This window comes from Alligator mississippiensis, chromosome 2 (assembly GCF_030867095.1).
Source record: "Alligator mississippiensis isolate rAllMis1 chromosome 2, rAllMis1, whole genome shotgun sequence".
Classification (NCBI taxonomy): domain Eukaryota; kingdom Metazoa; phylum Chordata; order Crocodylia; family Alligatoridae; genus Alligator; species Alligator mississippiensis.
This window is the reverse complement of record NC_081825.1, coordinates 171,203,901-171,310,864: the sequence shown is the minus strand read 5'-3', so window position 1 is coordinate 171,310,864 and position 106,964 is coordinate 171,203,901. Positions and strand designations below refer to the sequence as shown.

Here is a 106,964-nt window from a genome sequence, read left to right as displayed (position 1 = left end):
CATTGGCAGGGACTAGGACAGAGTCTCCAGCATGTTCCTGACCGTCCTGCTGTGTGGTACAAAACAGCTTTGGGATGCACAGAGGAACTGCAGCTGCAGCTGAATTATCCATTCTGCCCTGCATGCTGGCTGGTCAAGGACACGCTGGCACCTCTATCACAGACCCTACTGCTGCAGCTACTGTCTAGCATGTGATGCAGAATAGAATGTGCAACCACTGTGGCTGCTTCACACATCCACAAGTATGATGTTTTGGCATGCTCCACACAGTCTGACAGGTCTTGGAGCTTGGCAGGCCACATGCTAGTAAGAAGGAACAACACCAGGGACTTGAGCAGGGGCTCCAGCATGTCCCTGATCAGACAGGGACTAGCAGAGCAATCAGGTAATGATCTGTGCAGGGCTGTGTTTGCTGTTGCAGCTGGTAGGAACACTTTGCAAGTAGGAACCTTTTGCTCAGTTTTGGGATGCAGGGGAGACTTGCCTTCAATCAGTGTGTTAGCAAGGGCTGCCTGACCCCAGCTCCCCTTTAGTGCAAAAGGGCAAGGACTCTCTCCTTAGGGAAATGATTTTCAAGCATAGTGCCATGGCACCCTGGGGTGCCTTAAGATCCTCTCAAGGGTGCCATAGGGTGTCATATAATATTAGCACTATTAGGTATGCAAACATGATTCACAAGATAAATCGAGAGTTTTCAAACAGGAATCCCTAGTGTTGAAAATATTTTGACCTGTTATAATCTTTCTGAGTTCTTTGCAACAGAAGAATTGCTCTATTATTTTTCTGTAGTCAAATAATGAGTGAAAGCTAAGAGCTGGCATATTCTGAGGTGTGCCTTGAGTCTAATGAGGTTGAGAATCTCTCTCCTAGGGCTTGCAGGACTATGGGGGTTGTTCTGGTAGATGCGCCATGAGTCTTTGCCACTGCTGAGAAACTGCAAGGAGCTAGGGTGAGTCCAGTATTCTTGCACACGGGCTTTGTGAAGGAGCCACCCACTGTCACATTGCTGTTGAAGATCAATCCCATACATTCCACCCTCACCATGACTGAGGTGTGTTAACTTGGCCCTCTATCACTGAAAGGTTGCTGACCTCTGGACTAGGGTATTCTGTGCCCCTAGGGCCGGTAGGAGGCAGATGGGGGCCCTGCATGGTGTGACATCACTGTGCAAAGGCCAGCAATGGGCGTCCGGTATCTGCACTTGAGATTTGCTCATGCCACAGATTTGACAACTCCCTGGACTTCAGGGCTTTCCTCTGCTCCTTCCCAAGACTCAGCCCCTGCTTCACCTCGGAGCTGAGGCATGGGTGAGGCAAGGTGGTCAAGGCTGGTGAGCACCTCTTTCCTCTCTTCTGCTTTCTCCAGTGTGTTACACTGGGTATGCTTAAGTCATTGTGGCTTGGTCAGCAGTGTCACTACAGCTCACTCCTGCATGAGCACTTTGGTTCAATCTCTCCCAGCTAGCCATTCCCCGGTGAGGATGCCCTGCCTCACAGACCTGTCAGCATCACCTAGAGCCTTCCTTGCTGCGCCAGCCCTGCTTGGTTTACCAGGATGGGTCACTCTTGTTCCTGCTGTGTGCTGCTGTCACCTCAGCCTGCTCATGGTAGCAGGACTCTGTCTGAACTCCCTAATGTGTAGTGATCTGTAGGCAGCAAGATCCAGGGCTCAGAAGACCTGAGTTCTATCCTGGCTCTGCCCAATCTCTGCTAGGGAACCCTGGGCAAATCACTGCTCCACTGTGTGCTTCAGTTGCCCCATTGATGGGATGATGATGACAAACATTATTCAGCAGGAGAGAAGCCAAGCACGTTAGCTGAATGTTTTGAGTTCCCTCTGGTCAGAGGAGCAGAAAAGTCTAATAAGTCTGAAGAACTGTCCTGCAAAAATAACCCAGGTGGCTGGTTTCAGTTCCAAGTTCTTGATACAAGTGTGTCCTAGTCATCAAGGAACTGCTTTCCCCAAACCTCCCCTGATCCTTTTTCTCCTAGCCACTTTGCTGGCTCCCATTCCCCCACTCAGGTTCCTGCAACCCACTCTCTCTAGCTTTCCTTCCCCTACCCCCTCATCCCAGTCAGGCAACCTTTCCATTCTGTTTCATATGGGGCACTTACAGGGGACACACCAAGAGCAAGTGAGAGGCTGTGGATGGAGCATGTTCAGTGAGTTTTGGAGGTGTGGGGAGAAGCTGGAGGGCAGGCAGAGCTTGGTCAGGTACTAAGAGCTGGGGAAGGATGAAGAATTCTCAGTGTGGACAGACTCTCAGTCATTTGACATGTCCAAATATAATCAGTCTCTACTGAGAACATGATCTGAGGTTTTCCAGGGCTGATAGCTCCTAACTTGGCCAATTGTAGGTAAATGTTTACAGGGAGCACATGATGTACATCCCTGACCCAGTCAGCTGCTCTTCCCTGTAGCAGCTGCAGGGATGGAGGGGTGGAGGTAGGTAGAGGGATGTAATCACGCCTTGTACAGCATCAGGGATCTTTCTATTTAAATTGATAGAGTCAACTGACTTCATGGTTCACTATAATTTACCTGATTCCTGATGGTTGCTATTACTGCACAAGTGAATGGTCTTGGTGTTTCTATAATCAAGTTATCCTTTGTTTGGCAATTTTGTTGTGTTAGCTTCTCCTGTTCTCCCTTCTCCAATTTCACAGCCCTGCTGCTCTTTTCAAAATCCTAGATCTGTGGAGTCCAGTCTTCAGCAGCAGCTACAGTTTCAGGTTTTGGCTGAGCAGCTAAGAGATGCTGACAGTTCATCTATGAAAATGTTAAGACTGTAGCTTTTGCCTGAGCTGGAAAGGGAAGGTGGGTGAGCTTCATGATTCTATCCCTGCTGTAAGCAGCCATAACTCTGGAAAAATCTTTTTTCTTCATTCTGCCTTACCAAAAACAAGGTACGCGACTTATTTGGAGGAATGTGGTATACAAGAAAATACACTATTTCTGTAGATAAATGAGTATTTCATAAAGTTTCATCACTTGCTTGATATACCTTACCTGTGCTATTGGGCCATTTATATCTTATCTGTATTTCATTATTAAATTTGCTATTAAAATATATCTACATTTATGCTCACAAGTGTTTAATTTTGTTGGGACGGGTTCTTTGAACCTTTCTCTGTTCCTAGAATACATACACAAGGCATTTGTATGGGCTACCCCCTCTCTTTATAAAGTGAGGAGGGATTGTGGGCCTGGGAGGAGCCTTATAGATCTGGGGAGGGGCCATGGAGGAATTGGCAAAGAGAAAATGGCAGGGTATATGGGAGTGTTATGGAGAGAGGGATCTTTGGAGTCGAAGAGGGAGCTGGGTGGGGGAGAAGTTATGATGAGCTATGTGAGTGGGTGAGGGGTAGAGGCTATAGATGGATTGGTATGTAGGGCAATGGACTCCTTGCCTGCTTGTAAACCTGAGCAGATCCATGGTTTTGGAAAGGGAGGTGTGGGAGCAATAACTGGGACTATAGGAGTGGCTAGAACCCCTGCTTCCAGCTCCCTCTACCCCACCACTGGGGCTTGTGGACCACATCGTGGAAGCATCTACTGGGGCCTTTTTTTTTAAGTCCCCAAATCAGGTAAGAATCCTTCCTCTCACTGTCCCTGCTCTCAGTACCCCCTCCCTTCCCTTCCACACTCAATAGTTTGTCCCCTCCCTCTTCTCCCATTCCTTCCACCCCCTTTCCCTTTCATGGTTGCTGCTGTCCTTGGCTGAGATGAGGGAGGGCAAAGCTCCAGAGGGCAAAGTTCCTGCCCAACTTCAGCTAGGCTGTGCGGGGAGTCCAGCTCAGCTTGGGACAGCAGTGGCAGTGGGTGGGTTCCCCCTCCCTAAGCCTGTTCCTGGGCTGTCAGGAAGCACCTGGGGGGATTGGGCAGGGAGGAGGAATCCATCTGCTGCTGCTGTTGTCAGCTGAGCCTGGCTCCCTGCAGGAATATATCTGGAGCACCCTACCCTCCCCCTACCCACCTCTTGGTCAGCTGGGGATAGCAGCAGCAGTGGGTGGAAAGGGGGAATGGAAAGGGAGGTGCTGCTGAGCACAGAGGGGACTGAAAGGAGTGGGAAGTGTTACCTGCCTCAGGGCCCCGGCTGCTGTTTCTACATGGTCCGAAAAGGGCTTGCAATCACAACGCTGTACCCACTCTAAATCCACCCCTGAGAAGGCCTTATGTTGGCTACTGCGTAGTGAGCGTCAACTGCTTCATGACAGGCTGGAAAGAATCAAAGTTTGACACGGGGCACTAACTTGCACAATTTCAGGGGTATATAACATCCAGAGAGGGATCTTCTCTGCCCCTAGTCCCATTCTCATGGGGGCTGTGAGGAGGTCTTGAAGCCTTAAAGTTGCTTCTCTGTGTGGTGGTGACCTGGCTGGGCACCAGGGTGTTGGCAACCCACTCTGGCCTCACAGGTCATGTCACATGATGGAAAGCAGGTTGTAGGAGCAGGTTGAGAGACTGGGGTGAGAAGGGGAGATAGGTTGGCCAAAGAGATTGTGGTGGGGACTGGTGCAGTTGGAGTGGCTGGGGTGATGGGGGAGGGGAATGCAGTGGGAAGTCAGGGGTAGAAAGCCATGAGGATGGAAATTGGCCAAAGAGGAAGCAGTGGGGGCTGGACCAGTGGGGCATCCTAGAGTGTGGAAGGCCCCCGTAGAGAGTAGGGGAGAGGTGTCCAGGTCATGGGGACAGGAAAAAGCCTATGGGGAAAAGGCTATATCCAGAGATTTGCTTCCCCTGCCCCCTCCCCACACTTGAGTCCCCACACTCTCCCCCTCCACTGAGTGCCTGCCTGCTCCATCCTAGTGCCCCACGGCTCTAGGCAGGCACCTGCATGCACTAGAATGGTGCCATTCTGTGGGCAGACAGAGCGCTTTGTGCTGGGCCTTCGCCTTCCCTGCTCAAAGGGAGGATTGTTCAGGGCCCACATCACCCCCTCCCCCCCCATGTGCAGGGCCCAGAGCATGGAGTTCAGCGCGTGCCCAGCTCCCAGCTGCTGTGAGAGCTGATGCTAATGCAGTGCCCACACTGCAGGGCAGAGCCCACTTGCTGCAAGGGTCTCTGGTATAGGGCCTGGAACATGGACTTCAGCATGTGCCCAGCTCCCTGCAACTGGGAGAGCTGATGCCAGTGCACTGCCCACACCGTAGGGCAGAGCCCACTTTCTGCAAGAGTCTCTGGGACAGGGTAATGCTGGCAAGGACAGGCATCAGAGGTGGGCATTAGGCTCTAGGGACTTCCCCTACCAGGGCATTGTGCTGCAAGGACCTACGTTAGGATGGACCTGGCACAGGGGTGTGGGCTTGCTGGTCGAGTGCACCAGGGCTGGTACAGGACAAATAGCATTGGAGGGCTGGGGTCTGAATGGTGCTTGTTCCTGGTGCTCAAGAGCGAGTCCATGCCAAGGGGGGCAATAAATGGGCCCTGCTGGGCAGTGTAGTACCCTGGGCACATACTGTAAGCAGGCATTGATGGGGTTGGATGTGGATTTGCGATCTCAGTAGCTTTAGGACAGAGAAGGGCCAATGTAGGGGGGCTGCTCTCATATGTGCCTCCTGGGGATGGGCTGGAGGCAGCACAGAGTGCAGGAGCCATCTGGCAGTGCCCACTACCTGCCTATGGCCAGCACAGAGCTGCAAACTCCCAAGAGATGGATCCCTGTGCTCCCTGCCATTGTAGCAAGGCTCCCTTCACTGAACCCAGTCTGCCAAGCAGAGGAGCCCCAAGTGGCTGCTGTGTACCACACCTTGGAGTGGGGCAGCAGTTCCATGCCAGCTCCCCAGTCCTGCTTGGACACTGGAAGAGGCACAAGGCTGGGAGTCCAGTGGGGGAAGAACTGGAAAGCTGGAATGACAGCACCCACCTCCAGCTACTGGGTCAAGCTGGCTCCCACTCTTGCTCTTACTACTAGAGTCCACTGTCCTCTACTAGCTTGAGAGGGAAACTAGGCATCCTGCATCTCTACCCCCTCCACCCCACTCTAACTCACCAGATCCAACATCCCTCTCATAGATGGGCATTGAAACCAGGAGGCAGGGTACATTTTCACCTTATAGACTTACTAAATGATATATAGCACAAACTTTTGTGAGCAGGAGCTCACTTCATCAGATGCTGTGAAAGCATGTACACAGACCAGGGTATAAAATGGAGAAAGTGATCTGAACACAAAGGTAGAGGAGTCGTGGTATCCACTTCCCTCCCAGCCTTCCAGTGCAGGCCCCCCTAGTTGTGTAACCTAGTGGCAAAGTACAGTATGTGCTGCTCCTTCCATGCAGAACCTCAGCCTCCAAGAATAACTATCAATTATTGTTATTGGTTTGCAAATGAACATGCACATTTGCTTATTCATTATTTGCATGACCCACCCAATATCTGGGTTGTATAAAGTTTGATTCCCATTTGCCACACGCTGCCTAGCACCTAGTGGCATAACTAAGGGGCTGGGACATGGTGGGGAATGAGCAGAAGCTCTGGGTACTGATTATACAAAAACACCCAACAGCTTCAGTTGCTGCCACACCACAGCTTCCCAAGGCACAGAGCTGCTATTACACCTGTCTGCAAGTGCCTGGTTGTAGGAGGGACACAAGTGGGTGCTTGTGAGAGACATGTATTCCATGCTCATCCCAACCTCCTACTCAGGTGCCAACGTAGATGAGCTTCAGGCTGTGTGGCTTTGCCATGGACTGGAATGCCAGGATGTGACCTGCATGAGCAGTGCTCCACCAACTTGTGAGATCCCCCATAGTTCCCCAGAGTACAACCTTCTTTACTCCATCATTGGGGTTGGCACAGGAGTCCACCATCATTGTGTGTTGAGAGATGCTGGCAGTGAGATTACCCCTCAGGCCATGCAGGGTTAAGTGCTACCCTCAAGCCCTGTGGCTCCTTGGGTGTAAGCACCAGACAATGATAAATAATATCACTGTCCTTAAAACAGAAAGGGGTAGATGGTGGGGGGCAGCACCCAGGGCCCTTGGGGTGGGGAACCTGGCAGAGCTGTGCAGTGGCCAAGGTGCAGTGGCCAGGCACAGGGTCAACATTGCTTATGTTAAAGGACGCCTGGAGTCGGCACGGGGAGCATCAGCCCTGCATAGTACAAGCACCAGCCAAGACAAAACCCAGGAGCCTGCTGCCCTCTAGTGAAAGGCTAAGGTAATGCCCATCTCAAAGCTCCTCACTATATAGGTCTAATGATGTGACTCATGTCTACACATGAACTTTTAATGCGCATTAAAGCATCAAAAAAGGCATTTATAGACGTGCTTCGGGGGGGGGGAGTGCTTTAATTAGAGCAGCTCTGAGAGCCGCTTCAATTAAAGTGCCCAGTGTGTTGCATGTACCAGCGTAACCACACTGGAACAAGCTTTAGGTAAAGCTCTTCCGCTGCCATGTTTCAGTGCAGGGATGCTGATAAACGTGATGCTGGAGCCTGCTGGAACACGGTAATTCCCATGCTTCAGCAGATTTGATTAATTGAGCCTGCTCCAATGTGCTGTAATTACAGTGCATCAGAGCATCCTCCCTGCATGTTAATAGGCAGGGCTGTCCCTAGTGGGGGAGCAAATCGGGGCAACCACCCAGGGCCTCATGCTTTGGGGGGGCCCCGCAGACAGTGTTGTACAGGCCCCACTGTGGTGGCTGCAATGCACTAGCTCTGCCGTGGCTGCTGCACACTGCCGGCTCTGTGTTCCGGCTGCTTGCTACCCTCCCCACCTCTGTTTGCCACCCCTAGGCCTCGCACACCCCTAGAGACGGCTCTGTGTATAGCATCCAAAAAAAGTGTGCTTTTGCTAATTATTAAATTAAAATAAATTAAATGTAATTATTGCATTAAAATAGGCTAATACGCCTTCTTTTAGTACCTCACAATGGAGGTACTAAATGTGCATTACCAAAAGGGCATTAATGAAAATGGAGATGCACTCACTGTCACTTTATGCCAATCCCCTGCACCCAGCTGGGGTGGGGTGGGGTGGGGAGGCAGTCACAGCTCTGCACCAGTCCTGGGGTTCCTTTATGCTGGGTGCTGCACAGGCCCCTACCAAAATTAGGAAGTGCTGTGGGGTGTTGACTCTCCCTTGGTACGGACCTCACCGGCACAGAACACCCTTTGCAGGTGTGCTCAGCACAACAGCTGCAGGACTTATCTCAGGCTGCAGAAAATAGCCGGAGGGAGGGGGGGGGGCATAATGAGGATGTTATGGGGATAAGGGCTTCAAGGTAGATTCCCCAGTTTCGGAGTGAGGGAATATTTCATACCTATGGGAGTGTCCAGTTGGCCAGCACAGACTATGGTGTCCTTGAATCTGCTCTTTAGCTGTCCTGGCCTATTCCATAAAACACTGCTTCCATCTCCTGCTGTTTGGCCCAGAGCATAGGATGCTATGCTGCTCCCACGTAGTCCCCCCAGGGTGGCAATAGTAGCCCTGTGTGTCATGGGTTGGTGCAGTCACAGTCAGCTCTACCTCCACTCATCTTCTAGTACCACTCTTGTGGTACCCACTCTGTCCCACTGCTGCATCCCTGCCAAAACAGCTGTAGATGAAAAGCCTATAGCACCAGCTGGATGGGGCTGTCTGTCTCTTTTTAGTTCCTCTGGCACATTGTTAGGGGGATGTGAAATTGGACAGCCGGACTCCTGGATTTTTTTTCCTTACACTTGCTGGGTGAGGCCTGTGCTTCAGTTTTTTCCTCTATAAAGGTGTGTCTGGTTCTGTTGAGAAAGGGCACTGGAGATCCCAAGTAGCCAGCCTCTACCCAGGTATTAGCTGCCTCTGCATCTTGCACATGTTTCACCTCTCCCTTCCAGATTATATCCTCCCTTGACTTTCCTCCCTTGACTTCCATTACTGTTGCCTTGCAATGAAGGGTGGGACACCAGCATGCAGTGGAATCTGGTAAAGTGCTGGGGATTGGTTTAGCATGGGCCACTGAGTTGCCATGAAGCACATATTCCTCTGGGTTTATGGACTGCACCTAGTTGGGGAGGGTGAGGTCTAGATCCAGAATCATGACTCCTCAAAGGAGAGGTCAATATACAAGAGCATGGACATGCAGGCACTGGACCTACAGCAATTCCTCCAACTTCAGACAGTGCAAGGTATCCCAGTGAACTAGCTTGTCCCTTAGCTGGCTTACCTGACACCTCAGGTTTACAGACAACTCAAGCAATGTACAACATATCTCAGCCCTGACGTGTCCCCCTGACCCTGCACACCTCCAACCATAGTTCCCACATCCTGCCTCAATCTCCTTTGCTCCTGCCCTAGCCTAATTTCTGCTTCTGAACAGCTGATCCCAGTATCCTGGATTCCTTGACCACAGTTTCTGGATCTTGGTTCTTGCCTTGGCTTCCTTAGTTTCAGAGCCCTAGTTCAATTCCTGACATATTCTTTGGAACCTCCTGACTTGGATGCTGGTTCTGCCTGCTTTACCAGACCACCTGTCTTACAGTTGGGTGGCAGGGCACGTGTGGGGCCTGGGCAGAATGAAAGGGAACCAAAGGGGATGGGCAGCGGGGAACAGGACTTGTGAAGAGAGATCATGAAAGACAGCAAGATGGGGCATGGAAGAGATCGGGTACCCATGAACTCCAGTATGTTGGTCTGAGAAGCATCAGTGCCAATGGTGAGCCATGGTACTTAGTTTGTGTGGAGGCCCTGATGTGATGGGGCTGTGATCTAGCATTGCCAACTGGTCACAGGAAGTGGTTGACCATAAGGCAAGTAGCCTCAAAAGGTGTTGGCCTCAACTTTTTGATCCTTGACTCCCAGCCCTATCAGCTTGAGGGGACCTGAACTTGAGGACCCAATCCTTATTCTTCCCATGCCTTAGGGTTCCTCTCTCCTATGCATCATTTTCCTTCACCATACTATTGGCTCCTCTCTCTCTTTTCCCCTTCTGTTTAATTACATTCTGGCTTTCATAGATTTCATAGACATTAGGGCTGGAAGGGACCTCAGAAGATCGAGTCCAACCCCCTGCCCAAAGGGCAGGAAGTCAGCTGGAGTCATAGGATCCTAGCAAGATAAGCATCCAGTTTGCTCCTGAAGGTGTTCAATGTGGGCGCTTGAACCACCTCCGGTGGCAGGCTGTTCCAGACCTTGGGGGCTCAGACAGTAAAGAAATTCTTCCTTATGTCCAGCCTGAAACGGTCTTGTAGTAGTTTGTGACCATTCGACCTAGAGGACTGCAATTGGGGTAGGTGAGAGTGGAGGGTGGGTCCACAGACACGTTTATTGTAATGGAAATTGTGGGTTTCTTAATGCAGTTTTAAGATGTGTGATGGAAAGTTTATGATAGAGGTATATATATATATATATATATATAACTCTCTCTCTCCCTAGAAATATATTTAAAAAAATAAAGATCCTGGGGGCTCCATGGAGATGGGCTTGGGCCAGTGGGATGGGGCTGCAGGTGGTGGGGAGCAGCGTTGGGGAGTGGGACAGGCGGGGACAGGAGTGCAGGGTGGTGGCAGCGCAGGGCGGTGGCAGCGCAGGGCCAGGCCAAGGTGTCTCTGGCACCCCTGGCCTGTGTAACTCGCTGTTCACTTTACTGCGCAGGCAGAGCTGGGGGCTAAAGCCCGAGGCCTGCTCACTGAGGCGGGATCCACCCAGCTGCAGCTTCTCCCTGCCTGGCCCCAGCTGTGCACTGCCTGCTGTGGTACGGCAGGGGCAGGAGGAGCCAAGCCATCCCTGGGCAGCTGCAGACCTGCTGAAAAGCTGTGCACGCTGCCAGGGGCAGGAGCATGGAAAGGGCTGCCTTGGGCAGGAGCGGGGGCTCAGCCCCAGGCAAAGCACCACAGGGACAGCCACCAGCCAGATATGATCAATTGGCGGGTGCCAGCCTGTGGGCTGGATCCAATCGGTTGGCAGGCTGCAGGCAGTATTTTGCCTACCCCTGCACTAGCACCACATCAGAGCATTGGGAGAGCTCTGTGCTGGATTTGGGCTACCCAGGGGAATTAATATACTAGATCAGCAGTTCTGAACCTTTTTCAGTCAACGTACCCCTTGGTCTCAGAGTGAGACTTCACATACCCCCTTTCAATGGGAAATTAATTTTTATGTCAAACTATGTGTAATCGTGTATTATAAAAATGGCAAGATCCTCATACAACGACTTTTTCATTTTAAACAAACTTTATTCCATGCACAGAAAAAGTGGTGCAAACCCCCCCCCCCCACACACACTTAGCATCAAATGCCAAAACATACCAAAACTTATTAGTGCGAACCCTGCTGCTGCTGCTTACTATCAACCAACATTTTAATTCTAGGCGATGTTATCTCACATACCCCCGGTTCAGAACCGCTGTACTAGATTATAAGGAAAGCAGCTTCTACTCCGGGCTACAGTTAAATACATGCTTTATGCTTTCTTGAATCATGGCTTATGCCTCTGCTTTAAAATCATGCACTGGTAGGGTTTTTTCCGGACATTGTCATGTTGCTGGAGGAATTTACTTAGCAAACTACTACTGCAGCTTTCAGTCACTGCTCTGTGACTTTCCTAAGTTCAGTAACTCATTGGAAAATTCATGTCATGCTTGTCTGCTATAACCCCCAACTGCCCTGCCCTTAAATAGTAACAGGAACATTAAAAATCCTTCTGATGCAGCTAGAGTTGGAAGCACATTTTGTCCCTGCTTTATTTGTATTCTGGGCCTATGACATGCGATCTGTTGCAGTGGAAGCTGGGATTTAATTTTGATTGTCAGGTAGCAAGGAAAAAAAACCCCTCTTCCTTTCAGCATTTTCCATTATTTGCCACCACCAAGTAGTGAAGCACTTTCCATGATAAGTGCATGCTTCACGACCCCAGGCAAAGAAAGAAATGATGTACCCATTTAGCTACAGCATGGTGTCTGGACTGTAATCTTTCTCAAATGCTTCTGTGTTGAAAAATATAACTTGATGATTGACAGTGGCCCCATACTGCAGATTTGATCCAAGAAAAGTTACAATGTTTAGCTATCTGCAGCTACAAAGCCAAAGACCCTGTAGCCATGCTGGTTTATGCAGCCAAGAACCTGCCCAAGGGCTTTTATGAGGGTGAAGTTGGTACATTATTTCTAGTTTCCAGTTTGTCATTCCCCATTCCAATGTCAGAGTTTCTCTTCCCGTGATTATAAATTTGTTAGCAATAAAAAAATCATGGCAGAGCTCTGTATTTCATTAACTATGTATATTGGCTAAAGGACTGTAATATAATATCACATATCAAGAACATTGTGCTGAATAAGGGGCCAAGTTTGTTTGGCATTACAGGGTAAAATCCATCTTGGGTCACTCCAAAAAACACAACTCCACCATTAGGGTACTCTCCAGAAGAAGGCTGTGCAGGGCCCTACCTGACCCAAAGCTTGATTTCTAAGCGGCCTGGTGTTGACTGACAGCCCCCCGGGCCTGACTACCGCGAAAGGGGCCGCAAGCAGGCCCTCAAAGGCTGGAACTGTGCCAGCCTGCATGGGAAAAGCCATGGTCGCCCACAGGAAAATGGAGAATCCATTTTTAAAGTTTGCTCATGACTGTTTCATATATTCTTGTGACCCACTTCTGGGTCATGATGACACACCCACAGGTTGAGAAACGCTGATGTAGCCCAACCCCTTGCCTCAGGCAGGATCATTCCTATCTAAACCATCCTGTACAAATCCATAACGTAACCTCTTAGTAAAACCACTCGGTCAACAGTGACACAGAGCGGATTGAACACCCTAACCTGCACAGGTAATGCTGGGGGGAGGGGCGGGGGCACAGCAGTCAACATCCTGCTCTTGCAAAAGGTTGTTAATATTTGCTTAAGAGTTTCACAACAGAGGAAGCTTGCTCTGAGGGCTTTATGGCTGAGGGCGAGCAAAACTCAGGGGCATCCAAACCCCAAGCCTGCAAGTAGGATGCCCGCCAAAGGTTTTGGAAACATGTGAAGCCCAGGCAGATGGGGTGGAGGATGTTTGCCAGTAGATGTATTCACTGACTGCCTGTCTTGCACGAAGACCAGCCCAGCCTGGCTTCTTTACTGTTCATTCCAGGCAGGAAGAGCACATGCCCACTGCTGAAACTTCCTCAGCCTGACAAAGGGTTTTTAAACCCAAAAGCTTGCTAAAATAAAACTCCCAACTATTTAAGTTGGTCTAATAAAAGACAGATTCACCCCAAGAACCTTGTCTGCCCGCGTCCTTACACCAACATGGCTACAACCTACACCCCTGCCGGTAGCAGGGCCACTTAAGGTGCTGGACTCCTCGATTTGGAATTGGTTTGGGCTAATTTGGCCTCGGATGCAAATCTAATAAAAATAAATACATTAATAATAATTTAAAAACAACTAGAGGAAAGCAACCCCCGCCCAGGCCACACCAATCGGACCAGGAACAGACGAACAAGACCCCGTAGCAGGGCCCACCTCAGTCAACATGCCCCCGGGGCCTCTGAGAAGAGCGCAAACCCCCCCTTAAAACCTTCAGACAAGTCGGCGGGGGTGGAGCAGACACCCGTCCTGGCCCCGCGCCACAACCAGCGGAGACGGGAAACGAGGAACTCGCCTCGTCCTGCCCCTAGGACGCCATACTGCCCGGGCGCGGCGGGGCCTCCCGCTGATGACGCGGCAGCGGGATCCGCCCCCGTCCCGTGAGCCCCCGCGGCCGGGCCGGACCCGTGGTGCCGCGCGGCGGCGAAGCGCGCGAAGGGAAGATGGCGGCGCTGCCGGAGCGGAGCTTCATGGAGCTGAGCGCTGCCGCGCGGGGCCCGCAGCGCCGGGCGCGGGAGGTCGTGTTCAGCCCGCCAGGTACCGCCCGCGGGCCCCGCGCCCCCGCGCCCGGCCCCGCTCCGGCTCCCCGCTAATCCCGGCCCCCTCCGGCTCCCCACAGGTGCCAGCACCAGCCCGGGCGCGGCGCGGCTCGGGGACAGCGCCGGCGGCTTCTGCTACCGGGAGAGCGCGCAGCTGGTTTCGGCCACCAGGAACCGCTTCATCCACTGGTGAGGGCGGGGCGGGGCGGGGGTCCGCTGCCCTGGGCAGAGGCCGCGCGGGGGCTGGGGGGACCTGGTCGCCGGGTGTGAACAGGCTGCGCTGCCCCTGCAGGAGCACGGCTGGGGACACGGTGGAGCTGGTGGAGGAGTCCCTGGATGTGAACCTGCTGAACAATGCCGTGCGGCTCCGGATCCAGAACTGCCTCCTGCTGCCTGGAGGGGTCCACCTCTGCGAGGTGCAGAACCACCTCGTCCTCCTGATCGTCACCAACCAGACCGTGCACAGGCTGGTGTTGCCCCACCCTGCCCGCATGTACAGGAGTGTAAGTTGCCTCTCAGCTTTTTCCTTCACCAGCCCCGGTGATGAGAATTGGGCTGCCCAAGTTCAGCTGCCCAGAGTAGGGGCAAGGGACCTAGACAGGCATGACAGGAAACTGTCTCCTGTGGGGTGGTCACAGCTAGATGTATCGCTTGGCTTACAAAGTAGGAAGCGCTCTTGTTTGCATGGGCAGGAAGGTGTGGCTTGGTGCAAATTTCCTGTGGGAAAAGTCATTAGGTTAATGTTTTTTCTCAGTATCCTTCCTGAGGTGTTGCGATCTCCACTCCCTTTGGGTCACTTGTTCCGTCTCTACATTTGCAGGATCAGGCCAGCAGACCACCACCTTAGCTCCAGGCTGTTTCATAGAAATTTAACTCATGGCACTTGCTAAGAATGAGCTGTTTAGACTTGAAGCAGGTATTGAGCGAAACACTGGTGCAGGTGTGGACACTGCCACTGGGATGTTAGCAGGTACGGGAGGGAGGGAGGGAGAGAGAGAGTAGGATCTAAGTTCCTGTGTTTTGGCAGCTCTCAGTTCTACCTACCCTTTGAAACTCACCCTTAAATAGCCTAGCTTTGCTGGTTAAATAAGGTAGAGAGACACAGGTTTGAATTTAGCTGATTTTCATTGGAAAGAACTAATTTCACAAAGCAGGAGCTAGTAGTTTTTTAAAGGTATTTGTCATTCCACGGACAAATCCAGTTTTACATTTTTCTAACCGCTCTTTGTGCTTTTGCAGTCTGGAGTCTTTGTTTTTATTTTATTTAACAGGAGCTGATCACAGAGAGCCAGATGCAGTCTGTATTTACAGATATTGGGAAGGTTAACTTTAGAGACCTGTCAAGCTACCACATGATCCCCAACATCCCTGGACTGGCATCTAATTCCACAGCCTCAGCTGCTTGGCTTAGCAGTGATGGGGAGGCTCTCTTTGCTCTGCCCTCTGCTTCAGGAGGAATTTTTATCCTTAGATTGCCACCTCATGATGTGCATGGTAAGAACTTAGAGCAGAGCATGTCCTGTCCTGCCACTTTGTATTTGTGTAGAATGTGTCATGGAAGAAAAGTCTCTAATCCATGGAAAGCAGCCTGTAGCCAAATGTAAGGGCCATCGTCAGTTGCTCTTTATAACACAATGTAGCCAGCATATCCCAGTCATGACAGTGCCTGTCTATGATATAAGAAGCAAGGTGGCTAAGTTCTAGCCTGCAGTTCCAATGGGGGAGCACTTTGAGGGGGCTCAGTGTGGGCAGGCTTTAATGTAAATAATACTTGTAAATAGTTCCAAGTAGGACATTTGGATGCCCCTTCTCACCTTGGGAGCAGATAGCAGTCTAGGCCTGATAGCAGAGAGTCCTGAGGAAGATCTTTTCCCCTTTTTCTCTGAAAAGGGCCAGCCTGAGCTTTTCCCCTTCCCCTCTGAAAAGGGCCAGGCTGATCTCTTCATCTTCCATGACACTTCCTATTTTGGTTTTCGATTTCAGCTGCCATTGACTCTCTTTTTAGTAACTGTAACAAAAATGAATGCTAAATGAGGCAAGTTGCATCTTGTATTAGTGACAGTGAACTATTGCATCAACAGCACACATCCCCTATACGCAGAGCTTAACACTTCTGTTTTTCTAGGAATGGTTTCTGTTGTGGAGCTGAAGCAGAGCTCAGTGATGCAGCGTTTGCTGACAGGCTGGATGCCAACTGCTATCAGGTTAGTGTTGTCTGGTGCCAAATAAGTGGGGCTTCCACTTTTTGCAGGGAGTCTTAAGATGGCTTCAGAGATAGACAAGTGCAGGGAAGGTGATAATGCAATTATATAGTGCTTGTTTTTGGTTACACAGATCACAGTACATGACTGCACCTAGGAGTGAATATATATAGTTAATTTTACAGCACTACCTCTGGATCTATATGTTTGTGGTTTTGATTAATATGTAAGTGGTTTAGCTGCACTGCATCTGGGAGGTGACGGCAGGTGGGGAGAACTGGTGGCTGCTCCCCACCAGCTGGAAGCTGCACCTGTGCCACAACAGAGCAGCGGGAGACTGGGAGAAATGGCAGTGGCACAGGTTCAGCTACCTCTCCCCCGTGCAGGTTGTTCTGGCCTGTGCTGGGAGGAGGCTACGGGAGGGGCTACAGCAACACCCCCCTCCCCCCCCCCCCCCCCCCCAATTTTGTCATAGCCCTCCCTGTCAGTGCCGCTGCTGCCTACCTGTTGCAGCCCCAGCTCTTTCCAGCATGTGGGTGGAGGGGGTTGAGCCGGGGCTACACTGGGTGGGTGGTGGCAGCACTCGGAGGGGTGGTTGAGGGAGTTGTGGTGAAATTTGGGGTGGCTTCTGCCCCCCATAGGCCCCTCTCAGCACTGTGGCTGCCTGTCCTGAGCCCAGCCCCTGCTGAGAGGAGCCTGTCGCAGCCTTGGCTCCAGCTGGCAGCTGCAGCCTGCCCGCCCCACATGGATCCGGGGGGTATGCGCCCCCCAGATGAGCCGTGGTTCCCTTCCCTTCCCCCTCCCCTTCCACCACAACAGACTTACCAGCTGCACGCAGCTCTTCAAGCTGCTGGGCTGTGCTCCTTGCTGCCTGCGTGCTGTGCAGCACTCTGCAGGTAAGTCTGTGGAGGGGAAGGGGCATGGGGGTGCAGAATGAGGCACCCACAGTGAGGGAGGGAATGGGACTGGGGTTGCTGCCCAGCCAGGGTGGTGAATGGGACCCAGGGCAAAAATTATTGGCCAGATTATTGGCTGTGTTGGGCCAATTTCCGATGCAGCCAATTTTTCTTTATATTGGTGCTGATCTGATATTGAACTGATGTATCGCTGTACCTCTGGTACTTATAGGAATGTTTGACCTATCTGTCGGTGTGTAGTCAGCCAGGACTGTTAATGTTGGTTTGTTTGCTTGGAAATTGCACTGAGGCAGGGTTGACAATATATGGCTCTGAGGCTGGATCCAACCTGCTAAGTAATGCTATCCTGCCCATGAAGCTGAGTTGGTGACAGCATTTCTTTGGTGGGGGGCAGTGACGATGATTCCATGGCTGGGTCAAGAGTGTAGTGCTAAGTCAATAGAAGTGACTGAGTTGGAAGTGGCAGCCAAGTTGGAAGCATGGTGTTGGTAAGAGGAGTGGCAACCCACCTTCAGAGCAGTCTGTGCTCATTTGGCCAGTCAGTCTTAAAAGGTTATCAATCACTGCTCTAAAGCCTTGTCCATGCAGGGAAGTTTTTGTTGTGTAACCAAAGGGGTGAATTTAAACTAGTATAGCTATTTCAGAGATGGCTTACTAAGTTATTTTAATCAGTGTGTTTTTTGTTGGTTTTTTGTTTTTTTTTTTAGAGGTGGCTGTGGCCCTTCGGACCTTCCCATCAGCCTGTCTGTTCACTGCCTTGAACATGATGCCTTTCTCTTCGCTCTTTGCCAGGATCATAAGCTGAGGATGTGGTCTTATAAGGTACATAAACATGTTCAAGTTCTAATATGATTAATGACTGGTAACGCTTCATCTGGATGATGCTCTAGGCCAGGGTTTGAGTTATAAATATGAGATACAAAGATTAGATGATTGATGGAAGATTAATTCTCAGACAGCTGAACTGGACTGGTAGTGTATCAACTCTACCAGTTGTTAGTGTATCAACCCTACCAGCATTGATTAGTTTTTCAAAAAATGTTCAGTGTCAAGACTTAATTTCCCTTGGAAACTTCATGACTTAAAACTATCCTATGAAGAATGCCTTGTTCTTCATAGAATTTCCTGAGGGAACATGTCAGTTTGTCTATCACAACCACATAGGTGGTCCAATAAAAAATACTACCCTAAGAAATCCTTGCCTCTGAAATAAAAGTGTATGGCATTTGGTTTGGAGAGTTTTATGCATTGCTTTTCTGAGGTGCACAGGAGCTCATCAAGGGGTAAAGAAAGTACCTCAGCCTTTCAACCCTGATGGTGACTAACAAGGGTGGATAATGTAATTTGTTGACTTCTTGACAAGAAGACTTGCACTTAGAAAGCTCGTGGTCTGCATCAGTTTGCTCTGAATACCGTATTCCAGCTGAGTGATAGAGGAGAATAGTGTTTTATTGCACATGCTTTTTTTCCTGGTCTTTCTAAACCATGTGTTTTGAATAAGAGGAAATGGAGAAGACTGAGGAAGACTGAATGAACTGCTTGAAGAATATTTCAGATACTTGTACTAGCCCTACTTGTCACTTCAATCACTTTCTTCAATATGCCACTGAGAACAGATCTGTGCACGCTTGTGGTACAATGCATGGTTTTCCAGAAGAAAGCAAATGAAACCCATGCAAAAAACTTTGCTTCTCTCAGTTGCGTTCAAGGAGCATCAAAGATGTAATAACTATTTGAGGCAGGCATTCCCAACTTGGGGTGAAACCGTATTCCCTTGGAGAAGGGGAGTCTAGATGGAAAAAAAGTAGAGGTGCACCAATATATTGGTTGCATATTGGATTGGCACCGATAAAAGGAAAATTAACATTATCAGCTTTCTTTGGCCGGTGTAGCCAATAATGTTCACTGATAAATATGCCTTCTGACTGGGGCCTCTGGACACCACATGCATGCACAACAACTGCACCATGCATGTGGCCAGGAATGCAGCTGGGCAGTGTGGAGAGCAGCACCCTGCAGGTAAGTCTGTGGAGGGCAAGGGGTGTGGGGGAGAGAAGGTGCATGGGGGTGCAGAATGAGGCACCCACAGTGAGGGAGGGAATGGGACTGGGGTTGTTGCCCAGCCAAGGTGGCGAGTGGGACCCAGGGCAAGGGTGCGGAGTGGGATGGAGCTGTGGGCGGCTTGTCCGAGGGCGTGGGGGGGGGTGGCTCCCCACCACTGTGTGCACCCCCTGGGGGAGCCATGGGGGAGCATATGTCCACCCAGATTTGTGCATGGGGCAGATATGGGCTGCTCATTGTGGGCTCGGGGCTCTCCGCTCTGTTGCCTATGCCCCAGAGGCCCTGCGCCGGCTGTACATCCCTGCCTGCCCAGCAGCAGTGGGGGCAGCGAGTTGTCTCCTGCTGCTGGGAGGGCAGAAGGTACACGGCCAGCGTGGGGCCTCCAAAGCAAAGGCAGCGGGGCGGAGAGCCCCGAGCCCACAGTGAGCAGCCTACATCTGTCCTTGCCTCACCCAGCTGAGCTCCAGGTAAAAGCAAACCCCATGCTTAAAAATGGCAATGGCGGTGCTTGAACTAAAGCTCATTCACCAGGCTTTAGTTCAAGTGCCCCCACCACCATTTTTAAGTGCTGGGACGTTGATGCACTGGATGAGCTGTCCATGGCTCTGTCCTGCTCCCCACCCTGGTTCTGGGTCCCATTCACTGCCCTGACAGCAGTGCCCCCAGCCCCTGCCTCACTCCATCCCTCACCATGGGGGCCTTGATCTGCTTTCACCCCTTCCCCTCCACAGACTTACCTGGAGGGAGCTGTTCTTCACACTGCCTGGCTGCCTTCCTGTAAATTGGTTATTGGATCGGTATCAGCCAATATGGCTGGTTTAATAATTGGCTATTGGTATTGGGCAAGAAAATCTTTATCAGTTCACCTCTAGAAAAAAACATTCACACTAGGGATGGGGTGGGGTTAGGAAAGCTACACAGTATTAGATCCACTGTGGTTCCCCACTGCAAACAAGCTGCTGGAGGTTCAGCAGTGGAAAGCTTCTTGAAATCTATCTTCCCTTCCTGCCTTGCTCACAGTCCCTTGACAGCAACCCCTAGAAACAGTTCATGCAGTGGGTCCATGCTTGAGAAATCACTTAATTATTGTGTGTGTATTTCTAATGGGCAGCTTGGCTGATGGAGTATTTGTCTGTTGCATCAGTGGTGATTCCTACTCTGCGCAAGATGCAACTTAATGCTGAGCAGGGGAGGGAATAACAAGGGGAGCAAAAATGGGGCCCACAAAGGAAAACAATGAAAAGGAAGACAAGCAGGGTGGAGTGGGGAATCTGCACTATAGTTGTTGGCAAGGTGTTCTGTGACATTGTTTGCTGTTTACCTTCTCCTGTCCCTTAAGAAAAAGTCAACGCTCCAACCCTAACTTGCTTTATGCTTCTCATTTGATATCTTGTTTTGGGCAGGAGCAAACGTGCCTTATGGTAGCAGATCTTCTGGAGTTCATGCCTGTCAATAAGGATGTGAGGCTTGCTGCTGGAACTGGACACCGGCTACGGCTGGCCTTCTCCCAGTCACTTGGGCTTTATCTCGGCGTGTACATGCACGCGCCAAAGCGAGGACAGGTATAGAATAACCTGAGACTTCCTTACTTACAGTGTTTGAGGATTTAAGGAAAAAGAGCAGTGATGGCCTGTGTAGAATTAGGGAGTATGTACTTCATGCTTTTAACAAATTCTTGAAGGCCTTTTCTAGTGTCTGAAGTGAGTTGGTCATAGAAATCTGGGCTCTGATGTGGAGACAGTCTTTGGAAAAACACTTTTTTGTCAATATGATGAAGGGTTTAAAATCACTTCACATGTTCATCAAGAGGGAAGTTTTAGTGGGTAATCGTTGCGAGCCAGTTTCCAGCTTTCAAAATCGGGCTACATTGTGCATTTGTTGTTAAGCTAAGAAGCAAGCAGTACTTCATTCACTGCATTTTAGTGTAGACTTAAGTGTTTGGAGCCAAGCTTTGCTGCAGATGTCCATGCTTATAAAATGCCAGTGTTCTGTGCATCGGTTTCACATTTTGGTGGCTCCTAGGAAATTAATGAAAGTCCTTTCTGATTTAAAAAAAAAAAAAAAGAAAAGAAAGAAACCTGAGATTCTTAACAAATACAGTGGGAAATCATTAGGGCTGTAAAACCAGCCTTAAGGGTAAAAGTGCTGCTGCTGCTGGCTGCCCCCCCCCCCCCCCTTAATTCTGGACCTTCTGCTGCATTCAGTTTGGTATTTTTTTTGTGTGTTCACATGTTCTTTTATAGCTCCCCAGCCTTACTCAGTGAATGGGGAATGAAGTGTAGAGGGTGTGCAGCACAGATTCTCAAACACCTTACAAAAATAGAAATAAGTAGGCAGTGTTATCTGTCCACTTTAAGCAGAGATTGGTAACCTACAGCCCATAAGAAGAATCCAGAGGTGGGTAATGGTTGCAGTGGAGGATAGGAGAGTAGCCATCCTGTAAGGAACAGTGTCATCTGGAGCACTAGATGGGGATTGGCTGCCTGTGGTGACTGCTGGATCATAAGGGACAGCTGACCCTTAGTAAAAAGTTGCAAACCCCTGCTCTGTGAAACTTTAATTATATTAATCATTTTAAATACATTTACATGAAGTGAACTTATTTCTGTTGCCACTGTTCTTGGAGTACTCAAAGCTGAATACAGACTTTGGCCCAATGTGAAGAAGGCACTCTCAGGTCTCATGCTGCTTTCACCCCCTCCCCTGATTACCTGTGTTACCTCACCATTGACGGTTCCCAGGCTGAGTGCATTGTTCTGCCTCATTTAATGTATTGTGGTATTGCTGAAGGGCCCCGCTTTTGGTCCCAGATCCCCCTATGCTCAGTGCTGTACACTAGCTCAGAGGAAATGAACAGTTTCTGCAGCCTTTGCATAAGTCACACCTAGTTAAGAATTGTGTAAATTGTGTCCCTTTGGTTACCTGGAGTGCCTGTGATTTCAGAATGGAGCAGTGCAGATGTCTGTGACCATGCAGCCTCTGTGGCCGAGGTTGTGTGAAGCAGTTGTTTTTTAATATGGTATGCATTGCATGTGTACTAGTTGGTACTTGTATAGTGTCTTCACTCCTAAGATTAAAAAACAAAGTATCTTAGCATCAGGGGGGATGCATATGACATGAGAACCTGGGTATAATAGTTTATTCCTGCTCTACTTGATAGCCTTTTTATTTTAGTTAGAGTGAGTTTTTATCAAGATATGACTTGTCCGTGTGTCTGCAGTTCTGTGTCTTCCAGTTGGTGAGCACGGAGAGCAACCGCTATAGTCTTGACCACATATCATCACTATTTGCCTCACAGGTGAGTTTCTACCAGCCTCTCTTTGGAGGCACAGACTTAATAGTAGAAAGTGTCTCATTCAGGCAAAAAGAGTATAGGTCTCTAAATGGGGCCTGGACTCAGGAGGTATACTAAGACTTTGTCTATGCTTATCTGCCTCTGTTGCAGAAGTTCTGGTGACAGGTGGCAGCTGCTGTGCTACCAGAGTGTGAATATGTTCATACACTTAAGATAGCTGTGAATGACTTCACTCAGCGGTTGCACTGGCAGAATGCACAGTGCGCTCTGGGGAGATCAGCTGCTGAAGGGATTGTTACAGCCAACAGAAAGCACAAGCGTGTCTGTGTACCTCATGCTGGCCGCTAGATAGCAACGGAAGCCTGGTTTCACTTAGCAGAGACAGTAATTCTCCCTGTAGACAGCTCAGCCACTGCAGAGGAATCTGAAGTGTCGCAGCACATAATTTTGCTAGCAGTTTGCTCTCCTGCTGACCATATAACACTATCAAGTGTTTCTCTGGCTTATACACTTAAGCCCATAGCTGTGCTGTTGTTTTTTTGGCATGTAATCAAGTTTCTGTGGTGTTTATGGTTTTTTTCCCCTAGGAGACGCTGGTTGATTTTACCCTAACATCGGCTGACATCTGGGCCTTGTGGCATGATGAAGAGAATCAGACCATTGTGAAATACATTAATTTTGAGCAGTGAGTTTCTCTGTCTTATGAAGACTGGTAGTGATGTAATCAGGTGGGACTGTAATTGGGAGGATTGTTCTTCTCCAACTTTCTGCCAAAAATTATTTTTTAATTTGTTCATTTTCATATTAGTTACCTCTACATGCCCTTGATTGTTCCAGAGTAGTTAATTTGTTACCAGATTTCCTGGCTGTGTTAGGGTGCATGCCATCTGATCACTCCTTGTCTTGTAACATTTGGGAATTTTAGATTTTTAATTCTGTTTTGTGGTAACTAAAGCTGCAATAGCATGTACACAAAAAGAAGAATTTAAATGGAGATTGGCATAGTTAAATCTGCCTTGAATAGCTTATTTTTTCCACTGCCTGCTCCTAAATATTTACAAAATGATAATGCGTTCATTTTGGATAAATAACTTAACCAGTAATTAAAAGTTTTTGCCTGTCCAGCTTTATGCGGATAATGAACACATTTTGTATTTCTAGGCCTCCTGGACTGACTTAAAGGCCTGGCTAAAATGTATTACTAGTGGTCTGCTTCCCTTTAGACAAACAAATCTATCATTTTGATTGGGTGACATTTCAAAAAGCACCCACCTGCATTCACTCGTGAATGAAGATCTCAATACAAATGGAGGAGAGTACATCCAGATAACAGAATGCTGCACTTGTTTTAAGATTCTAGAGGTGGCAAGATGCATTTCTGAACTAACCAGATAGCCAAGTAAACAAAAATTAAAAAATGATAGCATTTAGTCACGTTAATTAAAATTATTCTATCTCAGAGGTGGACAACATAAGCCTGTGGGCCAGATCCAGTCCACCAAGGGATTTTTGTCTGGTCTGCAGAAGGTCCCTTGATTCCCACCTGACCCAGGAGTAGGGGGCAGCCTCAACCATGGCACGTGTGGTAGTCCCGCCACCCCTGGGCACACAGTGGAGCTGGGGCAGCATGGTGGCCACACTTCATTCCCCCCATTTCCACCCCCTGTGGCAGCGGTTCCTTTCAGCTGCTGAACCTGACCCTGTTGCCTGGACACCCTGTCCTGTCCACCCTACACCTGCTGCTCGGGGTGGGACCCACAGGCAGGTTGCTTGCCTGGCAGCTGGGATGGGTCTGTGGATGGGCAGAGAGCAACATCTAGGAGCGAAACAGGTGGGTGGGGCTGGGCCTGGGGCAGAGCTGCAATCCACTGCTTGCATATCCCTCCACACATGGATTTCACAGGCAGTGGCGTTCAGGGAGCGGATCACAGCATTGCCCTGGCCCCAGATGCAGCTACTTGCCTGCCTGCAGCCCCATCTCATCTGCCCAGCCACGTGCTCTGCCTGCATGGCTCCTGTCCGGTCTCCATAGAGATCCCAGGATTGCAGATAGTGACAGTTTAGGGCCAGGGTAGAAGCCCAGTTCTGCAGGCAGGGATGTGCAGGGAGGGTATTGTGGCTGTGTCCTGGCCCTGTGCTGTCAGTGCCCAGTGATCCTGGGGTCTCCATGGAGACTGGCTGGGAGCCAGGCAGCAGGGTGCATGGCCAGGCACAGAGGTGGGGACAGGACTGGGGCCGAGCCATAATCCATACCCTGTATGACCTTGAACCGGTGCCCATCAGGGGCATGCAGGCAGTGGATCATGGCTCTGTCCTAGCCCTGGCCCTGCACTGTCACTATCCTGTGACCCTGCTAGGTGATTTCTGGCCTCACCTGCCCATTCTGCTCCTGAACATCACTCACTCTACCCACCCCGGCCCCATTCCACATAGGGAGTTTTGGTGAGCTGTTGTGGGGGTCGAGGGGGATGCTGACCTGGCCTGTGACAGCTCAGCAAAACTCCATGTGGCCCTTGAGCCCAAATAATTGCTCACCCCTATTCTGTCATCTGCTGCAGATGGGACATTAAAATCCTTTCTCACTTGTGAAAATGTGAAGGCTGAATTCCCCACTGAGTCTAACTTCTAGAAGGCTGCTTGTTTCATAGGATTATGTTTACGTGCCTGCCTGAATTTCTTCCCCCCCAAACCAGAAATGTTGCAGGCCAGTGGAACCAAGTTTATACGCAGCCCTTACCTGAAGAAGAAGTGACCATTCGAGATGACCAGGACCCAAGGGTGAGTGTAGGCTTTAAAATAGCAGCCAGAAGTACTGCGGCTTCCTCTCTGCACAGAGATGGAAAGACCACTGGGGACAGGTCAGTTTGCACAGAATAACTTTAATGTGTTTATTGTCCTTTATACAAACTGTACCCTAAAGCAACACAGGATTAAGTGAGAGAAGAGTTTTAATATGTATTCAGGTAATATAGAATGTGACGAATGGTTGTCAGCCCAAGTGCTGAGTGAAGAGGAAGAGAAGCTATAAGCAAGGGAGAATTTTTTTTTTTAAGATGGAAATTGTATCTGAGTGAAGTGAATCAGGTGGAGTGATGTTGGAAGGCTGCTTCCAAGACAGGAGTTGTAAAGAAGCAAATTGAGAGAGGCTGGAGCAGATACAGATATTGAATCTGATTTGGAAAGGAAGGAGGATCTAGTTGAGTTCTTTAAGAGAGGGGCCCACAAACCTATAATGCTAAACTTCTCAGTTCTGTGCTGACAATGAGTTGGAACTCAGTATGCAGTGTTTGTATGGTGAGTTATGGTTGTCTCCTAAGCAAGTGAGCTAGGAGGAGAGGATTTTAATGAGACTGACAAAGGAATGGGATCTTTTAATGTACTGTGAAGTAGAGTAGAAGTTAGACTTGGCACCCCTAAGATGCAGGTCCTCATTGCATGTGACCTGAACAGCCTGGCCAGGGGAGTCATTGGAGCCGCGTCCTGTTTAAAGCAGACCCAAAAGCTTGACTATCACTGAGGAGCTCACATTGCTGTTTAAATCTCCATTCTTCATTCAGGCTGACAGTTTACAGGAATTAACTCCACAGCTATCTCTGTGTACTTTGTCTAGTTATCCCCCTTTATGAGAGAATAAACCCACTGTGTTGTGCTGGATTTGAGATGGCATAAACGACATAGATCTGAAGGAAATAATAATAATTGCAGACGAGCTTTAGAATTTAGGAACTTTGCATAAAAAACTAATTAGAAATTGCCCTCTTTGTGCTCTTGAGTAAATGTTTCTTGAAATTGCTGTCTTGTTTTCTTCTAGGAAACATATTTGGAATATCTCTTCATGCCCGGTCGGTTCACAAATGCTGCTGTACTTAAAGCTTTGCAGGTTAGTGAGGAATTTTCACCATTCTTCTTTTCCAGCCACTTTGTGCCACTCCAGGTGCATAAACCAGCCAGCTGAAAGTCCTGGAATATAAGGAGCTGTCAACCAACATGTGCACCACCAATTCATGTGCCATATGATCTCAGCATATACTAATGATTGGCATTATACTTATGATTGCTCTCACTTAAACTAGTGGACTGGGGCCAGCACAAATACACCATAGTGTCATATAAAAAAAGTAAGACTAGGTCCCTTCTAAACCATCTTGGAATATTATTTTTGTCCATTGCACCTAAGATCTTCAGATGGGTGAGGTTCCACAGCCTCTCTAGTGCTTAGCTACCCTTATGTTATGTCTGATATCCCCAGCTAAATCTTGGAGTTATTACAGAAAGACTTTGGGAGCCCAGACTTGTTTGTTGACAAGTCTGGGCTCCCAAACTTGTCAACAAGTTTCTCCCTTTGGGCAGAAGCTAGCCCCTGGCCTTGACTTCCTCAGGTATTCTTTGGCTAAATTAGACGAGATCCTAAACTCAGCTTGGTGGTATTTTTCTATCTGCACCATGATAGCTTCTGGAAGATGTATCCCATCAATTCCAGAGAACACTTCAGAGATCAGTGGACAAAATCTATAGTTTTTTGATGAAAAACTATAGATTTTCCTTACTATTATTCTTGTTTGATAACTTCACTGTCTTGCTCTCCCATTCAGGGGATGGTCTCTCAGAGACCTGTGGGAAGGAGCAGGGAACAAAAGCAAGAGTTGAAGTTAGAGGAAACCTTGTGGAAGCCTCTGTGCAGGCACCAATGAACAATCTGTGACTTTGGTTTTTAGTGGCTTGCTGGCAACTTCTTATACAGCAGCTTGCCTTCAATGATTTCACATCTGGTCGTTAACGAGACATCACTCTACTTTGTGTTTCTTTTTTCTGGGTATTTGTGTTTGCCTTTGAACTGAATGGGGAGCATGGGTGACTGGTGCCGCCTTAGTCGGGGAGTACGTGCCCCCCCTGCAGGCAATCCTGTAGCTGGGCAGGTAGGGGTACCCGGATGATCCCATGACAGCCGATTGCTGCAGCCGCTTTCGGGAGTGGCTGCGTCTACTTCTGGGAGCGGGTGCAGCTCTCTGCCGGCGCTTGCAGGGTGGGGGCACCAGCGTTCCCTCGTTCCCCCCCGCCCATCGCCTAAGTGGCGAGCGCGGCCATCAGAGGGTGCATGTGCACCCCCTACGCGTTGCCACTGGGGGTGGAGCTTGCTAATATGTTGTGTGTCTTCGTGCACTGCTGTAAATTTGAAATGCAGATCTGTTTGTCCATTACAGAACTGTCCTGTAATCTGTTTTTCTAGATATTTTCTCGAGGAACTGAGAGAATCTTGGATCTCTCCTGGGTTGAACTGAGAAAAGAGGTTACGTTAGCTGTGGAAAATGAGGTGAGGTTTCTGTTAAGCTTTTTATCAAATGTCTGATATTGTAGCAGCTCTAATGCCTTGCATAGAATTAAAAATTTATATCCACAAACCATGGAAACATAGGGCTGGGAAAGACCTTTGGAGGTCATCTAGTCCAGCCATCTTTTCGAGGCAGGCTCATCCGTATTCAAACCATCCTATGTAAATTCTTGTCTAACCGATTCGTAAAACTACACAATCAATCTATTGTACAACTACAAGGCATATTGCCCAAAGACACCAAAAACACCCTAACCTGTTACAGTAAAAGTAGAGGAACAAGGGTATTCAGTGTCCTGCTGCGGCTAGAGCCGTTAAAATGCACTCAAGAAGTCTGAGGGAAGAGGGCCATGCTCCCCGCTACAGAGGAAGCAACCGCCCCCACGGTTTATACCAGGAGTGCTTAACCTCTGACCTATGGAGCCATAACATTTGGCTCACATTGTTAAACCATGGATCAGAAACTTAGCAGTGGGGAGTGGTGGTAGCTCTGCATGGCTGGCTCTAGCCTCATCTAGGCCATTGCCTGTGCAGTGGGATCAGGGCCATTCCCACATCCCACATGTCCAGATTGGGCTGTACTATTCCTCCTGCCACCTGCACACCCAGATCAGGGTTGCTCGATACCCTCCCCATTATGCATCCAAACTGTGAATGGGATGCTTGCAGGGTGGTGGGGGGCGCCTTCCTCCCTCCCTGCATCTGGATCAGGGCCACGCTTCCCCACCTCACATATCTGGATCAGGGCTGCCCTGCCTTGCCCAGCCCCACCTTATGCACCCAGACCAGGATGAGTTGCTTCCCTCCTGCATGTCCAGATTGGGACTGCTCTACCCTGCCCCTGGCATATGTTGGTGTCAGGCTGTGCAGCCCCCCACAGCCAGATCATGCCCATTGACCAGATCTGGCCTGCGGAGGGACCTGGTACCATCCATCTGATCCCAAATGTGGTGATCAGTTTGACCCTGAGCAGAGGGGCAAATCTCTAATTGGGATCCTTGGTTTTTACACACCCTAGTCAAAATCCCCAGCCTTGGCTGTAGCTAGCACCCAATACTTATGAGGAGGGTGAAAACCCCAGACACCTATAGCAACAGGAGGGGAGGAAAAATCCTTCCTAGCTCCATGTGGGAACCAGAAAATTCCAGAAGCATGGGAAAAACCAAACACCCTCAATTTTATTCTGCATCTTGGGATGGTAAACATAACCAGATGTTACATCCTCTAAATTGACAGCCAGAGTTCTCCTGCATAATCTTATCCCAGCTTCTTTAACCTTTCATAACTAAACCAGTTATAGAGCTCTACTTCATTCTCCTGTTGCTGAGCAATGCCCTCTCTAATATCCACCTGCTCTTCTTGTTGTCTCTTAAGTCAGTTTCTGACCACAGAACACTCCAGGCATGGCTATTTGTAGATGATCCTGGACCAGTGCTTATTTAACATCCTGTTGTAAACTTCCAGTGGAAGAGATTCTACAACTTCCCTAGGCAATCTGTTCCACTTCTCATAGTGAAGAAGTTTGTCTTGATATCCTACTTTGTTGCAGTTTCAAGCCACTTGTCCATGTCCTGCTCTTGGCAGCAAAAGAGAAGCTGTTTTCCCTCTTCTTCATGGTAGCCCTTCAGATACCTGAAGACTGCTATCTTGTCCCCTCTTTAAGCACCTTTTCTGTAAGCTGAACATGCCTGATTCTTTCAACCTCTCAGCATATGATTTGCCTTCTAAGCCCTTTTATCATTTTTGTTGCCTTCCTTTGGGCCCTCTCCAATTTCACCATATCTTTAAATGTGGAGCCCAAAAGTACACACAGGACTTTATTTAGCACTAGCTAAGCCTCACCTAGAGAGGCACTATCACCTCCCATGTCTTGCACTTAATGCTTCTGTTGATGCAGCGCAAAACTGCATTTGCCTTTTGTGCAGCAGTGTCGTGCTGTGGACTTGTACTGAGTCTGTGATCCACCAAGGCTCCTAGATTCTTCTTTCTAGTGCTGCCATCCTACCAGTTCTTACCCATCTTGTGTTTTTTATTATTCTTCTCATCTTGCATTTCTGAGCATTCAGCTCCATTCTGTTAGCTCTATCCCAGTTTCCCAATCTATCCTTTTGACTTGTGCTCCTGTCCTCCAGTGTCTACAGTCCTTCCCAGTTTTGTCATCTGGAGACTTCCTCAGGAAGCTCTCTATTCCAGCATCCACATTTTTAATTTAATAACATGTTAAGCAGCACTGGGCCCAAGACGGATCTCTGTGGAAGTCCACTTGAAGCCTGCTATTTTGACATGGACCTGTTAATAATTACCCTTTACTTGTGGCTACTGAACCAGTTGTTTCATGTCCCCCATTTGTTTATGAGAAGTTTGTGTGGGACTTCTCAAAAGCCTTGGTGTATCCAGTTGCACTATAATTTCATAGTTTGTAGGGTCGGAAGGGACCTTGACAGATCATCAAGTCCAACCCGCTGCCATGACAGGAAAGAACACTGGGGTCAAATGACCCCAGCAATGTGTTCATCTAGCCTCCTCTTAAAGACCCCCAGGGTAGGAGCCAGCACCACTTCTTTTGGAAGTTGATTCCAGCTCCTAGTCGCCTTGACTGTGAAGTAGCGCCTCCTGATTTCTAGTCTGTATCTGCTGCATTCCCTTCATCCACCCAACTTAATCTCGTTGAAGAAGGAGATCAAGTGTTTTTTCCACAGTTTGTCTTCAGGAAATCGTTGCTGGCTGCTTGTGATCAGCCTTTCCCCTTCCAGATGCTTGCAAATGGATTTCCTTAGGATATGCTCCAGTAACTTCCTGGGTATCCAAGGTGAGGCTAAATGGTCTGCAATTCCCTAGGTCCTCCTTTATGCCTTTTTAAAAGAGGGACATTATATTGACCTTTTTCTGGTCCTTTGGTACCTCACCTGTGTTCCATAATTTCATAAATATTATTGCCAAGGGCCCCAAGATTTTTGTTGAAGGTTTCTTCAGTACCCTGGGATGAAGCTCACCAGGCCCTGCTGACTTGAATTCATTTAGCCTAGGGGTGGGCAAAATAAGGCCCATGGGCTGGGTCCAGCCCACCAGGCAATTTCATTTGGCCCACGGGCACCCATCAACTAACTGTATGCAGGCTGGGCAGGGTACCTCGCTCCCATCCTTGTGTGTGTAAGGGTCATCCCAACCAGCATGCATCTTCCTGGCAGAGTTGCTGCTGCCCCTGGTGCAGCTGCCAGGGGACCTGTTTGGCTTCCCTGGCATCCAGCAGCTCCTCCTCATCTTCCTGCTGCTTTACTCACTCTGGGCAGCAGGTGGGAAAGCTGCAGGTGGGTGGGAACAGAGCGTGGGGCTGGTGGAAGTGTGGAGCCTGTGCTCAGGGGGGTGGCAGGAGCACAGAGCTTGGGTGGGCAGGATGTGGGTGTGAGGGAGGTGTGGGGACCTCCTACACATTCACTCCCCATGGTGCACAGCCCCTGCCACTGGCGGCAGCAGCAGGTGGCAAGTGCTTGTGGACCACACAGGCGCTGCTACCTGGTGGCTTGTGGCGAGGAGCGCAGCCAAGCTAGTCTGCCTCTGTCGCTCAGAGCTCTCCATGATGCCATGCAACTTTCGGCACTTGTATGCCACTTGGGAAGCCCTGCATGACAGAGCTGGCTGCCTTCCCAGCTCCATGCCATAAAGGTCCTGGGACTTTGCCAGGACACTTATGGCGGTGTCTCAGGATCTGCATGGCGGGGGGCAGGGAAGGCAGCTGACTCCATCATGTGGGGCTTCCCCCAGTGGCACGTGAGTGCCAGGAGCTGCACGAGCCACAGGGAGCCCCACGTGATAGAGACAGGCCAGCCTGGCTGTGCTTCTTGCCATTCACCACTGGGTAGCAGTGTACCTGCATGGGCCCTGAGTGCCTGCTGCTGCCACCGGCAATGGGGACTGTGCCATGGGAGGTCCTCACACACCCACACCCTGCCTCCACAACTCCTCCACATATGCACTCCCCCAACATACCCTGTGCCGCACGTGCACACACACGCTATATACCAAGAGTAAGGCTTTATTTTTGAGTTATTATGCAGTCACCTCTATATACAGTACACGCAAACAAATCATTGCAAAAAATTGTAATAAAATTAAAATATGTTATAGTAGGTATTTGACTTTTAATAAATTATTTGTTTTTTTTCTAGTTTCAGGGTTCCCCTCCCAAAAGTACTTTCAGGGGCAAGTGGAGGGATTTTCAGTAGCAGGGGTTAGGGATGGGACTTCTGGTCCCAAGATGGTGACCAGGGGGCAGGCACCTATCAAGGGGCAGGGCTATTCTTGCAGCCCTCAACAGATTAACAAAACTCAGTTAGCGGTCCTCCAGCCACAATAGTTGCCCACCCTGATTTAGACGTATCAAAAGTTCTCTGTGTCCTGTTACCTCTACTTTCAGCTTGTTCTTTAGTTTTGTTTTGCTGATCTCATGCATTCCTCAGCTCAGCATTATGAATTCTCTCATATTGTGATTTCTTCCTCCCAGATTTCCCGCCATCTTCACAACTTCCTCCAATTCTTCCATATTGGTCAGGACAGGATTCAGGATAGATGATCCCTTAGTCATAAGTTGTTCTCCCTCCAAGTTAGGAACTAGTTCAGCATTTTATATTTGGTTGCATTGTTGTTCTAGCAATATGTAGAAAATTGATGTCTCCCATCAGTACCATGTCATAACTTTTGAGTAGTTTTGTCACTTCAGTGAAGTATGCCTCATCCAGCTCTTCTTCCTGACTTGGTGGTGTATAACAGATCTCTACCACTGTAGCACTACTGTACTGTTCATCTTTTATCTTCACTCAAATACCCTCCAATCTGCTGCTTTGTTCCTCATGAACCAAGGAGCAAATGTATGCATTTTTGACATACGTATGTCACCTTTTTCTGTCAATGCTGTCCTTCCAAAATAGTGTAACATAAAAACATATGAAGTGCTATTCAGCTTCCACAGGGTCCCTCAACTTGTTCAGGGGGCAGGAGGCTCTGCCTGTTGTCCCCTTCCAGGTCCCTTGTTGTTAACCTATGACCTCACTTGCTTACCTGTTTTCTCCATATTTGTCCCCCTGTCTTTAATTCATGTGTCCATAGTGGCCTCTCTTTTTAAGGGAGGCTTATAGTTTTCCTTGATGGGCCTAAGCCCATGATTGGAGACCTGTCTAAATTGTGGCAAGACAAAGGGTTTTTTGCAGCCTGCTTATGACATGCAGAGCCAGTTTTGGAGGCATTTTGCAGTGGCCTTATTCCTCGCTGCTGATTGGCAGAGACAAAATCGCATAATTAAATAGCAAATTCCACAGAACTATCATATAAATTACTGTATTATTATAAATCTAAGCCTTAAATTTAAAGCTAAATCTAAATTTAAATAAATTATGAGTGTAAATCATGCACAGTATGCATTGTAACATATAATTTATTATTAGTGTTTTACAAAAAGTTCACAAATACTAAATTGTTAACCTGGGCAGAAACAGTTCATGCTAGTAGTTAAATGCTAGCATGCAGCATCCACCAGCAGTTGCAGCTGACCTCTTCTGTCTGTGGTGTGAATTCTTATCCATACACTGAGATCGCATGTTCTGTGTCCACTGAATTGGTTGGATTGTACAGCAGCGTTTTGCCAAGTTGTAGAGATGTGGAAACCAATCAAACAATTCCAGAATCCCAAAACACAGTCACCCTCAAAGGTATCTGGCGTTCTTTGACAAAGTTCACATAAACAGCACATTCTTCATGCTCTTTCTGCCATTCAGGGATTGATTTAAGTAGCTCAGGGTCAAAACTCAGAAAAGGCACCAGATTTTGGGTCAAAAACGAGAACAGCACTAAAAAAAGGGCAGCCAGTTTAAACTGAGGTGGTAACAATAGATCATACTTGTATTAATTCAACCTTGTAGCTACTGCCTGGAACAGTTCTTATCTTTGCTGGTTTTCACTTTAACTGTCTGAAAGTTGTGATGCCATGTCTTTGATCCAGTTTATCAAATTCATCAGCTTCGTGTGTGTTTAGTGAGTCAAAGCCTGCCAACTTTCAAACCACATTAGAAGCTCCATGAACCAGATCGCATTTTGAGCCACAAACTTAATTTGATCTTCAGTATCACCCTGTTTTAAGAGATTGTGTAGTTTAAGCATACACTGTGTTCCTGGTGTGATTTCAGACTTGTGCACAAATTCTGGCAGTACTTAATATTCTTTGCATGGAAACAAACTGCATTAAACCATGAATTCCACCTTGTAAGTACTGGTTCTGGTGGAAGTGACACAGTTGCATTTAGTTCCCTGTGTTGTTTGGCAATGGACTCCCAATATTGAAGCTTACCGCCTGGGCAATGTTTAAATGCCTTTTTAAGAGAGGAAACCAGTCTGTCCATTGGGAAAATTTGTACACCAGATATCACTTACCTGCAACGCATGCATTCTTTTTTTAGTAACATGAATTGCATTGGGCATCATTCCATGGAACACATCAGAGAAAACTTTGCTCATATACATTGCATTATCAGACAGAAATGCTGAGCTCTTGTTAAATTCTAATCTGTAGTTTGCAACAGCATTTGCTACCGCTTGTGCTACAGTTGAAAAATATACAGACGTGAGTTGAATCAACTCTGTTTGAAAAACAGGCAGGTCACGGGCTTTCTAGCTCCCAAGTACAAATAAAATGTGGAGAACATAATTATCCTGGGCATCTGGTGCTTTGTCTGCTACAATTAAAACTGAGTCATATTCTGCCAATGCAGATTTTGCAGAGTGAACATGTGAAGCATTTGCCCCTGGTAGAAAATCCCGGTGAAGTTTGTTTGCACATGGGGGACTGCCAGCATTTGGCACATGCTTGTTCAAGTAGTCCCTTAATTTCAGGTTAATTTTCTCCCGAGGTATGTTGGCAGCTGACTCCACTAGCTCAAATGTAGGCTCTCGTCTTAAATTGCTTTCAGTGGTTCTTTTAAATATCGAGGATATGGTCGCTTGTTTCTTGCTCTGAGCTTCAGCCACTGCAGAAGCCTTTTGCTTTATATGCAATTTGTGCTTAAATCCACAGCTGAAGCAACCTTAAGGCATAGACTCCTTGATGTATTATTAACTTTTTAGAATGGCAGGTAGATACTTTAAACAAGGGCTGTCAAACATTTGGCCCATGCACAGGCTGGATCTGGCCTGCTGAGCCACTTTATTTGGACCATCAGGCTACCAATGGACCATTGGAAGTTGGAGGGTGTGGTCAGGGGGGCTTGCCAGAGAATCTGGGGTCTTTTGGGGCCCAGTTGGACATCACCATTAGTGGCAGGAGGGTGAGTGCGAGTTGACATGGGCGACTGGTGCCTCCTGAGTCAGGGGGGCACTTGCCACCCCCCAGCAGACAGCAACGTGGGGGTGTCCGTGTGTGTCCTGTCCCGTCCCCATCCATGTCTTCCCTGCCTGCCGCCCTTCCCCCCTCCTTGCTGATCCGCACCTGGCAGCTCCCTGGCTGGAGCTCTCAGGTGGGCCACCAGTGCTGTCCCCTGCCCAGGGATGCTGCTGTCAGGGGGTGCACATGCACCTCTGCACCCCCTATGCATTGCCAATGCGAGTTGACATTGCCCTGGTTGCCCTCTGGTTGCTTTGCCCATTGCCACCTTGGCCTCCAGGTCTGCTGCTGTCACTGCCCTGTACCCTTTGCCCCATGTGAGATCCATAGCTGGAGCTGCCATGTACTCTGTGCTGGAGTTGCCAACCTGGCATGAAATGTGTTGGTGGCAGCCACTCCAACTCCATGTCTCAGGAGCTGGAGTTGCAATTCGTACCACCACTGGAGCCATCCGGTGCCCTGGTCTGAATCTGGCGTGCAGGGAGCCCCATGGTCTAGATCTGGTCCAGGGTAGGTGGTGAGGTGGACACCCCTGCTTTTAAACCATCTTGTTTAGGAATAATTTTAGAATTTTTAGAACTGTTGAACTGTAACTTTGGGGGAAGTGCTTAAGTCCTCTTTCATTCTTGCCAGCTCCAAGGAAGTGTGACAGAGTATGAGTTCTCACAGGAAGAGTTTCGACAGTTACAAGTTGAGTTCTGGTCCAAGTTCTATGCCTGTTGTCTTCAGTACCAAGAAGCGCTCTCACGCCCTCTTGCTCTGCACCTGAATCCATATACTAACATGGTGTGCCTGCTAAAAAAGGTGAGAAATGGAGTTAGATCTATGCTGTGCTACAGGGAGGAGTTTTATTTGTTACAGTTAGGCACAGTTAGTTGCAGAGTTTTTGAAGGAATTCCAGTGCATCTTCTTGACCAAGGATTGTTTTAGAAATGAGAGGAGTGATGATTTTTTACCTTTCCAGGGTTTCCTGTCTTTTCTTGTACCCTGTTGCCTGGTGGATCACCTGTATCTCTTGCCTGAAGAGCACCTGTTGACTGAGGATGAGAGTGCTATTTTTGATGGTAAGATTGTGGGGAAGGGAAAGGGACGAGGAAAATAGTGCATTTGTGTTACAAACTTTAAACTATAGTAGTTCCCACGGGTGTTCTAGGTTCTTTATGTGCTCAGACCATATTTTTTAAAACTAGCTATTTGGGCTCAATTTATCCTTGCTTAGTTTTAATCCAGTGGTAAATTCCTGCCTCCACCAGGCTCTATGCAGTGAGATTGGGCCCTGCGCTACCTCTGCCCAGTCCTGCATGCTGGCATTGGGCCCCACACCGTGGTGTACTGGATCTATAGTGTAGGGCCACAGCCCACAGGGCTCGTCATGGACTGGATGACAAGGCACAAGGGTCCAGATCTGGTTTGCAGGCTTGGGCTGAGCACCCCTGAATTAGAGCATGAAGAAGCAGCCCACTCAGAGTATGAAGCTTATAGGATTGCTATGATTTGCTCAGATAAATCAGTGGGTGGAATTCCAGACTTCTGGCTGAGCCCCATGATAGTCCTCAGTGATGGATACCTGCCTTTCCTTCTTTGAGAATGATGTTGTAGGTTTTTTGTTATTGTATCTCAATATTTTACAATGCCATTATAGCAAAAGCCCTGGGTTCTGCTTGACCTGAAAGAAACCAGAGGCCATCATTTTGTCTCTCCTGCCTGATACTCTTATAATTGGTCTAGGATTTGACTTACTAGTGTGGCAGTGGTCTCTTGTTCGCAGCAGATGATGGGTGTGAAGGCAGCCATGATTATGCAGCTTTTTTGTTGTCCTCTAAGCAGCTCCTTGATATTTTGCAAATTGTAAGTGATGCCCAAAAGATTAAAATCCAGCCTTATCCAATGAAAAATTCCTGATTAGAATACATCTAGTGAATCCACATATTAATTCTGTTTCTAGCTTCATGTTTGTCCAGTGCTAGAGCTACTTTGTGGACCTCATCAAGAGCCTCAAAAGTACCTCTCCCCAGTCAGCTTAACCATTTCTAGTGATTGCATCAACTGTTATGAAATGACTGCTGTAATTGGGAGGGGTGTCCTGTGGGAAGGTACAGTTTAGGACTGACTACCCAGCATAGTCTCTGGCACTATGGTCCCATTCCATAGCTGAAAAATGCAGACTGGAGTTTGCAGACTTCACAGGCTTATGCTGATTTCTCAGTATTCTTGAGGTCTGATTTTTGGGCCTTACAAGGTTCTGAGAAATTGGATGGTTGTACAGCTTTGTGGGACAAGTCACTGAAGTCAGCAAGGAGAGGCTGTAGTCTTCATGACACAAGCTACTCTGCAGAAGTATGTTGTCTACTAAGTTGTCATAATTTTGAATGACTGGAGACTGCACCAGTCAGGAGGCAGGGACATTGAGTCCTGCTTTGGCTCTCTTGGCCCATTTGTTTAGCTTTATTTTTATCTAGCTTCCATAATTGAAGAAGCATCTTGGAAGGGGAGTTTCCTATTGTTACTAGGTGGAGCCACGCGGTTCTTGCCATGTCAACTGTGGAGTTCAAGACTAATTTGCTGATAGCCCGTCCTTCTGTGTGGGATGAGCTCAACTAACTTGGCTTTGAACTGCCTTTCTCTTTCTTCTAAGCTGTGTTCTCCAAAAATACAAGTAGATTCTTTCATTCCAGATTTGGAGGTCTCTCGCGATGTTGTCTGTCTTGTCCAGTGCCTTCGACTGATTGGAGAGTCCATTTCCATGGAAATGGCATTGGTCATGGAAATGGCCTGCTCCCGTCTTCAGCCTCCAGAAAAGGCTGCAGAACAAATCCTGGAAGACTTGATAGCCAGTGACACGTAAGGGATCTCTTTGGATAAAATGTGTTTTGTGAAAGGATTCATCTAGGAGCTTCTTGACCAGGCTGTATCTATTTTAAATGCCTCTAAAGTGTCTCCTGAAATATATGTTTTTAAAATCCCATAAAATGTATGTCAGTGACTTTGAATGGGCTTTATGGTAATGAATTTCTAAGATGCCTTTCAAAATCCTCAGCACTGATAAAAGTTGTCAGGAATTTTGAGCCATGGTGCCAAGAAGCAGGAGCACCAATGTCTAGTTGGATAATCCTCTTCACAGCACAAAAACACATCACAGGTATTCAAACCTGCCTGTGACTCATGGTCTGAATCCTAGACCAATCTTAAAAAGGATGTATTTTTGTGCTGTGCAGTGGCTGTCTCAAAAAGGACCACATCGCACCATCATTTGGAGTATCAGTATACATGGCTAAGTACAGTTTCTCTCTAGCCTGGGAGGGAGGGAGGGAAGCAAGCAACTTGTGTTGAGTATGATGCTTAATCGTTCAGAGGTATGTCTCATTACAAGGGAGGGGATTTTCCACTATGCAGCATCTGTTGGGGTCATACAGGTTCACTTTTGGGGAGTACTGTTGGGGAGGTCCCTTTTAAAATTAAATCGCTCACTGTTGGTGAATTGATTATACTTGCAGAGAGAATGTGATGGAAGACATTCACAGCAAATTGCAGGAAATCAGAAACCCGATCCAAGCCATTGGGATGCTCATCCGGGAGATGGACTATGAGACAGAGATAGAAATGGAAAGAGGTGATTATTGTATGATGAATATTTCATTTTGTCTAATTAGGTGGATGCAGTTAGGGAACATTGCACTTCTGTTAGTTTTTACTCTTACTCTCTCTTTTCTTTTCTTTTTTTAATTTCTTCCAGTTCAACCGCTAAATGTGAGAATGAACCTCTCCCAGCTCTATGGCAGTGGCACTGCAGTGAATGTGGTATGCCAAGGAGTGTGCAAGATCTCTGCGATCCGCTTCCTTATCTGCCGAGACCTGTTGATTTTACAGCAGCTGCTTCTGAGGCTAGGAGATGCTGTGAGTAGATTTGGCAAAGCTGCTCACTGTACAATATGTGGCAGCTGTCTCTCTCCTTCCACAAATATTAGAAGCTTCACAGATTTCTTCAAAGCTTAGCTGTGCTCTTTTTTTCCTCACCCTAGTTCCTTTGAGTTCTTTTGCACCTCAGAAGGCAGCAGTCCAGCACTCTTGCATCACCACTGCAATATTAGTCTGCAATACAGAGTACTAAACCAGCACTAAGCAAGACATTCCATCTGTACCCCTTTGGCGAACAGCACTTCCAATGCACCATTCCCAAGCCACTTCCCCTCCAGGGCTACTTCTCCAATTTTTTCCCATCTCTCTGTCATATAGAGCAAACTTAAGGCTGAGATCTTAACTAGAGCAGTACTACCTTCTAGCATAGACTTGTAGTTAAAGCAGTTTAGCCCCTTCTAGTATGGATGTAGAACAGGGGTGGGCAAAATATGGCATATGGGCTATATCTGACCCACCAATTGTTTCTATCTGGCCTGTGGCACCAGCAGAGGCAGGAGACGGAGTTGCCTGTAGGCTGTATAGAATCAATTGTCTGGCCCGCAGGCAGTGGCTCCAGCTCGGGACTTTGATGGCACAGCAGGAGACACTGGGCAGAAACAGCCCTGCCTGCCCAGCACCACATGGCAGCCTGAAAAATGGACTTTGACCCCATGGTTCCAAGCAGGTGGATAGGTGGGCAGGGCTGCTTCTGCCCAGTGTCCCCTGCAGAGTCTGGAGCCATACCCAGCATCATACAGCAGGGGGGTGAGCGAAGGGGGCAGATGAGATCCCTGTCCTGGTCTGCACAGCTGGGGGGGAGGGGCGGGGCGCAAGAGGTGGGGGCATTCCCTCCCTTCCTCTGCAGCCCAGCTCCATGGGGCTGCGAATGCCATGGCCCCACCTCCCAGTGCAGCATGGCTGTCAGCCCCCTTCCTGCTTGCCAGTGTCAGCTAAGCTGGCCAGCATGGAGGGGGAAGTGGTGGAGGTGCGGGGAGAGAGCTACAGAGTAAGGTGCTACAGCCCTGGGCAGGCTCATGCTCCCACTCTTGGTGCTGCTCTGGCATCAGCCTTGGCTTGGCTGGGTTGGGGGGGGGTGAGTGTGTGCGCACACAGCCATCAACCAGCTCACCAAAACTGAAGTGACCCTCTAGCCCAAATACTTGCCCACCCCATCCTATTGAAAGTATAAAGATGCATCAAACTAGTATCACTATTGTAGTGTGAAAAAGGCAATTACGATATTTACTTGAAACCAATATGAGATCCTCCCTCTCCTCTGCCATTTAACATGGGGGGAGGGAAGGAGAGCCCCTCACCTTGGATTCAAGAACTAGGTGGTAGGAGGGCAGGGCAGCAGTGGAGCTGGAGCCATAGCTGCTGCCTTCCCCACCCCCGCATATGTGGGGGACCCTGGCATATGTGGGGCATGGAGCAGTGCTTGTTCTGGGCTAGAGCCAGATTGATGGTAGTAGCAGTGGCAGCTCCAGCCTCTGAGCCCCAGAGCCAGGGCTGTAGTTGCCAGGCTGGGGTTGCAGCTGGGGCTGTGGTAAACATGTGCTTCATGCTCCAGGTTCAAAGCTACTTGACCACCTCAGTCTTCCACTCCACCGCCTGCCCCCTGCCACTGCTTTCCCTGCTGCAATAGTGGGGGAGAGAAATTTAAGATGACTTTCCAATAATTAGATTCATGGAATACATGGAAAAATTATAGTAAATTTATAATTTTTTCATGTAGAGAATCTAATTACTGGGGGAGTTGTCTTGGGTTTGAGTAAATATGGTACTAGAGCTGCACTGAAGCACCTCTACCAATATAGCTGCATCCACATTGGGGCTTTTACAGGTATAACTATTTGGCTAAGAAAGTCACACCTTTTAATTGAAAGCTGTGCTGGTAAAAACAGAACTATAGACACATGCTTGGAAGTGTTCAGTCCAAGGAAGAGTAATTCACACTCCCAGTTGATTTTTCCCTTTCTTAGCTAACAGGCTTGCACCAAAATAAAATGAGTTGCAATTTGCACCTCCAGTTGGTTTCATACAGGTGCAATTGTCCTGTTTGACCTAAGTCCCATGATAACTTTTGCAATAGCAGTAAACAAGTTGGTGTTTACACTGATCTTGCTAATGCCCCTTGCTATGTTGCTGTCTTTCTCTCTGACCTAAAGTTGTTTGTAATCCCTGGCCTCTGTTGGAGTGCCAAGTGCTTTGGTTTCTTTGCAGATGATATTGGGCGGGGGACAGCTGTTCCAGTCACAACAGGACCTGTTGCATCGCACGTCTCCTCTGCTGCTTTCTTACTACGTGATTAGATGGGCGAGTCAGTGTTTGGCATCAGATGTTCCTGTTGACACGCTGTAAGTTTTCATGTTCCCCGTTTTCCCTCCAGCTGATAATGTGGTGATAGAGTCCATGTAAATCCTTTGGAAGATCTGAAATGCCATTCCAGACAGATGGAGAATTGGCTTGAGCTCTAATTCTAAAACATGAACAAAATGGCCTTTTGGGGTAAAGGGTAGAAAGAATCTTGATGTTTATATAACTATTTTGTCAGTCGGTCTCCTAGATTTATTTTCTGTTGCATCTGTCTCTGTACAAGATTCAGAACTCTGGGAAAATGCCTATACTTGTTGATGACATCCCTGAATACCACTTTCTTCAAAATAGCTCATGAAATCTTTCCCCTGTCTTCTGTGGTTGGGGGGGTGGATGTTGCTTTGCTTAGGTATGTGATTTAGTAGTTAGTGATTAATGCTGGGTTTGATTCATTAAATGTTGTGAAACACCAAGTACCTGGTCTGGCTATATTAAGTACAAAATTGGTTTTTACCATTCATAAACTAGCTGAAAAACAAATTAACTTCTCTTTTCAGTCTTGCATAAAACGTTCGTATTTAAGAATCAAGACTTACGGTAGAGCTTGTCTGAAAACTGTAAATTGACATTTAACTTTTTAAATGACACCCACTCCCTGCATTTACTACTTTTAGGTTGCGGGTGGGAGGGGGGTTGAGTTGGACAGTGTTCGGACATTACCACAGGAGACATTTCTCTTTTTACGCTATTTTCTTCTCCTTTAGGGAATCCAACCTGCAACATTTATCTGTTCTGGAGCTAACAGACACCACTTCTCTCACACCACATAAGCTAGGTAAGGGGATGTCTGAAGCTTATCTTTTTATTTTAACTCTTAAGGATTGTATATTACATCAGGTAACGAGTGCCTCAATAAACTTAATAGTCAGCATTTTAAAATTGCATTTTAAGAGGCCTGACTTCGATGGTGATCACATGGCCTCTGAAAATCAGCCCCTTGTATGAGGAAACATTGGTCCCTGCAAATTGTGTGGAGCTTAAGGTAGTTGTACACCCACCCTTTAGTTTGACATTTCGCAACTTTTTGCATGCTTGGCTCTGCAACCAAAGTATAATAAACTTTGTATGATGCTTTTTGTATAGCTTCCTAGCTTTTTAAAAAGAAAAATTGTTCTGCACATTTGTAAAAGCCTCTTCCTTTCCTTATCAGCAGGATTTAGATATCTACTGCTGGTTAAATGCAACAACTAGCAGGACAAGGTTGCTATCGTTGGTGGTCCAGCCTCTAGAGCAGCAATTCTCAACTGTGGTGCCATGAGATCCTTTTAAGAGCTCTGCACAATGTTAGCGTTGTTAGATCTGCAAATACCTGCATATGTTAGACATGATAAACACAGAGATCACAAATAGCATAAAAAATATTTTGACTTGTGGTCTTTCTGAGTTCTTTGCAACAGAAGAATTTTTCTATTGTGTTTCTGTAGACGTAAAATGAAAAGTTTTTGAAAATCAAGAAAGTTAGATCGGTGCAATAAGTCCAAAAGGCTGAGAACCACTAGTCGAGAAGAAGAGGTGCAACATACTAAAACAACGTGTTCGTGGGCTTGAATAACCCCCTTCACAGGAAGTGTGACACTGCACTAGTTACATTGTCTAAAAATCAGTCCATTAAGGGGCTGAGGCAATGCACGTGCGTTTCCATTGCCCCTACACACTGAACCAAAGTTTTCTAGATTTGTCGCATCTGCTGGCCAAACCAGAGTCAGCAGCTTAAGACTGCCATCCAGACTCCAATATCTTACTGTTCAGTGTATCTTACTGCTGACTTTATGGAATATGAGCACTTTATGGCATGTGCTTATCAGTTTATATCTAGCCATTCAATTTCAGGAGATTTTTGGCAGCATGACAGATACAAGCAGCCCTGAGCAAAATGCAAGTAGGAAACTGGTGATTTTTTTTATAGTTACTGCAATTTTAAAAGTCCTGAAAACCACTGAAGGAGTTGGATATCTTCTGTGTAACTTTTGGAGAAAAATTTTGGGAAGTATTAAGTAACACACTGTCCCTCCTGGCATGAACAGACATGCATGTGCACACACGCAGATAGGCACTCAGTCTACTCACTCACCCTGCACATGGACACAAACATGAGCACACTCTCTCCTGCCATGAACAGACGCATGCATGCATGCACAGACGCACGCACGCGCACACACAGATGAGTGTGCATTCTACTTGCTCACTCTGCACATGGACACAAACATGAACAGACATGTACACACAAGCAGATGCATACAAATACCCTGACGTATGCGCACACACGCACAGACACACATGCATGCACAGAGATGCATGCGCTTGTACACACACGTTTTTCTCCCAGGATCTCCCCTACTCTCCATCACGCATAGGCAGCCCCCTTCCAGCTGCCCATGTCTCTGTCTTGTTCCCCACAACCCCCTGCACTGACCAGGAAGGAGCTGCTGCCTGGCTGTGTCCCTGCAGCTGTGCATGGGGCCAGGATGGCTTGGGCCAGGAGTGCCGTGGTATGCCTCTTGTGTGGGTGGCAGTGCTAGGAGGGGTGGCTTCAGGGGGTAAGGTGAATGTTGGGGTGGCTGTGGCCCCCTGCAGCGTCACTGCCTGCCTTGCTGTGCAGCACAGCAGGGCGCTCCTAGCCCCTCACCTCCCCCCAGCATGGCACTGTGCTGCACTCCTGGCTGGCCTGGCCCAGCTCAGCCCCTGTCTGCCTCCACAGCCCCACTATGGGAGGGGCCCCACATAGCTGCAGGGAAGCAACTGCAAAAGCTGTGATTTTAAACTTGAAGCCATTTTTGTCTCCCTACTGGGAGACAAACATGCCAAGTTTAAAACTACATGTGCAATTGGCCAAAAGCATTACAGACAGACAGACTAAGCCCCTTATTATATTAGAATTCAGTAACATTACTTATGTTACAGTAACATTATTACTGTATTCCCTACTGGCCAGGAGATGGGGGTGACCAGTTTGGCAAGACATGATGAAGGAAGAGAGTTTAGGTTCTTTGAGACCAGAGAGAACTTCTAAACACAGTGAGGTGAATGGGTACCACAGCTGCAAATTAAACTCAAGTAAAAAAGGCAAAGTGATGCGTTTTGAAAGAAATAGGCTGGGTTTTGGGAGTACTTCCGGTCCACTTCAGGGTCTGCTGCCGAGCACGCAGGGGACCCCACCCCCTGTGCCCCCATGGGACGCTCCATCTGCCCCACCATCTCAGCATTCATGAGCTGTACCTGGTACCTCAAGGTACATAGAAAAAACATAAAGCTGTGCCTATGGTCAAATTGCTGGTTCTCTGAATCGGAATTGAATCTTCAGATGCAGATTCGGCCGAATCGAATCGGGACAGTGATCTGAATCAGCGAATTGAATCGCTGTCCCCCAAATCAGGTTGAATCCGAATCGAATACTGGCCGCTTTGCACGCCCTTAGTGGGTATTATCAGGCTTATCAATGAAAACCAGCCTCCTGGTTCAAGCAGACACCATCATTATTGAAGCTATGTTTATATGACACCAGCTCCATTGGACAGGATGTCATAAAGATGCCTGACAGTCACCTCCAAAAACAGGTCCTTTACTCCTAAATCACCAGTGGTCACCTCTGTAGAGGTGGGCATAGGGTGAACATTAAGGACACCTTGAAAGCCAATCTGAAGAAATGCGATATTAACATCAGTAAGTGAGAGACTCGAATACTGAATCGTCCCAAGTAGTCCCATGTTGTATGACAAGACATCAGTCATCTTAAGTAAACTTGCCTCACTATGGAAACGAATTGATGAGAGAGACAAAGGGAAAGAGCTATGGCCTGACATCATTAGGATCTATTCCTTCTTCCCAGACCAGTTTGCCATATCTGCAGTCAAACATGCAATCTTGGATCAGCCTCTTACACTGACTTCCTCATTTGCTGGAAGACTGTCCTCCTTGTATTGAGGGACTGCTGATGCACTGTAGTTTTCATTAATCAAAGTATGGTACAAATTTGCAGTGTAAATGAGGAAAGGGATGGGAAATAATAGAAGATTTATTTATGGATTAATCATGGGCATGGTAGTATTGGGAGTACTGTGTTCCATTCTTGCTTTGTTTCGGGAAAGAGGTGATACACAGGGAATTTAAGAGGACATGGTTGTTCTTGGGAAGCAGTTAAGAATGATTAGTTATAAAGACTGAAATGGTGGGACTGCTTAGTTTAAAAGGACTCTAACAAGAAAGAACTATTTGAACCTAGTGGGGCTAAGGAAGAGCGGGAAGTCCATTCTACAGCCCTTCTGTGTTATTACCTAACATTCAATTTGATTGCTAGCTATGAACTGATGAGCACATGCTGGAAAGAACTGATATTTTAGATCTTCTGGATTGTCATAATTGAGGTCTACTTAATAAATGTTAGTGCTCTGGATGGCAAGCTTCTAAAGCTGCCTCAGATTTAACCAGTAAATGTTGTAAGGCAGTGGGGTCCTGCCTTTTTGTCAGGTGTGCTACAGTAGCCTTGCATCCTCTTCAAGTGCCACTCCCATCCCTTTCCTGTGCCCATTCAGATGCTTTGCTTTCTGCTCCCTGCCTGATCTGTTGCCCTGCTTTCTGCTCCCTGCTCTGGCTGCTGCTGTGCTGCCTTTTCCCTCCCCAGTCTGCTGCGTGCAACACACACAGGCTACCCATGCTGCACACTAGTCACCCCTGTTGTAAGGAACTAAAGAAATGTTGGTTCAGTGCATGGTGTTAACAGTTTTGTCACTCAGTGTATAACTGGCCTGTGAGAAGCAAGTGTGGGTTTTGGGGGTTTTTTTGTTATATCTTTTATTGGACTGGCTGTATAGCTGGGAGAAATGTTAAACCAGTTTTCAGGCACAAAGTCCCTTTCTTCAGATCATGGGGTTTTTTTTATGATTTGTCAGTGACACTCATGGTGATGTGAAGAGAGTACAAACATGGCTATGATGTATGTTTTTGCTTCATGTTCTGCAGCCTTCCAACTGTTCTTTATTTTTGTTTTGTAGTGTCCAGCCCTCAAACAGTTGTGGAGTTGTTCTTTCAGGAAGTGGCAAGAAAACTCATAATTTCTCACTTCTTCTCTCAACCCAATGCCTCTTTGACGGAAACCAGTTTGAATTGGCCTCATCTGATTACTACAGTTATCGCTGATCTCCTGCCACTTCTGTATCCTTGAATAATGAAGTTGTGATGAAGAACTGATTATAACTGGATGTTACACAATGCTGTAAATCTGGGGTCGACAACCTTTTATTAAGGGTGGGCCGCCCATTGAGGTCTGGCTGTCACCTCGGGCAATCAAACCCTGGTGTGGCCTCTGCTCATCATCCCTGCTGACAAGTATGGGGAGCCAAGAGTTGCAATGGCTAATTTGGTAGTGATGGGGCAGTAGTGGATGCAGTGGGAGGGAGAGATAGCAGCCTTCTCAACAAAGCACGGGGTTGGAGCTGGAGCAGCAGCTGGGATCAGCAGGCCATTAGTAAAATGCAGGCTGGATCAGGTGGAAGTAGGGGTTGGCCAGCCATTATTAAAATATGGACTAGATCAGATCTTTGTGGAACAGATATGGTCTCATTTAGGGCTGGATCTGGCCTATGGGCCATAGATTGCTGATACCTGCTATAGATTACAGGTAACAGTGGTCTGCTTTTAAGAGTAATGCACAGTTTGAAGGATCAGATCTAGATGCCTGAAGTTGGGCTCTTGAATCCATATTTAGCCTCTGAAATAAATGCCCTAATTCCAGGTGAGGTTACTATGATATGTAGGTGTTTGGAGCTTTTCAAAGTCAGGTCAATTTCAGGTGCTTTAAACATGGGTTTGAAAACTAACCTTAGGACCTCAAGTGTGAAAAACTTGGTATGTTTATTGGGTTGAGAGATTTTTTCCCCCTCGCCACCCTCAGCCCCCTGAGGAGTTGAGTGGTGGTGGGGTTGGATTAGCTAATGGCTTCGCCCAGCATGCCTGAATACTGTTACAGTAAAACAAATTCATATAAAGCAGCCTAATCTCTTTACTCTTGAGCAAACTCTGAACACCGGAGGCATACGCATTTCAAAGCTATTATTTTTAAAGCTCGTCTAGACTAAATTTTTGCTTTCTTTCCTGACTGCAGAGGAATTGCCCTGTTCCTTAGCTAATGCTCAGGTGGCCCAGCAATCCTGGGTTTCTCTTCCCAGAATGTTTAATGGGGAGTTGTCAGTATACCCAGCTGCAGGTGAGTTGTTAGCACATGTGGAACATAATTCTCTCTCTTTAACAGCAGCACCCACAAAATGAAGAATATATCTCATCTATTGATTTTTGAGCCAGAAAATACCCAGTACTCTTCCTTGTTTGTGTAGGAAAGAAAAGACTAGAAACTGACTTTGCATGGGAATGAATGTTCATAACTAGCCCACTGGTTAGAGACAGAACAAATCGATATTCTCTAGATCAGGGATGACCAAGATACAGCTCATGGAACAGATCTCATGATGGTTTTTCTAGCCAGCAGGGTTCCTTTCAAGTCTGGAAACTTGGTGACAGAACAACTGGTAGCTGCTGCTTGAATTTCCTATCACTAAACTTCTAGACCCATTTCTAATTTTTAGTCCTTATGAGCCAGATAATGAGCCAGCTCCTTATTTGGCCTGCAGACCGACTCTGTGCCACTCGTACAACTCACAGGGCTGGATAAGTCATGTACCACTGTTCTAGATGGAGAATGAGAGGCACTATGATATGACTACTTGATAAAGACCAATTTTTGAGGGTGTTCTTGTGACCTTACTCATATCTGAATTATCTGGTTCCTGTTCAGGCTTAGCTACTCCTTTGGTACCCTTGACCAGTCTCTGCAGCCTCTCCAGGGGACAGGCCCTGGAAAGGGCTTGTACTGGGATAAAATCTCGCGATTCTCTTGTTCTTTGTTCTGGGTCCTTGGGATATAGTACCCCATGATTGTTCAGCAGGTCCTGCAGAGCTAGAGATCTGCACAGTTATTCTCCTTGGGAGCTGTCAAGTTGGGAATTGAAATGACCCAGACAGCAATTTTATGACAGAATTTCTTCTTCTCGCCAGAATACTCACAGCATGACCAGCTGTAGAATACAATGCAATATGATGCAGTTTCCATGCACGGTGGTCTTACTTTAAACTTAACCAGGGTCAGGCTATCCAGGCACCCCCCTTCCTCTGGCGCTGGGGTTCTGTCTGCTTTTCCATAATTTCTGCCTCTCTCCTGAGCTCAGGAGCTCAGGTTTTTTGTTGTCTAGATAGAGCTTTGGTTTAGTTTTCCTTCCTAAAGGCCTCCTCAGGAATGGGAGTTTGTCAGAAATGTTTGTTTTCTCCCATCAGGATTAATTACTCCCCACCTTGTAGAAAATAAAAAGTCAGGCAAACTGAACATGTAGTAATAAAATATTAGATGTCTTCCATATATCCTGTGTGGGTTTTTTCTTCCCCTTTAGTACCATCACCCATTGTTTTTTTTTTCCCCTCACTGTCACTTGAGTCCCTCTTTAAAAGGTATTAAACTGAATTATATAGCACAGTATAGGTGAGGAAATTTTTTTTTTAATTGCTGTGCAGAGAAGTGTAGTTTTTCAGTCTGTTTTCCACAAAGGGAAGATGAGAGGGCTTGGGTTTGTACACGTGTACTTTGTAAATGGGCCAAGACTAGTCCTAGGGTATAAGATACTGAGAGGTAAGTCACATTTTTCCTTTTCTAGAGTTGATGAAGTGACTTGTCTATGGTGTCCCAGCAAATCAGTAGTTGGGGGCTAAATAGAACCTAGTAACCTGTTAATAATGCATGGAACAGCAGTCTGTGGTTGTTCCTAACTGTACCACTGTGAAAACGTTTTCTTCAATGTCATTCATTCAGACAACTACTTGGAACTATCTTTTCAGCTATATCTTCTCATTCTCTCTAGTCAAAATGATTAAGGTTTTTTTGTTGCTGTAAATATGTCTGTCTCTCTCTCTATTACATTTAAAGTAATGCATCATGTTTCTTATTTTGCATAGTGATGGAAAACCTTGTGAGCCGTTTTAATGCTATGGACAGTCAGGGAATTACTAATACTAGAACTCTTTCTCCTGTACATTTTAGCAGGACTCCTGTACATTTTAGCAGGACTTTTCAACAGTGTCTTTGTCCCCAGAAGTGTATTACTGCTGGAGGCAAGAATCAGTTTTTGTGTTTTCTCAGCCAGACCATTGGAAAAAAAATGTAAAAACTGCCAAGCATTCAAGTCCGGAAGTATAAAGGTTGTTCATGTAACTTGGGTTCTGTCTTCCACCTTGTGTCCAGGCACTGTGCTGCAACCTCTTAAGCTGAATCACACCCTATCTCATACTGTAGTGCTCTTGCTTCATTCATGGCCCAGGTGCAGATGAGTGGGAAGGTGTTCAGTAGAGGTGCACCAATACATTGGTCCGATATCAGATCAGTACCGATTATAACGAACACTGGCTGTATCGGAAATCGGATCTGTATTGGCCCCAAAAATGTCTGTCGTTGTACCCCTAGTGTTCAGAGTTTCTCTTTAAAGAACTTGGGCCATCCTTTACCTCTCTGAACTTTGGGACTCTCTGTTCTGTTGCTGAGGGCTAAACTTTGATCTTGTTTAAATGGGTGTCAAATCGGAGCGAGCCTGTTGACCTTAGTGAACTTACTGCAGATTTACATCTTGATTGCAGAAAGACCGTGACCTCAAATAGGGAGCAACAGTATCCCTTATGCTGCTGAATGAGGCCAGAGTGCTGTGCAGACATGCACATAGAAGCTGGTGGGAGGGCTTGTCTAGTTGCTGTACACTAGACCTGTAATGCTTCACCAAATCGGTTCACATTAGGAATATGGGACTGGAAAAGAAGCCTTATTGTGGTCCAGTCTCTTGTTTTTGCAGGCAATCATCAACTTAAGGAAATGATTCTTCCTCTCTGTTTGACACTAGTGAGGCCTCACCTGGAATACTATATCCAGTTCTAGGCCTCACACTTCAAGAAAGTTGTGGGCAGTTTGGAAAGAGTCCAGTACTGGGCAACAAAAATGATTAGGGTCCTGGGAGACTAGACTTTTGAGGAAAAGCTGAAAGAACTAGGGTTATTTAGCCTGGAGAAGAGAAGACTGAGGTGGGATTTGATAAGTCTTCAAATACCTGAGGGGTGATTAGAAAGAGAACGGAGATGGGCTTTTCCTTATGGCTGTAGGTGTCAGGACTAAGAGCAACAGCCTCAGGTTGCAGCAGGGGAAATTTAGGCTGAGACTAGGAGGAACTTCTTGACTCTGAGGGTGAACAGGCTATGTAGAGAAGTTGTGGAATCTCCATGCTTAGAAACTTTCACAAGCAGTTCAGCAGGCACTTGGCTGGGATGGTTTAGTCAGGGATGATCTTGCCTTGAACAGGAGGCTAGGCTAAATGACCTTGTGAGGTTCCTTCCAGCCCTACTTTTCCATGATCCTATGGTCAACTCAAGAAATCCGCATAATCATCACTGTGCACTCCACTACAGGCCACAGTACCTGAAATGCCAAGAACACTCTATAGCATGTTACAGACCAAAGCATGGTAGATGATGGCACTGCCAGTACCCTGCTGCTGCAATGACCAGGCACAAGAAGACTTGTTTGTAAATAACCTCTAAACATGGAGGTGCATAGATTTGTAAGGGACCTCCTGGGTGATTGGACCTGATCCTCTGCTATTGTAAGATTTGGAAGAATCTCTTCCTCTAAATTAAACTACAACTCTGCAATTAGACAACACTAAATAGCTTTTCATGGTTAACATCTTCAAATTCCTGATAAAACAATGAATGCCAAAATCCAGGTACATGTTGGAGTAGAACTGGCTGTTATGCAGGAACTCTGAAACCTTTTCTGTCAATGCTCAAAGAATGCTGTCTTCTTCTAGGAATACATTCGTCTGCTGCAACCTTGGTGTCATGTGAACGTTGGTTCCTGTCGCTTCATGATGGGAAGGTGCTACCTTGTTATGGGAGAGGGACACAAGGTAAAAATTCTCGCTCCTTCCACAGGTAGAATACTGCTTCCTCCACAGTGTAGCAGTTGCTGCATGGTGGCTCCCTGAAATCACACCAATAATATTTTCTCAAGAATTTACTGCGCTATCCTTGGGGGTGCAACTTGTACATCTAGACTTGATACACAATTTGCTTAAATGCAAGGTCCAGTGAGTGAAATTATCTATATGCTCTGAGTATTCAAATGTATAAATTGTTAAAGGAAGATGGGCTGTGTTCATAGGTGGAAGGAGAAAAAATTTGGAGGGGGCTGAGTGGGAAAAGGGGGAAAGGAGCCAAAAAACTTCCTTGGCTAAACAAGGAAATCCAGGGGAGCCTAAGGGCAAAAAAGAAGGCATATAAGTGGTGGAAGCAGGGGGAAGCTACCAGGGAGGAGTATACCTACTTGGCCCACACTTGCAGGGAGGCAGTTAGAAAATCCAAAGCAACTACAGAGCTGAGGCTGGCAACACAAAGACAACAAAAAGTATTTTTTTGGTGGGTGGGAGGGAAGGGGCTGGGATGAATGGAGTCCCGGCTGGGTCAGGTGGTGGGACAGTCAGAGCCTGGACGGCTCATTCAGGAGTGCTGCGGGGGGGCTCCTACCACTGTGCACGCCCTGACAGAGGTGGCTGCTGCTGCTTGCTGGGCTTTGTGCCCCAGTGCCTTGAGAGCTGCACAATGCCAAGTGCCTCCCACTGTTGGGTGAGCAGGGGATGCGGCGCAGCCTAGCAGTGGCAGGCATGCAGTGTCATGCTGCTCCCGGGGCAGCTACAGGGGCACACAGAGCCCAGCAGCAGCTGCCTCCAGCCCCACACAGATTGTGTGGCATGTGCCCCCCTGGGCCTCCACTGGGGTACGCACAGCAGTGGGAGCCCCCCCTCCACGCCCCTAGATGAGCTGCCTAGGCTCTGATTGTCCCACCACCCAGGCTGGCCAAGGTCCCATTCACCCCAGCCCCTGTCCCTGCTTCTGCCCCACTCCCTCCTTCATCATGGGGGGCCTTGATCTGTCCCACCCCCCAGCCCCTTCCCCTTCATAGAATTGACTGGTACTTGTCTGCCGTGCTGGGCAGCCAGTGATCCATACGCCGAGCTGCGATCCTGGGTATGTGTGCGTCCTGCCGCACCCCTGCTGCAGCCACCCAGAACCCTTGGCCGAGCTGCCTTGTAGCCCTACCCGCTGCCTCGTGTTTGGGGGGGCTGAGCCCCATTAGCCCCAACTTTCTACTGCCTATGACTGTCTTGAAGGTTTTATTATCATCAGGCGATGATATATTACCATTTTTAAGGAAGATAGGGTTGTGCAGTGCCAGCTTTCTAGTGGAAAATTCTGTGGTCTGTGTTCAGTTTAGAGCGGTAATTAGCCGTGTTTAGCATCTCAGACATTTCCCTGTTGGTTAGCAGTGCTGACTTGAGGGTTAAAAATGTCTCTGAATGATAGAAGGGTGATTAGCTATGTTTGTCTGAAGTCAGGTGGAAGGTAGGGCAGGGTGGCATCTTGGAGAGTAACTGGTTCCGAGAGGCTTGAGTTTTTGTAGGCAACGACCAACTTGTTGCATCTGTGGCAGGGAAAGCAAGTGGCAGTGAGGACAGGCAACCTGACCCCCAGCCCGTGTTCTTGCTGCACCTTGCCCTCCCTGGTACCTGCCACCACTTGCCCTATATGGCAGCTCAGGCTCTGGGTCCAGGCCTGGGGCACAGAGTGTACACACTGTCTCTGGCCCTGGTCAGGCAACAATGGTGGCTTCAGCCCTGGCTCCAGACAGGCAGTCATGGTGGCAGCAGCGTCTCCAGGCCTGGGTTGTAGCAGCAGCTCTTCTGCTGCTGAATGGTTTTTCCCACACTCCTTCACCATGTGGTCTCCTTTACACTCCCCCACCCACTTCTGCTGCCACCTTGTGCTGGAGCTGCAGCAGCTGTGGGCTGGTTGAAGCCAAGATGAGGCGTTTTCCCCGTTGAATGAGGGGAAAGACCTCATCTTGGATTTAAGTAAATACAGTAGTTCCATTAGTGTGGAGAAAGGGAAGTCAGCTGGGAAAGCATCCAGGAAATGCAGTGGTTTTAGAATGAGTATTCAGTGAGTTGACATAGAAAGGAGAAGGGAAAACAGGGTTATAACTGGGGAGGCAGATGCAGTCACTTATGTGACTGAGGGACAAGTAATGCAGAAAGAACTAGAGGGCAGAGAATAAACTTGAGGTTGAGGCATTAAGAAGAGCTGACTACTAAGGCATGTCTGACCTTCCTGTATCTATGCAGCATAGTGGTGGCTTGGTCCTGATTTAGGTCTTTGTGAATTACCAGAATCTTAGAGAAGGAATGTCCACGAGCTTTGCACTGCTTAGAATAAATGCACTTTCCATTAGTTTTTCAAACATTTAATGCAGAGGAGGAAGCAATCAAGCTTTTGAGCTAGTAGATACTTGGTCCTAAGGCAACCTGTAGTGACGCAAGTTAAGGTATTGCCCTGTAGTGACCCAAAGCTTGTGTCTGGAACACAAGCAAATTGTCCTGGTTATCACTATTTTGGATTAAGTCAGTCATGTGACAGCCAGAAAGGAACTGAGCACTGCCTGTCTTCCAGGCTCTGGACTGCTTCTGTCAAGCTGCATCTGAAGTTGGAAGAGAGGAGTTCTTGGACAGACTGATCCAAGCAGAGGATGGTGAAATGGCTTCCACTCCACGTCTGCAGTATTATGATAAGGTATTACTGCTAGGCTAGTGCCTCAGCCTGATACTGGCTGTGCTGGTTTGCACACGTATGTTCTGTGGCTAGTGGAACGGAGTTAGCTTTTATGCATCACTTAAAGTCTTTTCTCTAACCTATTTAGGTCATTTAAGGGTGAGTAAACTTCTAGCATTAAGGCTACAAAAGGTGTAGGTACACTTGCCCTGAGCACTCGCATGGAGGCCTGCTCTCAGATACCATCCCCTGTCCTGTCTAATTCTGCTTGCAGGCACCAAACCTGGAAATGAGGTGCTGAAAGACACTCCAGGGCTGTTTCCTCCACTGTTTTTAAGTTCTGTCTGGTGAGCAGTGAGGGTTCCCCCATGGCAGCTTAACTAACTCATTTTTGGATTTGCTGTGCTTTGGAGAGTGGTTCTTCCCTGAGCACTGGGACCAAATTGAAACCATACTTAGTCCCTGAGTAGTTTCACAGACTGAAAATCCCATAGCAGCTTTTAGGTGAATAAATTCACTTTTTGAATCAAATGTGGATATTAATAAAATTAAACACAGCCTATGATACTGTAAATACACTTTGTTGTTCAGCCTCAGAACTTACAATGAATTGGAAAATAATTTGAGGTCTGATGATCATGAGGGAGACTTTGCAGAAAATTCCATGACCGTTCTTTTATACCTGTACTTCGATTTACCTCCATTTTATTCTAAGTATATCTTTCAGTTTGACATAATGTTTGCTTTGGGGTTAAAGCCTTCTTTTCTTGGCTTCTGCTTGAAAATGAATCTCTTCTGTTTTTGGGTTTTTATTTTTAATGTTGGTAAATTTTCTTTTGGCAGGGTGAGCTTGGTGAGAACAGAAGTAATTTTGTCACATTTAAAAATAAATAAGCAAACAAAAATGTAACCTCTACCTCTCCTTCAAGACTCTTGCAGCCAGAAGTAGACATCTTTCTTCCCTTTTTTTAGGTTCTGCGGTTGCTGGACATTGTTGGTCTACCTGAGCTGGTCATACAGCTGGCCACTTTAGCAATAACAGAAGCAGCTGATGATTGGAGAAGCCAGGTGAGCATTCTTTCATACCAATATTTTTATTTTTGTCCTTGCAGCATGTTTTGCTGCCTGTAAGAAACTTATCTTAATCTGTGCACATAATTTGGAATGATTTGTTTTATGTTCTCTGGTATTTAGGCTACTTTGAGGACTTGCATATTCAAACATCACCTAGATTTAGGACATAATAGCCAAGCATATGAAGCTTTAACTCAGAATCCAGATTCCAGCAGGTAAGTAATGTTTGGGGGTTTGTTTGCCTTTAAACTCTAGCAATCGAATGTCTGAGCCGAGTATGCTGTTCTTGCCTTTCATCTTGGCCCCCTTTGTGTAATTTGTAAAGTTTTTATTACATAGCGTAAGATTGCTCAAACTCAATACTTAGGTCAAAGTATAGTCCAAAATAAAAAAAAACTGAGGAAGGTGTCTCAGAAGATACTGAGCAGGAGTTGTACAGTCACTCCGGTCTAGGACCACATCATCATCCTGGGGCTCCCAAGCAAGTTGACACACTGGTAAATGATGCGTTTTAGGAAACCTGTTTGCATGATACTTAAATTGTGCTTTTAAATAGCATGTGGCTCCTAATGAATGAGGAGGGCATGTATGTATGCTGCTTGAGATTGCCTTGGGGCAATCCTGATTTCTGAAGCTTGCTTTGGCAGGAAACTGAAAGAGGGTTTATTTCCTGGGTAAGCTACATGCTCACCCTAAATAGAGTTTGCCAACCTGTCTGTTGTCTGAGAGCACCCCTTCCTGTTATGTAAGGAAGAGGAATTTGCTTTGCTTCTCCAGCCAGAGAGGCTTTCTCAACCCCCACCAGGTTCATATGTAAGGCGGCAGGGATCCCTCACCTGTTAATGGGAACGAAGTTTAAAAGAGTTGCTTTTTTGTGGACTCTGAAAAAGAAGAGTTCAGCTTTTGTTGTCTAGGCTCTGTTTCTAGCCAAGTCTTTGGAGCAGACCTGTCTTCTACTTGCCATCTTTGCCCAGGAGAATCTGTCCTAAAGCCAAGTGCAGGCCGCCTTCAAGGGGAGCAAATGAAATTGGACGTTCCTTGTCACCTCATGCTCTGACATTTTTGCTGCTTAGGAACTATCATTCAAAATCCCTCTATTTGGACATGATTCTCTAAGCTAGCATCCTGTCAGAGTTCATAACAGAAGAGCTGTGCCCTTCTCTCTTCCAGGCAGCTGGATTGTCTGCGCCAGTTAGTGGTTGTTCTCTGTGAGCGCTCTCAGCTGCAAGACCTGGTGGAGTTCCCCTATGTGAGCCTCCATAATGAGGTAATTGGCCTGCAGTGGGTTAGGGAAGTAGACCACTGTTGGAATGATAGTCAACTGACAAACTTTTGTGTCGTGTGTCTTAGGTAGTGGGCATAATTGAGTCTCGTGCTCGAGCAGTGGACCTGATGACTCACAATTATTATGAGCTGCTATATGCTTTCCATATCTACCGCCACAACTATCGGAAGGGTAAGACCGGCTCTAGGGGAGTGCTGCCTCAAAGCTTATCTATCATGCTGGGTCCCCCTTCTCTGGATCTTCAATAGTGTGACTGCTGTGCATCATTTTGCACCCACACATGTTCTGTTGCATGGGCCAATCCATAATCCATTCAGTCTTTAGTTTATCCAGGTTCTCTGAGAACTTGTAGATAACTTCCGCATCTCTTTGGACTAGGCCAGGGATTGGCAACTTCTGCTTTCATTAGCTGTTGCTTGCATCCCAGCTCCATGCAAATTTCTATACCCCTAATAGCAGTCAGGAGTGGAGATAGGGAATGAGGCCTGTAATGAGACCTGCTGCCCTAGGTGTGAATCCCTGGAGATGCTGGATCCAATCTTTTCACAGGCTGAGTCCATCCAGTGGGCTGTAGGTTGCTGACCCGTATCCTATGCTGTTCCTCCTGGATAGCATATAGCCAGTTAAGGATGTAAATACTGATTTTAAAAAATACTCGTTTAACCTGCTGTAATTACAACCATTAAATGATGAATTGGTATGGCAGTCATTGGCCTGGCCTATGTGGGGCTGCTCTGGCCTGGCCTGTAGGGCCTTTCTGCCTGGCCTGGCACCAGCTGGGCGCTTCCAGTGGTGGAAGTCTGGTAGGAACTCGGCAGCTCCCCTGGGCTATACTCATGATGAGCCAGGCAGACATGTTCTCTCTGGGCCCAGATGGGGTGCATCGTGGGGCTGAGCTGCAGGCCTGAGGCAGCTGCCCTATACCCCCTTGCCTCCACCTTGCCCCTGCCAGGCCCTGCAGCTGCTGCAGGTCCAGCCAGGGTGTGCGCACAGCAGCTGCAGCAATAGAAGGCACTGCATCTGGCCAGGTGTAGGGACAGGGATAGGCGCTGTGGTGCTGGGCTCCAGCCTGTGGCTCTGCGAAGTCAGACGGGGGGAGGTGCTGAGTCCTGGGCCAACGCCTGCCCCACCCCACTGCATTGCTTACAGGGTCCTGCTTGGGGCTTGGGCTGCTTGTGGCAGGTGGCGGGGAGGCTGCAAGTGGCTGCACTGGGGTCTGCAGAGCCTAGGTGTAGGTACTAGTCCCCCATCCTCCTCCTCGCTCCTCCATTCCTTCCTCCCTCCCGCTCACCAGCCCTGTCACCATCTGGTTCCTGCTGGGGCCACTGCAGTTTCCCTCCCCTCCTGCCCCTCACTTCTCTTCTGGACTGCACCCTGCCTTGCACTAAATTATAACTGGTAAGCTATAACCGGTTATCACTGGGCTTATGAGTTAAACAATGAATTTATAGCCAGTAAATCCTATAAAGGAGGTGGTCCAATGGAAAAAGAATACTGGTATGCTGAAAGGTTCCATTTTTTTCCTCCTCCAGCTGGGACAGTGATGTTTGAATATGGTATGCGTCTCGGCAGAGAGGTGCGGACACTTCGGGGGCTCCAGAAACAAGTAAACTGTTACCTTGCTGCCCTTAACTGCTTACGGCTGATCCGACCAGAATACGCTTGGATAGTGCAACCCACCTCTGGTGCTGTGGTATGAAATATTGAACTTCTGGGTGGTTTTGCATCTCTAGCAAAGTGTCGATGATGCAGCTATTGAAATGGCCTTATCTTTATTGTGAAGATTCTTCCATAAGCCATGTCCTCCTCTGTTTTAAGACAACTAATGCAGGTTTAGTCCTTATACTGTGCAGTATGAAAACATGGCTGTAGGGCAGTAGGAGGCTGTTTTTTCCTGCCACTTACAAACTCCTGTTACAGCAGTCCTTTTCCAAGGCTGTTTTATGGCTACAAAAATGGTCAAACTTTTTGGTACGTTCAGTAGCAGACAGCAAAATCTGTAATTTTTACCTACATCGGACTTTTCTGCTGCAATCTGGACATGATCCAGAAATTGTATGATGTTTTTTCATCAGTCTTATAAACAGTACTCTTGAAGTGAATAGCATTTATGCACCCTCTTGGCCTTAGTGTTGTTTTTGCTATAAACAAATACATATTTTTCATACTTTTGAAAATCATCTTCTGTCAGGAAAAAAAAAAAATCCTGCTTGGACCTACGATTTTGTTTGGAGGCCTGTTTATCATGTAAAATCCATTTTATAATAGAAGCAGTTATATAACCTGTCCTTGCAAAGTCTGTCAGAATCGGGACCCTGCAGTTGTAACTGCTTGAAGGTCACTCCCAAGTCCTGTTCATATTTGAGTAAACTTGTTTTAGTTGGCTCTTGTGTGGCTACTTGCTATTCATATTATATGTATTCACCCAAAAGAGAAGAAATGGAAACATTCCATCAGGCTTCCTTTTGTGAGCAGGTGGGAGCTGGGAATAGGTAACAGCAAGAAGCAGTTTAAAAGTTTTATCCAGCTTTTTCTTGGTTCTTACTTTAGAAATTCTTGTTTCTTGCATAAGAAACATTTTGTTTTCTGCAGCAAGAGCCATGATTTCTGAAACAAGTTACATAGATTCATAGATTCATAGATGTTAGGGTCGGAAGGGACCTCAATAGATCATCAAGTCCGACCCCCTGCATAAGCAGGAAAGAGTGCTGGGTCTAAATGACCCCAGCTAGATACTCGTCTAACCTCCTCTTGAAGACCCCCAGGGTAGGGGAGAGCACCACCTCCCTTGGGAGCCCGTTCCAGACCTTGGCCACTCGAACTGTGAAGAAGTTCTTCCTAATGTCCAGTCTAAATCTGCTCTCTGCTAGCTTGTGGCCATTGTTTCTTGTAACCCCCGGGGGCGCCTTGGTGAATAAATTCTCACCAATTCCCTTCTGTGCCCCCGTGATGAACTTATAGGCAGCCACAAGGTCACCTCTCAACCTTCTCTTGCGGAGGCTGAAAAGGTCCAGTTTCTCTAGTCTCTCCTCGTAGGGCTTGGTCTGCAGGTCCTTGACCATACGAGTTGCCCTTCGCTGTACCCTTTCCAGGTTATCCGCATCCTTCTTGAAGTGTGGCGCCCAGAATTGCACGCAGTACTCCAACTGCAGTCTGACCAACGCCCTATAGAGGGGAAGTATCACCTCCCTGGACCTATTTGTCATGCATCTGCTGATGCACGATAAAGTGCCATTGGCTTTTCTGATGGCTTCGTCACACTGCCGGCTCATGTTCAACTTGGAGTCCACTAGGACTCCAAGATCCCTTTCCACCTCTGTGCCACCCAGCAGGTCATTCCCTAGGCTGTAGGTGTGCTGGACATTTTTCCTCCCTAGGTGCAGCACTTTGCATTTCTCCTTGTTGAACTGCATCCTGTTGTTTTCTGCCCACTTGTCCAGCCTATCCAGGTCTGCCTGCAGCTGTTCCCTGCCCTCCGGCGTGTCCACTTCTCCCCATAGCTTTGTGTCATCTGCAAACTTGGACAGAGTACATTTCACTCCCACGTCCAAGTCGCTGATGAAGACATTAAAGAGTATCGGTCCAAGGACCGAACCCTTTGGGACCCCACTGCCCACACCCTTCCAGGTCGAGACCGACCCATCTACCACGACTCTTTGGGTGCGACCCTCTAGCCAATTCGCCACCCACCGGACTGTGCAGTCATCCACATCACAGCCTCTTAATTTGTTCACCAGTAAGGGGTGGGATACCGTATCGAAGGCCTTCCTGAAGTCCAGGTATACAACATCCACCCCTCCTCCTGTGTCCAGGCGTTTCGTAACCTGGTCATAGAAAGAGACTAGGTTGGTCAGGCACGATCTGCCCGCCACAAACCCATGCTGGTTTCCCCTCAGCATAATTTGTCCTGCCGGGCTCTCACAAATGTGAGCCTTGATAATTTTTTCAAATACTTTACCAAGGATGGAGGTGAGACTGACCGGCCTATAGTTGCCCGGGTCCTCCTTCCTCCCCTTTTTGAAAATGGGGACCACGTTAGCCCTTTTCCAGTCCTCCGGGACTTGGCCTGTGCGCCACGAGCATTCAAATATTCCCGCCAGTGGCTCTGCAATGACGTCGGCCAGTGCCTTCAGCACCCTCGGATGGAGCTCATCCAGGCCTGCTGACTTAAAGGCATCCAGTTCTTCCAAGTGACTCTGCACCACTTCAGGATCTACGCATGGAAGTCTGGCGCCTTGCTGCTGCCTCTCTACAACCCCAGTGAGAGACTTGTCGTGCCCCTCGCTTAGGAACACTGAGGCAAAGAACTCGTTGAGGAGTTCAGCCTTGTCCCCCCTATCTGTCACCAATTGCTTCTGCCCATTTAGCAGGGGTCCTATTCCTCCCTGGGCCTTCCTTTTACTCCCTATGTATCTAAAAAACAATTTCTTGTTGTCCTTTACTTGGGTTGCCATCCTCAGCTCCATGGTAGCTTTGGCCCGCCTAACTGCCTCCCTACAAGCACGAGCAGAGGAGGTATATTCATCTTTAGTGATCTCACCCTGTTTCCACTTTTTATGTGCTCCCCTTTTGGCCCTTAGGCTGCCCTGGATTTCTCTGGTCAGCCATGGAAGCCTCCTGGCCCCTTTCCCTCTTTTGCCTCGCTCGGGGATCGTCTTGCTTTGTGCCCAAAGGATCGTTTCCTTTAGGCACAGCCACCCTTCTTGGGCACCCATCCCATCAAAATTCCTACTCTGCAGTGCTTCCTTGACTAATTGCCTGAGTGCAATGAGATCAGCTTTCCTAAAGTCTAGCACTTTTACCCTACTAGTTACCTTACCTACTCGCCGTCTTATGTTGAATTCTATTATAAGGTGATCACTGTCTCCCAGATAGCTACCGATCTGGAGGTCCCCTATCATGTCATCTCCCGTTGCCAATACCAGATCCAGTATGGCATTCCCCCTAGTGGGACCATACACCTCCTGTGTCAGGTGGAGGTCCTGTACACAAGTTAGAAACCTGCATGAGCAATGGGACCTTGCTGTCTGCGTCTCTCAGCAGATGTCCGGGTAGTTTAGGTCCCCCATGACTACCGCCTCTTTAGCTTTTATGGTCTCCGAGAGTTGCCTCAGGAGCCCCGCATCTATTTCTTCCCCTTGGTGTGGGGGTCTGTAACAGACCCCTACCACCAAATCCCTTTCTCCTTGCCCCCCATGTAGCCTAACCCACAATCCTTCTACTTCCTCAGCCTCGGATTCTGTCTTGATGAGGGTTGATGTATATTGCGTTTGATGTGGCAGAAATACCTTGAGTGTACTTGGCCTTTTGTAGTTGGAAATGTAGTAAAAATGTACTTTGAACTGATTAATAGTTCTGTGCCTCCTAGTATTTGATACAAGGTCTTAGAAGTAGAAATGTTCTGCCCTTTGAAAAGAAAATTCAGAAAAAACTTTTCCCTTTTTTTTCATTGGCAGTATGAACGACCAGGAGCGTCCCCCAAAAGAAGCCATGATGGAGAGTGTGCAGCTGTTCCAAGTAAGTGACTGCTAGCTGTGGCCAAAATTCTGCATCCCAACTTTTGACTCAAAAGCTTAGTATTTGGGGAGATTCAAACTGTGACCCCTGTTCTGTCCTTAAATTACATCCTCATAAATGGACTTCCTGCAGTAGAATGAACACTTTTTTTCTTAATTGTTTTTGGCCATTGGATGCACCACGTGCAAATATTTTTACTTTGTATGTTGAATGGCTGCTGACTGTACTAAGTACCATAGAAAAGTATCTTCCCTGCTCTGAGTTTCATAGTTTCATAACTGGTAGGGTCGGAAGGGACCTGAGCAGATCATCGAGTCCGACCCCCTGCCATGGGCAGGAAGGAATGCTAGGGTCAAACGACCCCGGCTAGGTGTCTATGTAGCCTCCTTTTGAAGACCCCCAGGGTAGGAGTGAGCACCACTTCCCTTGGAAGTTGGTTCCAGCTTCTAGCCACCCTCACAGTGAAGTACTGCCTCCTGATATCTAGCTTGAATCTATTCTCGGTCAACTTATGGTCATTATTCCTCGTTACTCCCCATAGTGTTTGGGGGAACAGGGACTCTCCCATAGCCTGCTGGTCCCCCTTGGCCAGTTTGTAGACGGCCACCAGATCCCCTCTCAGCCTTCTCTTGTGGAGGCTGAACAGAGTCAAGTCCCATAGCCTCTGCTTGTAGGGCTTGCCTTGCTGCCCCCTGATCATGTGAGTGGCCCCCCTCTGGACCCTCTTGGTGCTCTCCACATCCCTCCTGAAGTGCGACACCCAGAACGGGACGCAGTACTCCAACTGCAGCCTGACCAGTGTCACGTAGAGGGGGAGGATCACCTCCTTGAACCTGCCTGAGATGCATGTAAAGGGTGTGTGATGCATATGTGGATGCATGACAAGATGTGGTTAGCCTTCCTGACCATGTCCCCACATTAGCGGCCCATGTTCATTTTGGAATCAGTAATGACACCAAGATCCTTTTCTGCCTCTGTGCTGACTAGAAGGGAGTTCCCTAGCCTGTAGGTGTGCTGCTGGTTCTTCCTCCCTAGGTGCAGTACCTTTCACTTGTCAGTATTGAAACCCATCCTTTTCTCATCGGCCCACCCCTGTAACCTGTCTAGATATAGTTGCAGCCTGTTCCTCCTCCAGTGTGCCCACTTTTGCTATAAGGTGGGTGAGGTAGGACAGAGGTTATGAGCAGAGGACATGTGGCACACAAATATATTTGTCCATCTCAGTGTTGCACAGGGTTCCACTGACATCTCAACTGCTGAGAATGCCCTAACCTGGATTCGTTTTGTACAGACAGCTGAAGAGTCTGCAGTTATGCAGTGATCTGAAAGGGGCCTTCTGGCATAGTCTGCCATGCCTCTGAGCTCTCTGCCAAATCTGTCTTCAAGTGCTTCTTATAGAGCCCCTAATTGCTAGCTTTTTGTGGAAAAGTTTGTCCTCTGCTTAGGTATGCATCTTCTCTTCTCAACTAGTTGCTGTCTGCATCCTATTCTTTATCTCTGTTGTCTGTCAGCACTCCAGGATAGGGCCTCTCTTTCACTTCAGCGCACAGTTGGTATTGTAAATGATTGTGTGTCTTCTGTCTTGTACAGCAACTCACCAGATAGAGATCCTGGAGCTGGAGGATTTGGAGAGAGAATGTATGTTGGCTCGTATCCGTCTGACTCTGGCACAGCATGACCCATCAACAGCTGCTGTAGTAGGTAGGAACTGGAGTGCATCTGGAGCTATGTAACCTTTTGACAGCAGATCCATCCCTGGTTAAGCTGTACTTAAACAAAGAGCCTTGAAGGGACATGTAGGGTACTACACATAGATGTGGCAATTCTTCAGCATTTTTCCTTAACTGATGCAACTGCACTCTGTTGCTGGTGGAGTCTAAGCCAGGGGTTTTCAACCTTTTTTAAGAAGTGTACCCCTTCTGGTGGCAGTGACTGGATGGGAGTTGGGGGTGCACAGGGTCACTGCCACTGCCGCCACATCCCACTTTCCCACAACCTGTCGCTCCGCAGGCTGCTGGCAGGCCTCGCACCTGGGCAGTCGTGCATTGCCCGTCCGCAGCCTGCAGAGCCGCATGTGCAACTGGCAGTGGGAAGGCGGTGGTGGGTGGTGGATGGCGGCGGCCGCCGCATGCAAGCTCCCCTCCTCTTCCCTGCATCTGACTAGCTGGCTGTGTGGCCCTCAGAGATGCCACTGCCCTTGCCTCCCTCAGCCCTGCTCCTGGGAGGCAGCAGTGTGGGGTGGTGGGTGGCAGCCCTCAATCCCTGTCTGTCCACGTGTACCCTTTCCAAGACCACTAGTACCTTTCGAAGTACCCCTAGGGGTACACATACCTCCGGTTGACAACCCCTGGTCTAGACAGTTTGTAGCCATTTGAAGAATAATAATAAGAAAAAACCTTGCAAGTGTTGAGGTATCAGTTGTTATCTCCTGGGCAGACTGCAGCTCAAACAGTTACCTTTCATCTCCTTGAGGTCTCCTGCCATTTCATTTTGATTCCGTACTGCATATCTTGCCCAGCACCAATACTGGGGTCACTGTCTCTAAGCTATGTTAATAGAATGAATTACAATAGTGAGGCTATCTTGGAAGAGTAAAGATAATCTATCAATCTTCCTACCCTACTGGCAAGAGACAAGCTTGAGCTTTGGTCATTGTCAGCAGTATGACACTGATGTTTATAGTTGGATAATGCTTTGGTTAAAATCTCTTGTTTTCAGTCATATACAGCTTTGCAAGAATGTGGCCATTTGGACCAACTCTCTCCATGCTTGCATTCTGCTTCTGGCTGATATGGTTGAAAAAAACCTGTCAGTTTTGGGGGAGTAAGGTCAGAGTGATGCAGAGACCTTTTTCTGGCTCTTCTTCCAAAAGGGGCATCAGCCTCCACAGGAGGGGAAATTTGATACTTGCTTTTTCAGAAAGGAGGGTGTGGTCAGTGCCTTTTATTTTTCATGTCTGGTCACTGTGGAAATGCCTTCTAAGAGCTCAGGAAGACCCTTAAGTCAAATTCGCTCATGATTTCTCAGTTCTTTGGCTCTTTCAGCTGGACGAAATGTGTTGTCCATCTTCCCTGTGCCAATACCCATTAGCTCAGAGCAGAATGTTTCAGTAGGGAAGTTGAGGCTACAGTCTAAGCAAAGAAAATCTCTCTACTCTGGTCTTTTATCAGTCACTATTAACCTTTCCAAAACCAGCTATGTAGAGGTGGTGGGGTTATCTAAAAAAATAAATAACTGCAAGGGGCCAGGAAAATCTGGCTCTAAATAGAATGGCACGGACCTGAAATGGCATCTTGGTTTAGGGCAGGGGTGGGCAATTATTTGGGCCTGAGGGCCACTTAGGGAGTTTTGGTGAGCTGTCACAGGCTGGATGTTTGATCTTCAGTTGTGTAGCTTTTCTGTTGAATCCCTGGTAGTGAGTTACTGTATGTAGATTTCTGCTCAGCATTTGTAAAAGGTGTGTGATGGTTCTGTGGGTTGTGCTGATCTGCCATTCTGTGTTTTTGGTTTTTTTAGGAAGTTCTCCATCACAGGAGATGGTTGCTCTCCTGGTTCAAGCTGGCCTCTTTGACACTGCTATTTCTCTCTGTCAAACCTTTAAGCTCCCCCTGACTCCTGTTTTTGAAGGACTCTCTTTCAAGTATGTAACAAGTTATTGTGCTCATCCTGCTAAGTAACCATAGTACTGAAAAAAACTGTGTTATACAGCCTGTGTTCTGTAGCTGGAGGTTTAAGATTAGAACAAGGACCGTCCTTGGTCTGTCAGTTCTCACCTCAGTCATAAGGGATTAGTTATTAAGGTTTTGGAAGCAGCTGAGTTTAAGTGGGGGCAGAGGAGAAAAGGGCAACACTATTTCCATGCTCCTGAGACAGAGCGCTAAAAACACCCTCCTAAGTATCCTTGTTTGTATGTGCATTAAGTTGGAATTTTCACCATGAGTCTCTCTTGTATCAAGAGAGGGGCTATAAGGTCTAAATCCAAAAGCAGACCTAGTCTAAGTATGGCTGTTCCCCACCCCACCCCACCCCCACCCCACCCCCGCTTTGCATGATGAGGGTAGTTTGGACTGACTCATGAACTTTGGACTTCCAGGTGTTATGACTGTGTTGACTGACTGAAGTAGTTGGTCTGTTCTCATGCCATGGCATGCATTGGTTTTCTATTCACCTGGTTCTGGAACCCCTTTTCCAGCTGCCATATGCTATTAGAGAACTCTGACCCTAAAATACCCTGACTGTCTATCTCTTCGCTACAGCAAATGCTGTAGTTTGCAGCTACAAAGGTTCCTTGCTCCAAGCATTTGCAAGCTTCTCCTAGAGATAATCTCTTCACCTTGTTGGCACATGCAAGAATGTGTACTTCTTTATATGATCTGGATATGAGCATATCCCATTTGTTAAGTTTAGGATACTTAATCATTAACTTGCATAATTTAAGAGCTGCATGTATGAGTGGTTTCTTACTATTTAATTAATTTAGTATCCTCTGCCTTGCCTATTAAGCTGGTTGCTGGCCTAGTGTATGCTACAAAGTAGCTGGCAGAACTCAAGGTCTGCTGGTAAAATTATGAGTGCTTTCATACCCAAAGCTCCTCTGTAGTGGCAAAATCATCCTTTCTGGTGGCAGAGTTGTAACATTTCTGGTAAGCAGAGAAAAGTCTTCTGTCATCAGTTAGCAGCCAGTAGAAGATCTATGTGAATACTCCCATGTTTTTATTCTGGTTGTTAAGGTCCCATCAGCAGGTGGTGTTTTCCTAGGGTGCACTTCACCCTCAGGTGGCACAGCTTGTGAATGGAGCTGCTAGGAGTATATGGATGTGCATGTGCTACTGTGTCAGAACTCCCTGGCAGCAGTAAGTCTAGATGAGACCTATTTCAATTATGGTGGTGTATGTTTGAGACTATACCCTGACTCTGAAACGCTTTGTGATGTTGACAGCCATGGGAAGAGAGGATGATGGGCTTGGCTTTGCACATGGTGAGGATTGTACTATTCCTGATGTTTTGTGTATTCCAGGTGCATCAAACTACAGTTGGGGGGAGAAGCAGTGCAGGCAGAGGCCTGGGATTGGCTGGCTGCAAACCAGCTTACCTCTCTGGTGACCACAAAGGAGTCCAGGTAGTGTACTTTTACATGCTCAAGGAGAATGTTTGGGCTATGAAAGGCTGCATCCCATGAAGAGAGAAACTGGCAGTTTTGGGGGGTGAAATCTTTTTTTTAAGAGTTGTTTTAAAAATTCTTTGCCATTATCTAGAGCAGTGGTTCTCAATCTTCTTTTGTACCAGGAACCCATTTTCAAATAACAATGGCCAGTCCCAACCCACTGCCACCAGCCCTGCAGTGTGTGGGTCAAGGTGTGTGTGTAGGGGGGAGCGGCATTGGGAGCCCCAAGCACCCCCTTGCAGGCTGGAACTCTGCCAGCCTGCAAGGGAAACGCTACCATTTCCCACCTTTTTCTCTTTTTTAAAGGAGAATCCACTTTTTAAATTTGTTGATTCATTGCTAAAGTTTGTTTGCGACCCTTTCATATATTCTTGCGATCTACTTTTGGGTCATGACCTACGGGTTGAGAAACACTGATTTAGAGCATAGTGCTGTGCTTAGATACATCTGTTACTTCTTGGCCTTGCATGTAGACATTAAACAGATGTTGTGGGCCTGGCTATGCCTCCAGTAAAACCATGCAGTAGCACAGGCAGTACAGCCAGTTGAGCTGCCTATTAACAGCTTATTTTGTTGCTTGTTTGTCTTCTACATCTTGTTTCAAGCTCCCCTGAAATTGGGTATTACTGTGCAGTAGCATGTCACAGCACCAACAGTGCTAATATGCTCCTACACAGTAGCATCACTAAAAAGATGCTTGCCGGCACATTTACTTAGTTCTTGATTATACAAGTGCTACATAAATGTGCAGTAACTGCTACACAGTAGCATCCCGTTGTAGATGCGCACCCACTGTCAACTAAATCCCCAGGTGACTTATTTTCTCAAGCTTATTCCACCCAAAGAGCTATGTGGTGCAGCTGTGAATGAAGGTAAAGCCATAGACATCCTGAGTGAAGTGTCCAACTCTATCTTGTAGTGCGACTGATGAAGCATGGCGGTTGTTGTCGTCCTACCTGGACAGGTACAAGTCCCAGAACCATCTATATTATCACTGTGTAATCAACAAACTCCTATCCCACGGGGTACCATTGCCTACTTGGCTGATCAACAGTTACAAGGTAAAATGCTTTTTCAAGGGAGAGAATGGGGAAGGACAAAGCTCTGAGGAAGTTTCATTGTTTCCCATGTGTCTGCTTGAAATGAATATTGTGCTTATGCAACAAGATGGAAGCTATCCCAGTGTGAAGAAAAAAATAGGAACTACAGCAAGAAGCCAGCCTGACTAAGTATGACCTCCTCAGTGAGGAGAAGCCAAAAAGAAAAAAAAAGTGGCAATTTGACAATATTTCTAGGGAAGAACATAAGAATATTGCATGGAGATGCTGGGAGAAAATTAGGAACATCAAAGCACAGTCTGAGATGCAACTAGTAAGGGATGTAAAAGATAATAAAAAAGAATTCTACAAGTGTTTTGGCAGTAAGAAGAAAGCCAAGGAAAGTGCAAGTCCTTCGTTGAATGCAAAAGGCAATTTTAGTAACACATTTATGCCACACTGGCTGAAATATTTACTTTTTTACTTTGGCCTTCACAAATAAGATCAGCTACTAGATGACAGGTATAAATGGCAGCAAAGATTGGGCTGCTTTTCTCTGCCCCTGAATAGTGGAAGAACATGGGAGGTGATAGTGCCTCTCTGCTTGGCACTGGTTAGGCCTCATCTCAAGTATTGTGTGCAGTTCTGGGTTCCACATTTGAAAATCTACATGGAGAAGTTAAGAGGTTCTAGAGGCAGGCAGCAAAGATGATAAAGTGCTTGGAAAGCAAGTCATAGAAGGGGAGAAGCTGTAGGAGCTTGGCATGTTCAGCTTGTGGAAAAGGCACTTAAGGCAGGGGGCATGATAGCAGTCTTCAAATACTTAAAGTGCTGCCATTAAAGAAGAGGGAAAGCACCTTTTATCTTTTGCTGCAGAGGGGAGGACACAGATCAATAGCTTGAAGTTGCAGCAAAATAAGTTTAAATTGGATATCCGGAAACACTTCTTCACTATAGGAGTAGGGAGGCAGTGGAATAGACTGCTTAAGAAAGTTGTGGATTCTCCATCAGTAGCGGTGATCAAGGAGAGGTTGGACATCTGCTGGTTGGGGATGATCTAGACATAGCTATGCCTATGTTCTACTCTGGGTATTTCCCAAACTTCTGGACTTTCCTGGTGTTCTCCTTCCCCTCCCTTCTGCTACATGTCAAGATGTTTTTAAGCCTCCCTTAGAGGTGTTGTTTGCTGGCTACAGCCAAGGCTGGGGATACAGCTCCTGTTGGGACCAAAGCCAAAGAGGTTCCTGGTTAGGAGGTCTTGCCCCTCCATTCAGGTTCACAACAATTGTCACATTTGGGGTCAGGAAGGAATTTTCCCCATGGTCAGATTGGTATGGACTGCATGGGGTTTTGCCCCTCTCAGTAGTGGGAGGTGGGGGGTGTGGCCTTCAACCTGGGATCTCTTGAGCATATATTAACAACCTTTTATTGAATCAGGACATTAGCTTTGGAGGGTATAGTAAAGATTTGGAATGACCACGATAAACTGGAGAAATTGCCCAAAATCAGTCAAATGAAATTCAATAAGAATGAGTGCAAATCCTACACTTAGGATGGAATAATTACATGCACAAATAAAGGCTAGAGAATGGTTGGCTAGGCTGCAGTACTATAGAGAAGGACCTGGGGGTTGCAGTGAAACATAAGCTAAATATGAACTGCCAGTGTGCCCTTGTTGCCAAAAAAAAAAAAAATAATAATTCTGCGCTGCATTAATAGGAGCATCATTTACAAAGCAAGGGAAGTGATTCTTCTGCTGTATTTGACACTGGGGAGGCCTCACCTGGAATACTGTGTCCAGTTTTGTGCTCTACATTTCAAGAAAAATATGAACAAACTGGAAAGAGCCCAGCAGAGAGCAACAAAAAATTGATTGGAGAATTGGGAAACATGATAGATGAGGAAAGGTCAAAAAAACGAGGATTATTTAGTCTGGAGAAGAGAAGACTGAGGGGGGGACCAGTCTTTAAATACCTTCAGAGTGATTATAAAGAAGATGGTGATCTTTCTTTGTGGCTGTAGGGGACGACTAGAAGCAATGGTCTCAAGCTGCAGCAGGGAAATCAGAGGTTGGAAATTAGGAAGAACTTTCTGACTGTGAGAGTGGTCAAGCAGTGAAACAGTCAACCTAGATTAGTTGTGAAATCTTCATCCCTGGAAATTTTCAAGAGTGGATTGGACAGATATTTGATTAGGGTGGTTTAGTCAGGGATGATCCTGCCTTAAGTAGAGGGCTGGACTAGACTACCCCATGTGGTCCTTTTCAGCCCCACTTTCCTATGATCCTGTGATGGGATAACATAATACATCAACACCAGGGCAATGAATTAACCAGATTGCAGGCAGTTATAAATCTGGGGCTGCCTGTCTTAAGAGCACTCAATTTTACAGTTCTCTATGTAATTTCTTAAGTTTTAGAAGCAGCAGATTGAAATCTCAAATTTCATCATGTGGAAATATGTTGACCCATGGTTAGCTTTCAGCACTGGAGCTGAAACTAAATGGTCATTGGTATCAGTCATAGGTTCTGATTTTACTTATGGATCAGACCAGAGGTGCTCAACCTGGCCGTTAGGGCAGATGTGGCCTGTGGTGCTGTGTCATCTGGCCTGTGGGGCTGTCTGTAAGTCTAGAAATTTGGTGTCGAGAGTGGTGATGCTGCTTCCCCACCACCAAATTTCTGGACCCATGGGGAGCCCTGGGTATTGTGTGTTGGATTGGGCACCCAATCTCAGTGTGCAGGGCTGGGCTGGGATAGTGTTGGGTCTCAGTGCCCAATTCTGGCATTCTGGGAGACAGCAGTGCCAAGCCCCCGAACCTGATGACATATAAGACCCTGGAGGGGGTGGTACTAGGCCCCAGGACCCAGTCCTGACAAATGGGGAGACAAGGAGGGGCGGTGCCAGGCCCTCAGGACCCAATCCCAGTATATTGAGGCAGGAGAGAGTGGTGCAGGCCTCTGGGGACCAATCCTAACGTGGTGGTGAGGGGGTGATGCTGGGCCCCTGGGATCCAGTTCCAGCATGCAGGGGCTGGAGAAAGTGGTGCCAGACCACAGGATCTGATTCCAGCACGCAGGGGTAAATCTGCAGGGGCCAAAACATTGAGGACCACTGGACCAGATTCTGAAGGGCAAGAGGCCTTCATTTTCCCAGTGTTCACGGATGAGTCTCACCCCACTCCTCTGCACCCAAATTCAGTTTCTCATCCTTCTGCATTCCAGCCAGGTAGTTTCCTCCATGCAGTATGAGTGCAGGCAGAGGAAGAGCACTGAGAGCACAGGAGAAGCAGGCACCCTGGTATCAGTTTTGGCACTGCAGTAGCCTGAAGCAGGAACTGCAGGAAAGCCATGTTCTGTCCTGGAGGCCCTAGTGTGGCGCATGCTTAGTGCAGATAGAACCTTTAAAGAACTTTGCTGCTTAACTGTATGCAAGTCTTTACTGGGCATGTGCAAACTGAGAACTTCACCACATGTGGGTGGGTTTTCCTGGAAACAGCAGCAGACATTTCCTGCTCTAGAATATCCCTCTGCTTGAAAACAATGAGACTTTTTTAGAACTTCACAGTGATAGAATTTAAAATTCACATTTGAAACATGTTTTTCCCTAATTTTGTTTTTGTAAGTTACTGTTTTGCTTGAGTTGAAACTTTCCAAAACAAATTCAGCCAGAAGCAGATGCTTAGCATGCTGATTTCAGCAGTTAAAAGTTACAAGCAACTAAACAGGGGTCTTTTAATGAAAAGTGTAGGGCAACTACAAGTAGGGATATTTTTGTTGCCTGGCGCTTGTGAGACCATATCCTTCATTTTTAGCATTAACTCAAAGCAGGCCTTTTTTTGTTTTTAAGATTCTCCATCTGCAGTGAAATATTCAGCTAATATTGGCGTGAAAGTGAGGGCTGAGATTGGAAGAGCTTTAATCCTCTGTTTTGCGGTAGTTTCAATGTCAGTTACTGTAGCTGAGAAAACAGAAGATCTGAAACTTAAGCTTCCCAGGCTCTTGGGAAAGTTTAGTACTCTTAAATGTCAAAACATAGCTATCCCATGCTTGCAAACTCTAGTTTTCTCTGCATTAATGTTTTAAGCATTATGTTTAGGGTGCTATTATAGTTCACCTGAGTATTTTAATTTTTGGTAAGGAAGAACAGCCCTCCTAAATTGTCAGAAAAGAGGTTAGGTTTCCCGTGGCTCTCATAATTTGCAGTCTACAATCCTCGTGAAATCTCCAGTGGTAAAATGCTGAGCATTGGGCCTATTTTTTATTTTATTTATTTATTGGCAAACAGTAATGAAAATAATTAATTAGTTTTGTGTCCTGCCTCTGAGACTGTAGTAAAATTGTATCACTTGAAATAAGCACTATATCCATGTGAACAATGCCTCTGAACTGAATGTACCCTAAGGGCTTAAGTTGTCAGGGGCAAGCATAGGTAGCATATGGAAGGGGGTGGGATAAAGCTGCGGACTGGTCAAGTGAATGCATTGGAAGACTTTTGCAGTTGGAAAAGTGAGCTTCAGGGAGACCTTCTGAAAGAATGCTTTTGGGATGGGCAGTTGTAAAACATTTGAGAAACTGGAGGAGAGACAAGATCCAGCAGGGGCTTGTGTGACTTGCCAGCTGACAGAAAATGTAATCATGGTGGATGAGGCTGGGAAGAGTATAGAGAGGAAGGAGGCGGCAGCATCAGGAAGAAGGTGATCTTATATGTGGAAGCTAGAGTTTACCTCATTCATGTGGTTAAAGATTAAATCATTACTGATATATAATCCTGGCTGGTGTTGAGGGCTAGGTTTTTAGTCACCCTAATCTGGCTGCTTTAAGCAGGTCAGACATTCCAGCCTGGAAATTCCCTGACTGCAGAGGGTAGAATAGTCTTTGGTTTGGTCACCTTGCAGTTTTCCAGTCCTTCCCCTGGGCAGGGATCCATAGCATTTTGGAGCTCTGGGTGTGAGCTACTTCCAACCTGGCCTGGGCCACTGCAACCTCAGTCATTGCTTCACCACTGCAGTGCTGCAATGGTGGCTTCTTCCTGCTGCCTGGGTGAAGCTTCCAACTCCTCAAATGCTGTCAAAGCCTCTCCCAACTCTATGGGCCATAGATTGCTGACATCTGCCCTAGGGGACAAGGTTGCTTGAAATAACCATGCTAAGGGCCAGATGGGGAAAGGAACCTTAGATTCTCTTCCCCTTGTTCTTGCATCAGCCTTACTGTGGCTGACTTCGAGGCTCTGACCTTGACTCTTATGCAGTGACTTCTAGGGGGTATAGTCACCCCCTTGCATGTACCTAGCAAGTAAGCAGAAATACACTCAAGTGTGGCCTATTCTTTCTGTTCACAGAAGGTGGATGCTGCTGAACTGCTTCGTCTGTACTTGAATTATGATCTTCTGGAGGATGCAGTGGATTTGGTGCTGGAATACGTGGACTCCGTCTTGGGAAAGGGCCATGAGTATTTTGGAATTGAGGTAGGGGATATAGTGAAATGTCTCCCTCTGGCAGCCTTTTCAGTGGGGCTTTCCTGATGTCCAAAGCTTCCAGAGGCATAACAGCTCTTAGGCCCTGGGGCCAAAGCTAAGGACTGTCCCTCCAAACTCACATGGATGGACAGTGCCCTGGTACCTACTTCACTGGTTTACCTAATTTCTCTCAGTTTTGAGATGTTCAGGATGCCTACCCAATGGGTGTTTCAGCTTCTCAGTCAGTACCTTCTCTCCAAAGGAGATGAGTAAGGAAGCAGGACAGCAGTGGCCCCATTGCCCACCCCAGCAGGTGCCCATGATGTGAGACCACAGAGAATACTGTCTCCTCCTAAGCAATCTAGACTGTTTGGTTTAAGCCAGTTTTAATGGTGGCTTTCACTGTCTGGGGTCACTGATTCTGTAGAACACTTGGACCTGTGGAAAAGATCTTTAAAGGAAGTGGGGTAAATGGTAGAATAATCTCCCTATAGAAAAGATGGAACCTTCCTAATCACCTGAATTCCAGACTGGGCAGACAAATGTAGGAAGACATTCTGCACTTGTTTCTTGGGGAAATTATCTGATGGGGTTCTTGGCCCTTGCTTGATCCCCTGAAACTAAGGTCCTGTGACTTCCTGCTTGCTCTTGAGTTAAGAAGAAGATATTTCTGTAGGGAATACAGACTGGCTTAGAAGTTAATCTTCTCTTTTAGTTTCCACTGTCAGCCACAGCACCAATGGTATGGCTCCCATATTCTGCTGTTGACCAGCTGCTGCAGACCTTGGCAGAAAACACAACAAATCATTGCAACATAATGGTAAGAACAACTTCCTGTTGCTGACTACAGAACCAGACGATTCTGCCAAATGAAGACTGAGGCACTTACAAATGTGGGGGGAGGGGGCAGGGAATGGTGTGGGGAGGGTGGGACTGTTTGGAAGGGAGGCTATGAAGGCAATGACTGCCAAGACTCAGACTTTACCTAGAGAAATGCATGCACAGTCAGCAGGAGCACAAATTTAGAGGTGTTGGCAGAGTAGGAATGAGGAAATACTGAGCATATGGGGATCAGCTGGGCTCCTAAAAGGAAATTAGCAAATGAACTCTCCCTTCCAGGGCCTTTGTTCTTGGTCCTTTTCCATCTTCCCAACACCTTCGACAGATGGAGGACAGCAGGTTGGCCAACAGATTGCGAGAGGCTTCCCACATAACCAGGACTGCTAAAAAAAAATCAGTCTCTGAGTATTACTGACTTCCATTGAGCTTTCCACTAAAGCAGAGCTGTTCAACTTCTGAGCAGATGTGGACTTTGCACTGCACAGGCTGTGCAGACTTCCTGCTGGCTCTGCCACCCCACCCCCAGGGATTGGGTCTGGAAGTGAATGCTGGAGGAGCAGATGCAGTGTGGGGGCGGTGGGGTGTGAGCCTGAGGACTGCAAGTTAATCCCTTGTGAACCCTGAGTTAGGCAGCCCTAGACCAAGGAATAATGGAACCAGGAGCAGTGCGTCAGATTGGAAATTTGCCAAGAATTAATGTCATAAGCTAGGTGGTTTAACAATTGTTTTTTATGCTCCTTGGGGGAAGAGAGAAGTGATGGTTGGATACAGTGTAGATTTTACTCTCCAGCAGTGAGCCCCTCAATCTTGCATGTCACTTTGGAAATTTAGAAATTCAAACTTGTACTGTGAAGAGGCTGGAGGGCAGTGGAGGGTGCTATTATTAATGGTGATGTAACAGAGTTGAAGCAGGCATGGGGTTTTAATATATGGCACAACTGGCAAAAAAGGTTGGCCCCACTGCTGCTTCTGCAGTTCCAGTTTTACCGGAAGTTTTCCTGACTGATGTGAAAGAGGATTAAATGACCTTTGCTGAAGGGTTCAAAGCTGAAGATCTCTCCAGTAAGAATGGAAACTTGGGTAGAAAATAGCAGGGGATCTGTCCTGGAAAAGCACAGGCAGCTGTGGCATTTGAATGAAGGTTAAAGGCAGGGAGGAACTGCATGAGAATTGCATTGCAACTGGCAGCAAAAGCAAAGAGAGGGGACTGCACTCTCTGGCTCTTGCTTGACCTGCATTCAATTCTCAGCACCTTATTGCCAGGAGTGTCATATACCTGAAGAGAGCTCACATGAAAATACCAGGCCGTTGATGGGCTGCACCAGTGGGGGCCAACCTTTTTGGCAGCTGTGACACAAATTAAACCCTGTTCCCACCCAAAGTACCACACTCTTCCTGATCTGCTGCTCTGTTTTCTACTCCCTCCCTGATATACTGCTCTACTTTCTGCTCCCTGCACTATTTGCTACACTGCCTGTTCCCTCCCTAATTTGCCATATGCCGCACATAGAGGTTGCCCATGCCACTTACGGCACTTGTGCTGCAAGTTGACCACCCCTGGGCTGGAGGGAACTCTTTGAAGAACTAATAGCTGGGCAGAGAGAATACTTTTCTTGCTTGCAGGATTTTGTCATCCTCTGGAGCATGGGGGAGTTTGACAGCCATGTAAGCCCAGCTCTCCATGCAGACTGCCAGGAAAGGGTGTTTTTGTTGGGGATCAGTTTGTGGCCTTGGATACAATTGCTTTCCTATAGTAGTTATAGTTAACAGAAGTGCTGACAGGGCAGCTGTGGGAATGGGATATGAAGATCTTGTTCTCTACAAATGTCCAACTCGGGATCCTTAAAAATTCTGGTTTATTAGGTGGATTGAAACACTGTAATGAAGTCAAATCATAAACCATGGGGCTGGTCCCCTCACGCACACGCACGCACGCACATGCACACGCGCACAGTAGCGAGTTACAAGAGTCGGGTATACCTATCCCACAAGCACTGGAGTCTGCCGTTGATGGCCAGTCGAGGCTTCTTCCAGCGTGGTGTTATCCTCCAGAAGGGGGTTGCCAGCTGGTCCTTCTGGCTGGACAGATTGGGTGCTGGTCAGGTTGGAGATCAAGAGGGTGCCACTGAGGGTCACTTTTCACTGCCTTTTATCTGTCCTTGGCAGACTTTGGTGACTCCCCAGTTTTCAGGTTTGCCCAATCCAGGGGTTGTTGACCCTCATGGGACTTCCCCCTCGGTGGCTACTGGATGGCATCTGTCAGCCCCAGGTGTTGTCCTCATGTATGTGCAGGTTTGGGAGTCTGTTGATGAATTTTGAATAGGGCTCTGGGAGCAGTCGATCTGGAGATATTCAGCCCCAAAAGTTGGTCCCCGGTGTTGATTAACTCAGACCTTGATTAACTCAGACCGGGGCTTCTAGCCCTTGAACAGTGAGGTTTAGAGAATTCCTGGTTGCTACATTGTCTCCTATTGATTTCTTCCCTTGGTTGATCTGTGGTTTCAGCAGGTGTTAATTGCTGCTTGTTACTGAAGCCTGCTACTGTTATGCATTCAATGGCTCTTTCAGGGGCCGGCCTGATACAGGGAAGCGGTGGTTTGATTCCTGCCCTTGTTAACATTGTTACAGTATATAACTTCTAAAAACTAAAACGTTTAGTTAAAAGGTGAGGAGTATGAAATATAAGCTACAAGAGGAATGCCATGGCACACAAATAAATAAAAATACCAAAATACAAGGGGAGATACAAAATGCACACGTACAAACTTTAAAACACAATTCCTTATCTTATAGTGAAAGAAAGAGGTAGGAAGAAAAGGTAAGAGGAGAAACATATCCAAAGAGGGGAAAGCAAATGCAGGCAAGAGGAAAAGGAGGCTTTCTGCTACAATCTCAGAAGGAAAAATACTTTCAGAGATTTGGAGGTAGAGGCCGTCTTGTCTCAAACACATTAGAGAAGACTTGCACAGGCAGTATCTGAGCCTAAGAAGGGAGTGTGGGAAGAATGCTGAGGACACGGCAGGGAAAGCAACAGTTCCATTCTTAGCATGTTTGCTTCCTCTGATGGCTGCTTTTGCTCTTCTCCCCTAGTTATACCAGAAAGTACACGACAAACTGGAGGATTACCACCAGAAGGTTGAAGTTGCAACCCGAGACCTCTTGTACCGTCTAAACTAGCAGCAATCTCATCTGTATGGCCTTTGTACCCACCTGGTGCCTGATGGGGCATGAGACCAAGCCCCCAAGAAATGTTGCCCTAAAGGCTGGTCTGCAGTGGCTATCTGTCATGTGTGAGACCTGATTCTGCATGGCCCTCTTCCTAGGAGCAGGACAGTTGCAGTCACCCTCTTCCCTGTCCTTGGCTGGTGGTGCTATTAAAGAAAGTCTATTTTTCCAAAACAGTACATGCTTCAGAGGTCTGGAACAGTTTTACTTTTAATGTGTCAAATGCATTCTGGATCCCTTTGTAATCAGTTTTCAGTGAAGAGGAAGAAAGTCGATTTTATGATGATGATCTCGCACTCTTCTTCATAGTAGTGTACATTGGCTAGGAAGATCCTTGTATTATACACAGAAAATAGAGGCTTTTTGTCTTGTCTTTTATTTATTGTGGCATTTTTGGATGATCTTTAATAAAAAAAAAAAAGAAAAAATTACAAGCCCAGGTACAAATTTGTGTTGAGTGATTGAAAATTGCAGTTGTGTGAGACCTGCTGACTTCTAGCATGGAGGAGATCTGGCTTAATGTCCCTAAGAGCACCAAGGAAATGGATGAACTCTTGGACTGTGACCATTTCACATCTTGTCAGTCATCTGTTGATGTAGCTTCAAGATAAACTAATGCACCTCTAGCTATAGGGCATTCCCTGGTACAAGAGAATTATTTTAATGTAGCAGCCCCAAGGACCCAGCCTGTCACTAATAACAATTGTAGGTAGGTAGTAAGGTCTTGGGACAGCACATGACTGCCTTTCCATGCTGTTTCTGCAGCACCTGACTAGTTGTTAGGCACTACTGCAAGGCTAGCACATGACATTGCACATAGCTGTGAAAAGAGCCTTTGGCAGCAGTTGGGCTGAGTTAGTTTTGCAGTGAGTCTGTAATGCAGATCACCCTTCTGCCCCCTCAGCTTCCTGGGAGCTGTGCTCTAAAGCTGGGTCAGTGTGGGCCTGACTGGCTGGCTAGTCCTGGTGTGTACTCCTCTGCAAGACAGTGCAGAGTTCAAAGGAATTGAAAGGTGAAAAGTTAAGATGCTTTGGGCTGAGAGAGGGAGATGCCTTGCTCCTGAGGGGGCATATTTCCTTCCCCATAGCCAGAGTTGGAAGTGCTGAATTCGAGGTTCATCTTTTGCCGGTCCATGTGGTGGGCACAAGTTGGGCCAAGTTCTGGCCGAGGAAGAGCGGCTGCCTGCGGAGGTCGTGGATTCTCTGCATGCCCCGAAACTAAGGGATCCGAGCCTACTTGCAACTGCATCCAACCCCTCTGGCTGGTCACAAGCAGATGCGTGCGAAATGTGGCCAAAGCGGCAGGGCAGGGACCGCCCCCGCCTCCCAACTGCGGAAGCTCCTACAAAATCAGGGCTGGGCGGGGCCTTTGGAGGTCACCTAAGACAGGCTCTCGCTCGAGGCGGGCCCGTGCCCGTGCCACCCGCCCCGCGCGCCCTAGCCCAAGCTCGCGCTGGCACTAGGCCTCGTGGCCCGGCCCTGCGCTGCTGGAGCCCGGTCAGCCCCGCCCTGCCGCGCGCAGCCAGCACTTTCCTCCCCTCCCCCCTGCAGCAGCCCGGCTAAACCGGGGCGGGTGCGCTTGCGCAGCAGGCGGAGGGGGCGCCCGGCCAGGCTCCGAAGGCCGCGCGCGCCTGGCTCCGCCCCCCACGCCTGGCGTCACGGCTCGGGCGCGCGCGGCGGCCGTTGGGCGGCCGGGAGCGCGCGGAGCCGGGCGGGCGCCATGGGCAAGCGGTCGCGGGCGGTGCCGGGTCGGAGGCCCATCCTGCAGCTCTCGCCGCCGGGGCCGCGCGCGGCCGGGCTGGGCCGGGAGGAGGCGGCGGCCGAGGGCGACTCGGGCTCGGAGCCGGGTGGGTAGGCGGCCGCCCCGAGCTAGGCCGCATCAGGCCCCAAGCAGGGCCGGGCCAGGCCGGCGGTGAGGGGCGGTCGCGGCTGCTACATCAGGCCGGGGCCGGGGCCCATCCCGGGGTGTGGGGGGGCTGCCTGTCGCCGCGGCCCGGCCGCGCCCCGCGTTCGCGGCCTTGCAGCTCGCCGCGGCCTGCGCGCCCGGCCGGGCCCGCCCTGTCACCCCCGCGTCCCCCTCCCCCCCCGGCGCCGGCCGCTCAGCGCGAGAAGGGGGGCCGGGGCCTGGGCCTGCGCCGGAGGCAGTAACTCGCGTCTCCCCTTGCGGGCGGCGTTGCTGTGGGGGAGGGGCGGCGTGATGCGGCGGGCCTGGAGTTGGGGGCGGCTCGGGCCGGGGATATCTACCCGCAGCGCTGGGTCCAGGTTTCCTTCCTGGGGCTGGGCGCTTTTGGGAGCTTTGTGGTGGATTTTATTTGTTCTCTCGTTTTTCTGGGCCGGAGGCCTGAGGGACTTGTTGCCCCTGCGCAGCGTCTCTGAAACACCTTTGTGCCTGCATTTCTCATGAGGGCTGCCAGTGTATTGCATTTCTGCTCTTCCCAGGTGAAACTGCAAGCCTTGAGTAGTGGCAGCTTCCTAGAGAGGACCCTTTTGGGAGCCTCTGTTGTGCGGGTACTGGTTTGATTGGATTTTCCATATAGGGCTGGCAAGTTGTTCTGGAGTTTGGCAGATGCCTGGAGTTTGGGAGCAAAAGCTTTGTCAGTTGTTGGCGTATACATCGCCTGGTATTTGTTTTCTTGTCTGAGGAAGCCTCTTATTATGTTCTTTGAGTATATTCCTAGAACCTAACCCAGTGCTTCCCAAACTCTTCCTCAGCACGATGCCATTTGTGGCCCCATTTCCTTAGCCATGGCCCCTTACTCCCAGCCCACAGCCCCTCACCCCCATGACCCCATCCACTGATGTTGCAACCCCATTTAGGAACCGCTGACCTAGCCCTTGATGGAGTCAGGTGTGCATTTAATTTCCACATATTCTGCTCTTTGGCACTTACAAACGAGCCTTAGTTTGAAGTAACACATTGAATCAAGTGCCTTTGTTCTGTGCCAGTGGGTTTCTGAGAGCAGGAAGCTCATGAGCATGAGGGCCACGTGGCACACATCACTTAGCAAAGCAGTCTGTGGTTTCCCCTGAGATTCCTAGGTAGATATTTTTGTCATTTCCATAGTAGAGGTTACTGCATTTGCTCTTACTTCAAAATCAATCCCTCCCTCAGAGCCAGCAGTTTCAAGAAGACTGCCGTAATACTTTACAGTCATATGTGTTAGTAATGTAATAAATACGCTATTGTTGCTCTTGAGCCCCTACTGCCTTCTGTCCCTGGTGAGTCATTGGTATAGGAGCCAGCACTGGACAGAAAGGAAGCAAAGATCCTTACATAGCTGGGGAAGTGAGCTTTGCTGCTTGGTCTTGCATGTAGATTTCAAAGTTCTCTCAGTAAAATGTATTGTGTCAGTGCCATTTTAGAGTTTAAAGTGCAGTAACAGAGTGGTTCAGTTTGCAGCCTCAGCTTCCATGTAATTTGGAGCATAAGCAATTATGTCCACAAAGTGCCAGGAACTGATGGCTAGGATTTTTCATGATGAGGTGGAGCTCTGGGTTCCTGCACAGCAGTGCAGTGCTTTCACTAAAATCTGAAGATTTCCTGTTCAATGGGTGACTAAGTAGGGGTGTGCCAATAGAGATTTTTGGGACTGTGATACTGATAGCAGATATTTAAGGAGGCATAATGGCCAATACTGATCTGATTTCCAATACAACTGCCTCTGGCTAGTAAGTCCAGTATGGTAGAAGAGGTGTGGGAGGGGGCAGATTAACACCCCCCACAGTGAGGGAGGGTGCAGGCGCTGCCCAGGCTGGTGGGGGGAGGAGGAGGCTTCCACCACTTCTTGTACCTCTGGAGGGCACAGGGGTGTGGAGGGGCATGTGACCCCTGGAGCAGGATGGGTTCGGAGCAGTCACTGGTAGTGCTGGGAGGTTGCTTCATCCACTCCAATTTCACTGCTGCTCCACTCCTGCCGCTGTCAGCTGCCTGGTGCAGCCCCAGCTATTTCTGGCATGGGTGGAAGTGGGGCATTGAGCTGGGGCTGTTCTGGGTGGCTGGCAGTGGTGGTGCTGGGAGTGCAGCGGTGGTGAAATTTGGGGTGGAGTGGTGCCGGTGCCCTCCCAGTGGTGCCAGTGCCCATTTTGAGCCCAGTCCCAGCTGCATCCCACCCTCCCATGTGCAGATCTGGGGGGGCACATGCCCCCCACATTCCCTCTCGGGGTGCAAACAGCAGCAGGAGCTGCCTCCTCCCCACACCTCAAGCCACAGCTCTGCTGTTCCCTCCTCCCCCCGTCTAGGCAGTGCCTGCCCCCTCCCTCACTGTGGGGGGCATTGTTCTGCCCCCCCATACCCCTTCCCTGCCCCCTCCCCTTCCATAACACCAGACTTACCACTGCTGTCTGCTCCTTGCTGCCTGAGAGCTGCGCTGCACCTGCGCGCATCATGGGCATTTATCTGCCAAACGATGAGCCTCATCGGGCTGATATCTGATACAGCCAGTTTTCTTTATATCGTTACCGATCCGATATTGGACTGATGTATCGGTGCACCTTTATGACTAAGCAATATGGTACATGGGAAGCTGCCTGAATGAAACAGTGATGGTGCCAGGAGCAACAGCAGGGGCAACAAAGGTTGCAGTCTGTTCCCTAAAAGAAATTGGCTTTTTTATTGCGTCTTGGCTTAAGCAGATCCCAGAGAAACCTGTTTCTATTCATCAAGGAAAACCTTCCCCATAATTCCCTGCCTCCAGGTTGCACATGTCACTACTGGTTATCACCACTGGGCTTAGTTTTACCCTCTCTTCCTCTGCATGCAGCTGAAATGAGTTTTGTTTTCCTTTCCTTAATCTAGATGAGCCAGAGGTAGTTGGGGAAGCTCCCAAAACTGCTTCAAACCCACCACAAATGACTGTGCCAGCTGGACCTGCGGCTGTCAGGCCAACAGGTAAGACATGTCTCCTCCCTGGGTTCTGTTTTGATCCATGGTTAGTGAGAGCCAGCTTTTGGGGTCAGCTCAGGTCTGTGGTGCTGGGCATGCTATTCACAGTGCGGTCACCACCATGTGTTGATGTTCATTGAGGCATATGGGTTGGAGGTCTCTTAAAGGGATGGCTCTTTGTTTGTGTTTTGCCTAAGGAATATCAGGGCTATCAGATCTTACTTTCCATGTTTGTGCTGGAGGGCCTCCCAGCTGGCTTAATGGACTGTGAGCTCCCTCATCTCTAAGTGATGTTCAGTAGACATTAAATTCTTTGAAACTCTTTCTTCTAATTTTGCTGTGTTTCTCTTAACTTGGTCTCAAAAGAGCCTGAATAAAAAACAGTCCTCATCTCAGTAAAACTTCACTGCTTTCACAAACCTTCAGTTGTCCGTGGACTCTTTCTAGAAAAACAGGGCAGACAGGAATCATCTTCCTGATGTAGAAAGCAAAGAGGAGAAAGCTTATGTCTGAGATCCAGCAACCTTCAACCAGTTAAATGTAATGTATGCTAATTAGTTAAATGAGTAAAATGCTTAAAACTATGAGGTAGAGAATTGTCTTCTTTGAGCTATTAATCTCCAAAGCAGGTGTGACCAATCCTTCATTTGTATGACGCACAAATGTGGTCTGCCGAAATATTCTAGGTTTTGCACCACCTCAGCTTCCATTCAGAATAGTTGGATTCTGGCTCCCATGTTATAAAGTTCATTTCTGTTTGCATCTTGCTTCAAATGAGACCATAAGCTCTTTGATGCTAGGACCCAGCTATCAGTGTGTCTGGACAGTGCCCACTGCAGTAAGGCCCCAGACTTATCCTGTAATGCAAGCCATATAATAATCATCACCTCAGAGAAATAAGCTGATGCTTAGTACTGTTCCTGTATTGGTGGAATTATTGCCTCATCCTTCTACTACAGAAGGATGTAGACATATTGGAGAGAGTCCAGTGAAGGGCTACAAAAATGGTTAGAGGTCTGGGGAACATCATTTAAGAGGAGAACTGGGCTTATTTAGCCCAGAGAAGAGAAAACTGAGTGGCAATTTAATAACAGCCTTCAATCACGTGAGGGTGGTTCCAAAGAGGATGGAGTTAGTGTCCTTAGTGGTGGCAGATGACAGAACAAGGTGCAATGGCCTCAAGTTGTAGTAAGGGAAGTTTAGGTTAGCTGTTAGGAGAAACTTTCTCACTAGGAGGATAGTAAAGCACTGGAACAGGTTACCCAGAGAGGTTGTGGACTCTCCGTTCTTGGAGGTTTTTAAGACCCCACTAGACAAAGCCTTTGCTGTGATGATATAGTTGGGGCTTGCCCCACTCTGAACAGGGGTTGAACTAGATGACCTTCTGAGGTCCCTTTCAACTAAGGGTGTGCCGATAAAGATTTTCTTGCCCAATACTAATGGCTAGTTATTAACTAGCCATATTGGCTGATACCAATCCAATAGTGAATTTACAGGAATGCCAGCCAGCAGCTTGGAGAGCAGCTTCCTGCCAGTAAGTTGGGGGGGGGGCAAGGAATGAGTCCCCCTTTGTGAGGGAGAGAGTGGGGAAGGGGCAGGTGTTGCCCAGCCAGGGTGGTAAGTGCAACTCTGGGAGCAGGACGGAGCCACGGGCAGCTTGTCGGGGGGGGGGGGGGTGAGACATGGGGGCATGTGCCCCCATGGATTTGTGCATGGGGTGAGGCTCAGGGCCAGGGGCTGTGCCAGCCTCTTCACGGGGGGGGAGGGGAGGAAGATGGTGGTGCCACCAGTGCAGCCCCAGCCCAGCGCTGCCCCTTCCCTCCCCTCCCCCCCCCCCACTGCCGGAAAGAGGCTGGTACAGCCCCTGGCCCCAAGCCTGCAGTCCACCCTGCGCACAAATCCAGGGGGGGCACATGCCCCCCCATGCCTTCCCTGGGCATGAGCACAGCAGCGGAGAGCCTCCCTACCCTCCTGTGTCCCCTTAGATGAGCCGCCAGTGGCTCTTTCCCACTCCCAGGGTCTCATTCACTGCCCTGGCTGAGCAGCCTCTGCCCCACTCCCTCCCTTCCCATGTCCCTTCCCTCCTCCCTGCCCCTTCTTCCCCTCCCACTCCTTCCTCCCCCCGCCATCCCAGCTTACTGGCAGTAGGCTGCTCTCCAAGACGCTGAGCTGCATTCCGAGCTGCATTCCTGGCTGCGTGCACGCTGCAATTGAACTCATGCACACAGCATTTATCAGTGACATTATCAAGTACGCTGGCCAAAAAAAAAGCCAATTGCCGATAACATTAATTTTCCTTTTATCGGTGTTGATACAATAAGACACTGATATATCAGCATACCTCTACTTCCAACCCTAATTTTCTATGATTCTCTGTAAACAGTGGGAAGAATGGGAGCTAATGAGAGGGCTGAAGGTTGGAGGAAAGGTGTGATTGCCTTTGAGGTGTATTTGGCCCCAGTTGCCTAAAACCTGAGTTCAGTGCTGTCCATTGCTAAACAACTCTTAATCTGAGGGGCCCAGGTTCAAGTCCCTCTTCTAGACAGAAGACTTTCTCAGGGTGGTTGAATGTATGCATATTCTGTGAACTTGTTGCATTTTGCAGAGTGCATGCGAGGTTCTTTAATTCCCCTATGCTTGTATATGTGACTGTAACTTGGGCTGTCATAAGCAGAAAGAACCTGTCATTGTTAACCTTTCTCTGCTCAGGTGGCTTATGTTTGCTTGGTGCATATGCTGACAGCGATGATGAAGAAGGTGAGGCGTCTGAGAAGTCCGTGCGCTCTGCAGATGCAAACGGAAATAATTCAGCAGACATTGACAGCACACTGGCTAACTTCCTAGCGGTTAGTAAGACTCCTATCTTCCTTAGGTACATCTGGGGGCTGAGAGGGGAGCTGGCTGCAACCACATGCGTCATGCAGCTTTGGATAAGGGAGCTCCCAACATTATGACAAGCTTAAGCTTTTGCAAGGGGAAATGTGCCTGGTTTTGATGTTGCTGGAGTTGGGGAGGGAGGGGGGTTGTTCAGGGCTCCTAGGAAGAAAGTCTGAGAGAACCTAGCAGGGGTTGCCATTTCATCTGTGTGTAGACAAGTCCATTAACTGTCCCATTGTCCAGATCAGCTGATCTTCTCATCTGGAGTTTCAATTCATTTGTGAACATTTGTGTTTTTTAAAGGAGATTGATGCCATTACAGCTCCTCCCCAGCCAGCCAAATCCACCACCACTGCCACTTCTGCTCCACCTCCGACCCCTCCCCGCCCAGAGCCCAAGGAATCTTCCTCAGGTCATTCCTCCACAACAGCAAATGGGGCAGCCTCTGCCCAGACGGTGAAGTGGCAATATGATACCCAGTGTTCACTAGCTGGAGGTGAGTGTGCTTACTTAGATCCTATGCTGTAAGTTGCTTCTGTGTGCCCAGAGCAATCGTTTAGGGGGTGGGGACTGAGACCCCCTGTGCCAGGTAGTGCATTTATCTCTTGATTGTTCCATTGGGTGGAAACAGGCCAGGTCTCTCCAGCTGGGGTGTCAGAGGATAAATACGGTTTTGTAGTCCAGACGTGTAATGGACCTCATGTAATTGGCTGGAGTGCCAAAAACACCGCAATCCTGACCCACACCTGACCATGACATGCCAGGGGCAGACTGCAGTGGAGTCATGAGGGGCCCTATCCTCCTTGCTGTCAGCAGCTGCATGTGCATCTCCAGGCAGATGGTGGAGGAGGGGCTAGAGTTGCACTGCCCCAGCCCCTTCCCCACCCTGAGCCCCACGGCATGTGTGCAGTTGCTACATAGCTCTGGAGCCCAGTGCAGCTGTTTGCAGCCTGTCAGCCACCTGCTACAGCTGCCCAGAGCCCAGGCTGGCTGTGGCAGGCAGCTGAAAGGCTTCAAACAGCTTCACTGGGCTCCAAAGACATGGCATCAGCTCCCTGCCAGTGGCTCATGCATATGTGCCTCCAGGTAGACAGTGGGGGAGGGACCTGGGGCAGCAGAACCTCAGTCCCCCTCACCCTTCCTGCTGTCCACCCAGTGGTGCACATGTACTTGTTGCCAGCTTGGAACCTGGCCAAGGGCTGTGTAGCCTGGTGCAGCTGTTTGCAGTCTCCCACCTGCCTATCACAGCTGGTCTGGGCTCTGGGTAGCTGTAGCAAGCTGCCAGCAAGCTGCAAACAGCTCCACTGGGGTTTGTGGTGGTGGCAGTGACTGCATGCGTGCTTCTGCATGCCTCCAGGTGGATGATGGAAGAAAGGTGAAAGTTGTGTTGCCCCAGGCCCCTTCCCCACCATCTGTTCAGCAGCATGCCTGCAGCTGCCATTTCCATGGAGCCCAACCTGTGCTCCAGAGCCTGGTGCAGCTGTTTGCAGCTTCCCAGCTGCAGCTGGCTCAGCCTCTGGGCAGCTGCTGCCAGCCATGGAGCCCGGGCTGCTTGCAGCAGGGCTTGCAGCCTCTCAGCTTCCTGCTGCAAGGAACCTGGCCTCTGTGGCCAGCAGCAGCTACCCAGAGCCCAGGCTGGCGTGGCATGGCATGCCAAGCAAAATGGTGTCACGTGCCATGCTCTGGCATGGATGCTGGGAGTTGCTGACCCCTGGCCTGCATGCTCACATGTGTCTTCAAAAGGGTGTTGAAGGCAGCTGAGCAGTGGGAGCTTTGGGAGGGACTTCAGAGATGGGATATAGCTCAGAGTCCTCTTCACAAGACATGAAGACAAGGTCTTGGCAACCAGTGCAGGCACACAGGCCTTGGGTACCTGGTTCACTTAAACCCTTTTGCTTTTTCTTTCAGTGGGAGTGGAGATGGGAGACTGGCAGGAAGTATGGGATGACAACACAGGTTGCTATTATTACTGGAACACTCAAACTAATGAGGTGACCTGGGAACTGCCCCAGTACCTTGCAACACAGGTCCAGGGTCTTCAGCATTATCAGCCCAGGTGAGAACTATAGCAGGCTTGGAGCCAGCTGTCTCTGGAACCCAGAATAGATTGGAGGATTGTGATGCTGTTCGTTGCTAAACATGCCCTTCACTGTGTGTGCGCTTTCTTTCCCTAGCACTGTGGCAGGTGCCAATGGGAGTTTCTTGGTAGCTGCAGACGTTTACCCTCAGGAAAAGGGTGCTGCTGTTGGCAGTGCTAATCGTGGGACCATCCTTCCCAAGCGAGAGGTGAAGAAGGTTAGTAGAAGCTGGTTGAAGTTAGTCATTCCTTTTGGGATTGATTGAGGACAACTCGTTGAAAACCTGTTCAACTGCTATGACTGCTTACCACCTTGTGCAGTATATGGCATCCTGGCATCCAAGTGTTCAAAAAATATGTGATGCAGTGAACTTGGCAGCCATGAACCAGGGAGCCCAGAGCTGTCACAAATAGCTGCTTAACTAGTGCAGTTGAAAATCCCTGGGATCTTAGTTTCTGAGATCTTCCTTTTGGGGGGAAGGCTCTATCCTGGAAGCTTGATAGTTGCAAGAAGGGTTGTTCCCTCATGCTGTAGACTCCCAGTCTGGTTTGTTCACCTGTTTCTTGCAAATGAATGTTTGCATGCATGCCAACCCTAAATACTCTGCCTGGGCATCTCTGGTTCTTGCTTTATCAGAGGTGTCTGCAGGGGGAGGAGGGAAGGGTCTTTGAACAAAAATGAAGTGTAGATTCCTCGGGGGGGAGGGGGGGGTGGGTTATACTGTCTGGGGCAGAGATGCGATCATTATATGCTGCCACATTGTCAGTATTTTCCAGGCAAACATTTGCCTCTTCTGTTTGGGCCACACAGCTCTGTCTGTATGGGAAATATAGGTAGAGTCTTTTTAGCATAGCAAAGACAGACTCCTTTATATGAATTGTCTCTTAGGTGCCTGGGAGCGATACGTGGCCTGGCTCAGCGCAGAGAGGGTGTGTCTACATGTGCCATTGAGGAGCAGCAATAAACTGCTTATTGCTCTGCAGTTTATTGCTCCTGGGTGCACAGTTTACCTGTGTATCTGGAGAGCAGCACATTGAGCTGAGTTGCAACAGCCTCAGCTGGTGGGGAGGTCAACTTGCCAGCCCAGAGCTGCTTTGACTGGGCTCATTGTGCTGTGGAGGGGCTGGCTGGGGCTTGAGAGTGCTTCAGCATGGGGCTAGCCAGTAGGCAGCCCCTTCACTGAAGCACTCGTGCCCCAGCCAGCCAGCTCAGTATCTATATGTGCACTACTGCACACAAAAAAAACTCCACAGCAGGGTAGGACTTGTAAATACTGCTGTGGAGTTCATTAGTTTTGCACTCCCTAATGGGGATGCATGTGTAAATGCAGATACATTTACTGTGCAGTTAATCATTCAGCTCTGTAGTAGACATCTTGTGTAGATGTGCCCAGAGTGGGGAAGACTAGGCCAGCTTGAGAGTTCAGTTTGGAGTTGGGACCACACGATTTGTCCTGTTGGTTTGAAGTGGGATCCTCTTGTCCCATCCATGATAATGTCCAGGAGAACCTGCCTCAAATGCAGGCACAAGGAACCCTGGTGGAAGGAGATGGGGGCCAGCCTGCCCTTAATCTAAGCTTCCTCCAAGCTCCAGCTAACTGGAAACTGCCTTCATACAGGAGCACTAGGCCTTGATAATATTTAGTTGAAATTATTTCCAGAGGCTAGCAGATCATCCTTGTTAAATCTGTTTGAAATCTACCTCTAGGCTTACAGACCTGTTTGTGTCTGAGAAGTGCCCCCACCTTTACTCTCTCTCCTTGCCCATTGTTTTGAATGCTTTTGTGCAATGCAGTGGAGGAAGTGGGGGGGTGAGGGGTTAGTTAGGGGGTAGGATTGCCACCTTTCATACGAGTCCAGAGAGGGACAGTGTGGAATGTTCAGGGTCATATGTACTAGGGCAGAAAACACTGATCTTTGGAAGATCAGACATGGTGTCTATACCTGGAATCCAATGCTCAGGTCTGTCACCAGCATTTGGGAAAGAAGAAAGAGGGACTTCAGACTGGTGGCAAGATGGGTTAGAAAGACCTCAACATTATCCCTTTTATCTAGATAACCTAACCTGGAAAATTCCTATTGAGCAAGGTAAAAGTGTGGGAATGGACTTTCCTCCACCCCATCTTTGGTGGAAGGCTAGAGGGATGTTTTCTCATGGGCCAGTCACTCTCAAGTGCCACTACAGTGTTCTTGTACCTTACTCTGAATGATCTTGTGCTGACTGGTGCCAGAGTTAAGGTACTTGACTGAGTGAACTCCTGCTATGGCAGTTTGTATGAACGCTGCTAATCTCTTGTTGAAAAATAAGCCTGTGTTTTGGGGATCTCCCCAAGATAAATGTCTCATTCCTTCCCCACACCTCCTTTCCACCCCCCCACCCCCCTGGGCCGCCATCAGCTTGGGCTGTGACCGACTGCTCTGGTTCTATCAGAGTACACTTTGGGCACTCTGATCATAGCAGTCCTTTGAATGGAAGAGAACCCATGACTCATCTGTGTATCCTGTAGGAGGTGAATGAAGGTGTCCAAGCCCTTTCCAACAGTGAAGAGGAGAAGAAGGGAGTGGCAGCATCTCTGCTGGCTCCACTCTTGCCTGATGTTGTGAAGGAGGAAGAGGAGCGGTGGAGGAGGAAAGTGATCTGTAAGGAGGAGGTAGAACCAACTCCAGAAGAGGACACGACAGCCCAGGGAGCAACAGTTGCTGCTGAAGAGCAGGAACCTTCCAGGGGTCCTCTGGAAGACCCATCACAGGAGGATTTGTGCAGTGTAGTGCAATCAGGCGAGAGTGGTGAGGAGGAGGAGGAGCAGGACACGCTTGAGTTGGAGATGGTGCTGGAGAGGAAGAAGGTGAGTGAGGGCCACTTTCCTGGTGGGAGCAAAACCATGGTCAGAGGGAGGCCCATAGCTCTTAGGGTAACCCATTAAGCAGAAACAATGTAGGAGAAGAGAGAGAAGGTTGAGAAACAGTCCTGTCTCATTCCTTCTCTGTCTGTGCTTGGACCCAAGATGATTCTTGCAGCCCTTGAAGCGGGGAGTAGGTGTTACTGCCCTATGCGCTCAGGAGGTGGGAGTCAGCTTCTTGTCCAACATCACTTTTCTGTGGCTGCAGCTCCCCTCCAAGAACTCTATCCCTCCCTCCCTATAAATGCTCTGGGCCACTGCCCCTATGCTGGCGAGCGAGCTCCCCTGACGTGCTGTACACTGTCCTTGTTTCAGGCAGAGTTACGAGCCTTGGAGGAGGGAGACGGCAGTGTTTCAGGCTCCAGCCCACTCTCTGACGGAAGCCAGTGTGCATCTCAGGATGTGATGCGCCGGCAGGCCTCCAAGCGAGGCAAATGGAAACTTTTTGTGGGAGCAGGCAGCCCAGAGTCAACCAGCCGGGGCTCAAGCAAGACTGGCCGAGAGAGTCCCGAAACTGGGGAAGCAGGTAACTTAACTACTTTTTAGCCACGACTTTCATTCCAACTTACTGACAAAGTACTGTATTTGGCAAGAGTGAAGCACTCATGCAGAGCAGTGGAAGAGTTTGGAGGTGCAGGGCCCCAGGCTTGTCAAGATGCGTGCAGTTTGCAGGATACTTGCTCCATGGGTGGTGTGTGATAAGTCCTTGTCTTGCATCAGTTGTTGCAGTGAAAGAGCAGTCATCAAGGGCTGTGCTGGAGTCAACACCCATGTGCTGGGGAGAAAGGGTTATGAGGCACTGGGGTTGTGTGATATGAGCCCTTTAATCTTACCTTGAAATAGTGTTGATGGACATCGATGAAAGAAATATCCAGAGCTAGGTCAGTACTTGATAAGTCAGTCATCAAACTGTGCTCCCTCAGCCAGCTGATACAGCCCCTTGAAGGATTGTTCCCCTACAAAGACAGCCAGTAGTTGGTCAAAGACTGCCAGTAGTTGGTGCTGTTCTATTGTTTCATAGTGCTTAGGGCCAGAAGGGACCTAAACAGATCATCAGGTCTGACCCCCTGCCCTGGGCAGGAATGGTTGCCGTGGTCATATCACCCCAGCCTAATATCTGTCCAGCCTCCTCTTGAAGACCCCCAAGGTAGGAGAGAGTACCACCACCCTTGGGAGCCCATTCCAGAGCCTGGCAGCTCTGACTGTAGAGTAGTGCCTCCTGATGTCCAGCCTGAACCTTCTCTCTAACAATTTGTGGCCATTATTCCTAGTAACCCCAGGTGGTGCCCAGGGGAACAGAACCTCCCCACAATTCTCGCTGGTTCTCCCTGGTGAGTTTGTAAAAGACCACCAGATCTCCTCTCAGCCTTCTCTTGTGGAGAATGAATAGGTTCAGGCCCTTTAGCGTTTCTTCGTAGGGCCTGCCCCGGTGCCCCTTGACCATACGAGTGGCCCTCCTCTGGACCTTCTCAATGCTAGCCACATCCCTCTCGAAGTGCGGCACCCAGAACTGGATGCAGTACTCCCAACTGCGGCCTGACCAATGCCGCATATAGGGGGAGAATCACCTCCCTGGACCTGCTTGTGATAAATCTGTAGATGTATGACAAGGCGCGGTTAGCCTTACTGACCGTTTCCTCGCATTGGATGCTCATGTTCATCCTGGAGTCAACAATGACTCCAGGATCCCTTTCTGCCACTGTGTTGACAAAGCCTATAGGGTGTTTCCCAGCCTATAGGGGTGTCGCTGGTTCCTTCTCCCTAGATGCAGTACCTTGTACTTGTCTGCATTGAACTCCATCCTATTCTCATCTGCCCACCTCTGCATCTTGTCTAGATATAGCTGGATTCTGTCCCTTCCCTCCAGCGTGCCCACCTTGCCTCACAACTTGGTGTCGTCAGCGAATTTAGACAGCATGCTTTCCACACCCACATCCAGATCACTGATGAAGATGTTAAACAGCACAGGCCCCAGGACCGAGCCCTGGGGGACTCCACTGCCCACATCCCTCCAAGTTGAAAACAACCCATACACCACTACTCTCCGGGTGTGACCATCTAGCCAGTTTGCCACCCATCTGACTGTAGGCATCAATGCCGCAGTCCTGCACTGTTCTGCATGAGGCTGAGGCTGCACCAGGAATCTTTGGCTGGCCTCATGCAGAATCTTCTGCTGGATTGATCCTACCCCTAGACTGAAACCTGATCCATGCCAAGCCGAAGAACAGTAAAACCATAGCCAGCCTGAAGAGCAGTGGTGATGAGCCCCCATTTGCCACAGACCTGTAGCCCTGAGTGGGGTTGGGGTACTTTCTCTATCCCTGCTGGGTGAATCCTTTGCATTGGTGACAGCAGATGCAGGGCCCACAGAGAAAAGTAGGATGCAAAATATCTTGATGTCAGGATAGCAGGGTACAGTCAACACAGAGCTTACTGTTGTGATGGCAAAGTAATGGCAGTGAGAACAGGCCTCTAACAGTACTCTCTCATGGACATGACTCTAGGCTATAGCTTCTCTCCCCCTTCCCTTCCCTTTACGGGTATGGGAGATCACAGGTGATACTGTTGCAGCCACACCTGCCTGAGCCAGCAGTTTCATTTGGGGCTGCTCCCCCCTCAAAGCAATGGACTCAGGTAGCATTGCCCCTACCTAGGACAGCTCCCCATTCCAAATGATGGCTCTGCCAGAGGACTGTCAATCAACCTCCTACTTTGAGCAGGGGTTGAACTATATGACCTCCTGAGGTCCCTTCCAACCCTAATTTTCTATGATTCTAAGTCTGTTTTGTGTTGCTAGCATTCTTGCTCTTGTAAGTTCATCAGTGTTGGATCTTTGATAGCAACCTCCCTTTCCCACTCGTGAACCACTAGCATTGAATGGGTATTGGCAAAATAGATCCCCCCTGTAAGCAAACTTTTGTTTTAAAAATCAGATGGAAAGGAAAGAATCTGACCAAAACGAAATCTTCCAGATGGGTTCCAAACATTTAAAATATGAAAAATTGGGGTGGGGGGAACCTTGTTTTTGAAACACGCGCATCTTTCTGGAAATTTACACATCCTTTACTCATAATAGAAGCAAAAAAAGGCCCAGGTCTTTGGATCCATGACAGGATCTGTCCTAACCCAAGCACGCTGTCGGGGGGGAGGGGGGGGCAGTGAGTGAAGACTAGACAGTGTTGTGGGAGCAAGTAGAAAGGTTTTGGGGTTTTTTTGTTTTGTTTTACTTCAGCAGTGAGTGCAGAAGCAGTTGAGGAGAATTCAGACAAAGAAATAGAGACAGAGGAGCTTCAGGACAAAGTGAAAGTGCAAGGAGCGCCGAAAGTAGAAGAGGAGCAGGACCTGAAGGTAAAGGAAGAGAAGGGGAATGCTGGCACTGGCAAGAGTGGAGCAATACATTTCCTCTGAAGTGGCACTTGGAAGCTTTCGCTCCTGGTTCTTAGTCGTGTTCCTTGGTGATTTTGGAGTGGGAGGGCTGGGCTGGATGGCCTGGGCTGGTTTTGCCTGATATGAATGCCGTTCATATTTTAATTTCTTCTTGCGTGATGATGACCACCCCTCCCACTGCCACCACCTGCCCTGCCCCCAACCACCCCGAGCACAGCCCCGGCCCAGCTCCCCTGCTGAGAAGAGGTTGGCACAGCCCCTAGCCCTGAGCCTGCATCAGGCAGCCCACCCCTGCCCCATACACAAATCCGGGGGGGGGGGCACATGCCCCTGTGCCTCCTCCAGGGGTGCATGCAGTGTTGGGGAGCGGCCCAGCTGCCCATGGCTCCATCCCACTCACTTGGGTCACATTCACTGCCCTGGCTGGACAATGCCTGCCCCTGCCCCACTCCCTCACCATGGGGGCCTCATTTCTACCCCCCTGCCCACCACAAACTTACTGGCAGAAGGCTGCTCTCCAAACTGCTGGGCTGCATTCCTGTAAATTCGCTATTGGATCGGTATCAGCCAACATAGCTGGTTAATAATTGGCCATTGCTATTGGCCAAGAGAAACTTTATTGGTGCACACTTAGTTGGAAGGGACCTCAGGAGGTCATCTAGTTCAACCCCCTGTTCAAAGTGGGGGAAGCCCCAACTATATTATCCCAGCCAAGGTTTTGTCTAGTGGGGTCTTAAAAACCTCCAAGGATGGAGATTCCACAACCTTTCTGAGTAACCTATTCCAGGACTTTACTATCCTCCTAGTGAGAGAGTTTCTCCTAACAGCTAACCTAAACTTCCCTTAAGCTTGCACATGTATAATCAAGTGTCCAGCTCTAGTGTGCATGAAGAGGGGAGGGGGAGGGCAGTTCTGGTTTGCCTGTACCTGTATGGTACAACCCATAGAAACTAAAGATGGAAAAGACCTTTTTGCCCTCCCAATCTATAGTGCACCTAGTGCAGGCTGGCTAAAAGGGGCCCTGCTTCAAGGAGTGCTGGAATCAAGAGCTCTGGTTAGCCACTCATTAGTTCCTGCTGGCCTCTGCACAGCCTGCTCTTCTAACCCAAAGTGCAGGTGCTGTTTTTGGGAGCTGCCTCAAGTGCTGGGAACAGCAGGGCCTGTGGCTGTCTGGAGGGAGATGCTGACTTTCTTTATTATCCCTTGGCAGTTTCAGATTGGAGAGCTAGCAAACACCCTGACTAGTAAGCTGGAGTTCCTGGGTATCAGCAGACAATCCATCTCCAACTTCCATGTGCTCCTGTTGCAGACTGAGGTAATAGAATGTTCTTTCCCCTCCAAAGTCAATGCTGTGTGCAAGGGAATTAGACACCCCTCCATTACCTGAATGCTGGTGTTTCCCTGGGAGCTGAGTGGCAGGGGACAGTCTTGTGTGATGAACACACATATTGAACTGAGCTGTTTTTCCACCCCAGACTCTCCAGGTGGAGAAAGCATCCAGTATCTTTACTTTTAGAGCTGCCAAGGCTTGCTGATCTGCACCTCCTTCCTTTTGCCACCAGAAGTGCTGTGCTCTGCTGGCATCCCCCTTGGCATAGTAGCCCCAGACTTTGAAAAACTTCTCTTTTTGTATCCTCTCTTGCTGTCAAAATGGTAATTGATTGTCTGCTTGTTGGCCCCCTAGACCCGCATCGCAGACTGGCGAGAAGGCGCCCTCCATGGCAACTACCTCAAACGCAAATTGCAAGATGCAGCTGAACAGCTAAAACAATATGAAATAAACGCCACCCCTAAAGGCTGGTCCTGCCACTGGGACAGGTACGCACTCTTCTACCTTTTTCATCTTTCAACTTTGACATCTCAGACATGATTTGTGACCTTCAACACCTGACGACGTGGCGTCATCTATCTTGGAGACTGGGAGCAGCTGCAGTTAGCGATGCCAGGCGGGCAGGGAACCTCCTGCACTTACAGAGTTTGGGCCAGCCACCAAATTGGAGACCTAAAAAGCAAATGCTAAAAAAGTGTTTGAAATGAATTTGGTTCAGTGATTGGACAGAGCTGGTTTTCACTCTCCCGAGGGTAAATGCGCTGAGGAAGGCGGGCTTGGGGGGTCGCGCATGCGAGAGCTCTGTGCACTTTGCAGGATATCTGGAACTCCACCCCCCCGGCTTACAGCACCGACAATAAAGGAGAGCCCCTGCTCATGGATGGAATGAAGAACAAGATTACTGTCTCCTGCTGTCAGGTCAGACCCAAACATTTCTTTTTCTATTTGGCTTTTCTTGATTTATTTTTTCTTTATTTGAAATCTTTGCTCTTTTGTTTTTCAGCTCCCAGATCCACTCGCTCTCTCTAGCATTCACTGTATGTTTGACACAAAGAGTATAATAAGTGTGGCCTCTGCAGACTTGATGGGGGGCAGCTGCCTTGTCTAAACCCAGCTGCTCCCCATTTTCTGTTCTGGAGGGCCACTTAAACTGAGGCAATTACTAAAAGTCCCAATGCTAGTGAAAGCTGGACCCCCACTGAACATGGGTCTGCTTTCCTGGCCCTCCTTTTGGAGTGGAAGGCTCAGGGTGATACTCACAGAGCCAACAGCACAAACAGCTTTGAGCGAGTCAGCTGGGACCCTTCTCCTTCATGCTCAAAGTCGTTTGTTGCCTTTGTGAATAGCAGCTCTGCTGACAGCGGGGCTTCCCTGTGAGAGCACACAGCTATCGCAGGAGAGGCCCACATTGATGTGTCACTGCTGGGGGAGAGAGTGTAAAGCCTTGTTTTCTTTCTTGTGATTTAGGGACCATAGGCGCTATTTCTATGTTAATGAGCACACGGGAGAGTCCCAGTGGGAGTTCCCAGATGGAGAGGACGACGAGGAGGGGCAGCAATCTCTGGAGAGCAAAGCTGAAGCTCCTCCTAAACAAGCTTCAAAAGAGAAATTGGAGGCTGGGGCAGACTCAGCGGACAGCTCCACAGGTACTGGAGGACCTATGGGAGACCTCACAGAGAGGCAGGCAACATGGATTTGTGGGAGGGAGTGAGAGTATGGGGACTTGAGAAGTGAGAAGTTCCTAGGCTCACTTTTTTGCTTTGACATAGATACCCTACCTTGGACCAAGTCATCTTGGCCTCTCAGTGCCCAGGTGTAATTGGGTGAGCGAGGCTATGTTTGTCAGATCACAAGATGCTTGGAGATCTGTAGTGATAGGAGCTAAGTAAATGCATCTGAGAGAGAGGAAGGGAATGAACATTTGTCTGCAGGCAATCCATGATGACTCCAAAACCCCACCACACATTTGGTAGAGAAGGGTACATGAATAACGTGCATCCCAATATGAGGGGACACCATTTGTAGGCAGCAGCGGGGACTGCCCGCAGACGCTGGTGGTGGGTGGTGAACAGTGACCGCCCGCAGACAGAAGGGGTGGTGAGCAGTGAGCAGCAACCGCCTGCAGAAGCCGGCATTCCCCCCACGCGAGCTGCCTTTGAAAGGGTAGCAGAGCTGTGGACGAGGGGCTAAGCCAGAAATGAGGCCCTATTCCCAGGCCCTGGGGGTGAAGACAAACTCCACCCCACTGCTGTCTAGTTACCCAAGATACCCAGTACTCAGGTGTGGAAATGGTGGTGCATCCCCCAGTCCCATGTCAAAACTGCTGGTGGGGCCCTATACTCAGGCTTGGAGCAAAAGCGGCAAGCATCTCTGCCACACTCCTCCCCTCTAGAAGGACTAAGCTGCCTCCCAGGGGAGGAGGCCATAGTGTAGCTGAGCAGAGGAAAACAGCTGGGGTGAGAGAAGAGGAGTTTCAGGCCAAGATTGTCAAGGACATCTCTGTGTATCTTCTTCAGGCTCTCTCTGTAAGGAGTCCTTCTCTGGCCAAGTTCCTTCTACATCTCTCATGCCACTTACTCCATTTTGGACTCTGCTTCAGTCTTCTGTCCCTGTGCTCCAACCCCCTTTGCCTCTGGAAGTTCCACCACCTCCACCACCTCCTCCAGAGTCGCCACCACCCCCACCTCCGCCGCCACCTGGTGAAGATGGAGAGATCCAGGAGGTAGAGATGGAAGATGAAGAAGGGGAGGAGCCACCAGCCCCAGGAACTGAGGAAGATGGTCCTCTGAAACCTCTTCTTCGCCCAGCTATCCCAAGCAGTCAGGTAAGGTGGTGAGAGCAGCCACTGTCTGCAGCCAGGAAGGAGCTTGGCAGTTTTGTTGCTTTTGAGTCCTGCACATTTCTCAATGGGCACTGCTTTGTGACCTGCAGTGGAGGCACTTTATATCCTGTCACCTGGAGCCTGAGCCCAGTGGGGAAAGGTCTGCTCCCTAGAGACCACAGCCAGAACACTGCCTTCCTCAGTATGGGGACCCGGGGACAGGCCTGTGCCTTGAGTGCTGCATGCACTTCTCACAAGCTTGAGAAAAGGCTCCTTCCAAGGTGGCGTTACAGAAGCAGACCCCTAGAGTGAAGAGTCAGAGCAGATTAGAGAGGGATGGGGAGCTAAGGTATCCATATTAGCTCTGAAGATCAGGCAGGGCTTGCAACTCTGCTGGGGTGAGGGATTGGTTTGTCATCTGGCACAGGAGTAGCACCCTACAAGAGTAAAAGCAGGGAAACGGCCTCCATCACTGTATTGGTCTTGCAAGCTGGTGAGGTTCTGTTTCCAGAGCTGCAAGAGCCCAGAGAGCTTTGTTCTCTCTGGGAAGGCTTCCTGTAGAGGTGCACCAATACATCGGTTCCATATCGGATCAGCACTAATATAAGGAAAGTTGATAGGAGTTAGAGATTATTTGGGCTGATACCAGTAGCTGATTTTTAATGAGGCATATTGGCTGATACCAATCTAATTGCCAATATGCAGCCAGGCAGCTTAGAGAGCAGCGTCTGGCTGGTAAGTGTTGTGGGGGAAGGAGCATGGGTGTGGGCAGATTGAGGACCCCACAGTGAGGGAGGGAGGGAGTGGGACTGGGGTAGGCACTGCACAGCTGGGGCAAGGCGGAGCATGGGACAGAGCTGGAAGCGGCTCACCTGGGAGGAAGTGGGGGGCAGTTCCCACCACTATGTGCACCCTGGGAGGGCATGGGGGGCCATGTGCCCCACAGATCTGCACAGGGTGAGGGCAGGCTGCTGGTGTGGGTTGGGGCCAGGGCTGCGCCAGGTTATTCCTGGGGGCAGGGGTTGGGCCAGGCTGTGCTCAGGATGACAGTGCTGGGTAGGGAGCTACGGTGTGGGGAGGGCTGCAGACGACTCAAAATTTGCTGTGGCCCCCCAGCTCCCCTCCCAGCGCTGCTGCCGCCTGCTCCACCTGCAGGAAAGAGCCCAGTACAGCCCTGGCCCCAGCCCACAGCAGCAGCCTGTCCTCACACCGTGCACAGATCCAGGGGGCATATGCCCCCCATGCCTCCTGCAGTGTGTGTAGCAGCAGGAGCCGCCCCCTTCCCCCCCTCCCCCCATGTGTACCTGTGAGTGAGTAGACCCAGATAACCCATTCATGGCTCCATCTGGCCCCCCAGCCCCACCCCTTCCTCACCGTGGGGTCCTCAATCTGCCCCTTCCCTCGCAATAAACTTACCACCTGGGCTCTGCTCTCCAAGTTGCCCAGCCAGTCACATATTGAGAATTGGATTGATTTTTGGTAGATATGGCTCATTAAAATTCAGCGATCTGTATCGGCCCAAAAAATCTGTCAGTGCACCCCCAGCTTCCTGACGGTTACCCTGAGAGAGTTCCTCACCCAGCATGATAGTAGAGTTGTGCTGTGTAGGAACAGAAGATACCTCCAGGGGCACAGTCTGGGCCCCTGCTATCTCAGGCAATGGGGCTATGGAATCTTTCTTAATTGATTTCCTGAGGAAGCAGTTGATTGAATGCAAGTGCGAATATGTGAAAGGGCAGGATGGTAGTCCTGCACTGGTGCTGCCTTCACTTTGATCTGTGAGATTGATGGGCTGTGCTGCACTTCAGCTTTTCATAGTGATCTTGCAGATCAGGGGTGGGCAAAATATGGCTCGTGGACTGCCATTCTATCTGGCCCGCTGGGCCCCTAAAAAATTTAGAAAATTAATATTTCTCTGCCCTTGGTTCCTGGAAAAAAAAACAACAAAAAACCCCCCCAAAAAACAGGAGCCAAGAGCAGTAGAACCCAGGGGAAGCCCAGCAGGCTCCCACAACAAGGCCTGCCTGGCCCCATCCCTCCAGAAAGAAGTCTCACGAGGGGCTTCTGGCCTGGGACTGTATGGCTGCCCTGTGCTGGAACCACATGTAAGGGTGGGGGCAGCCCCAGGCAGGGAAGGAGCTAGGGGAAAAGCTGAGTGTTGAGGGGGAGAAGCCCCACACTGCAGCCGCTCACAGCCCACGTGGGGCTGCCTGTGCCTGCTCCGGACAGCTCCGTGCAGGCTGCGAGCGGCTGCAGCAGGAAGCGCTGGCCACGGGGCAGCTGCTTTTCCCCCTCCATGTGCTCAACTTTTCCCTGGGCTCCTTCCCTGCTCCTTCCTGACGTGGAGGAAAGTGACCCTTCCCTGCCCTGTGGCCAGCGCTCCCTGCTGTAGCCGCTTGCAGCCCGCGCGGGGCTGTCCTGAGCAGGCACAGACAGCCCCAGGCGGGCTGCGAGCATCTGCAGTGCGGGGTGCTGGCCACAGGGCAGGTGAGGGACACTTTTCCCCGCCTTGTGCTCAACACCATCTTGTAACCTGGCCCCACTGCCAGCTTGGGCCCTGCACGGCTCCAGGCTCACCTGTTAGGGCTGCGCATGGCAACAGCAGTTGTGGCCCCCCTGCTTACTGTGCCGGACAGCATTTGCCATTGCTACCTGTGGGCTGCCCTGCACGCGTTCCAGGTGGGCAGCAGCAGCCAGTACTGCCCGGTGCAGCACGCAGGGTGGGCCGCAGCTACTGCTGCTGTGCACAGCCCCGACAGGTGAGCCCAGAGCTGGGTTACAAGCTGTGCTGAGCGCAGGGAAAAGTGGCCCCTCACTTGCCCCATGGCTGGCATCCTGCTTGCAACCTGTGTGGTGCTGCCTGTGCCTGCTCAGGACAGCCCTGCGTGGGCTGCGAGCAGCTGCAGCAGGGAGCACCGGCCATGGGGTGGGCGAGGGGCCGCTTTTCCCCGCGCTCAGCACCAGCTTCTTCCCTGCTGGCAGGAAGGGGATCAGGGCTGTGCACTGCCCCCTGACTGTACCATGGAGCTGGGGGGCACTGGGAGTGAGCAGGTGCAGGAGCCAGCGGGAGCACAGGGCCCGCACTGGTGTCCCGGGGCCAGTGCTGGTGGGGCCCAGAGCAGGGTGGCAGGAATGCAGGGTCCCGGCCAGCAAGGGCTCTATGGAGCTAGGCCAGCTCCCCCCTCTCCCTGCCGGTGCAGGCCAGCCCAACTCCACAAACCCCTGCCAGCCTGTGCCCCGCTTTGGGCCCCACCGGTACTGGCCCTAGGACATGGGACCAATGTCTTGGGACCAAAGACATTGGGACATTGGTCCCAAGGTGGTGACCAAGGTGTAGGGCACCTGTCAGGTGGCGGGGCTACTCATGTGGTCCTCGACAGCCTGCCAAAACTGGGTAAGCAACCCTCTGCCCGAAATAATTGCCCGCCTCTGTTGTTAGATGCAAGGCAGGAGGATGGTTGGGTGAAGGGCAGCAACTTGGAGCAGATTCTACATAGCCAGCCTCATGGAAGCCCTTGATAGTTAGCAGTTTAGGAAGCAAGTGTGTCATGGTTGCCCCAGGAATTGTGTGTGGATATTGAAAGAGTCTTGAGAATAAGGGATGGAGATGGGAGAGATCGGCAGAGAGAGAGACTGGATCTGGAAGGGAGTGGCAGATAAGCAAGAACACGAGCTCTTACGTCCCCAGCTCAAACCAGGCAGTTTGACACAGCTTTCTGAACTATCTAAGCAGTCTTCATCCTTGCTAACACCCTGAAGGTAGAGCCCATGCTCCCTGTAGGAAGTCAGGCAGTCTGTGTTTGGCCAGTCTGGTGCCAGTCTAGCCCCTAACTGCCTGACTTCTCTGTTTCCAGAATACCACTGAGCCCAGCCCCTCCACAGTGCTTTCTGCCAAGTCTCAGAAGAGGAAAGCTACTGAAATGAGCATGGGGCTGGTGCAGCGAACAGCCACCATTGGCAGCTGTCCTGTTCTCTACAGTCAGCCTGTTATGGTTTCCAGTAAGTACGGGCCATCAAGCGGACCCCTTGGCTCTCTGAAACCAAGACAACGGCTGCAAGGGGAGATCCAGGGACGTGCCAATCTCCGTCTCTCTCCTATGTATGCAGGGCCTCAGTCCACAGGGCTGAGCCTCCAGTCTAACTACATGGGAGTGGCTGCACCTCCTCTCATGAGCTACTCAGAGTGTTCTATGCCTGTGAGGCTTGCTGCCCCCACAGTGCAGCCAACCCCTGCCCGAGGAGCTCTGCCTGCCACCAGTGCATCCGAACAGCCACCTCCACCACCTCCACCTCAGCCACCACCTCCACCGCCGCCTCCTACCACAAAAGCGTTGCCTCCCGAGAAGCCAAGGAAAGGCAGAAAGGACAAGGTAGGAGGTGTTTGCAGTGCTGTCTGTGTGGGGGGCAGGGAAGCATGAAACCTTCTCCTGCCACTGCCAGGATCCTGGCATTAAAGGAAGGAATGAGGCCCATGCAAATCTAAGAAAGGCTTGGACCAGCAGTCCACTAACAGCTGGAGAAGGAGGATTGGGGTCAGGATGCCTGGGTTATATCCCTACCTTAAATGTGGCTGAGCTTTGGCCCTGGGAGGCAAGAAACTTCTTGTTCCTAAGAGGTGGGTGGCAGTTAACAAATGAAGGCCTTCAAGGCCTTGTGTGAAGCTGCAGGTGTCTTCCATGTAGCTACAACTGCTTCTCTGGGGTATTTGCTTCCTTGTGGTATGGCAGGTTTGTTTCAGGGATTCCAGCAGTCAGAAGTGGGGGCATTAAAGAAGGGAGCCAAGGGTGCCAGTCTTGAAGTGCCTACTGGTCCAGTTTTCTGTGGGAAATTGTGTTCCTTTGCAGGCTGTTGCTAGAATAAATGGACTGTTTGAGTCCTGGATGCTAAATTGGAGGCCTGACTAGTCTGATTCTGGCCAGTCAGTCGTTCACAAAGGCACCCAGCTCAGCATTTATGTTGCACCGTAGCATTTCTCTGGCAACAGAGGCTAATTGGATCCCCTTGTCAATTTGGTCTCATGTTTGTGACAGGTGTTCCCCAGCCTACATCCTCATGGTTGTGTTTGGGTGGCCTTTGTGGCTGCCTGTTGTGGCCCATAGGGAAGTCCTACTTGTCCATGCCCATGCAAATACTTGTTTGCACCCTCCTTTACTTTACCCAAGTATTGACCCTTACATTGGCCTGTTGAATTTTTGGGTGCAGAGCAAGAAGGGTAAAACAAAGATGCCATCTCTGGTGAAGAAGTGGCAGACCATCCAGCGGGAGCTGGATGAGGAGGAGAACTCTAGCTCCAGTGAGGATGATAGGGAGCTGACCACGCAGAAGCGGATTGAGGAGTGGAAGCAACAGCAACTCATGAGGTATGGAGATGAGAGGAGACAATTTTCCCCTGTTGGGGAGGAAGCAAATAAGACTCTGGCCCTGATCTATCATGGGTAGGGTGACCATATGGGACCATGGGAAATCCAGGAAACTGCTGCCTTCCCCCAACCCTCAAGTCAGCGGTACTGCTGCAAGCAGAGCATGGTGTGCCAGACAGGTGGGCAGCAGCAATAGAAAATAAAATGCAACTAATTGCAACTGAGCTGAGGTATAGGAACTCCCACTCTCCTCAGGGCAGTGGCTGCTCCCTGGTCCCGTTTACTCTGGGCCGTAAGTGTCTGAACTTCTCAGGTCAGTCAGGGCTGGCCTTAGGGGTGGCTACATGAGCAACTGTGTGGGGTGCTGTGGTCGGGGGCAGCATGCACACACGCCCATGCTCAGAAGAAGCTGAGTGGGGCACATGTGGGCAGGGTGGTATAAATCTGGGCCTTTTGTTTGAATACCAACTGTCCAGGACAGCCTATGAAAACTGGGATATATGGTCACCCTAATGCATTAACTTAGAAGCCAGCCTTTGGAGAGAAAGGGGGAGCAGAAGATTCCCAGCAACAAGGGGGTTGACCAGGGCAGGGTTTGTTTCATGGACTATTTATCACTGATGAATCAAGTGAAGAGCATCAAAGAAGGGTGGCAGGATTTGTTACAGAGCAACCCTCAAGTGGCCCAACAGAGCCAGGTGTGGAGGAGTCTGATGCTACACAGTCCTGAAAGTCTCTAACTGTTGACTTTGGCCTGTGTGTGTGGGACCACGTGCCTGACCCCTACAGTGGGTGAGGGCTTGGGCACTATACAGCCATCCCTTATGCAGTTCTTTCTGTGTGTGCGCCTAATACACAGGTTTGCCCCAAGAGGCAGGGTCTGAATGGTGCAGTGGGGAGAGCGGTAGGATATCCAGGGACAGGAAGGGAGCTTTGTCACATTTTAAGGTGCCTTTCTATCTCTTTCCTGCATCCTGAATGCAAGCAAGAGCCTGACTCTATATGCCTGTCCTGCCACAGACTGGCTGTGTACTCTGCTGAGGTTAGAACTGGTTCCACAGGGACTACCCCAAGCTTTTGTTTCTGACCTGCAAGAGACTGATGTTCTCTCATTTCTCAACAGTGGCATGGCAGAGAGAAATGCCAACTTCGAGGCTCTGCCGGAGGACTGGCGGGCACGGCTCAAGCGGAGAAAAACTACATCAAACACATGATCCCTCCAGCAGTATTGCATTTACCACATGTACAGTTTAGAACTTTTTTTTTTTTACCAATGTGACCGTTGTCCAATACATTGTAACCATTTGGGATATTCTGTTTCAGTTGAATGGGCTGATGCAGGCATTGCACGGCCTAGAGAGTCTCCTGTGAGGCAGGGTGGAGATGGCTGAGAAAGGCCTGTTGAGGTGTTTTACTGGGCAAAGTGGATGAGTTCTGACAGTTTAATTGGCAATGACAGAATCAGGCAGAGCTGGGAATGGGTCTAATTTGAGGTTGCACTTAATTTATGGGGCAGTCAAGTCAGAACCTTCCAAGGGGAAGGCTGATCTTCCTTGTGTTTTACACTTGGCTCTCTAGGGTGTCCCTCTATAGTTGTCATGTCTGGTGTGTGCCAGGGCTGCAGCCTTGCTGTGCCTGCATAGACTGGGTCCAACAAGATGTGCATGCTGGCCCCATTAGAAATGGGCAGTGCCATGGCTGTCCTTAGACCCTCAGAAGGTTCAGTAAGCCCTGAGTTTCTTCTCATGCTTGTCTGCAAGTGCTGTGTTAGCACAGTTCTTGCTGTCCATTGATATGAGTGAATAGACCCGTCCACTCTGCCCAGGGGAATACAAGTCAGTCAGTCCCTGGATGTGTTTGGTGCGTTCATCTGCCCACAGGTGTCACCCTGTGAGTCTTTGGTGCTGGGAGCTGCTCCTGGAAAATCATTGCGGTTGTTTTCTCTTTAGTCTTCTCCCAGTTCAGGTCCCAGTTCCTTCTGTCTTTGCCAGTTTGATTGTTTCAGCTAAAGTAGCATTTTGTCTGTGTTAAAGGATCCCCCTGCCCCCAATCCTTCAGCTCTTCCCAACTCTTCCTACATTTGGTCAGAATTAGGTAACAAGTCACTCTTTCAAGCTGAAAGATTGGGATTTCCAGCTATTTGTATTTCTCTACGTTTTGGTTTTGTATATTTGTACATAGACATTAATAAAAATCCCTTTTTATACTTCTCAACCTGTGTATCCTTGTGCTTTGCTACAGGGGTGGCATGACAGGCTTAGTCTGGTCAGATGTGGTCTAAGAAAGCTCCTGAGAACCTTTGGGCTGAGCAGGGCAGAGTGGCATTCTGGCTTCTCCAGCCTTCATCCATGCAAACTTCCTAGCTGAGAAGGATTTGGTCTGGGCAGGCAGACTACTCTTTTTTAGCAGAGACCTTGCTGGATTCCTAGATATGTTAAAGTAGTTGTGGATGGGCTTCTGGCCATGCCTGGGTATCCTTGTTAGCAGGGGAGTGATGAGTGTTGGTTTTCATTTGAGAGTAGATTGCTGAATTTTCTTGCTCCATCTGGACTTTTTTTGTTTATTTTTTAATTAGTCACATGTGGAGCTTTGGAAAACTAACCTTTTGCCTTGTATGAATCTGCTTTCTGAGAATACCTGTTCCCAAAAGTCAGCCTGCGCCTGTACCCTTGAGCCTGTAAAATATTGGGAGCTGAGTATGCCCCAAACCAGATCATAAGAAATAGTCACCCACATCATAAGCGTTTTTTCAGCCTTGTGTTGACTGATTAATTCCACCTACTGAGCAAGCTGCTCAGTCTTTCACTTCCTACTTCTAAAACCTGAGCAGAAGGAAACAGGAAAGTGGAAGCTGAATAATTCTAATGAGCAATATCAGCCAGGGGGACAAGAGTGTAAAGAATTCCCCAAGTCTGTTTCTGCCCACTTTGTCCTTTCTCTCTTGAAGGGAGAAAAAGGGTTCACTCTTCTACTGAACTAAGACAGAAAATCACTTATGGGTGTTGCAAAAAGCTAGTGTTTAACATAACCCCCATTAGCTTCCCGAGGCATGGGCAGAGGAGTCACTGTTGAACATCACAACATGTCCTCCATCTAATGCCTGCAGGTAGCTAGACTGCACTGGTAGGCCCAAAGCAAACTTCTGTCTGAGGGAGGCCTGACCCATGGTAATAGATAAGCTTGAAGTTGGTTCCTTATTCCCAGGTCCCAATTCCTTTTTCCAAGCTAATCCTTGCACAAAGATTATTAGTAATAAATTACATGAGCTAATGAGTCAGGATGTCATCAAAATGTACTAATAAAAATGTAAAATGATTAGGGCTGTCAAACTATTAAAAAACTTGATCGTTATTAGTTGAGTGATTAAAAAAATTAGTCACAGTTGATCATGATTTTAATTGCACAGCTAAAAACTCAAAATTATGTGCAGAAACACTCAGTTATGCAAAATTAAGGTAGTTTGCATGGGTGTGAGGCGTGTGGGGGGAGGCAGGTTTGAGCCTAGGGAGAGAGGTTTCTACATGCCCTGTCAGGATGGTGGGGTACTGTGTCAGGAGTGAAAGGCAGCAGCTGGGCTGTGGCTTGGGAATTTGGGTGGGTGCAGATCCACAGTGTGGCAGGAAGTGGGATGGGCCGGGATGAATGGGGCCCTGAGGCTAAGGTGGGTTATGAGATGGAGCTGCAGCTCAGTTGGGGGGGGGTGGGGAGGGCACTCCTGCCACTATGCACCCCTGGGGGAGGCATGGAGGAGGGCACATGCTCCCCAGATTTGTGTGCAGGGCAGAGGTGGGCTGCTGCTGCAGGCTGGGAC

The 106,964-nt window shown here is 48.7% G+C and overlaps 2 protein-coding genes across 4 annotated transcripts; both read left to right on the top strand.

Moving 5' to 3' along the window:
* Window positions 1–13,670: 13,670 nt before the first annotated feature.
* Window positions 13,671–77,967, top strand: NUP160 (nucleoporin 160). Its single transcript, XM_059722412.1, has 36 exons — window positions 13,671–13,800; window positions 13,883–13,991; window positions 14,095–14,305; window positions 15,074–15,296; window positions 15,928–16,006; window positions 17,628–17,742; window positions 20,385–20,543; window positions 22,202–22,279; window positions 22,864–22,961; window positions 24,970–25,054; window positions 26,088–26,156; window positions 27,504–27,587; window positions 35,605–35,775; window positions 35,936–36,035; window positions 37,647–37,812; window positions 38,466–38,581; window positions 38,705–38,865; window positions 41,092–41,225; window positions 41,949–42,019; window positions 46,233–46,392; window positions 47,374–47,443; window positions 51,129–51,227; window positions 53,824–53,943; window positions 54,895–54,990; window positions 55,117–55,211; window positions 56,167–56,263; window positions 56,347–56,452; window positions 57,814–57,974; window positions 61,738–61,798; window positions 63,389–63,499; window positions 65,315–65,438; window positions 66,816–66,917; window positions 67,882–68,023; window positions 73,339–73,464; window positions 74,171–74,275; window positions 77,386–77,967. The coding sequence occupies exons 1-36, from the start codon at window positions 13,707–13,709 to the stop codon at window positions 77,470–77,472; spliced, it is 4,185 nt and encodes a 1,394-aa protein (XP_059578395.1). The 5' UTR covers window positions 13,671–13,706; the 3' UTR covers window positions 77,473–77,967.
* A 1,237-nt stretch (window positions 77,968–79,204) lies between these two features.
* FNBP4 (formin binding protein 4) lies at window positions 79,205–105,367 on the top strand. 3 transcript variants are annotated; one of them, XM_059722415.1, is made up of 17 exons: window positions 79,205–79,366; window positions 82,315–82,407; window positions 85,111–85,247; window positions 85,582–85,774; window positions 87,187–87,334; window positions 87,453–87,573; window positions 89,863–90,201; window positions 90,571–90,781; window positions 93,488–93,603; window positions 94,853–94,957; window positions 95,327–95,460; window positions 96,440–96,618; window positions 97,489–97,796; window positions 101,648–101,792; window positions 101,901–102,163; window positions 102,996–103,153; window positions 104,277–105,367. In XM_059722415.1, the coding sequence occupies exons 1-17, from the start codon at window positions 79,240–79,242 to the stop codon at window positions 104,365–104,367; spliced, it is 2,868 nt and encodes a 955-aa protein (XP_059578398.1). In that variant the 5' UTR covers window positions 79,205–79,239; the 3' UTR covers window positions 104,368–105,367. The 3 variants fall into 3 exon arrangements, with proteins under 3 accessions (XP_059578398.1, XP_059578397.1, XP_059578396.1); XM_059722414.1 differs by having other exon boundaries at window positions 93,491–93,603; window positions 101,648–102,163; XM_059722413.1 differs by having other exon boundaries at window positions 79,206–79,366; window positions 101,648–102,163.
* Window positions 105,368–106,964: the final 1,597 nt, after the last annotated feature.

Excerpts from the sequence above, each read along its gene's own strand:
- NUP160 (XM_059722412.1), top strand. The coding sequence starts at position 13,707 with ATGGCGGCGCTGCCGGAGCGGAGCTTCATGGAGCTGAGCGCTGCCGCG. Across the intron at positions 13,801-13,882 it reads GGTCGTGTTCAGCCCGCCAG|GTGCCAGCACCAGCCCGGGC; the intron begins GTACCGCCCGCG and ends GGCTCCCCACAG. Across the intron at positions 16,007-17,627 it reads TGGATGCCAACTGCTATCAG|AGGTGGCTGTGGCCCTTCGG; the intron begins GTTAGTGTTGTC and ends TTTTTTTTTTAG.
- FNBP4 (XM_059722413.1), top strand. The coding sequence starts at position 79,240 with ATGGGCAAGCGGTCGCGGGCGGTGCCGGGTCGGAGGCCCATCCTGCAG. Across the intron at positions 85,775-87,186 it reads CCAGTGTTCACTAGCTGGAG|TGGGAGTGGAGATGGGAGAC; the intron begins GTGAGTGTGCTT and ends TTTTTCTTTCAG. Across the intron at positions 103,154-104,276 it reads AAGCAACAGCAACTCATGAG|TGGCATGGCAGAGAGAAATG; the intron begins GTATGGAGATGA and ends ATTTCTCAACAG.